At 42.5% G+C, this 118,141-nt stretch overlaps 4 protein-coding genes and 1 long non-coding RNA gene across 5 annotated transcripts; all 5 read right to left on the bottom strand.

Annotated features, from left to right (window-relative positions):
• Positions 1-6,524: 6,524 nt before the first annotated feature.
• LOC310995754 (uncharacterized protein) lies at positions 6,525-12,155 on the bottom strand (the record flags this gene model as incomplete). The annotated part of the gene is made up of 3 exons (XM_083984879.1): positions 11,854-12,155; positions 7,947-8,278; positions 6,525-6,632 (listed from the first exon to the last, which is right to left on the bottom strand). Exons 1-3 carry the CDS (start codon positions 12,029-12,031, stop codon positions 6,525-6,527), a joined length of 618 nt encoding a protein of 205 aa, XP_083841005.1. The 5' UTR covers positions 12,032-12,155.
• A 28,575-nt stretch (positions 12,156-40,730) lies between these two features.
• On the bottom strand, positions 40,731-95,909 carry LOC310995828 (protein NLRC3-like; the record flags this gene model as incomplete). Its single annotated transcript, XM_083984988.1, has 10 exons — positions 95,385-95,909; positions 48,864-48,977; positions 45,787-45,900; positions 45,529-45,607; positions 45,143-45,368; positions 43,185-44,988; positions 42,905-43,078; positions 42,639-42,812; positions 41,416-41,462; positions 40,731-41,272 (listed from the first exon to the last, which is right to left on the bottom strand). Exons 1-10 carry the CDS (start codon positions 95,471-95,473, stop codon positions 40,731-40,733), a joined length of 3,363 nt encoding a protein of 1,120 aa, XP_083841114.1. The 5' UTR covers positions 95,474-95,909.
• On the bottom strand, positions 83,354-91,541 carry LOC310995832 (protein NLRC3-like; the record flags this gene model as incomplete). The annotated part of the gene is made up of 6 exons (XM_083984992.1): positions 89,520-91,541; positions 89,225-89,398; positions 87,258-87,431; positions 86,993-87,166; positions 84,084-84,130; positions 83,354-83,931 (listed from the first exon to the last, which is right to left on the bottom strand). The coding sequence occupies exons 1-6, from the start codon at positions 91,358-91,360 to the stop codon at positions 83,354-83,356; spliced, it is 2,988 nt and encodes a 995-aa protein (XP_083841118.1). The 5' UTR covers positions 91,361-91,541.
• Positions 95,910-106,768: 10,859 nt separating the features above from the next.
• Positions 106,769-110,449, bottom strand: LOC310995753 (uncharacterized protein; the record flags this gene model as incomplete). The annotated part of the gene is made up of 7 exons (XM_083984878.1): positions 106,769-106,780; positions 106,990-107,198; positions 107,351-107,397; positions 109,497-109,670; positions 109,752-109,925; positions 110,027-110,068; positions 110,373-110,449. 7 exons carry the CDS (start codon positions 110,447-110,449, stop codon positions 106,769-106,771), a joined length of 735 nt encoding a protein of 244 aa, XP_083841004.1.
• Positions 110,450-116,944: 6,495 nt separating this feature from the next.
• Positions 116,945-118,048, bottom strand: LOC310995877. Its single transcript, XR_014595860.1, has 3 exons — positions 117,962-118,048; positions 117,443-117,542; positions 116,945-117,030 (listed from the first exon to the last, which is right to left on the bottom strand). It is a non-coding gene; the product is annotated as an uncharacterized lncRNA (long non-coding RNA).
• Between the last annotated feature and the right edge of the window lie 93 nt (positions 118,049-118,141).

Below are 118,141 nucleotides of genomic sequence, written 5' to 3'. Positions count from 1 at the left end.
CAGTGGCCTCCAAGGACAAAAAAACTTGTTTACCACGACTTGGAGTTCAAGAGCATGGAGCGATGAGGTGAAGAGCTAAACCATTTTACCATATGTCTGCTGTTTCCCACTCCTGCTTCTTTCCGTACGCCGCCTTCTTTGTTGGTTTATGTATGCACGCAAAACGTGCTCTCTGACTGACTGGATTTTCTGTCTGGGCTGCCGTACAAACATGCCAGAGCAAGATGGCAACGCTCTCTAAAGCAAGACCCTTGTTATACAGTATATATAAAAAACGAATTATAAGACTACGAAAACCAAACAAATTTTATTTGATAGCGATTACACACTTGTACAAATATATTCATGGGTAGTATAGTCAGATTTTGCCAATAAACCTGGCCAATTATTACACACTGAACCTTTAACAGACAACCAGGAAACCAAAACACCAACTTCCTGTGTCCACAGGTCGAATAGTCTCGCTCGCCAGACCCTCAGGTCGAATGACATTTGGACCAAGGAGCTTCAATATCACTTCAATCAAACAGTAATGAAGAGAGTTTCTGTTCCCCGTTTCCTGAGGTGGAGAGGAAACTGATGCACTGAAGAGTAGTGACAGTTGAATCCAATCACACCCAATAACACCAAACACTGAGAATCATGCTTTTATTGTGAAAAGACAGGAACATTAGACTCTTACCAAAGTAAAAGTCAACATGCTTTTTTTCCCTGTAATAATTGAAGCTTTCATCTGTAAAGAAGAGGAAGAACTTTACAGTGAGAAGGTTTCTGTGACAGGAGGAGACTCTGATTCACTCAACACAGACTCACAGAAGAACCAAACGACCAGAGTCTAAATCCAGGATACAGAGGTTGAGTGAAGGTGGTGTTGAACGTGTAGATGTGGATCAGTGAGTCAGAGGAGACTCTGTAGAAGGACAGAGAGCCAGCAGGACAGTCCACATACACTGCTACTCTTCCTCCTCTGTTACAGACGGAGGAGGAGGAGATAAGTGTCCCACTGTTTCTATGCCAGAAGTAGTAACAACCTTCAGAGCACTCCAGACTCCAGGAATGATTGTTCCATCCAAACACACGGTCTTCATAGTCTCCTTTCCTTCTGATTCGTCTGTAACTCACAGAAATATAAACCCAATCTCTCCACTCGACCTCCCAGTAGCAGCGACCAGTCAGACCAGTTGAACACAGCAGCTGAGGCCATCGGTCAAATCTGTCTGGATGATCAGGATATGACTGATCCTCCTCCACATATGTTGCCTTCCTGTTGTTGTCAGACAGTTTGATCTTTGTGTTCACTGTGTTTGTGTCGATTGTGAGTTGACAGGAATCTGATGAAGAGAACAAGACACAGCTGCAGTTATTGATCATGTGATCAGTTATTGACAGTTTGATGAAGACTCATGAGGTCAGTGATGTGACAGTGTGAAGATGGTTGAATGTGCTGCTTTGTTTCCATGAATCAAAGTAAAAACACACTTACACTTCCTCAGACCTGGTGTCAACCATGGGACTCCAGCAGGCTCCACTCTGAAAGGAGGAAAAGAGGTCTTGTGGGGGCATTGTACTCGGACCATGACACAGCTCGAATAATCTTTTTTTGAAGGCTTTTCAGATAACTGGGGTAGGTGTTGCACCATATGACATTACAGTAATTAATTTGTATAGGGAGGGAAACCAGGAAATCCCATGAGCCTCCATAGCGTAGCTCTGAGCAGCTTACGTCTCTGCTCCGCCGTTCTAAAAACAGCTTGCACCGACAATTAAAGGTAACGAACCAATACCTTAGACTATAGGGATTATGGCAATGGGCCAATTTGCCAAAATGTTGAAATATCCCTTTAAAGGAGAATTCCGGTCATTTTTGACCCCTAAATCGTTTTCCTGATGGTCACCCAGTGTTGGGGGGGGAACAAAAAACGCGACTAAAATTGATGCAGGAAAACCGGAGTTACACCGTGGCAACAACGCTAACCCATGGGGGCCATTTTTTCAACCACAACAAACACTCAGAAAACAATCAAATATCTATGGTACATGACTGGAATCCTTACGAGACACCACTGAACTCATAGTGTACAGTATAAACAGTATAAACTTTGTATTTTTGCATGTAGTCACTCACCTCAGATAGCCGAACTCTGAAACATCCTGGAAAGACATTACTATCTGATCACAGAGTGGCTGCTCTCCCCACCATAGAAACAAACACTTTTTCCTTGTGATAATTTCTTTACAAAAATAAATGGTCAGAGATATTTTGGACATTACCACTGCACTGCTCGGCCATTTATTTTTGTAAAGAAACAACACAACTGATAAATGTGCATGTTGGAGAAAAACTGATGAATAATATCTTCAGTCTTTTAATGAACACAACTGACTTTTAGAGAGAAAAGTCTTTCTGACTGTTTTAAACTCTGACCTTTGACCTGTGGTCTGGCTTTTGGTTTTAGAGGGAGGGGCTCCCTCCTCTCTGTCCTCACACTGATCCATGCTGCTGAGGTCACATCCACATCAGCTCACACACACTTTGTAGCTTCACCTGCAGAGGAAACACACATCATTCATCTGCACACCAGCTCACATGTCCATCATGTCTCCAGCTGCTCCTCCACTGATTGGCTCTTCTTCTCTGCTTCATATCAGTGTCAGTTGAATGCAGTCACACAGCAGTGAGGAAGAGGAAGCTGCCATCAGCTGCTGTACTTCTACTATCAGTCCACTAGATGGCGTCATGAAGCTGCAGTGAAGTGAAGAGCAGCCCAGCAACATGATCCATGGAGCACTGTTTCCATCCACTGACACACACAAGGACTGAGATCCACTGAGTTGATGTGACACAGTCTCTGTGTGGACAGCGTCCCTGTAGAAAACCACTGGATCAAACAAGCTACAGCTGATTATTACACACACAACAACTGGGCCAAGACTTATTTCACCTCACAGCTCCACTATCACAACATTCACTCATTTCACTCACACTGGAAATTCAAAGAGAGAAAAACACTCTCCAGCTGCCACTGACACTTATTGTCTCTGTCAGTCCATTCATCGTCTGCTCCATCAAATGTCACAAAATACAGACAAATGATGCGTTCAAGTTCCTCTCAGTCTGAGGCCACGTCTTCAAATGTCTCAAAAATATTCAGTTTACAGTCAAATCAAACAGAGAAAACAAGGTAATCTTTTTGATGCTGAACACTGAAAATTTAGTTTAGTTTGGTTACTTTATTGTCTCCCTTGGGAGACATTTATAACACATGGCACAGAACACAATAGACATATATCCACATATCAACATAAAAGTATAGAAACATAGCACCAGCTATCCACAGCCCTTCTATCTCACAAACCCCACACATACATACACACACTATCTCCCTTTGCACTATTGATTTCCTCACATCATTTAAAAACATCAGCTAGTTATTTGTGAATAATGCAAACAGAAAAGCAGAACTTACACGTTCTTGTTGGGCCCCTGTGTTTATTTTAAGTGTGTTAGAGAGTGTTGAATTTCTGCTTGAAAATGTTGATTAAAACAACCGTTGCAGCTCTAAAAGAATCTTCAGAAAATTATTGATGATTTTTTTTTCCAATGATCAGTTTGCGGGTGTGAGTTTTCTGTAGCTGGAAAGTGACCAGTAGCTTCACCTGTCAGGTACATGAGCTGCAGTACAAGCAGAAAGTAGCACAATAAGGAAATACTCAAGGAAAGTACAAGTACCTCACAACTGTACTGCAATAAATGTTGGCTACTCAGTTACTGTGAAGAACCTGATGCTGAAGATTGATCAACACTGGAAAATCAATCATCAATAAAGAAAACTGGCAGTATTGTTCAGTGATAGGTAGTAGCTAACAGCTTCTGCTCTTATTCCAGCGCTTCTACCGACAACATCCACACAACATGACGGACACGGTTCTGTCGGTCCAGACTTTACAGTTACAGCTGTGACTCAGCTACAGTAACATTATAATTACACAACAACAACACAACGACAAGCTGAAGGACAGAGAACTCAGGTAACGACAGGTGTTAACGAGGAAAAACATTCAGACTGTTCACCTTACCTTCACACAAGAAAATAAACTGTGACACAACTGCTGGGACAAAGTTCAACTTTAAAACTTTGAACTGTGTCTCACCTGTTGGACGTGACGCTGTTATCTTATCTGGAATAATGGGCTCTATGCACAGCTCCACTACTTCCTGAACTTAAAGGGATAGTTCAACATTTTGGCAAATTGGCCCATTGCCATAATCCCTATAGTCATAGCAGTAGGTTCGTTACCTTTATTTGTCGGTGTAAGCTATTTTTAGAACGGAGGAGCGGAGCGGCAGGCTGTTCAGAGCTACACTATGGAGGCTAATGGAATTTCTTGGTTTCCCTCATCAAACTCATCAAATACAAAATCCCAAAACTCCAAAACGCTTTCGTGGACAAGTTGTGAGCTGCACAATCACCACGCTATGAGATAATAATAGAACGTTACGAGACAGAGTTGTTTTAGAGGTAAATTCATGCAAAACCGCTGATGCGCGTTGCGTTCAGGGACAGTTTTTCAGCAAGCAGTCTCTGTATTTACCTCGAAAACGGCTCCGTTTCGTAACGTTCCATTATTATCTCATAGCGTGGTGATTGTGCAGCTCACAACTTGTCCACGAAAGCGTTTTGGAGTTTTGGGATTTTGTATTTGATGAGTTTGATGAGGGAAACCAAGAAATTCCATTAGCCTCCATAGTGTAGCTCTGAACAGCCTGCCGCTCCTCCGTTCTAAAAATAGCTTACACCGACAAATAAAGGTAACGAACCTACTGCTATGACTATAGCGATTATGGCAATGGGCCAATTTGCCAAAATGTTGAACTATCCCTTTAATGCTGCTCCTTTGTTTCCTGTTTTACATAATTGGACAAACTGATTAATCCAGGTGTGTCTGAGTAGTCACAATGGTCAAACGCACCTGGATTAATCAGTTTGTCCAATAATGAATCGTTGGATTTTTCATTCAAGATATCTGTAAATCAGTTTTGCCTAGTCAAAAAGAACATTTCAGATCTGCAACTACATTCTTCCTAGGACAAATGACGTCACTTTCGCCATTCATGTGTATGGGGTTTGTCATTACAGATATCTACAATTCAGTTGCAGATATACGCTATGTGAATTACGGATATCTGTAACTGAATTACGACTATTACTAATTCCAGTTTGAGACGTCTACAAGGTCATTTTGACTATTCCGACAACGTTATTTCTCCTAGTCCAAACTTAATTTAAGGGTTAGGGTTTAAGATATCTGAAAAGGGACATGTAGATATCTTTCATCGAGGTGAATCAAAGATATCTTGAACTGGAATTATGACTAGTCAGAATCAAATTGTAGATATCTCACCTGGTACTACTAGTCATAATTCAGTTACAGATATCCATAGTTAACATTGCAGATATCTGCAACTGAATATCTGTAATGACAAACCCCATAAACATGAATAGCGAAAGTGATGTCATTTGTCCTAGGAAGAACATAGTTGTGGATATCTTAAATGACAATTGTGGATAGGAAGAATGGAATTGCGGATATCTGAAATATTCTTTTTGACTAGGCAAAACTGAATTACAGATATCTGCAACTCATATCCAGTCTGGCTTTTAAATGTTAAAATGGCCTGCCATGAAGGCCAAGGCAAAATCTGTCTATTGTACTGATGAGATCCCTGATAAGTTATAGCAAGTGTGATAAGTGTGGCTCAGGAACAAAGACGACTCAGGTGTGATTTTTTTCCTGGATTTATTCAGTGCAGAGGACGTGAAAACACATGTACAGTACATACATACAGTCTCCTGGTCTTTCCTGTCCCTATACAACACAGCACTGTTGCACTGGCTAAAGCAGGGCTGTGGTGGCTGCACCGTCCCCTAGAATCAGTGCTGTGTTTATTTCACCTCAGCCCTGACTGGTTTCCATTTGGGCGGCAGTGGCTCAGGAGGTAGAGCGGGTCGTCCAATAATCAGAGGGTTGGCGGTTTGAATCCCGCTCTCTTCCAGTCTCTGTCGTAGTGTCCTTGGGCATGACACGTTACCTACCAAGACACCTGACCTTGTGTGCATGCGTATGAATGATCAGGGTGGTAGTCAGTGGGGCCGTTTGGCGCACATGGGCAGCCACGCTTCCATCAGTCTGCCCCGGGGCAGCTGTGCCTACACATGTAGCTCACCACCATCGGTGTGAATGGGGTATTAATGAATAATGGTTACTGTTCACGCTTTGGGTATTGGGTATCAATAGAAAAGCACTATATAAATGTAATCCATTATTATTATTATGTTTTTAGCACATTTTAACATTTTGATATGAGTGTTTGACATTATTTTAACCTCTGTCTCTGCCTCAGCTGTATTCCAGACCTGAGTGCTTTCCTTTGTTAATATTCCTAACAATAATAATAATAATAATAATAATGGCTTACATTCATATAGCGCTTTCCATGATACCCAAAGCGCGTACAGTAACCATTATCCATTCATATCATATTCACACTGGTGGTAGTAAACTACGTCTGTAGCCACAGTTGCCCTGGGGTAGACTGACAGAAGCCATTTCGTGCCCAACGGCACCTCCGACTACCACCAAACATCCACACATTCTCACACGGGGCAAGGTGGGCAAGGTGTCTTGCCCAAGGACACTACGACAGCAACTGGGAGAGAGCGGGATTCAAGACAACAATTTTGTTTCCCCGCTAAAACTGCAACCAAATGGCTTCACTTTTAAATTGACTTTTTGAGTGAAAGAAAAGATTTATCTGCTGGGTAAATCTTTCTCCAAAAATAGCACAAAATGGTTTCTCCTGTGTGTGGATTCTCAAGTGCATAAAAAAAATTCCCTTGACATCTATTTTCAAGTCAAATGGCTTCTCTTATGCATGGGCTTTCATAATAAAGACCCATTTTAAAAGTAATTTTTTTTTTTACCACAGATAGCACAGTCAAATGTGTTTTCTCCTGTATGGATTATCATGTGTCTTCTGTAATGCCCTTTTGTGCAAAATTGTTTACCACAGGTAGCACAATCAAATTAACTTACAGTCACTGCGCACTTTATTTTCTACACAGTTACACACATTGCATATTTTTTTTACTTTGCACTAAAATCAACACTGCCAATTCTGTTGTATATACTTTTGTACATTACATTTTATCTATCGCTCTCTCTCTCTATCTAAATGGTTTCTCTCCTGTATGGACTCCCATGTGATTTTTAAGATTATTTTTATGTCTGAATTGTTTACCGCAGGTAGCACATTGAAATGGTTTCTCTCCTACATGGATTCTCATGTGGACTTCAAGATTCCCTCTTCGACTAAATGTTTTACCACAGGTAGCACAGTCAAATGGTTTCTCTCCTGTATGGACTCCAATGTGGCGTTCAAGATTCCCTCTTTGACTAAATGTTTTACCACAGAAAGCACAGTCAAATGGTTTCTTTCCTGTATGGATTCTCATGTGGACTTCAAGACTCCCTCTTTGACGAAATGTTTTACCACAGGAAGCACAGTCAAATGGTTTCTCTCCTGTATGGATTCTCATGTGGACTTCAAGACTCCCTCTTTGACTAAATGTTTTACCACAGGCAGCACAGTCAAATGGTTTCTCTCCTGTATGGATTCTCATGTGGCGTAGAAGATTCTTTCTTTGACTAAATTGTTTACCGCAGGTAGCACAGTCAAATGGTTTCTCTCCTGTATGGACATTCGTGTGGTCTTTAAAATCCCCATTATGTTTAAATGTTTTCCCACTCTCTAAACAGCTCAGAGACTTCTTACCAGTGTCACATCCTTCATCACTTACATGAACAGCTTCACTGTTCAAACCTGATGCAGGTGCTCTGGTTTCTCTCCAGTCATCATCATTGTCTTCAGTCTCAGCAGACGACACTGAGGCCTCATCATCCATATCTGGTTGAAGATCTTCAGGCTGATCTGAGTTCCTGTCTGGTTCAGATCCTCCACAGTCGTCTCCATCGGCCTCTATCTGTTCAGCTGAGCTGCTGGATGGAGGCTCTGCCTCAGTTTGTCTTTGATGAGGTTGTAGGGACTGAGGTTTCTCCTCCTCTTCGTCACTCCTCACATGAACAGAAGTGAGGGGGAACTCTGGAGTGGTCAATAGTTCCTCCTTTTCTTCTTCAATATTGTCTGGGTTCTCCTGATCCGGACTAGTGGTCAACTCAGGAAGATCTTCTGCTTTAATCATCAACAGGTGCTGATCACCTGCAGAAAAAATGAAACACACACACACACACACACACACACACACACACACACACACACACACACACACACACACACACACACACACATCATGAACAACAGTGTCTTCATACTGTCACTCATATAACTGGTGTCTGTATGAACCCCAATTATCTTCTCAGTGGACACCAACAGCATCTCCTACAGCCATTCATCAATCAGTAATCCATAAAGTCACCCTAAAGGCCCACGGGGCTACAGCCGGTTTTGCCATCTCTGTCAACATGGGAATCAAACCCACGATCTTAAGGTCAAGACAGAGCTGATCAGACAGACACATGATCATCTTTCTATAAGCACTGATATGGAGGAGGTTACCTCTGTGTGTGTGTGTGTGTGTGTGTGTGTGTGTGTGTGTGTGTGTGTGTGTGTGTGTGTGTGTGTGTGTCATCACATGAAGCTGGTTCTAGAGTCTCTGTGTGTGTGTGTGTGACTATGAGCTGCATCCTGTGTCAGTCTGATTTAGCTGTGTCTGTGTTTATAAACATTTAAACGAGCGCCAGGTGGATTGTTTATGAAGTTAACGAGCTCTGGCCTGAGAATCACAGAGGTTACCACGGCAATAGGGGCCCCCCCAGGCTGAGACAGACAGAAACGTGGAGAAAAAGAGCGATTTTCTGCCTCTGCACTGGTCTCACATTTAGGCTTAGCGTGAGAAAACGGTAACTCCTATTAGAACAAAACACAGATCACATTGCTCTAAGGACTTACTGAAAATTTTGGTACGATTTGGTGTTTCTACAGTAAATATTTTGGAGAGGATGGCAGTTTTAAAACATCAGGCCGTTCTGCTTCTCTCAGAAAATATTTGTATTGGAGTCAATGTGGAGCAGAGACAGACGTGGCCGCACTAAGAGGCTCCGAGTTTAAATTCTGTAAGTCTCTCTGATATTTTGAGCAGATGATGAGTGACAGAACAAGTTTGTCTACAAATTCTGAAAAAATTATGTATGTGTGTGGAGTGTAAATTGTGGCCGTTTGGAGTTTGGAAAGAGAAAAAATCTGGAGTTTTTCTGGCATCTCTCCCACTCTAACCGATGATGTCACGCACTCTGACACTAACATTCCGTGCAATACACAACCATTATAATCTCAGAATTTCTCCAAAAATGATCATGGTCATTGAACAGGGATTGATCAAAAACTATATGACCTATCAAAACATGGAGTAATACACCAATACACAAGACTTGTGTCTACTGTTTAAAGTTTAAATGGTGTCTCTAGGTGAAAGTATGCCTGAGCAGTAGACGTTTGTTAAACTCCGATGATTGGTCTTTTTCGCTCTTTTTTTTCCGCCCGTCCCATTGACTTCAATGCAAAAATTTTGCGCAGTTTTTCGCGACTTACGTCGCGAAAAATTCGTAAACTGTTGAGAAAAGTAACCCGGTAAAAAAGTAACCCGGGCACTGGTCCCTGGTCCCTGCAGCTATTTCATAGCTGTTGGGACCAGTGCCTGGTGCGATTGCCCGTGGCCCTAATTACAAGTATGATCAATACTATTGTTACTCTTTAGAAGAACGTCAAGTTTATTTACACTGCCCGTCCAAAAAAAAGTCACACACACTAATATTTGCTGTGGTCAATTGCCATAATCATGATAGTCATAGCAGGAGTTGCGTTGCCTTTATTTGTCGGTGTCAGCTGCTCAGAGCTACACCACGGAGGCTAATGGGATTTCTTGGTTTCCCTCATCAAACTCATCAAATACACAATCCAACGACTCCAAAATGCTCTGGTGGACAAGTTGTGACCTGCACATTCACCACGCTATGAGATAATAACAGAACCTTACGAGACAGAGTTGTTTTAGAGGGAAATCCATGCAAAACCACTGATGCGCGTTGCCTTCAGGGACAGTTTTTCATCAAGCAGTCTCTGTATTTACCTCTAAAACTGTTGATGTTGGTGATTCCTCACTGTGGCTGACACTCACTTGAACTGCCTGTTGTTGTTTATGTGATAGCTGTGATCTGTTGTATGTGTGACGATTGCATGTATAGTAATGTTTTTCATTTTTCTACACCTACTGCAATCAAATTGCCCAAGTTGGGACAAATAAAATTACTTGACTTGACTTGAAAACAACTCTGTCTGGTGACGTTCTGTTATTATCTCATTGCGTGGTGAATGTGCAGGTCACAAGAAACACATTGCTCAGGACACATTCCATAAAACAGGCAAGACACATACAAGACACATTTCATAAAACAAAGAATATAGACTACTAAACAACTAATCTAACATCTTTATATGCTCGTAAATGTAGGAGGCTATGTGCATGCCTTTCTCTCTTTTAACATTTATTCTGTTTGAATATAAACTGTCACCCTTCACAAATGAAGTTCCTATAACGTTCTTCAAATTTGAATGGGCTCTTTGCACAGCTCCACTTCCTGAACTTCCTGAACTTAATGCTGCTCCTTCATTTCCTGTCTTACATTATTGGACAACCTGATTAATCCAGGTGTGTCTGACCATTGTGACTCCTCACACACCTCGATTAATCAGTTTTAAGACAGGAAATGAAGGAGCAACACAGAAAGTAGTGGAGCTGTGCAAAGAGCCAATGGGCTCTATGCACAGCTCCACCACTTCCTGAATTTAAGGCAGGTCCTTCATTTCCTGTCTTACATTATTGGACAAACTGATTAATCCAGGTGTGTCTGACCATTGTGACTACTCAGACACACATGGATTAATCACTGTGTCCAATAATGAAAGACAGGAAATGAAGGAGCAGCATTAAGTTCAGGAAATGAAGTGGAGCTGTGCAAAGAGCCCATTGAGCTGAATTGAGTTGAGGGTCATATAGGTCCCAGGCCTACCACACAAGCTTAAATAATGTTCAAAACATACTCTGTAGTTTGTGGTTTAAAATTAATATTCTAAGAATGAAAATGAAAACACTCTCACCTCGCAAATAGTAGGCTACACTCATCATCCTCTTCCCACTCGCTACTTCTCTCTTGTACCTGAACCGCTCACACTACTTCCCTTTTACCTCTCTAGCGTTAGTAGTCCTCTTTTTTTGCTGCAGCAAACCACAGATTACTTTTCATATTGTTAGGAATAGGGATGTAAACATAAGGGTACTACTAATCCCTGGATGACTCAGGGAACAGCGTTATTGGGGCTTTGACAAGCCCTGATAGGAGGTATTCCTCCAGGCTTAGAAAACACTGGTGGGATAGCCTGCTTATGAATTATGTGGAGAATTGATTCTCTGTCTGTGTGTATGTCTTTTTCTCTCTCTCCTTCTTAAATCTGTTTTATCATGTCTGTTGTTGTTGATATGGACAGCTTGTTGTGTCTGCAATAAAGATTAATAATAATAATAATAATAATATTAGCCTAAATGAATGGTCAGTTAATCTACCTTTTTCCAGGGGAATTTTTCTGTGAAATGTTAACAAGCAACATTGTAGACAGCCTTATAAAAGCTAAAAGATTAATGCAGTAGGCTACAACATGTCCTCTTTCTCTACAAACCGAGACTAGCATGATGTTAATGGATTTAAACCTGAATCACCAACCTGTTTTGTGCTGCAGGAGAACATCCAGCAGGTTCCTCTGCCGCTCGATCTCCTGTCTGAAGCCCGAAGCCTCCGCCTCGTAGCCGGCTACGACTCTGTCCACGGCCGCTAAGATTTCCTGGGAGGCGGCGGTGAGTCTCTCGGTGACGAATCCTCTCAGAAACTCAGACTCAGACATTTTACTCAAACTCTCGGTTGCTCCCGCCCAACAACAACAACTAGGCTGTATTAATGTTTCCCTACAACCAGAGAATTTCTAATACTGAGTCGTAGACTGACTGACTCTGCCCAGACGCGACTCTTCTCCTTCCTCTGTTGGATTTGAATGGCGGCTGGTGTCCAGTTCTTCTCTTCAGGTTTATGGCAGCTTGCTTCCCATTTCCAGGGAGCGTTACCGCCTCCTACTGAGCAGGAGTTTCAGACTAGAGTTCAACATTCTTCCAAGAATAAACACACCAAGAGAAAAATGAGAAAAGAGAAAAATAAACACAACTATCATACTAAACGTATCCTCATTAACCCGGTGTTTTTTTTTTTTTTTTTTACGGGGAACTGCCCATTGGTTCGACCCATAGACTGTAAAAAGAAGGTTCGACCTCCCGTTACTCCGACAAAATCAACCACAAGTCGGACCAGTGGGTGGTCCCGTTAGTTCGGACTGTCATCGCTACTTTCTGACAAGCTCTTCCATTGATAGGAGCATGCAGCTCTCTCTCTCTCTCTCTCTCTCTCTCTGTGTGAGAGAGCAAAATGTAACTCCCACCACAGGTAAGTAATTAGCAAATGATAACAGTCCAAGGAATAAAATTAAACAGTTTTATTACAGGGTTCTGCTTGACAGGTTATAGGCCCCCCACCGAGCATTTTCCGGTCTAAAAGACGTCTAATAGACGTCTAAATGGTCCCTAGACGTCTAGGCTAAAATCGGTCTACCACTGGTATAAAAGTGAAAGTTTTTTAGACGTCTAAGTTTATACTAGCCGTCTAATAGACGTCTAAAAGACGACTACGTCTAGACATCTTGTCTAATCATAGACGTTTAAATAACCGCTAATAGACGTCTATTTATAGACGTCTAAATTTAGACGTTTGCCAGACGTCTATTTTTATACCAAATGTATACGCCTCGTCTAACCTTAGACGTTTAAATAACCGCTAATATACGTCTATTTATAGACTAATTTTAGACGTTTACTTTTATACCATATTTAAAGCCCATTACAAAATCTAGACATCAATTAAACATACTATTATATGGATATTCTAATAAATCTAGATATTTAAGTCATGTAATTACAATCTATCAAATTATTAACAAGAACCCTATATTAAAAAGGACATTAAAGTTGTCAAAATGCATCATGACCAAATTTAACCTGTGATCCTTACCTTGATGTAGTTGCAGTATGTTATGACAATCTATTCACATTATGTGTTTTTTTGGTCTTTTAAATAGGTTTCAGTAACACTAATGTCATGCTTATTTTACCACTGGATATAAATATATCTCTTGATGGGAACATTAACCAAACTATCCTACTGTAATCTCAATCAACCTACATTTTTAAAACAAATTCCAACCATCACAAACATATGAAAGTGCAATATAAATATTTTTAATTCCTTTACAAAACAGAAAATACAAAACATGGAGGGAGGGAACAAGTGGATCAAGAAGAAGGAAGAAGGAAGGATGAAGGGAAGGAAGGAAAGAACCAAGGATGGAGGAAGTGAACAGATTGGGTCAATTTGAGTCAGAACAGAACAGGAGGGTTAAAAACATTAGAAATTTGAAAAGAACACCCTTCAACTGTGAACAAAAAGACAAACAACTACACACTCTTGTAGCCCCCTCCACCGCTGCGAGCTGGGGCCTGCTTAAAATGTAGCCCCGTTGCTGAGGCAATGAGGTCATCTGTGGCATCCTTAAAGGACTTTCGTACAGCTTCTGCAAACAAAGCAATAAAATAAATGAAGAGAAATTGCAAGTGTGGTTGCCCATTGTTTTACGTGATGTCACAGAGATACTATCCAATAACAAAAGGTACATGGTTTCAAAGGACTTGACTCAATGGGCATTGGTCACCACCCATTTGAGACTTGGGGCTCTAGTTTCATAAACCAGGCGCAGTCGCGCCAACGGGGTGTGTCTAGGAGCACTTTACAAGTTTGGTGCACGGCGCAGCTCGGCACAGGCACTCCTCCCGTCCCTCTACTCCTACCGGCGCAAATGGCAAAGGAGAGGGTGCAAGCCCGTTCTTCACCAATCAAATGAGCTCCTCTCCTCACCTTTAAATGCGCCACGAGTGATGCGCACTGCAATTTTGTCATTTCGACATGGACGAGACTAGATGGAGCCAGTGGCGGAGCATATCAGATATAAACAAGTGCAATCAGTTGTCAGAGAGAGAGCAGCCTCGTTTGGTGATAAGAAGAACAAGTTCTCTAGTGTAGGACATGAGGAGAAAAAATATGCCCCCCCCCCCCTCCCTCACCGTGCGATTGGGGAAAGGAAAAAAAAAACTCCCTAGTCGACACGGCAGCTCTACGTCGCGCACAACCACAACAACAGCTACAACTTCCTCCTACAAATGCACGACGGAGTACGTGCAGACCGCAGTGGACGACTCCTCAGTCCATGAGTTTCATGTCTCAGACCAGATCATGTAAATCCAACTGCAGAAATATCCGGGGGACGGGAGCGTCGCCGTAACTGTAGTAACTCACACACACAGACGCATACACATGTCTGGAGAGGAGCAGCCTCTCTGTTTTCCAAAACTACAGAGTGGCCCGCGTTAATGTGCCGTTAAAATCATTTTTGTGTCAACACGTTAATAACGCTGAGAGGACAGCTGAAGAAAGACACAGGGGCGTGGAGAGAAGTGTTCTACCGAGCGATTCAGTGACTGTAAGCAGCCTAACACTGCTACATTACAATTTTCTATTGAATTTTTGCGATTCGGAGTTTGGTTTTCCGCGTTCCGAGTGCAATTAAACGCAGCAAGCGCCGGGCCGGCTTGGATCATAACATAGACAAATTCTGCATTTGCCCCACGGACACTACACTGTTTGCTATTTTCTTTGTAAATTTATTTATGGCTCCCCCGACCAATCTTTTGCATATTTCAGCTTATTTTATGCTATTACTGCTGTATTTGCGATAATGCTCCTTTAAACCCCTGTAACCACTGTGCACAGATCACATCAATATAAAAAAATAGTAATGGGGATGAAACCAGAAGTAGCTGTGCGTAAAGGACGCATCGCAGAGCGTCTCTCTCTCTTTTTTTCCGGAGATGAGCAATGCCGAATATATATTCACTCTCTGATGCTGTTTGTGGTTGGCTGAGAGAGATGTTAACTTGTTATTTTGCATCACGTTTTAATCTGTGTTAAATCAGGCAGGTTGAGTTCCATTACACATGCCAACTGCCTTTGATCTGACATCAGATGTGACGGGACAATCTATATAGATATAGATGTATGTGCTGATTAAGATGATTGCATTGAATAGTGACAATTGCAATTGCATTAAAATGTGCCTGAATCTGTGGAAACCTGCCTGTGAGGTCTTGGTGACGTGTGCACTCTGCGCCTGTCAGCCAAACTACCACTGCACTGCCTTGCGCCGAGAGTAGACCTGGTTTTAGTTGGCAAACATTCAGCGCACCGTCGGCGCTGCTCTTTGGCACGAAACTGTCACTGCGCCAAGCTGAATGAGACTCCTCCCCCTGCTGCGCCGCCACACCCATCTCTGCACACCTCTGTCTACCAAACTGCAAACTAAGCGCGTGCTGCACTGCGCTGGACAAAACTTGCACTGCGCAGTAAGTCTGTAAAGATTAATAAATTAATAAATAAAGCCTGACTATAACTGTATTATGGTTCCCTTTCATGAAACACACCAATTAAGTTTCATAATTGTCAGTATTACAGAGATTACCTAGTACAGTCCAGACACATTGTTGTTTGTTAATGTCATGTCAGTCACACATGTTTAACATGAAGCAATTTCCAAATAACTAGCAGACAGTTTTTCTATTTACCTGTGACCACAGAGTAGAAGGCAGTCTGTGTGAAGGCCCTCTTCTTTTGCTTCCCACCTCCAACATATTAAATTGTGTCATGATGCTGTTCATGAAGAGTCTGCAACAGATAAAAAATGAAGACAATTGTTAACAGTAAACTTATATAACTTGTAACTTGTAACCACCCACTATTATGTTGTCTGTTCTACAGATATTAAACTTCTATGTGTAATCATACCTGTCCATGATTTTGTTCATGCAGGTCTTCAAATCCTTTCCTCCAATATGAGACAGTTTTGCAATCTGTATGATATTACAAATTATCAACATTGTGAAAAACATGGAATTACTTAAGGAAACGCTTTTCAAAGTTGAATTCAGGGACTCTGTTCCTTTAGGTAAGGAAAATGTGACCCTTACAAGTCTGTAACTGGGAGTTTATGAAATCAAATAGACACTGGAAATAGTGCTGCTAGCTATATTTTAATCAATTTTGGGCTTATATTTTCAGGTAGTAAGTATTATGCATCATATGACTCAAGAAAATCTGCTATTGCATGTGCTACTAATGTGCTACTGTGTAAAGTCTCATTTAAACCTTACTTTTGGCTGAGCATGCCATATTTCACAAACAAACAAATCGTTTTTGCAATGATGCTTGTACTAGCAGGCAAGCCATAGCTAGCGAGCTAGCAGGGCAGGCCAGCCATAGCTAGCATATCAAGCATATCGTCGGCATTTTGCAAACGGATGGATGACAATTAAATGAACAAACATTGCAGGAAAAAGCAGCATTTCAATAACGTAACCTTGACCACTCACCTATAGGAAGCTCTTCTTCTTTTCGCACACTCTTCTCCGCTCTCGACCGGTGTCGTGCATGGATGTGTTGTAGTGCTAGAAGCACAGACGGCCAGAAGTCGTTTTTGAACTTCCCGAAACTGATTTCCGGTCCACAAGACAACTTCCAGCGTGTTGCTGCCTCCTAGTGGGGAGGGGAGGGATCATAGAGGGATCTGCTGACAGTATCTCCATATCCATATCCTACTGTCCTGATCGCCTATAGTGCAAATTGCCATTTTATTTTACTGTTCACCAATAATTATTTTTTCAAAGGAATTATTTGCATTAATGCTCAATAAACTTAATTGCAAACTGCCTATATCTATATAGGTTAATAGTGATATCTAAATATTTCTAAACATGGTTGGCATAATCTTATGCTTAAAAAAGAAAGCATAAGATGTAAACATAACATAAACAACATAAAAAAATAAAGATAACTTAATAGTTTAAACCTGGTCTAAATCTAGATGCTGATTAAACGTCTAAATCAAGGCTAAATCTAAACTTCACTGTATATTGATCAATGGTCATTCAGATGATTTTAGTACAATATCTGGACACCATTGTGCAACTTACAGTTATTTCTTTGGTCAGTATTCATTATTTAATGTATTTAATTCAATCGTCTAGATTTGGTCTAAAAATAGACGTTGATATGAGGTCTTGATTTAGACGTCTAAATCGAGTCTAAATCTAAACTACACTGTACATTGATCAATGACTGCTGTAAATGTTTTAATCCAACATTTGGCCATCATTTATACAAGTTACAGTTACTTTTTGGACGGTATTCATCATTTAGTGCAATCATCTAGATTTGGTCTAAAAATAGACGTTGATATGAGGTCTTGATTTAGACGTCTAAATAGAGTCTAAATCTAAACTACACTGTACATTGATCAATGACTGTTAAAAATGTTTTAATCCAGCATTTGGCCATCATTTATACAATTTACAGTTGTTTTCTTTGGTCAGTATTCATTATACAATTCAATTGTCTAGATTTGGTCTAAAAATAGACGTTTAAATGAGGTCTTGATTTAGACGTCTAAATCGAGTCTAAATCTAAACTACACTGCACTTTGATCAATGACTGTTATAAATGTTTTAATCCAACATTTGGCCATCATTAATACAATTTACAGTTACTTTTTGGACGGTATTCATCATTTAGTGCAATCATCTAGATTTGGTCTAAAAATAGACGTTGATATGAGGTCCTGATTTAGACGTCTAAATCGAGTCTAAATCTAAACTACACTGTACATTGATAAATGACTGTTAAAAATGTATTAATCCAACATTTGGCCATCATTTATACAACTTACAGTTGTTTTTTTATTTAATATTTAATGATTAGTGGATTAAATTCTATCGTCTAGGTTTGGGCTAAAATATAGACCGATTATAGACGGGCGAATGTTGGTCTAAACTTAGACTAGACGTCTAATAGACGTCTAATGCTCAGTGGGCCACTTGTATCTCTTCAGTTTACGTCATCAATATTACTAGCAAGGCTAGGATTACGTTTTACAAACCACTCTTAACACTGCAAAAGGTTTTACACACTTGGTGAACTAACACACTTAAGGTTTGCACACAACTCAATTTCACTGCAAACATTTTAACCACATCACACCTTATGCCTGCCTTGATGGCTTGACTGAGACTTCACCTGAGACTGAAAACAAGTGGGGGGTTTGCCGCAGAAAATAAACAAACAAATAAACAAACAAAAAGAAAAGAAAAAAAGAAACTAGTCCGCCCAAGGGCAATACCCAGCTCTTTTTGCCCGTTACCGGCTCACTCGCCAGGCGGACTAGACAAAATAATAAACCCAAACTAATAAACAAAACAACGGCAAGAAACAGCTAATAGGCTGCCGATTCTCTGCAGAGACACAAATACAAACCTTCAATACTTTATTACATCCATAAAAATATTTAAGAGTTTACGGCATATATCACAACTTTAAAATACCTGGTCTGCCGAACTTTGCCCATTCACCGGCTACCAGCTACTCACAACCCCAGCAGGGCAACAAGTCTGAAAAATATAAAAAACACAGTTCATATCAAACAATAACATAATGATATAAACCCTCAAAACAGGGCCTCAGCCTACCAGTTCTCCTTGGTTTCCCTGCATGCCCGCATGGAGTGAGGTGTGCACCTGCCTCACTCCTCCGGCCGGAACCAACAACAGACTCTCGTTCCCTCTACAGGTAGGCTTATTTCTATACCGCGCCTTAACTTCCTGCACCTCCCCTTCCCTACTCGGTGCCACCTGCCACATATCACCCCTTCAAAATGCATCGGCGCCCCGACGATGTACTGAATAAAAAATAAGCAACCCAGTACCCCTTGAGCATACAGTGATACTTAACTACACTGATGGATCTCATTTTGACCTTACGGTTTGTGGCAGATGGTAAGGATTTGTGTGTTTGCCTGCAGTACTTCTAGTGGACCTACGGAGGCCCTCAACGACCCCTGCGGTCTCTTCTAATTCCACGTCCTCCTCCTCTTCTCCCATTCCCTCTGGGCAAAAGTCAGATTCTGACATTACGTCCCCGGCCAGCACTCCTGGGGGATTGAAATCTGTCTCTTCCATGTCTCCAGCATCCACCTGTTCATCTCCTGTCTCCTGGCCTGTATCCGTCCTCAGGCCACCCTCAGGCATACCTCTCAGCTCGGTCCGGTGCACCTGACGCACAGGCCCACCTTGGACTGCAGGGGTGACAGAGTAAACAACACCACGATCTGGGGGGCAGTGCACCACCCGATAGGGGGTTGGGTCCCACACATCCTGTATCTTATTACGGCCTTTCACTCCATGATTTCGGACATACACCAGGTCTCCCTCACTTAAAGATGGATCTCTTACTTGAGCCTCCTGCTTCTGGTCTCGATGCTGCCTCCTTGCATCCAACCGCTGACGAACATGGCTGTAAGCCTCCTCCAGCAACTCCTGATGCCTCTGTACCCAGTCTTCCTCCTGCCCCTCCTCCGTCTCGTCCAACTCAGCCCCTAGCAAAAAATCCACCGGCAAACGGGGCTCTCGTCCAAACATAATAAAGTAGGGAGTCATGCCTGTGGACTGATGTACGGTGGTGTTATATGCATAGGTTACCTGAGGGAGATGTTGTGGCCAGTATCTCTTTTGATCCGGGGGCAACGTGCGAAGTAGATCATGTAACGTACGGTTAAACCGCTCACACTGACCGTTCCCCTGAGGATGATATGGAGTAGTACGACTTTTCCGGATCTTATAGACCTTGCATAACTGCCGGATCAAATTACTCTCAAAATTCCTCCCCTGATCTGAATGGATACGGTCAGGTGGACCAAACAACTGGAACCAGTGCTTCACCAGAACATCTGCAACTGTACTGGCTCGTTGATCCTTGGTGGGAATAGCCTGGGTGTATTTAGAAAACACATCTGTTAAGACCAATACATTCTCTCTTCCATTTGAGGCAGGTTCCAAGACAGTGAAATCTATTGCCAGGATCTCATGAGGCCGTGAAGCCTGCAGACTGCCCATAAAAGGCTTAACTTTCGGCTGTATAGCTTTAGCCAAAACACATCTTCCACACTGTTGACACCATTTCTCTACATCTCTGTACATATTGGGCCAGTAGCAACGAGAACGCACCAATTGCAAAGTACGCTCCACCCCCTGATGCCCATGATTGTCATGCAAATGGGTGAGAACATCTTTCTGCAGACACTGAGGCAATACAGGCTGATAGGTCTCCCTACCCCCATCTGGAGAATTAAAGCTGCGGTAGAGTACCTTTTCCTCCTCCCTCAAACGTCCCCACTGACGGGCAAGCTCCTTGGTCCCTGGGCCAAACCTCTCCCTCTCCCTTGAACCAGGTGGCGTAGCTTTTCTCCAGTACTCCAGAAATGGCCCAATAACTGGGTCTTGTTCTTGTAATGTGGCTAGATTCTCCTTGGAGCAACCTGGGAGGACAGAGATATCAGATTGAATACACAGAGCCCCCCCTTCACACTCCTGTTCTTCTTCAGCCTCTCTATATTGGCGAGACAAGGCGTCAGCATTCCCATTTCGAGCCCCTGGACGATACTTTAAGGTAAGATTAAAGGGTGCTAACTGGGCTGCCCATCGTTGCTCCACTGCACCAAGCTTGGCTGTATCTAAGTGGCGAAGTGGATTATTATCAGTATATACAGTGCAGGCGCCCCCCAACAAATATTCTCTGAACTTTTCTGATACTGCCCACTTAAGCGCCAGGAATTCTAGTTTCATAGAACTATAGTTCTGCATGTTTCTTTCAGTGGGCCTGAGCGCCCGGCTAGCGTATGCAACCGGCCTAAGCTTCCCTCCATGTTCCTGTGACAGAACCGCCCCTAGACCTGCATGGCTTGCATCTATCTCTAACACAAAGGGTCTTTGAAAATCTGCATACGCCAGGACAGGTGCAGAGACTAACGCTTTCTTCAACTGGCAGAACTTCTCTTCACACTCTGCAGTCCAGACTGGGCCTAGAGCCCTCCTGGGGGTCTTACCCTTTTTAACACCTGGGCTCAGTTGTGCCACCACATGGTGCAAAGGCGCAGCCATCTTTGCAAACCCTGCTATGAAGCGCCTATAATAACTGGCAAACCCCAGAAAAGATCTGAGCTCAGCCAGGTTAGTGGGGGTCTTCCAGTCTCTCACCACTGCTACCTTGTCCGGATCTGTTGCCACACCTTCAGCTGACACAACATGTCCCAGGTATTTCACTTGTCTCTGAAAGAAATGGCACTTAGAGAATTTAACTTTGAGCCCTTGCTCTTGTAGCCGGGAGAACACTTCCTCCAGTCTTTCCAGGTGCTGTTGGATCGAGGTAGAAAACACAACAACATCATCAAGATACAACAGAACAGACTGATAACGACAGTCTCCAAACATGCGTTCCATGAGGCGCTGAAACGTACTGGGGGCGTTGCACAGTCCAAATGGCATTCTGTTAAACTCAAATAATCCAAATGGCGTACAAAATGCTGTTTTTGCCCTATCTTTTTCAGCCATTTCAACTTGATTGTAGCCACTGGCTAAATCCAATGTAGAAAACCACTTGGCTCCCACCAGTCCATCCAGCGACTCTTCAATCCGTGGCAAAGGGAAAGCATCTTTCCTGGTTTTAGCATTCAGGCGGCGATAGTCGACACACAATCTAATTCCTCCATCCTTCTTTTGCACCAATACGATGGGAGATGCATATGGACTGTTGCTTTCTTTGATGATTTGACTGTCCAAGAGTTGTTTTATATGGGCTCTCACCATGTCATACTGGGAAGGGAGGATGCGGCGATATGGTTGGCGTACAGGAGTATCATCTAATAAGGGGATCTCGTGTTGAATGAGATTAGTGCAACCTAAATCAGACTCGTCCTTTGCAAACAAACAGTGATATTTATTAAGCAAGGCTGCCGCTTGTTGTTGCTCAACTCCATCCAGCCCTTCAAAAAGAGGCACCTCCCAACTGTCCCCTCCCCTAGCCTCAGCTCCCCGGTGAGATACAGATGCTGCACATTCATTGCTACTGACACCTCCACAGAACTCAACTTGAGAGGTATGTTCAGATAGTATAGTTGCCATGCTCACTGTAGCTATAACTCTGCGAGGAATCAGCCAAACATCAGAATTGCCAACATTAGTAACTGGTACATGCATCTCTCCTCTTTCAGATGCCACTAATGCTGATGAGACTAACAGACCCTCTGGAAGTGCGCCCTCTTCTGGTTGTAAGGGCGCTACAAGAAACTCCATGTTCCACTGTGAGGGGACCTTGGGACATGTCACCGGAACCATATTTAATGTGCCTGCTGCTACACAAAGTGGACTCTTACCTTTCACACGTACTTTGAAAGGCTCGGGGGAGTTGGCTATCGTCTCCTCCACTTGGCAGTGTCTCAGGGCACGTCTCCATTCTGGGGCCTCTGCTACAGTGGGATCCTCAAAGAGGCTGGGGCCATACTGCACAAACAACTCATAGTAAAAACCCTTTATGACATTCATTCCCAGTAATCCTGGGATCTGCATTTTCTTATACTGCATATGTGGATCATCTGGATCTTTCACTACCAGGACCCCCCTGTGTGCAACACATTTTCCCAGTATAGTGATGTCCAACTCCAAGTAGCCACAGTATGGCAGCTCTAGGCCATTTCCTGCTCTAAGGTCTAACCATGCACAATCATGTAGTTGAGAATCTGTAAGATGACCAAAATGTTTCTTAAAAAAACTCTCAGTGATTGTTGTAACCATAGACCCAGTATCTAACAATGATGGAACCACAATTCCCCCCATTTTAACTTCCACTACTGGGCACTTTCCCACCAATGTAGACATAACTGCTGGATCTGGTTTTACGCCAAGGTTTGTCTCTAGGTTTGTATGGCTCTGTTCAGTGGCAGGCTCCTCTTCTTTGACCTGGGGTGCTCTTCTGTCAGGCTGAGTAGTTTTGGGGAAAGTTGCAGTACAATAACGTGCTATGTGGCCCCTTTGATCACAGCGAAAACACCTCGGCCTTCCATCAGACTGTCTCTTACTTTTAAATTGAGGTTGTGATGCAACCTCCTGGTTTGAGGGTGTGAGTGCTTTTAAAAGTAGATCTAATTGCTTCTGTTGGGCTTCAATAAGGGCTTTCAGTTCAGAATAACTTGATTTATTATCAATTGCTTCACAGGACGCCTGTGCCTGGACTTCATTAGAGAGCAAAGAAGAATGACTATCTTTTTGCTTAAATGACTGCCCTTCACACTGCATTGTCCACTGAACAGCCTCCCTGCGTACATCTCGGATTGTCCACCGGGGGTGCACACGAACTTTGTCTCTTAATCTTATGCCCAGATTCTGATCCCTAACACCCTCACAAAATTGATCACGTAGCTCTCTTTCAGCTTTAGGTTTAGCTTGCTCATCTGATTCCACAATTTGATCCATTAAAGACATGAGGGCATGGGAATAGTCTAGCAATGACTCTCGCTCACGTTGTTTACGGTTAAAAAACCTGCGCTGGAGGGAGATTAATGAGTGTGAGCATCCATATACTTCTCTCAAAACTTTAAGTATACCATTAACCGTCTCCCTCTCCTGTTTAGGCAGATATTTAACTTCTATGCGGGCAGCCCCTTCTAAATGATTATACACACACAGAGCTTTTTCTTTTTCGGAAGATTTTAACTGTATATGATTCTCAATGATTTCAATCCATTCTTCCAGAGTAGGAGAGTCAACCTTCTCCGCATCACCAGAAAACTTTGGTACCTTCTCACTCTGCTGAATGTAAACCACCCGTGTCCCCCCCTCAGTCTCAGCAGCAGTTGATTCAACATTGTCCATAGAGCTACTCGAAGATCCAGGTGGGGAAGTGGAAGAAGAGAGTCTTTGCAGCTGCTGCTCCAGCTCCTGCATGCGCAGTTCCATTGCTTCCTTCTGTGCCTCGTCCATGACCTGATGGAGCTGAGAAGACAAAACCTTGGATGCTCTCAACCACGTGGTCCTGACCCACTAGCTGTTCTTGCCGTTGTAAAAAAAACAAAACAGAACTAAAACTGCATTTTACCCCCAAAATAAATCATTAATGTTCTGCTAATCCTGCCGACAACGCCAAAATGTAACTCCCACCACAGGTAAGTAATTAGCAAATGATAACAGTCCAAGGAATAAAATTAAACAGTTTTATTACAGGGTTCTGCTTGACAGGTTATAGGCCCACTTGTATCTCTTCAGTTTACGTCATCAATATTACTAGCAAGGCTAGGATTACGTTTTACAAACCACTCTTAACACTGCAAAAGGTTTTACACACTTGGTGAACTAACACACTTAAGGTTTGCACACAACTCAATTTCACTGCAAACATTTTAACCACATCACACCTTATGCCTGCCTTGATGGCTTGACTGAGACTTCACCTGAGACTGAAAACAAGTGGGGGGTTTGCCGCAGAAAATAAACAAACAAATAAACAAACAAAAAGAAAAGAAAAAAAGAAACTAGTCCGCCCAAGGGCAATACCCAGCTCTTTTTGCCCGTTACCGGCTCACTCGCCAGGCGGACTAGACAAAATAATAAACCCAAACTAATAAACAAAACAACGGCAAGAAACAGCTAATAGGCTGCCGATTCTCTGCAGAGACACAAATACAAACCTTCAATACTTTATTACATCCATAAAAATATTTAAGAGTTTACGGCATATATCACAACTTTAAAATACCTGGTCTGCCGAACTTTGCCCATTCACCGGCTACCAGCTACTCACAACCCCAGCAGGGCAACAAGTCTGAAAAATATAAAAAACACAGTTCATATCAAACAATAACATAATGATATAAACCCTCAAAACAGGGCCTCAGCCTACCAGTTCTCCTTGGTTTCCCTGCATGCCCGCATGGAGTGAGGTGTGCACCTGCCTCACTCCTCCGGCCGGAACCAACAACAGACTCTCGTTCCCTCTACAGGTAGGCTTATTTCTATACCGCGCCTTAACTTCCTGCACCTCCCCTTCCCTACTCGGTGCCACCTGCCACAAAAATAACGAGAATTACTGAAAGAGAGAGAGCTCTCAGAAACACACAGAAACGCACATCACACACACGGCCCAGAAAGGAGCACAACCATCATAAATGCTGATCAAGATGTGTAAACTGATAATCAAAGCCCCCCCCTCCCAGAGTACAGAGTAAAAGAAATACACTTTTTTTTCTCTCCCCCCCTCCGCTCGAGCGTGGCTGAACCTGGCCGGCTTGAGCTCACTTCACGGGCGCGAGCCTGCTGCAGCCGCCGCTCCTGATGACAGCAGACTGAGAGAAAAAAAAAAGTAAATTTCGCTTTGGTTAGGTTCAGGCAATGAAGAAAGGAGTTGGTTAAGTTTAGTAAAAACAGCAGGTAGAGGCTAGACAGGCTGGAAGCATAATATGAAGTGCTTGTTTTGCACATGATCCGTTTGATCCCAGAAAGGAAAAAAGGATCAATGCGCAGCCTCCGTTTCCTTTCTGATTGCGTCTGTCCGTTCGGAGTGGGAGAGAGAGAGAGAGAACCCAATCCACCTGTCTGTCTGTAATGTAAGTTTGATTTGATATAGGTTTAATTATGGACACTAATGAGCGCGCAGCAGTGCGTAAAAGTCGTGCGTAATGACAGCTCCTCGTTGGTGAAACACAATAAACTGCACATCTTCTTCCACGTGTGTCTTATTGACAGGTGGAGCCTATATGAATAATTATATAAATGCATAGTGAACGGTAAGAATGGAGAGTTGGACTAATGCTAATAACTAGTCCAGTTCGAACTAATGAGGACCTCCCATTAGTTCGAACTCTCATTACTCCGATTGTCGGACCAATGGGAGGTCGAACTAATGGGAAGTCGGACCAGTGCCATGGACCCCCATTTTTGAGGTGGGTTACAGTTAAAAAATATTGTTGTAAATGTGATAAAAAAAAGTAACTTTCAAAAATTCACACCACTTAAACATAGTTTGAAGCTAAATGTAAGAAAATGTTGCTGTTATTTCCGCTTTTAACAGCGTCCCATATTACGGAACTTTTATTTTGAAGTCTTTCCGGTAGATTATCTGTGTTGATGGTTGATAGTTTGAGTTTCGCGGGCTTCAGACAAAGGACAGGTCTTCAGTATTTCACAATTAAGCTCCCTTACTGTGACGGGAACAAGGTATTGTGTGTTTTCAGTTTTAAGTAAAATATGATTTGGTCGATTTAACAGTAACGAAGTGTTTGAATGTAGCAACATGTTGGCAGTGATGCTAATGTTAGCTTGCTAGTTAAATGTATTCCTCATGTCACAGTGATGTAAACTCTCTAGCTCCTCTTAAATGTCACATATCAGTCAATGTATTGATTTTTAATGTGTCTGGTACAGTTAATATTTGACTATCTGTTAAAGCTAATTGTATTTCAATTATTTGTCCTTTAGCCTTTACAATGTTCAATGTTTAAAATTCCTGTTAAAATCATGATGGCAGCTTGTGGAAACATCAGTGTGCTTCACCATGGTCTGACTGGAGTTTTCTTCAGCTGTCCACCTGGATTCATCAGCCAGCACATCTTCCCATGTGTCACAGCTGATCTACAGGGATTCAGGCAGCGTTCACACAGACTCTACACAAAGGTCAGAGACAGTCACATCCACCAACACTGATACACAACTCTGAGTATTGATCTATTAATACTAAGTTTATCAAGCTACCAAGATGGTCGGCTACACAGCTGATGAGTTACTGAAGGTCTGGTTATGATCACATAATCAATCATTCTTTTTTCTAAAGCAAATAATCTATAAATCTGCTGTTTCAAATTGAAAATGCTGTTTTTTTTATCAGTTTCTTGGACTTTTTCACACTGTGTACCTAGCTACTCTCTCTGCCAAATGAGAAATGAAAAGATTAAGTAGCAAAACAAAATTCAAAACTGGATTAAAAAAAAAAAAGAATTAGTTACTCTCATTTAGTTAAGAAACAAAAAAACAATTGGTTGCGTGATTTTGTTTCTAGTCTTTGGTTTAGAATTACAAATCAGATACATCCCGATTAATTTTATTTCTGGATTTAAAGTAAATAATGATAAAAAGAATAACAAAAATCAAGGAGGCATCATTTTAAATTATTTAATAATTTCTTGATTGTGGCACCAAAAATCTCTTATTCTCTTTTGGTTTTAAAATAAATCACAGACTGATGTTTTTAAATGATGTTAAATGATGTGATGAGACTCAGACCTGAAACAGTGAACATTTAACACTCACCTGTTCATATTATTATCAATGTAACGCAGTGCCACCTAACAACCACAAGGGGTCAGGGCATGAACATGAATGAACACTCATATGAAAGTGGTGTGTTCAGGTAGAAGGTCACATGACCAGGCTGGACTGCAGGCTCACTTCACTGTGTTTCAGAGTTGACTGGTTTCTGGCTCTAGTCTGAGCAACATGACTGGGAACACAGTCAGTCCACTGTTGAAGAACCATAACAACTGTAACCTACAGACCACATGAGTATAGTTGTTACAGGAGAAGCTTATGGGTTAAGGTAGGAGCCAGCCAATCATCTTCAATCAAACACTATGACAACTAGTATCATATATCGCCGTGACGACAGGACGTTCAATCTGATGTCAGAGAAGTGACAATGTCAGCGAGCCACACGGCTGCAACAAAGGATGTAAGGAGCCAACAGAGCAGCAGAGAGCGGTGAGTTCACTATTCACTACTATTAATGATGCACAGTAGAGTCTGTTGCAGAGCAGCGTCCATGTCAGAGATTAGAAGAGTTTTTATTACAACAACTATCAGAGCTGCTCGCCTGTCACATTCACTGAAAAAGCTTCTGACTTTCGGGGTGACCTCCGTGTTATGTGGCCCACTGAATATGGCAGTAGTGGAACTCCCATCATGCCTCTGGGCTGAGCCAACGGCGTTCTGGATTTGATGCTGTGTGTTCATGAATGCTATGCTAGTGGATTAAATGGATGAGTAATGAGACTTTTACAGGAACCACATGGGCCTTTGAACCATGGATTTTCATAAATGACAACAGTGACAAACAACAAAGATAATGTTCAGTAAAGTCAGATGTGTTAAACCTACAGTCACTGATATTGTGCTTCATTTGTTTTAATCATAATCAGGAATTAGTGTTTAGTTGAAACTGTTTCCATTTTGACTAACACGTGAATATTGTATGTAACGGACTACAACTCGTCAGATGAAATTAGTACGAGAGCCTTACTTTCTGACCTCTTTATGTTGACATGTATATTCATGCAGTACATCTGCTGACAGTTGTAGTTATATATTTCCTGTATCATTGCATAGAGACTATTTTTCACTCTTCTCCACAGTTATATGCTACAGTCAGGATTGGAGGTAAGTATTATAAACTCTTTCATATTCATTCAGTCATTGAATATTAAATAGCCTGAGAGTTAAGCTTTTTGATTTCTGTTAAATTCAGCCACATGTAGTCTGTAACAGCCAAACTAATGAGCTGCTCCTGTTACATCTATTTAAAGTGGATGTGGACTGAAGGACACTTGAATTTTACCACTGAGACAGTTTAAGACATTAAATAAATGTGTTAGTTGAGAGCTGATGAACAGGTGGTGAACTTCAGTCATGATGAGAAGTGAAGTACAAAACACTGACATGTGTCCAAACTGAAGTATCACATAATCTCCTGTTTATCACATACACAATATTACAGGTGTGACAACCCCAAGTGGGTGTGTATGAGTGTGTGTGTGTGTGTGTGGCGCCCTCTCGCTCTCCTGTCTCTCTCCCTCAGGATTACTCATGGGCCTCCGGTGTGCATGCTGGGGGGGGCGTGGCCACGTTCCTAAAAGCTGGGTGGAGAACGCCGTCGCTCTCTCTCTCTCATTCCCTCCATGGCCTGGCGTCCCGCAGCTTCCCCGCTGCATCTGCCCTCTTGGTTTTAATGCAAAGACAACACTTACATATCCATCCATGCACCCGCACTCACCACTGATATCCTCCACTACTGATTGTTTACCTTTGACATTGTTGACCTTTTGTTATAATGTGATTATTGTCGGCACCTTCCCCTCTCCTCGTTTTGTTTGTCAGGAAAAGGAGCCAGTCCTGACAAATGGGGGCTCGTCCGAGTCTTGGTTCACCTGTGAGGGTAGGTGATACACTGGATGCGCATTTTTTTCTGGAGGTTCCCGTTAGGCGAAGGACACGTCTCCTTTGGGATTGTGTCTGTTTGTTTTTTTGTCAGTAGTGTTGTGGGGAGCGGTTAGCGTTGGTTGCGCGAGCAATCATCTCGGGGGCACTCCGTGGGGTCGCCGCTGGTGGTCCCCGCTGGTTTTGTGCTTAATCAGCCCGCTGCAGAACCACATGAAGACCAGGGTTGAGTTTAGTTAGATTCTGGATAGGCAGTGAGGGGAACGCTCTGGGGGGCATTGTCTGCTCAAGTGCGCATAGCGGTGTGGATCCGGCTCTAAGGTGAATATGGGTGATTTGTCAGCTTTCTATGATGCGCCCTCTGCGGTGTTTTTGGAATTGTGTAAGAAAGAGGAGTTGCTTGAAATTGCGGAACATTATGAGATTGAGTTGGAAGAGGGAATCCTGAAAGATGAGTTGAAGGTGTTTGTGTTGTTGACATTGTTTGAAAGAGGTGTGTTTAAGAAAGTGCCAGGGGTTGAGCCAGCTCTATCAAAGAGAGAGCCGGGGGCTGCGGCGCTGGTTGAGCAGGCTGAGAGGCTCACGTTTGCGCAAGAGAGGGAAAGAGCAGGATGGCAGAAAGACCTCTTGGAGTTGCAGTTAGAGGTGGAGCGGACAAAGTTGAGGGTTTTGGACCGAAATGAGAGGGGTCCTGGCGCGTCTGGGTCTGTGGCTGAGCGTGAGGGCAGAGACTTGACGGCGAGTCTGCGCCTTGTGCCTAAATTTGATGAGCGAGATCCTGATCCTGACTTTTTTCACGTTGTTTGAGCGCGTGGCAGATGCCAGGCGGTGGCCAGATGTTGATAGGGTTCTCCTGCTGCAGTGCGTCCTCACGGGGAAAGCGCAGGAGGCGTACTCGGCTGTGTGCGCGCAGGAGGGTTTGACTTATGACATGGTGAAGTCAGCCGTCCTCAAGGCATATGAGCTCGTTCCAGAGGCATATCGCCAGAGGTTTAGACAGTGGGTGAAGGTTGATAAACAAACTAATGTGGAGTTTGTGCGCGATTTGACCACTCATTTTCACCGCTGGTGTTCCGCGGAAAAAGTGAATTCATTTGATGGTCTGTGTGAATTGATAATCAAGGAGCAGTTTAAAAATGTTGTTCCTCAGCGCGTAGCCGCCTACTTAAATGAAAGAGGGCCAGCTACTGCGCTTAAAGCAGCTGAATTGGCTGATGATTTCTTGCTGACGCACAAGTCTGGTTTTGCTGAGGGGCGCGAGCGCGAAGTGGATGAGGAAGTGAGGTTTACGCGCAGCCGTTTTTCCAAACCTGTTCCGGCCCGTGGCGCGCCAGTCTCTGTGCGCCCAGGACGTTCAAACTTGTGCAATTTTTGTCGTGGGGAAGGTCATTGGAGGGACCAGTGTCCTTTGCTCAGGCGAAAAAATTTTGCGCCTTCCCCAGCTCCTGCTATGTTGTGTGCAAGTGCGCGAGAAGAAAAGGCGGTGGAGGCGACCGTCAGTGACAAGTCTGGGTTTGAGCCTTTCATCATAAAGGCGCGTGTGTCCTTGGTGGGCAGTACTGAATGTGTTCCTGTGAGAGTGTTGCGTGACACAGGGGCCCGACATTCTTTCATTGTGCAGTCTGTGCTCCCTTTTTCCTCTGATACGCAGTCTGGAGATTTCATTGTGATGCGGGGGATGGAGCTTGGCTTCGTTCCCGTGCCACGCCATGATGTGGTGTTGGATTGTGATCTGGCTAAAGGTGTGTTTTCTGTGGGCGTGCGGCCTGAGCTGCCTTTGCCAGGCGTGTCAATGATTCTGGGAAATGATATTTGTGGTGGTCGGGTTTGGCCCAGTGGTCCCCCGCCACCTGTGGTGGTGTCCGAACCGGTGGCGTCTGACAGTTCAGCGCTGGATTTTTTTCCTGTTTGTGCCATGACGCGCGCTCAGAGTAAATGTGCGTCTGTGCCAGCGGAGGCTGCGGCCTCGGAACCGGTTGCGCTGCCTGATTTGCCTCCAATTGTGGTAAGAGAGGAGTGGATTAAGGCTCAGAAATCTGATGTTTCGTTGTCCTCACTGTGGGATCAGGTTGTGCCGCGTCACCAGGTTGGCGACGTAGCCCAAGGCTATTTTGTGCAGGACAGTGGCGTCCCTAGGCTAAAACATCGTTTTTTAATTAGCCCCGAATATTAATTTTCAAAAAAAAAAAAAAAAATTTTTTTTTTTTTTTTTAAGATCACATCCTCAAACTACGGTTATCTTATGTTGATGCTTCGATAAAACGGTGTTTTTGGACAGGTTTGAGTAACAATTAAAGGTGTACAGAAAAGAAAATTGAATTTGAGCCCACTCTGGATCATAAAATTAATGTAATAACTCATCTTTTAGACGATGTAGGCCAAACTTTGTGCAAAATTCTATTTTTGAGTAAATCCGGGATGAAAGTGTGTATTTTTTTTCCGCATTGGATAATGCAGGCGCACGGATTATACGTCAGCCTGTACACGATTCATCAGCCACTGACATTGGATCCGTAATCCGTCATTCAAACGTCTGAGACACGCACACACACACGGAGCTCGGTCTCGCCCCAAGCTTTGAATATCCCGCCCGCTCGATAACGACCAATCAAATTTGTTTTCCTCACTCGGGTAAACTCGTGTTGCAGCTCGTGACAACTCGGCGCGACAAACAGGACAAACTGCCATTTCTGTACACCTTTAATTATATTTTTAAAAAGCCACTACTTTGGCTTTGGCACACAAGTGGTTAACACCTCCAGGTCGCACTTGACGTCATTCACCCAAAACAGCGGCGCATTTAACTTGACAACAAATACCTGACAGCAGGCAGGTTTGACAACAGCAAGCTGCAGCTGTCTTTTGGTAGCTAGTAGCAGCTAAAGTGTATCAAGATGCCACAAAAAAGATTTCCATGTTTTCCCCCAAAGGTGGTCAGCAATCAAAAAGGTATTGGGAATAGAAATTATGTAAAAATGTATAATTTCGAAAAGAGTGTTGCAGCTGGAACTACAAGAGGGTAGTAGCTAACGTTAGCTAGCTAGCAGCTAGTTGATATTGCTCTGGTTGATATTACATGAGAAAAAAAGCAATCTGTAATTATTGGCATCTGTAAATGCAATTGTAGGGTGTGAGAATTGTGTACCTAGAAATAACTAAGTTTGGGCTTCTTCTAGAGGGGAAAGTTGCTGAAGTTAATGTGCTATAACATTGAACCATCTTGTTTATTTTCTTTTTCATGCATGATAGCAGCTAGTTAGCAGACAGGGATCCCGCACAGCCTGCCTCTTTTACTGTAGCTGCTAATGTGTTAAATGGAAACACAATGTGTTGTTACGTAGCTAGCTAATGTCAGTACATAGAACTAAATTCAAAATGGGTCATTCATTTGATGATCTGTGGATTGCATCGTTTTCACCTTTTTCACCAATGATGGAGAATGTCTCTATGCCTAAAAATTTCGGCGCGCGCTCTGCGCGCGCATATATTGCATGTGTCACTCTTCCGGGCTAAGCCCCGGATGTGTCAAAATCCTAGAGACGCCCCTGGTGCAGGATGGGATGTTGGTCCGCAAATGGTTGCCTTGTGATGAGGATGTTGTGGGAGCGCCTGTGTTTCAGGTGGTGGTGCCTCAGGATTTTCGTTCCCACGTTTTGAAAACGGCACATGATGAAAGTGGTCACTTTGGGGTGCGTAAAACGTATCTGTCGGTGCTTAAACATTTTTTTTGGCCGCGGGCCAAAAAAGAGGTGGCGGCGTATATTAAAACATGTCACGTCTGCCAGCTGACAGGGAAACCCAACCAGCGCGTAAAACCGGCACCGTTGCAGCCCATCTCTGTGGTGAGTGAACCGTTTGAGTATCTGATAATAGACTGTGTGGGGCCGTTGCCTAGTGCCAAGTCGGGGTGTAAGTATTTGTTGACTGTCATGTGTCAGTGTACTCGATACCCAGCGGCTTATCCACTTCGAACCATCACCACCAAAGCGGTAGTTAAAGCACTTGCACAGTTCATTTCAGTGTTCGGGATACCCAAGGTCATACAAAGTGATCGGGGGTCCAATTTCTCCTCGCATATGTTTGCGGAAGTGTTGAAATCGCTGGGGGTGAGCCATAACCAGTCCACTGCGTATCATGCGCAACGTCAGGGCGCGTTAGAGCGGTTCCATCAGACGCTCAAGTCCTTGTTGCGCGCTTACTGTACAGAGTTGGATCGGGACTGGGAGGAGGGGCTCCCCTGGTTGATGTTGGCAGCGCGAGAAGCCGTGCAGGAGAGCACGGGCTTCAGTCCGAACGAATATGTTTTTGGGCACTCGGTGCGCGGGCCGTTGGCAGCGCTGAAGGGTGGATTGGTTCCTGCCGAGGCGCCCCGAAACCTGATTGACTTTGTTAATGGTTTTCGGCACAGATTGTTTCGGGCGGGTCTGTTGGCAAAAGAAAAACTGGGGCAGGCTCAAGTCAAAATGAAAGCCCAGTATGACCGGGGTACGGTGCGTCATGAGTATAGTCCTGGGGACCAGGTCCTCGCACTGACTCCGCTGGTCACGTCGCCGTTCCAGGCTAAGTTTGTTGGCCCATACACTGTGTCTGAAAAAATTTCTGATGTTAATTATCTTGTTGCTACACCAGGGCGAAGGAAGTCGTCCCAGTTGTATCATGTCAACCTGCTGAAGCCATATTACCAACGCTCGGGGCATGGTGAGTGCGTAAAAGGTGACATTGGTGCAGCGCTCGCCGTGGACGCCTGTAGTGTGGTGCAGGAGACAGACGGCGTTCCTGAGCCTGATGACAGTTTGTTGAGTGGTAGATTAAAGAATTCTGAGTCTTTGTGTAATATACAGTCCCTGTTGTCACATCTGCCTGAAGAGCAGCGTGTTGAGTTGGTGGAGCTGATCGGTAGATTTCCGCAGCTTTTTGGTGATGTTCCCTCTCGTACTTCCTGGATTGTGCATGACATTGATGTGGGGGAAGCGCAGCCGATCAGACAGCCGTTTTACCGCATGGGTCCTGAGAAGCTGACGCATTTGAACACTGAAATTGATTACATGCTGAAAAATGACATTGCCATTCCATCTGCGTCCAGCTGGGCGTCTCCTTGTGTTTTGGTGCCCAAATCAGACAAAACTCTGCGATTTTGCACAGATATGAGGAAGGTTAATTCTGTCACTAAGTCCGATTCATTTCCATTACCGCGCATGGACGATTGTATAGATATGGTGGGGTCTGCCAAGTTTGTGTCCAAGTTCGACCTGCTCAAGGGCTATTGGCAGGTGCCCTTGTCGGAGCGCGCGAAAGAAATTGCTTCATTTGTTACTCCTGCAGGCCTTTACTCATACACCGTTATGCCCTTTGGTTTAAAGAACGCTCCGGCCACTTTTCAGCGGCTTATGAACCGGGTTGTGCATGGGTTAAAGGGTTGTTCAGTGTACTTAGATGATCTGGTTGTGTATAGTGACACATGGCATTCACATTTACAGAGAGTGAAAGAGTTGTTTGAGAGGTTGGCTGAGGCCCAGTTGACAGTAAATTTAGCCAAATGTGAGTTTGCCAGAGCCACTGTTACTTACTTGGGGCGTGTGGTTGGTCAGGGTAATGTCGTTCCTGTTCAGGTTAAAGTGCAAGCTGTGTCTGAGTTTCCACCGCCGACTACAAAGAAAGAACTCCAGCGGTTTTTGGGTCTAGTTGGATACTATCGAAGTTTCTGCAGAAATTTCTCTACTGTTGTTTTTCCTCTGACTGAGCTACTGAAGGGTGGAGCTAAGTTTGTGTGGTCTACTGCGTGCCAGCAGGCCTTTGAGAATGTAAAGTCTTTACTGTGTTCCTGTCCTGTGTTGGCTGCTCCCCAGTTTGACAGACAGTTTGTCTTGCAGGTTGATGCCAGCCAGGTCGGGGCCGGTGCCGTCCTTCTCCAGGGAGGGGACGAGGGGTTGTTGAGACCGGTATGCTTCTTCTCAAGAAAGTTCAATCGACATCAGGCTAACTATTCAGTGATAGAAAAGGAGGCTCTGGGTCTCATTTTGGCCTTACAGCATTTTGAGGTGTACATAGGTGGGACGGCACCTTTAATTGTTTATACAGATCACAACCCTTTGACATTCTTAGGTTCCCTGAAAACTCCAAATCAGAGACTGGTCAGGTGGTCTCTCTTTTTGCAGGGTTATGATTTAGACATACGCCACATTAAAGGGCAAGATAATATCCTGGCAGATGCTTTGTCTAGGGCGCCTCTGCCTTAGAGTTGATGGGGTATTGGGTCAGTGTGCACTGTTTAATCTGTATGTATGATGACATGTAACTTTATCCCTGCTTTCACACTCCTGCTCCTCCATCCTCTCGGACTCTTAAATAGGCTTCCCCGGTACCAGGTTGCAGAGTTCTGGGATGGCTGGGTGAGTTGGGGTGGGGTTTTTGCAGTGGGAATTGTTCGTGTAATTCATGTTATTTAGAGTATGATTATAACTGTAAATGGTTAACATGTAGCTGGTCCTGCTACCCTTAATAGGTTGTGGAGTCATTTTGCCGGTTCCCCTTTGGGGTCCCGTCTTAAGGGGGGGGGTGTGACAACCCCAAGTGGGTGTGTATGAGTGTGTGTGTGTGTGTGTGTGTGTGGCGCCCTCTCGCTCTCCTGTCTCTCTCCCTCAGGATTACTCATGGGCCTCCGGTGTGCATGCTGGGGGGGGCGTGGCCACGTTCCTAAAAGCTGGGTGGAGAACGCCGTCGCTCTCTCTCTCTCATTCCCTCCATGGCCTGGCGTCCCGCAGCTTCCCCGCTGCATCTGCCCTCTTGGTTTTAATGCAAAGACAACACTTACATATCCATCCATGCACCCGCACTCACCACTGATATCCTCCACTACTGATTGTTTACCTTTGACATTGTTGACCTTTTGTTATAATAAATGTGATTATTGTCGGCACCTTCCCCTCTCCTCGTTTTGTTTGTCAGGAAAAGGAGCCAGTCCTGACACAGGCATATGGTCAAAGTAACATAAGGTAGCTAATATAAGCTACAGTAACAACAATCAACATGTTCCCAGGTGAACTGAACCATACACTATGACAATTATCTGTCACTGACGTAAAACACTCAGTGGATAACTTTGAATGACTTTGAATGATAATTCTTATTATAAACAGTTATTGGTAGTCTAACAGCTATAATAGTGCTGTGATGTCACTTGTTGTCCAGCAGGGGGTTTAATACAAGCAGATACATCAGGACGAAACCACTGAAGTGAAATGAAGTGAAATAACCAAGTCTGACTGATCTCCAAGGTTTCAGAGAGATGATGACCTCCTGAATGTGCTCTGGTCACGTCTGTCTCTACACAGTTTACAGCTGAGTGCACTGTTTGGTCTCTTTTCAGGACAAATTAACTTCTGATTTGTTGCGACAGAAAACATCACTGTCTCCACATTCAGCAGCTAAAACAAATGTTTATATTCTGTCCTGTCTGTGACATTTTCACATTCAGCTGAGATACTGACGACTAATGAAAGGTGTCAGTTCACACGACAACAATCAGCTGTTTGTGGTCATGTGATCAATGTGTTCAGAGGAGACTAAACCCTGGGTTTTGACTCACAGGGAGCAGTTTTATAAACTTTCACCTCTAGCTGAGGAACTTTGACCTTGTCTGTCTAAAATATCACTTACACTGGTCTATATTATGTTATACAATGACAGTCAAAGGCCTCAATGTGGCTGCTTACAACCACCTCCTCAGCTCTAGTTTACAATAGACAGAGGGTGATACAGATGCATTTACCTCGTTTTTAAATCAGAATCAGTGTTTACAGTTTGTTTCCCCTTGGACACACAAGGGTTTTAGAGGTCATGAGCAAAAAAAAGTCTGGTGAATGTAAATGTGAGGCTGTATCTGTCAGGATGTGTGGAGGACTGGACCCAAAAATGCAGACTCAAATAAGGGTGAAAGAAAACTATTTATTAAAACTCCCAGGAATGCTGGGTAGAAACACAGGTAGGACATGGCATGGACAACAGGGGATACAACACAGACGCAGGTGAGGGAATCAACACGTGTGTGATTGTAATAACCCTGAAGAGGGAAATATAAATGATGAAACGGACACAGTGTTAAACCCTTTGTCAGCTTCACTGAGAGTGAAGCATTGCATGGCGAGGGCTCCCTCTTCAGGCCTGCAGGCAAAACTAATCAATCATCGAACACATCTTTTTAACACCCTGAATGCATTGTAATGAATTTTAACCCTTTTTAATATAATTTCACTTACATGTTTATTAGTATTTATTCTATTTATTTTACTTAACCACACATCACTCTTTCATGAAATCTTTCTATCACAAGACACATTAGGTACAGTAATCACAGCAGGGAGCACACAGGAAGAGAAGACACTGACTACAAAATAAAACAGTGAAATAACTCCATTAGTTCTGACATCACATCAGAACTAACGGAATAAAACTTTAAACATGATGTAATAGAAACACACTCTAATTTGTTACAACCTCTTGTTGTTTGTTTCAATGTTTTTTAGATGAAAAATGTTAAATAAAAAATAATTATTAAACTGAAAATGCGTTGGATAAAAACACAAAGTAGAGCCAGACTTCCAGTCCAAAAATATCTTTTTAATCATACTTTTTTCATGTAACCTACTTAAAGCAGAAGTAAGCGATCCGGTCGTTTTGGCTAGCTTCTTGTCAGCCGATGGAGTTAGCAGTCCCCGCCCTCGTCCCTACGTCACCACATTCACGCGCATCCCTTGGCTGCACACACAGAGAGGACCGCCCCTTTATGCCGTTCTCTCTCCTCATTGGATAAAGGTTGTAGGATACAAGGAAAGTTTTCTCCTCGGCTTACAGCAGAGCAGAGTGACTGACTGACTGACCCGTGTTTCGGACCAAACACTCTATATAAGTGATTGCTGTCGGAAGATATATCTATTTAAGACTTATATTAACAAAATTCCGCTTACTTCTGCTTTAATCATATCTGTACAAAATCTCTGTTCTGCTCCATTTAACAATATTTTCTTGCTTCACTAATATTTTGAAGGAAAATAATGAAATCTTGTAGAGAACCAGACTGGATCTCTACTGTAACTGGGAGGGAGAGAGACACTCTTTGTGTTATAACGTTTCTATGAAAAATGTTATTGAACTTGGAAGTTTGAATCTGTCAAGATCTTTCCAACTTTACTTACGTGTTGGACTGTGTGAAAGGTGATGAAGCTCAGTTATATGATAGTGGAGCTTATTACAAAGCAGGAGAAACTGCCCACAACAGCAGAGACACTCATCCTCCCCTCTGGATTTTTTTAGACTTTATATTTTTAAATCAGAATCAATGTTTATAGTTTGATGTGAGTGCAGACAAGGGTATGAAAACCACTGCCCCCTGGTGGTGATTAAAGATGTAAGGCTTTATCTAAAATGAATAAAACACAAAACATCATCAATATACAACCGGCTCAAAGGCCACAGCAAAGAACACATTCATTAAACAAAAGGCCCCATCGTGTCAGTGGAGTGACAGAGTTTAATATAAAGTAGTAGAAATGGGTGAAAAGCCTCTAATGAATATTCTGATATACGTATAATATAATATATCTGATTGACTTTAGTCTGAACTGAATCAGCTCAGTCCTCACATTCAGAAACACCAAACACTGAGACTGATGCTTTTATTGTGAAAAGACAGGAACATCAGACTCTTACCAAAGTAAAAGTTAACAAAAAACCCTGTAATAATCGATGCTTCCATCTTTAAAGGAAGTTTACAATAATCATTGAAAAGATTTTTTAAAAATCAACTGATTTAATCCATGAATGTTGTTATGACCACCTGGCTCACGGCAGACCACAACAAAGGGGAGACTACACAGTTAGGCAAACCAAACAACAGGCCAAATCAATAACCAATACTGAACCAAACCAAGATCAACAACTTATTAAGCAATCAAGCAAACTAACCAAACACCGTGAGTCTCCTAACAAAAGTACTACCGAACTATACAGGCATTAGTAAAGTACTGACAACCTTACCAATATCCTGGACGAGCCCCCATTTGTTATGACCACCTGGCTCACGGCAGACCACAACAAAGGGGAGACTACACAGTTAAACCATTTCAATATATTTATTAAAAGTAAGGCCCTAAATTACAAAGAAACTAAAGATCAGTGTAAGTGGCGGTGTATGTGTAGTGTGATATGGACTGTTCCATTGAGAATGTGCAAACCAACAAGAAATAACTAAGAAGAACTGTTGGCAGTTGTCATTGCAGGCAGGGAGGGAGAGAGAGAGGCGGCCCTGGAATCTTCTCCCTAAATACTCTCCCAGGCAATCAGACCCAACCATGTGCACCTGGATTGGACCTGACCTGGAAAGCAAAAATGGGCAAGGCACCAGGGAAACAGTGCCTCCCCCACCACACAGGAGACATACATAACGTGAGTGAGAGACAGAGACAGACATGAGCCGCGTTTCCACTGCAAGAGTTCCTGGTAAAGGGAGGGGGTAGGAACTTCTACAGGAACCGTCCTCTCACTCGGCCCTCTCAGTGGCCATGTCTCCACTGCAGAGTAGGACCCCTCGGCGACGTCACGAGTTTCGATCGTGACGTCACCCAGGCGGGTCACAAGCACATGCACAATCATAACAACAACGTAGAAGGATGGAAGGAGCTGAGGCGGTAGCCGCGTTTCTGGTTTGTGCACATGGCGGTTGATTGTAATCCTGCTTGAGTTTTTTTTATTTTACTTTTCACGGCATTGTTTTGCGGTGTGATGGATCCCCAGTGTGTCGAGGTGAGCTGATATGTCCTGATTGATTTTTTCATTTTGCCGCGATGACTCAAACCCCCTCTGAATCTCTTCGGTGCCGTAGACTGCAATCAATGCCTGCACCTCGTCGTCGGTCCATTTGTGTACATCTTCTTGCTGTTTTCTTGTTGTTTACAGCGGTGTCTGCTAGGCTAATGCTCCCCTTCTGCTGGATTTTTAAAAGTGCCGGTTGTTTTGGTGCTTTCTGGTAGCGTCAGAGCCTGCTCTAGCTTTAGCCAATCAGCGCCGGGTTAACCTCGAGCCCCACCCAGGAGCTTTTCAGGGCCGAACGGAGTACCTACCCTGGAGTAGGTACTCCGTTGGCCCCCATAAAAGTTCCTGTAAATGGCCCTGTGGGGGAGGTTCCTGCAGTGGAGACACGCACCAACGGGACTGGCCCCGTAAAATTACCCCGAAGTTCCTGCAGTGGAAACGTGCCTATGTAGAGACTGAACTGTCTGTTCAACAGTGAGAAGTTTTCTGTGACAGGAGGAGACTCTGATTCACTCAACACAGACTCACTGAGCAACCAAAACTTGACCAGTCCAGTCCAAACCCAGGAAACAGAGGTTGAGTGAAGGTGGTGTTGAAGGTGTAGAGGTGGATCAGTGAGTCAGAGGAGACTCTGTAGAAGGACAGAGAGCCAGCAGGACAGTCCACATACACTGCTACTCTGTGAGAGAACGAGGAGGAGGAGGAGGAGGAGGTGATAGGTGTCGATCTGTTATTGTGCCAAACACTGTAACCACCATCAGAGCAGATCAGACTCCAGGACTGATTGTTCCATCCAAACCAACAGTCATCACTGTTTCCTTTCCTGCTGATTCCTCTGTGACTCACTGATATCTGAACCCTTCCTCTCCACTCGACCTCCCAGTAGCAGCGACCAGTCAGACCAGTTGAACACAGCAGCTGAGGCCACGAGTCAAATCTGTCTGGATGATCAGGATACGACTGATCCTCCTCCACAAGTGTTGCCTCCCTGTTGTTGTCAGACAGTTTGATCTTTGTGTGCACTGTGTTTGTGTCGATTGTGAGTTGACAGGAATCTGATGGAGAGAACAAGACACAGCTGCAGTTATTGATCATGTGATCAGTTATTGACAGTTTGATGAAGACTCATGAGGTCACAGTGTGAAGATGGTTGAACGTGCTGCTTTGTTTCCATGAATCAAAGTAAAAACACACTTACACTTCCTCAGACCTGGTGTCAACCATGGGACTCCAGCAGGCTTCACCCTGAAAGGAGGAGGGGGGTCAGAGCAGCATGTTCTCTGTCAGCATGCACACATGGACATTACATGTTTGTTTTAACTTTAACATTTAGTATATTGTGATTGACTGTAAATGTAAATGTATGATATGTTGAGGATGTGACGTTTTTGTGTATATTCTGTGTTGTTCCTTGTGGACCCCAGGAAGACTAGCTGGCTACTAAGGTACCAGCTAATGGGGATCCTTAACTCATTGAGGGCCAACCACGTAATTTCTCGTTTTTCGTTCCCATGCGTTGAGTGCCAAAAACAAGATTTTACGTTTTTTCCTTTTTTATAAATTATGAACATAGACACTTTAACACACACTGGGTCTCATTCATGAAACGTGAGCAGCACGGATTTTTGTGTAAACCCTGAGCAGCGCAAATTTACGTGGATTTCCGCATTCATCAATCTTTTAGTAGTGCTGATTTTTTCGTAGCTACTCAGAAAATCTACACCTGCTCCGGACTGTGTGTAGCGCTTGTGTAAATGTAGGAATGCAAATAAATACTGCTTGTCACTGTTGAAAATTACAATTTTAATCCGTATTACTCTCTCTCATGTTCAAAATAAGTCGACGCCTTTGAAACACGTAATTTAAACATGACAAAAAATTAGAAATATTTGGAGAGAGAGACGTTTTAGGGATCGGACACACACAAACACGTCAAGGCTCCATCTAATGATGATAATAATCTGATATAAAACCGGAAAAGCTTTTTTGTGTTGCTACACGCTCGGTGGACGCACACTTCACCCTGCGCAGCAGCGCAGTCGGCACCGGTTTGGATGGAGCTGTGACAGACGGCTGGCGCTTCTGTAACAATATAACCTGCCTATATAACTTCATGTGTTGATCCAACCATGCTCCTCTACAGCTGAGGCTGTGAAGAGCCTCCTCCTCCCGTCACTACTGTAGCTCTGTAGTTGTGTGTTTTTTTTTTCAAAGGACGTCAGTGGAGTGGGCGGAGATTCACTGTGGGCTACACCACTTCTGGATATGGTCTGAGTGATGGGATCCGATGTCATCAATGCATTGATCACCTGAGACAGATGTTAATACCAGGTGTGACCAGGTGTGGTCGGGCCATAGAAAATGTTCCAGCTCCTCCTCCTCTGTCAGACAGTGTGTGTGGCTGCAGCAGCCTCTCCATACCTGAGAGAGTTCAGTTTCCAGTCTGGATCCCCCAGTCCAGCAGACAGCAGCTTCACTCCTGAGGCTCCTGGATGATTGTAGCTCAGGTCCAGCTCTCTCAGATGGGAGGGGTTGGAGCTCAGAGCTGAGACCAGAGAAGCAGAGCCTTCCTCTGTGATCAGACATCCTGACAGACTGAACACACAACAACAACACACAGGAATACTCTGTCAACACCTGCTGCTGTGTTCAAGTGCCATCAGATAAACAGCTGGATGGATCCTCACCTGAGAGTCTCTAGTCCACAGTGTGGACCCTCCAGTCCACCAGACAGCAGCTTCACTCCTGAGTCCTGCAGGTTGTTGTTACTCAGGTCCAGGTGTCTCAGACTAGATGACTGGGAGCTGAGGACTGAGGACAGAGCTTCACAGCTTCTCTCTGAGAGGTTACAGCTGCTCAGGCTGAAGAAATGATCAAGAGGAATGAAAGAAGAAATGAGTTTATTTTCTGTCCTATTGAAAAGACAGAATTGTCTTTATATAATGATGAAGAAATCTCTACACTTACAGAGCTTTGTTGGAGGCTTTGACCACTGGCAGCAGCCTCAGAAGAGCCTCCTCTGAAGCAGAGTATTTCTTCAGGTCAAACTCCTCCAGATCTTTTTCTGATGACAGTAAGATGAAGACCAGAGCCGACCATTGAGCAGGAGACAGTTTATCTGTGGAGAGACGGCCTGATCTCAGGGACTGTTGGATCTCCTCCACTAGAGAACGGTCATTCAGTTCATTCAGACAGTGGAACAGGTTGATGCTTTTCTCTGCAGAGGGAGTCTCTTCAATCTTCTCCTTGATGTACTGAACTGTTCTCTGATTGGACCGTGAGTCACTTCCTGTCTGTGTCATCAGACCTCGTAGGAGAGTCTGATTGGTCTCCAGTGAAAGACCCAGGAGGAAGCGGAGGAACAAGTCCAGGTGTCCATTTGGACTCTGTAAGGCCTCGTCCACAGCGCTCTGGTAGAAGTTTGTCTCTGCAGATTTGACTCCTGTTGTTACAGTCTTCTTGGAGGTTGTTTGTTGTTGTGACATCAGGCTGAGTTCAGAGTTGATGAAGGTCAGATGAACATGAAGAGCAGCCAGAAACTCCTGAACACTCAGATGGATGAAGCAGAACACCTTGTCCTGGTACAGGCCTCTCTCCTCTTTAAAGATCTGTGTGAACACTCCTGAGTACACTGAGGCTGCTCTGATATCGATGCCACACTCTGTCAGGTCTGATTCATAGAAGATCAGGTTTCCTTTCTGCAGCTGCTCAAAAGCCAGTTTTCCCAGAGACTCAATCATCTTCCTGCTCTCTGGACTCCAGTGTGGATCTGTCTCAGCTCCTCCATCATACTTGACCTTCTTCAGTTTTAGATGAACCACCAGAAAGTGGATGTACATCTCAGTCAGGGTCTTGGGCAGCTCTCCTCCCTCTCTGGTCTTCAACAGCTCCTCCAGAACTGTAGCAGTGATCCAGCAGAAGACTGGGATGTGGCACATGATGTGGAGGCTTCGTGAGGTCTTGATGTGAGAGATGATCTTTCTGGCCTGCTGCTGATCTCTGAACCTCTTCCTGAAGTACTCCTCCTTCTGTGGGTCAGTGAACCCTCTGACCTCTGTCACCATGTCAACACACCCAGGAGGGATCTGATTGGCTGCTGCAGGTCGTGTGGTTATCCAGAGGCGAGCAGAGGGAAGCATGTTCCCCCTGATGAGGTTGGTCAGCAGCACGTTGACTGAGGTGGACTCTGTCACATCAGTCAGGATCTCGGTGTTGTGGAAGTCCAGAGGAAGTCGACACTCGTCCAGACCGTCAAAGATGAAGACGACCTGGAACTGATCAAACCTGCAGATTCCTGCTACTTTGGTTTCAGAGAAGAAGTGATGAACAAGTTCCACCAAGCTGAACTTTTTCTCTTTCAGCACATTCAGCTCTTTGAAGGTGAAGGGAAATGTGAAGTGTATGTCCTGGTTGTCTTTGCCTTCAGCCCAGTCCAGCGTGAACTTCTGTGTTAAGACTGTTTTCCCAATGCCAGCCACTCCCTTTGTCATCACTGTTCTGATTGGTCCGTCTCTTCCAGGTGGGGCTTTAAAGATGTCTTCTTGTCTGATGGTTGTTTCTGGTCTGTCTGGTTTCCTGGACACAGTTTCAATCTGTCTGACCTCATGTTCCTCATTGACCTCTCCAGTCCCTCCCTCTGTGATGTAGAGCTCTGTGTAGATCTGGTTCAGAAGGGTTGGGTTTCCTGCTTTATAGATCCCCTCAAACACACACTGGAACTTCTTCTTCAGGGCAGATTTGAGTTTACGTCCACAAACTGGAGCAAAATATTCTGAATGAAAACACAAGAAATAAGATCAATTACAAAATATAACATATTGAATTCCTCTAAATAACGACTACATGAACATGTTTCCCTCCATGTGTTGATGTCAATGAATGTCTCATTTGTCCATCATGTTGAATCTTTAGAGAAATCCTCTTACTCCTCTGCAGACACTCAGCCAGCTCCTCCTGCTTCATCCTCCTCAGGAAGTTCACTGTGATCTTCACTAATGCCTCTCTGCTGCTCCTACTCTCTTCATCCTCACCGCCCATAACCTCCTCATCCTCCCTCTGACTCCCTGAGCATTCTGGGTAATCTGGACTCAGAGCCTTGTGGATCTTCTTCAGTTTGTTCTTGACAAAAGTGACCATGTTCTCCTCCAGCAGCTGGAAAAGAAACTCTATGAGTGACAGCATCAAAGTAAAATCATGGAGCCAAACATCAGATCCATGTTGGACAGACTGACAATCCACTGGTGTCAAAGTGCAGCATGGAGATGATGGTGAACACAACAGATGTAACAGCAGCTGTTGGACATGTCCTCACCATAAATATGGAGTCCAGGTGTGTTTGATGCTGCCGGGCAGACTGACCACTGGGAACCTCTGAGCTCTCCTGGTCCACTCTGTGGAGGAATCAGTGTCAAGTGAACATCAGGACAGAGAGATAATACAAGATGGACTTTATATGTCCCCTGAGGACATTCACAACAGACAGAGACACTTTGGTTTCAGACCTGATCCAACAACATGTTGTACAAACTGGTTCTTTTCTACAATAACCTGACTGTCAGTTACAGCTTACATCTGATCAGCTGGTCCACGTCCTCTTTTAAAGTCAGAGCCTACGTCCTTTGACCGGTCGCTCTTTAAAGACAGACAGCTGGGTTCAGGAGAGTCTGGTCTCTGCTGCTGGATCCTGAAACAATAACAACATTTGATGTTAAATAGGTTTAGGTTTTCAAAAAAAAAAAACACAGAAAAAACATGAACCTTGATACCTTAATAAAAAACAATCCTTGACTTGTCTTTCTTTATTCCTGTAGATAAAAGCTGTAATCCATGAAAATATAATTCATCTGTTTGTTTTGTTCTGTAGATGAATTGAAGTTTCTATCTTTACCTGAGTTTTGCTCGTTCTCTCTCGCAGTATGGATGTTTGTTCATGCTCCTGTAAAAAGCAGCTGCTGAGATTCTGCGTCAGCTCCTGTAACTGATTTGATCCTCTGTCTCTGCTCTCTCTGTATCTGACATCACTCTGAACTCACTAGAAACAGAGACGTTCTAATATTGAGGAGACAGACCACTCTGCCCGTTTTGAATGGGGAAAGCTGCAACGCCAAAGATGGCGCATGTCCCGCCCCTTTTCACCAGCAGCCAATCACCTGCGTTGCCAGAGCTGAACTAGGCCAATCATGTTGTTGCACCAGCGCATGCGCACAAGTAGTTTTACGACAGACAAACCTACCTGGTGGCAACAACAACACAGCTTTAGCACCGTGTGTACTGTATGTGGTCAGGTTGAAAATTTACTCTAAGGTTTTCGGAGAAGTGCAGAGAGCCACCGGCGACCGGGAGCGGCTCCTCATCCTGGAGGAAAGCTGTTATATTTACCCGCAGAGTTTTAGAGGTACTGCCGGCTTGTTAATTTGGCAGCCACATTGGTTGGTCTTAATGAAAAGTGAAGCTTCAGGTGTGTGCTGCTGAACGAAAGAGCTACCTCGGGGCTACGTATACAGAATTCACCAGTGGCGGCCGGTCAATAGGGGGCGCTAGGGCGCCGCCCCCATCAAAATTTCAGGAAAAAAGTGTAGACACAGTAAACATAAATAACATAATAAAAAGTAATTACCATATCTGTTCAGTGTTCACTCATACAATGGGTTTTACTTTGAAATTCGTAAGCCTTTCCATTCCATATTGGGTTTATTCAGGGTTGTTTCATACATTTCAATAGCGAGGGGCGCCGGCCTAATGAGTGTGTATGTGGGATCTTAAACTTTTGGCTTCCATGTGACTTCATGCTGGTCTCTAATTGGTCACTTCAAGATTCTCCTCCGGGCGCAGCTCTCTGCGCCCGTGGCCAATCAGCGCGTTTGGGTCATTTTTTCATCCAATCGGATTGATTCATGATACCTGACCTGTCAATCAAAGTCACTCCCCTGGCAGCGGCGACTTGCCTGTCACTCAAACAGTTACAGACGCACCCGCGTGCACACGGAGCAGACAGACAACAACAAGACAGGAGACAATGGCGGCCGCAGCAAAAGAAAAATCTGTTGTTTCAGGTTATGTTCAGAGTTTCATCCTAAAATCGGCTATAAACGCGCCGCTGTTTCACTATTTAGCCTAACTGATTTTCAGCTGCATCACCTTTACTTTGGAGGTCCAGTGGAGCTGGATCAGAACGGAGCGTTTGTACGGAGGGAGAGATCAGCTGATCCGCTGCTGACTGCTGTTTACTGCTGGATGTGAAGTTAGCAATGCTCTTATTTATCTTATTTATCTGACGCCCCCCCAATTTATTTTAGCACCAGCCGCCACTGGAATTCACCACATTCACATCAATAAATGTTTTACAATGAACTGATCAATCCACATTTTCTTTAATTTAGTGTTTAAATGCATAGTTTTGTTCGTTTCATTTTTTAACCTAAACATTCAAACTGGGCCCCCTCCCTTGGGGCTAAGCGTTAGCCTCCTGTCCAATGATAGCAGCAGCAGCAGCAGTCCACTCCAAAAAAAAAAAAACACAGTCCGGTGAAGCACTGGAGCCGTGGGCCGATAGACACCGTCACCATTAACGAGAGCCTCTATTGTTTTATTGTACCGAGTACGAGAGGCTTGTTGTGAGCTGAGAAGCGGCTGTTAGCGGGCGGATGCTAACCGCTACCGCTAGTCGAAGTTAGCATCGAGCTAGCTCAGCACAACACCCCTCATACTTGTTACCGGTTGAGGCTTTAGTTGTCAGTGATGGTCGGTAATCAGTCCATGACTTCAGCGGTTCACTCGGACTGTATTTATTTATTTTAACTGACTTCTACTGCTGAGACGACATGCTAGCACTAATACATCCATGCTAGCACTCACTAGCATCCGAGACAGCTAACGTTAGTGGGGATCGGGGGAGCAGACACAATCACCACCACACAGAACTAGGAGCCCATAGGTGATGATTTAGACGGATTTCATGTAAGTCTAGTATTTATTTTTGGGCAAAAATCTCCAGACTCAAGCCGATATGTCTCCAGGTAGAGCAGGGCAGACCGGTGTAGGTATGTAGGCTATAGCGATTTATATAGCGCTTTAAACGTCATTCTGCGGTAAAGTCTATGTTTTTTTGGTTTCGGTTTGTATTTAGTTTCACTGGCGATCATTTATATGTTTTTTCTGTCCTGCTATAACGTTAAAGTGTGGATTTGACCATGCCCCCATTCATTTAGATAGGGGTCTGGTCTCTTTGGGCTTTTCGAGGCGTTGCCAAGATGGCCGCCGAGTGGCATGACTTGCCTAGAAGGACTTTGCTAGAAATCACTGATCGGCCCCTCGCCCTGTTGCACACCTCAACGCCACCACCATGTTCCTTCTACCAGGTGGAAACAAGACCATGAACATTTAGTGCAAATGAAATTATGATTTTAACCCAGTGGTTACTTCCTGTTTGAAGTAGATGGTGTTGACATATTTCCTGTTGCTACTGCGCTGCACTGTGAGCATCACTGGATATTTACATGTGGATTTTCAGGCAGGGACTCTTTACTGCAGCTGGACAAAGTGTGTCTGAGTTATAACTCAGATTTTAATGAGAATCATTGAAAATTGACTCCACAGGAATAACCTTCAACAGAAACTCAAAAGCTTTGAAATTTAGTTTTGTTTTACATCTGATCAGTTGATCCACGTCCTCCTTGAAAGTCAATGAAAATGTCCTTTGACCAGTTGCTCTTTAAAGACAGACAGCTGGGTTCAGGAGAGTCTGGTCTCTGCTGCTGGATCCTGAAACAACAACACAACTGATAAATGTGCATGTTGGAAAAAACTGATGAAAATATCTTCAATATTTTAATATACACAACTGACTTTTAGAGAGAAAAGTCTTTCTGACTGTTTTAAATTCTGACCTTTGACCTGTGGTCTGGCTCTGATGTCCCCCACACAGTTTCTTAGAGGGAGGGGCTCCCTCCTCTCTGTCCTCACTAGGGTTGGGCATCGTTTAGATTTTAGCGATTCCGATTCCGATTCCGATTCTCTATATCGATTCCGGTTCTAAACGATTCTCGATTCCGATTCTTTGAGGTGCAGGTCAACAGGTCACAACTTATTTCACAGGATATTTTTTTATTTGCCAAACTCTTCACACAGGCCATTTTTGCATGCATGCTTGGACTTCAAACATACATCTTACACAGCTTGTAAGACCTCCAAAAGGCCTCCAAAAATAGATTTTGCCAACTATGGTATTCAATTAAAAGGGAGGGTCCCTAACTGTAATTATAAAACTGAAACTTGGCAAGCAGTCTAACATACAAAGAGCTGCAGAACAGGTGACTGTATATGCAACAAAATAAAACAAACACTGGAGCAGTCATGATGACAAATCAAAAACAGTTTTTGTTTAAGAAGATAATCATGTCTGCCTTCTCAGGCTGAGGAGGTCTGTAGCCTACACTAGTGACGCGCGGTGCCGGTCAAGAAATGTTTACTTTATTTGCGGTGCGGGGCGCGGTGGGGCGGGTCATTAAAAGCACTGATGATGAAGTCCAGAGTGTGTTATCAGGGGCGCGCTGATGTTGACGGGAAAGCCGGCGGAGGTGTGAGGGAACCGGGTGAGACGGCGGCTGGGCGCATCAGCAGAGCGGGTTGGTTTAGAGCAGTGAGCAGAGAGCAGACCAGGGAGAGGGAGAGGCGGCGGTCGCCGCCGCCGCGGCTGCTGCACTCGCGCTGCACTGTGACTCTCCCACTCCTCACTAGCTCCACACTGACAAGCTACCGGCAACACAGCGCCTCTGTCTGCCCTTTCAAAGTAAAAAGCCGCTGTCTGACGTTTAATAGCGGGGATGGTTGTGAAAATACATGCGGTGGTGCGGGGCGGGTCAAATTACTTCAAACTAGTGCGAGCGGAGTAAAACAAACAAACTAGTGCGGACATTTAGGAACCGATAAAAAGGATCGAAATGCAAACGGCTTCTTAACGATTCCGGAACCGGACGTTAGGAACCGGTTCCTATTTGGAACCGTTTTTCGGTGCCCAACCCTAGTCCTCACACTGATCCATGCTGCTGAGGTCACATCCACATCAGCTCACACACACTTTGTAGCTTCACCTGCAGAGGAAACACACATCATTCATCTGCACAGCAGCTCACATGTCCATCATGTCTCCAGCTGCTCCTCCACTGATTGGCTCTTCTTCTCTGCTTCATAGACGAATCGGGTAATTCTTAACTCATTGAGTGCCGCGCTCCTTTCCAAAGTTTTAGTCAAGTGTACCGGCAATTTAGACCATTTTTGACGATTTTGTAGAGCCACTGTGTATTCTATATTATTGCCACCAACACATACTGTGGCTCCTTTGAAAGGTGGAACTTTATGCTTCAAATGGCCACAAACCGTTTGTTTCTACGTGCCTCCGTTCCTGAGAAAACTCAAGATAAACATGGCTGGGTTTCACCAAAATCCCTCTTTTTTCCTAGAAAAGGAGAGCGTCTTTTATGAAAGGTGCTCTGTTTGTGCCTGTCGCTCTTCTGACACTTGCATTTCTGGATCAAAGGGCTCGTATAAGATAAATATATACAACAATTGTTGTTCTATTCACAAATCCGGGGGCGGGGGGGGGGGGGGGGGGCGCCACTAAACAACAATAACACAGACGCACCGTGCCGTTTCACAGCCTCTCGCCGCGGAATGTGATGGTGTCTCGGCCACAGCAGGTCGGGAACACCGGTCCCACAGGTGGTCGCGGTCCTTCTGTGGTACGGGTCGGTGCCGGCGGTCTGCTTTGGTCCAGAGACCATCACATTTTACCGCGGGAGGACCTTGGGGAGGACACGGTGTTGCTCGAGATGAAGACCGGGCGGGACTGTCGGCTGAGAGCTTCCTGTTTGGCTCCGAGCTGCTGGAGCCTCGCAGGTGAGAGCGGAGCAGCTGCGCTGCATCCACATGCAGAACTCCATTTGCAAAAGCCGAGTTATGATAAAAACTTCCAGATCACAAGTTTTTGATCGTCATCTATTTCAGTTCTGCTCGTCGTAGAGTCCCCAAATTTACACATAAGGTGTGTTAAAGTGTCTAGTCGTTTTTGGCACTCAATGTATGGGAACGAAAAACAAGAAATTACGTGGTTGGCACTCAATGAGTTAACTTGTTCCTGATTATTAGAGAAACTTGAATTGTTACAACTGTTACCCATGTTACAACCATCCCCAGTCTCCCCCCTACTCAGTTGCAAGCAAGTATCCAATAAATGGGAGCTTAATCCAGTGTGCGGATATTCCCTCTTTTTCTTTTCAATCATCAATAAAGCCTCAGGACAACCCCGATAGCAACATGAGCTGATCAGTATTGAACAGCCACACAAACATGGAGGCCACAGTTCTGTCGGTCCAGACTTTACAGTTACAGCTCTGACTCAGCTACAGTAACATTATAATAACACAACAACAACACAACGAGAAGTTGAACTCGGGTAACGACCAGTGTTAACAAGGAAAACATAAAGTGTTCACGTTACCTTCAGATGAGGAAATAAACTGCGACACAACCGCTGGGTCAAAGTTATATTTAACTTCAAGTGGTGGTGGTGGGTGTTATTCCTGTAACATGAGCCCAGACTGGTGCTATTCATAGAGAGTGATACTAGATACAGCATTGCCCCTGTTACTCCCAGTGGCAACAAAAAATCCCCTGTGGGTAAAACATTTTTTGCATAGACCGCAGGGGGTGCCGTTTGTAAAGCAGCTCATGCTGAAAATAACAGCAAAATTTTGTCACATTTAACTTCAAACAATGTTTAAAAAAGTGGTGTGAATTTTGAATGAAAGTCACTTTTTAGAACATTTAGGCTACAACAATATTTGTTAAATGAAATATATTAAATATAAATGCTCTATCTAAATGTTAAATCCAAATTGTGTTTCACGGTAATTTCACTTCAGTTGAGTCCTTATTGCTCTGAAAGTAGGTGGAATGCATTTTAGTAACAAGTTAAAAAACAAACAAACCTGGAAGTACTTAAGCCAAGGTCAAGGCAGAGGAGTAGACAGCTTTAGTGATGATGCTAACATTACTAGCTTCAAGGAAGCTAAACTCTATTCTGACATCAGTGATGCATTGGCATGTTATCGGTTTATTGAGATTTTTTAGATCTGATCAGGTCAGAGAAGAAAGCTTTATAGAGTAGCCCACGTTTCTTCCAGTTATGTAAGTATAAGAAGGAAAAAAGAACACATAGATGTATCTTTATGTATCTAATTTTATAAACATTATACATTTTACATTTCTTATTTACTTGTTATTTACCTTCATTATGTGGTTCTGTTTGCCAGAAAATTGAAATAAATGTGCTAATTAATACCAGGGTGTTTTAACATTTTTTAGTAGCAGATAAATCACACACACACACACACACACACACACACACACACACACACACACACACACACACACACACACACACACACACACACACACACCATTTTTAAATTATGCACAGTCTTACACATTTCCATCCTCGGTTGTTACCTGGAACAAGTTACTTAAGTGTGTGATACAGAGTTGTGAGGAGGCACGAATGGAGGCACATACAATTATTGAGAGGAATAGAAATGGGATGTTGAGCTGGGGAACAGGCTGAAGATGAGCTGGGCAGGCTGGATGATGGGCTGGACCAAGTATAGGGGGAAAAGTTGTGGGGAGCTGAGCTGAGCTGGTCTGGAGAAGAATCCAAGAGAGTGCTACAGTGGGTACTAGTTTCATTTGGACGGTTTCACGCAAGATTCACGCGTGAGTCACGGGAGGCTCACGCAGATTTTTTGTGGAGGAGTAATTGTGTTTTCACCAGAAGCTGCAATGTGCCCAAACAACCGCCAGGTGGCATCTGTGAGCAGCAGATCGCCTCCATAAGAGAGCAGCACGGAGCAGTGCAGGAATGGGGAATGCAATATAATAATAATACAGTATAGTTTTTCAATGAGAAAAATGTAACGACGGCAGCTATACGTCTCACTCTCTTTTATCGATCCTCTTGTCAGCTCCAAACACACCCATCTGCACCGCGATTACGGACCACAGCGTGGTTTTCTACACAGCAGTTAATTAACTCAGTGGGCGATGCTGCCGGTGTGTTTTTAAAGGGGACCTATTATGCTTTTCCAGCTTTTCAGACTTTTATATGTGTTTAAAATGTTGGATAATGGTTCTAGAGGCCGTGGAAGTGTCATATCCTGAGGTTAATGCATTTGGAGGTAAACCCTGCTAGATGATTGGGATTTCTCTGCACACCTGTTACACTCTGTACCTGGGTGAGGAGCGACGTACCGCCGGGGCGACGTTGTTCGCTGGACCGCCGCAGCACCGGAGCTCTGGAGCTGCAGCGGCTCCTCACACAGACAGAGCCCGTCTGCAGGCCTCCTTGGCCGGGCAGGCGTCCGTGCTCATCGCGGTAGAGAAAACCCTCGCTAATAAACATACCCGCAGGTTTTTTTAGACGTTTACCGCCGTGTGGTTAGTCTATTTAGCAGAATGTTGGTCTCATTGATGAAATCTTGTGACAGTTGAATCAGTTTGAATGAAAAGTGAAGCTGTGAGAAGGAGGAGGAGAGGAGCAGTGCTGCGTAGCTCTGTAGTCTATGTGCACAAATCACCACATTTACATCAATAAATAACTGTTTTACAATGAACTGACCATTCTGCATATATTTTTAATTTATTTTATATATTTATTTTTGCATTTTTATATTACATGTTACATGGTTACAGTAGCCTACATGGCAAAGCCTACTCTATACCATCTTTGGTTAGGGTGAGACTAGGTCATGGGCACATTTCATTACACAATGTAGACTGGTCAGATACATACTGGAGATCTGGCACTTTGCCTACTGCAGATTTAGCTTTTGTTTGCATACTACATTTTGGCCAAATCAGTATAGGTACTAGTAGTAGACATCGTCATGGTAACACAATGCTGAGGGAGTGGTTCATTTGCATTTAAAGGGAGGGGCCACTGAAACAGACCGTTTTGCAGAGCCCTGTTTTTGAGAATGCTGTGATGTTTGATCTTTGGGGTATTTTGACCGAAGCACGTCACAGACATGTCTTTAAGACACCCAGGAACTATTTTAGTTGGTGCAAAAAGGAGCATAATAGGTCCCCTTTAAAATGAGCCAACTACTGTACAGTAGTGTTCATCCCCCACCTTGTTTGACTGAAAGCGTAGCTGGATGATTTCTCATGAATGAACGGGCAATAGCCTACCGTAAAACACCAAATAAAGGCCCGGGCGTTTATTTGCTTAAATCGCTCAAATCAACAGGCGTTTATTAGGGACCTGCGTTTATTAATAGTGTTCAACCTGGACCTCCTTCTGGGGTAAGAGGCTTCACTCTGTGGCGGCAGGCGGCGGTGGAATGATACGTGCGTTCCTCAAGGCATTACTACAGCCGGGGCGGACTTGTTCTCTGTCTCGCTGACCTCCGCGGTCCTGGCCCGCCTGCACAGGTATCAGGAGACTGAGACCCCCAGTCATGTCGGTCCTCCGCCCTTACTGATCCGCAAGTTGCAAAAACCCTGCGGACGCCCAGTCTCTCCACTCCTCTCCCCACTTCAGCAGCTGTGTTGGCTCGCTCCACCGTCCTTTTTTTTTTTGATTGAATGAAGTAGGCCTATAACTAATAATAATGCAACTTATAGCCTAACTAAATACGCGTATGAGTAATCAGAGAACAGTAGGCTGTTTACGCTACTTTTAAAAGTCATTTAAAATGAGGAGCGAGCCGAGCCGACACTGTGCAGCCCAGGACAGGTGCTGAAGTGAGGATGAGAGGAGTGTACAGACCGGGCAGGAGCAACCAGCCCAGAGGCGATCACTGATATAGCCTATATGTGCGGCTATATACCGTATGTGTGTGTTTGTGTAATGCAGGGGTGCTTTAAAAAAAACACAGTTGTCTGGACAGTAGGCATTTTTCTCACAACCGACCTCAAAAGCGAGGGCAGGTCCGCCGAAGCATCATTCCGGGTGTTGTCTTGTGCTCCACAGAGCGCACATAGCTACTTAATTATGCACGTGCTGACCATATATGGTTGTGCTGAGGAATTCTGGGGGTGGAATATGAGGTGTGTTCATGCCCGCACCATTCTTGGGTCCGGTGTGATTTATCAATGGAATATTGCGGAGAGTTGTGCGTACGCACAGCTTGATCAGTGTTTCCCACAGAAAAAATAAATAAATAAATAGCCTAAATAAATGTGTCCACGTCTCACGTGTGTTTACGTGCGGTGCGCCCGCACGCGAGAGAGGCTGCAGGTTGAGAGGCTGACTGGCGGAGATGAGAGCTGGTGAAACGCATGGTTATAAAAAAAAACACCATCTCTGATCTCTGCCTGCACATAGACAGACACAGGTTCACATACACAGGGGCGCACGGCAAATGCAGCTGCAGCGCTATTAAACTAGAGCAACAGCAACTCTCATATTTAAATTGTGTTTTATATTGATTTCATATATTTCACTGATTGCAATTAGGCTATAGAATGCTAGTGTGTGTTTTATTGAAAGCGAGGCTAGGTGAAAATCGCTACAGTGGTTTATATGCAGCGGTCTGTAGGACCAGCTTAATAGACACATCAGCGACACATTAGCACCTTCATTTATCTCTGATCAATAGGTGTGCTTGTGGATACTTCACTCAAGTAGGCTACAGCCCTGCCAAATGTGACTGAGACCTTTATCTACCTAAACAGAGGGTAACATGAATAGATATCCTGTTTTGTATTTTTCTGGAAACTGTTACCCCCCCTCTCTCCCTCCCGAATTGGGCATATTATGATAAATATAACTGTAGATGAAAACAATAATTGAAGAAAAAAATAAGCTATTGTCGGCTCGAGGTATTGTGTAAGTTGTAAGCTTCAGAAACCATCACACATGGAAAAGTCACGGACTGAGAGACCTGTAGTTTTAATGTAAACAAAGTCATTTACGTAAGAAAAACACAAACGTCTGTGTGAGACCATCTGGGTGGTTCTAGTGTTAACATTAGCCTAATGAAAAATGAAGAAAACACGTTACAAATGAACTATGACTGAATTGACAGCAGAAACAGTGTGCACTTATCTCAAGGAAATTTAAATCGAATGCAACTGGCTTCAGCCTCTTGGATTACAAGTTCAAGAGGCTTCAGCCTCTTGGATGAGAGGTGAAACGTCTTCCTAGACAAATAACCAAGTCCAGTTGCATTCGATTTAAATTTCCTTGAGATAACTATGACCGGGAGTCCGGGACAAATGAGAATATTCACAGGCTTAGTGCATGTGCACACGCCGGCCGGAGATCGACTCGCAACAATGTAGCTTTCCCTCGATTAAAGTTAGTTCTGTCATCTCCCACTTTGTACCGGATAAGAGACAGCACCCAACAGATATGCTAAATGTTTGGATGCAACAAAGTCACTGTTAACAAAATCAGCATCTAATCTGTCCCTTCAAGAGCAGCTGCTGACAGATGTGCATTATTGCTCCGCTTGTGAGTCCAGCAGCATCGGGTCCAGGCTGCTGGCACGGACGTAGCGATCGTGGGCTGTGAGTGGATTGTTACATTCACCAGAACTTGCAGAACTCAAACTACTCAAACTTGGAGCCACCCAGCCCAAAAATATGCAGGGGACCCCCAAAAGGCTGAGAACCACTGATCCTGTTGAACGTAGGCTACTGTAACCACTGTGAAACAATAAAAAAAAAAACATTGATCTGATTGACCGGCGTAGCGGTCCCTCTCTCCATCCACTCTCTAGCTCTCTCGACCACAGCTGCAAATTAAGTACCTATGGCCTATGAACAGCGCCACTCTCCATTGCAGCTACGTTGTGGTCAAACGTGGAATTACCCCAAAATCTTTTGAGCTGCATCTCAGTACGATGCTTCCACCTAGTGGCTACAGTGTGACCTACAATTTCACGCAACGCGTGAATCACGCGTTACGTGAGGGAAACGTCCAAATGAAACTAGTACCCACTGTAGGTTTAGTTTAGTTTAGTTTAGTTTAGTTTAGTTTATTTCAGTCAATCATGTCATTAAAAGAAAGGTTACAAACCAGAAAGAAAAAAGTAAATAAAGAAAAAACATCAATCAGAATAAACAATAAGTAAACAGAAAAAGAAAATTTGGACCGAAAAGGCATAGGCTGAAGCATAGCTTATTACGCCTACCCTGTTACAACTCTGATTAATTAAAAAATAAAAAATAAAAATTTAAAATGTACAATTTGTTATTTATTAATAAAAGAAATAAGCAATCACAAAACAGTAAAAAGAGAGAAGCTGCTTGATTCGATTTCCCTTTCTTCTTCCTTTTCTTTCCCTTCCCTTCTCCTCTCCTTTCCCTTCTTCCTCCCCTACTTCCTTCCTCCTCAAAAGAAAAGAGGAAAAAAAAAGAAAAAAGAAGACAATCAAACATACAGAAAACAGAACAGAAATAGCAGCAGCATAGCACGTGTCACCACTCATTACTCTAACTTATATAAATTAATCATCCTGTTTTTAAGTACTTTTTTAAATAAGATTATGGTATTACATGTTTTTAAGTCATTCTCCAATTTGTTCCATAAATTAACAGCTGTTACCGTAATGCATTGTAATTTGGTGTTGGTTCTTGTTTTTAACTTTCTAAATATACATACTCCTCTGAGATTGTAATGGCTTTGTCTTAAATTAAACATTTTCTGAATACATTCGGGCAGCAAGTTGTTGTAAATTTTGAACATAAGCTGTGCAGTTTTGAAATCCACCAGTTGTTTGAATTTGAGTTCATTAGAATTAATAAATAATTGATTGGTTGGATGCCTATAGTCGACTTTGTTTATAAGTCGCATTGCTTTTTTTTGAAGTAAAAAAATAGGTTTGGTGATTGACTTAAATGTGTGTCCCCACACTTCTATACAATAAGTTATGTATGGTTTTATTAGGGATTGATACAAAATTTTTAAAGAATTTGTCATTAAGATATTTTTACATTTATATAGAATTGCCATGGTTTTTGATATTTTATTCTTTAAGAAGTTGATATGTGGCTTCCAGCACAGCTTATGATCAATAACCACTCCAAGGAACTTATTATCAAAAACTCTTTCCACTTCCACATTGTCAATGGTAATTTGCACTCTTTGATTTATAGGACAATTTCCAAAAATAATAAATTTTGTTTTGCTTATGTTCAGAGATAACTTGTTAACATCAAACCATCTTTTTATTTTTTTAAGTTCAGTTTCCACTGTATTCAGAAGGTGTCCCAAGTGTTGGCCAGAACAAAATAAATTGGTGTCGTCCGCAAATAAAACACATTTAAATTCACAAGAAACCTTACAGATATCATTTATATACATTATAAAGAGTTTTGGGCCCAATACGGAACCTTGAGGGACCCCGCATGTGACTCTTCTCAATTCGGACCGTTCATTATCAATCTGGACATATTGGTATCGATCATCCAAGTAGTTTTTTATCCATGACTTTGCAACCCCTCTAATACCATATCTTTCAAATTTGTTCAATAATAATGTGTGGTCAAGGGTATCAAAAGCCTTCTTTAGGTCAATAAATAATCCAACTGTATATTCTTTATTATCAGTGTTTGTAGAAATTTTGTCAATGAGTTCCATAACTGCCATTGTAGTTGACCGATTTGATCTAAAGCCATATTGTTGGTCACTCAAAATGTGTTGTTTTTCTATGAAATCCTCCAGTCTGCATGAAAAGAGTGTTTCAAGTATTTTGGAGAACTGAGGAAGCAGTGAGATTGGCCGGTAATTGCAGAAGTCATGCTTATTACCAGTTTTGAAGATGGGAATAACCTTAGCCGTTTTCATTTTATTAGGAAATATGCCTGTTTGTAGTGATTGGTTGCAGATATGAGTAAGTGGTTTGGCTGTAAATAAAATGGTACTTTTTATTAAGCTCATATCAATATCATTAAGATCGGTTGACTTTTTGTTTTTGAATTTATTTACTATATCAATCAATTCATTTTCTTCCACTTTTGTTAAAAATATAGTATTACGGTTGACATCAATAATTTTTTCACTGACATCGTCTTTAATTATCGGGTCAGCAATATGTTTGGCCAAGTTATGGCCAACATTTATAAAATAATCGTTGAATCCATTAGCAATGTCCTTGGATGTACTTATATTTTGTTGATTATTTTTATCAATAAAATAATTTGGACAATCAGACTTCTTTTTACTTTTTTTAATTATGTTGTTTAATACTTTCCATGTCCCTTGTGTGTTGCTTTTATGTAATTCCAACAGTTTATTATAATAATCCTTCTTATTTGATCTCATAATTGTAATTAATTTATTTTTATATTTTTTATATTTATTTTCTGCTTCCTTGGTTCTACATTTCAAAAATTGTTTATACAGTACATTTTTCTTTTTACAGGCATTGTCTAAACCTTTGGTGATCCACGGCTTCTCTTCATATTTAAATTTTTTTTGTCGTTGCAGAGGACAATGTTTGTCATACAATAACATAAAGATAGAAATAAATGCATCATATGCCTTGTTTGGATCATGATGTGAATACACCTGGTTCCAATTTTGTTTGGATAAATCCCTTTTAAGGGCCCCCAGAGTTTCAGTAGATCTATAACGAATCCATCTGGTGCTACCGGTTTGCATTTTTGTCCGGGTTGCATTCTGTACAATTGTGAAAACAGGAAGATGATCCGTGATGTCATTCACAAGTATCCCACTTACAACTTTACTGCCGATGTCGTTGGTAAAAATATTATCTATCAATGTGGCACTGTGTGTGGTTATTCTTGTAGGTTTAAGGATGGTAGGAAATAAACCTAAACAGTACATTGAATCCAAAAAATCTCTGGTCTTTCTGTGCTCATTTGTATTCAACAAATCTATATTAAAGTCCCCACAAACAAATATCTTCTTTTTCTCCACGTTCTTATCATATATATCTCCCATTTTATCATTGAATGTGTCAGGGCAGGACCCCGGTGTTCTATATGCACAGCTTATAATTATACTCTTATTTCTAACAATGTTAATTTCTACTGTAACTATTTCCATAATATTTTCTACACTTGTTGACATAGATTCAACTTTTTTACATTTGAGAGCATTATTCACATACAGCGCAACCCCGCCCCCATTTTTATTTATTCTATTGGTAGTGAATAATTCATAGTCCTCTAACTCGACATCGGCCTCCTTCTCATACGTCAGCCATGATTCAGATACTGCGATGACACTGAACCTGTTAAATTGTTTCAAATAATCCTTGATTTTTCCAAAGTTCCTGTGTAAGCTTCTAGCGTTAAAATGAATCAGTGAAAGCTTTCCATTCATTGATATGTTACTTTTGAACTGTTCGTCTGTAAAATACTCACAATAGCTGTTGGTACCATTGAAGAAGTTGTTCTCTGGATCAATATTGCTCTTAGGGCTGCCCCCGACCAAAGATTTTGTTGGTCGACCAGTAGTCGTCACTTATGGCGATTAGTCGACTAATCGACCCCCCACCTTGAGGGGAAAAAAAAATTATAAAAAAAAAAAAAAAAAAATTTAATAATTTTTTTTTTTTTTTTGCCCGCGGTCAGGTTGAGAATTAATTAATTAATGCTCGTGACTCCGGCCGTGTTGGGTCCGAGATTCAACAACAAGCCGGTCGGGTTTCACCGTTATAACTGGCAGAATGCCCGTTTATCACCAATAAACACAGTAGATGAGGAGGGGAAAAAGTTACTGAGCTCAGGCTGTGTGACGGGGTGCGGGGGTGGAGGTCCGCGGCGTGGAGCGGTGCGGGCATAGACATATGTCTATGGGTGCGGGTCTCTGACTGCAGCGGGGACTATCATGGATCCGCTCCGTGACACTGAGACTGACCGCCGGTGAGCGCTGTGGGACGGGACCGGGGCTCAGACAGCACCCGCTAACGGTGACAGCGGTGATACGAGAGACTGCCGTGCCGTGTAAAAAAAAAAAAAAAGTGGCACGTCACGACTTCCTGTATCTGGCCCTTCAAAATAAAAGCCCCATAACCTTTCCTATACAGTTCAGTCATTGATGTTGGCTTAATTTTGACAAGACACGGCTCCAAATGTTTTTTTTTTTTTTCCTGCGACCAATCGACCAATGAAATTTTGGTCGGCTAATGATTTTTTGGTCGACCAGTGCTTGGTCGACTATTTGGGGGCAGCCCTAATTGCTCTCATGTTCATATAATTTGTGTTCAGAGAAGGTGAATGTTTTCAGGTTCAGCTCTTCATTGTTCATTGCTACATAATTATAATCAACACTTTGCAATCCCGTGTTTTCAATCTCGTCGTCTGCTCCAAGTTCATCATCATCTAGTCCATCATATGGAGGAAGAAAGTCCGTTTCCATATTGGAATTGTCCATGTAAATGTCCATTTTAGCCATACCAAGGGAGAATAGTTTGTCCGTATACAAGCAAACTTACAGGCATGATTGGGGAGGGAAAAAAATAAAATAAAAAGAGACCATAATAACAATAATTATGCATTGCTTCAAAAAAAGAGAAGAAAAAAAAATACATGCAACAATATTCTGAAGGAGGAAAAGTCCAGCTGAATCCGTCCAATACAAAACAGTTCCGAAGGTGCGGGAAGCCTTGCTTCGTCCCTCCATTGGTAGATGCAATTAGTAATGAAAAATTTGTCTGCCAATATACAGTCCTCCAGACGCAAGCAAGGCAGAAAACGGGAGGAAAAAATCATGCGTTGCTCCAAGAGAAATATCGAATAAAAAATGGAAATAAAAAATAAAAAAGCTGCGTTGAAAAAATCGCAGAGAAAATGACAATTCCTAATATAGCAATGCGCATGCAGGGCATAAGGAGAAAAGTCATGCATTGCAGCTAAACAAGAAAAAAATAAACTTTCGGAATGGACTCTCAGTCCTGTTTGCATTGTGCATGTATGGCAGATCAAAAATGGTAATAGTGTCAGACATGCATTTCTATTAGAGCAAAATGGGGAAAAAATTAAAATACAAAGAGGAAAGTCAGGCATTGAAGGAGAAAAAATCCAAAAATCCAAAAATCCCCCCCAAAAAATCGGAAAGGTTGCAATACAAAGGGGGAAAAAATCGAAAAAGGAGGGGTCCGTCTTGCAATAAAAAAGAAAAGGAGAAGGAACGAGAGGAGAAAAAGTCCAAAAAGTCCAAAAAAATCGAAAAAGATTGCGATGCAAAGAAAAAATCAAAATAAGAAAGGTCAGGCCTTGCAATAAAAAAAAAAGAGAGAAGAAGTCCATGCAAGTGTATTTCATCCATGCAATACAGACCAAATCCCATTGTTCTGAAAGCCATGAGACGGCCTGTCCATCCGTAAGCTATTTGTTTTTGCATTAAGTCTAATATCCATGCAAATGCTCATATCCAGCCAGAGGAAGGAATGGTAAATCATCTGTATTGGCTTAAGTCACTGAGATCTCTTACCGTGACAACTCTGGCATCTTCAGGAGTCGACCCGTTCAGCCGAATCAGAACTTTACAGTTCCGAGTCCACGTTGCTTTTATTTTATTCTGCTTTCTCAGTTGTCGGGCCTCTCGAGCCATCTCCGCATTCTTTTTGGACAGGTGTTCATTCATATAAACATTTGTTCCTTTTAGCTTCTTTCCTTGTGCCAATAACTCCGTCTTGTGTTTGCGATTCACAAAGCGGATTATTATTGCAGGTTTCGCTCTTCTATCCTTCTGGGGCAGGGTGTGACACGCCGTGATATTATTAGCGTCCAGCTGAATGTTTTTACTTTGAAGTAAATTTATGACTTGCCTCTCGAGGGATTGTTGATCCTCAGTTGTTGCGTTTTCACCGTCACTCCTACCTACACTTGCAGCCTTTGCGTAGGTTCGGGGTTTAACATCCAAGCCACTGATTATAACATCTTCCATCCTAGAATACTGTTCCATGTTGTTTATTCTTCCTTCAAGATCTTCGATTTTCTTTTCCTTCTCCTTCACCAGTTTCTTGAGATGCTTTACTTCATTCACCAGGTCCAGTAGCATAGCTTGCTGTTTCGCCACTCGGCCCAGTTCCTCCGACATGAAGTCTAAAGACTTACGTATCTCCTCCATGTCGTCTCCTCCCGCCGGGTATTGTGTTGCTTTTTTTGGTGGCATTCTCTCTTCATTAGTCCCACCGAATCTTTTGTTTTAACAGCTCGATTCAGAGCAGCAGCAGCAGCAGCAGCAGGATTGTTTGCGGTAGCTCTCAGCACGCGAGACACGCTTCACGCAGCACGCGAGTCCTCACGCACCAGTGTGTAGGTAGAGCACTGTAGTGTGACAGTTGTGTGTCTGGGAGTGCCCTTAAAAAGAATAAATACAGATCGACTGTTAGTTTTATGCCACCTAGACCATGACATGGTGGCTAAAGTAAATGAGCAATGTAAAACAGTTATATAAAGATGGATTGAAACAACTTTGTGGAGCAAATGTGCTGATTTTCTTTTTTGAAAGGCTGGGGCCAAGCCTCATCTGTTCCTCTGTGACTTCAGTGGATGGTGCAGGCAGACACCAGATACACAGAGAGCAGCTACACTCAAAATTAAACAGGTAGTGTCAGCTTTAGGCTGTAGATTACCACACTGCTAACAGTAGCCATGAAGCTAACGTGAGGGCTCAGCCTTTCTCTTCTCACTCGGTTGGTGGATCTGGTCTATTTGAACAACCTTCTAATAGCCATTCCTATCTGCATTTAGGTGTTCTTCATCATACCTTATTCAATTCACATAGCATTTCCACATTGAACTCATCTCCCACCCATGCTATTTGGGACACTTTATCCTCCTGTGCAAAAGCTTTACGTACTTCCCTGAGAGTTGTTGACTTGCTAATGTTTCTTAGTAGCACAGATCGCTCAGGATCAAAACCATATTCGTCACAAACCTCCATGATGACTAGGCTTAAGTTTGAACCAATACCTTGGCTAATGAGTAGTTAATAGTATACTGAGTTCAGTAGCATACACCTGTACCATTTATCTCAAATATCACCACAAAAATATCATTTTTCTTGTCAAGTCAGATCTTTTCGTGTAACACTAACATGTAAAATAAATGAAATCTCATCGTCTGGGGTCACCACCCCTAGTGATGCCCTGGTTCAGGGGGTAAAGATTGTGTTATCAAAATGTATTGACTGACACTTCATAACTAATAAATCTTTGGCTGTATGTATGTAAAATAACTGACTTCACACACAATCATTTATATTCAGTTTTGTCTCAGTTATTATTTCACAAGTTAAAGTTTCAACTTCAAATGTGTTTCTTTAAAGCAGATATCAGTGGAATGTTTTTGTTAATATAAGTCCTAAATAGTCCTATTTTCCGTCAGCAATCACTTACATGAAGTATTTCAGCCTAAACACGAGTCTCTCCGTCACTCTGCTCTGCTGTAACCCGAGGAGAAAATTTTCCTTGTGGGATACAAGTGTTATCCAATGAGGAGAGAGAACGGCATGAAGGGCTGTGTGTGCAGCCAAGGGATGCGCGTGAATGTGGTGACGTAGCACGAGGACCAATTGATGCCTGACAAGGGCGGGGGCTGCTAACTCATGGTGCGTTCAAAGAAACTCGTACTTTGTGTTTTTCCTTCCTGTGAAGTCATACCAGTTCGATCTGGTACGAGTTCACGGGTCGGAAGTTACGAGTGGCCGTTATAGGGAACTTTCACAGACAACAGGATGGTAAAAACACGAGCTACGGGTTACCTGGAACGCTACCAAGTCGTAGTTGTGACTTGAAGCTGTAACTTACGGTTTCAAAAGCCTGCCTTGAACGCAGCATTAGCCGAAACGGCCGTGAAGCTGATATCTGCTTTAAGTTTGAACTTCAACTCCCCCAAAAAACAATATAACAAAATAAAATAAAGAAAATCTGGCCAGAAAACAAAATATATAGCTGCAGCTCTAACCTTTGTCTGGTCATGCACAGACAAGATGAAGTCCTGACTTGTCTCGACTTGTCTTGTCATCCAATCCGATGTCCACCGATCAGCTCTCCTCTCTCCTCAGCAGGCTGGCCGTGAACTACCGCTCTTCCTCCTCATCGTGGTCACTCACACACGTTCACGAATCACATCTGCACACTATTTCAAAAGATAATTGTTCAGACACTTGTATACTGTCCCCGGGTTCAAAATAATGCTTTTCTGTCTCCTTCTTCCTACAGAGAACGAGCTGTATGCTCCTTCTAGCTTTGCAGCAGGCACAGAAGAAAAACAAACAGTTGCCAAGATATTGCATTAAATGCACCTTTACACTCAACAAATCCATAACTAAACATGGTAACATAATTTAACATTAACCATATAAATTTGTCTCAACAATATGTGTCAACCTTGATGTAAAACCGATTAGCACAAACTGGCAATAGCATCGACGTTCACCTGCGTCTCTCTGCGACCTGTTACTTCGGATGTTCTCACATAAAAAATGACAAAAGTTTACAAAGCACATACCTGGCCATTAGTTAATTGTTCAGACACTTGTACACCGTCCACAGGTTCAAAATAATGCTTTTCTGTCTCCTTCTTCCTAGAGTACGAGCTGTATACTCCTTCTAGCTTTGCAGCAGGCACAGAAGAAAAGAAAGAAAAAAACTCAAAATAAAAACAAAGCTGCATGACACAGGTGCCACCTATTGGCCATTCTGTATGGCGCTTGTCAACTGCTTCAAAGTGGATAAAAAGAACAGACAAATAAAACAGGACTCAACCTGGGCTATTCGTGCCTGTTAATGAAATGAAACCGGAAATCATCTGTTTAAGAGGAATAGCCAACAAAACCACCATTTTTGAGGTGGGTTGCAGTTAACAAATATTGTTGTAAATGTGATAAAAAGTGACTTTCAAAAATTCACACCACTTAAACATAGTTTGAAGCTAAATGTAAGAAAATGTTCCGCTTGGCGTCCCATATTACGGAACTTTTATTTTGAAGTCCTTCCGGTAGATCATCTGTGTTGATAGTTTGAGTTTCGCGGGCTTCAGACAAAGGACAGTGATCAGATTTGACTCTAGGTCTTAAAGCAGAAGTAAGTGATATATTTGTGTTAATATAAGTCTTAAATAGTTATATCTTCCGACAGCAATCACTTACATAGAGTGTTTGGACCGAAACACGGGTCTGTCAGTCACTCTGCTCTGCTCTGAGTCGAGGAGAAAACTTTTCTCGTATCCTATAGTTTTTATCCAATGAGGAGAGAGAACGGCATGCAGGGCTGTGTGTGCAGCCAAGGGACGCCGTGAATGTGGCGACGTAGGGACGAGGACTCCCACTGAGCATTAGACGTCTATTAGACGTCTAGTCTAAGTTTAGACCGACATTCGCCCGTCTATAATCGGTCTATATTTTAGCCCAAATCTAGACGATGGAATTTAATCCATTAATCATTAAATATTAAATAAAAAAACAACTGTAAGTTGTATAAATGATGGCCAAATGTTGGATTAATACATTTTTAACAGTCATTTATCAATGTACAGTGTAGTTTAGATTTAGACTCGATTTAGACGTCTAAATCAAGACCTCCCCTGGTGAAAAATTAATGTACTAAGTGTACTAAAATTTAGCATACTTTTGTGTACTTCAAGCCGCACTAATCATCATTATATTTCAAGTGTGTTTAAGATTAGTTAACTTGAAGAGTGCTAAATTGGAACAACTAATTTTGTGTTAAGTATATTTAAATTGTAATTAAGTTGTAGAAAAGCTCAACTTAAAGTGTATTTAGTGTACTTTTGTGTACTAAAGTGGAACAACTTAAAGTATATTTAGTGCACTTTAAGTACATGACATTTCATGTACTAATATATGCCTAATTAGTTAAATTAAAGTGTACTTTGTTTGTATTATAAGTACATTAAAAATTAGATGTTAGTGTATTAAAATATATACTTAATTATACTTTTGGTATACTACTTTCTACCTTCATGCAAATGTGTTACAAGTATACTAAAGGCTGAAAGACTTGTGGGACTACTTCCAGGTAAAAAAACATACTTTAATGTATTTAAACCACATCCAAATTATAATAATACATTGCAAATAATACAGAAACTTGTACTATCTCTAAATGTATAAACATTTACATATGGCTTTTAAACATTTTCAAAGGAAAACTTTAATAACACATTTTCAAATATTGCTTCTTTCGTACATAGGAAATAGAAAATAGAAATAGGTTTATTTCAGGCAGCAGACCTAAACATTACAAATAAACCTTTAAGGACAATTCCAGGTGAATTCAACTTGGGGGTGTATTTCCTATCATTTTGGGTCTAAAAGAAGGAATGTGAAGATTTTCAGTTTAATCGCTCCTGTTTTGCGGTAGCTTGGTCTGTCCCCGCATCGCCACGGCAGCAATGAATGGGAGTGGATGCAAGTTCCGCTGGTTAGCCTGTTTACATCCCTCAAAGCCGCATTTTTTTCCACAGACAGCGTCAGATGGAGACTCAAACATGTACCGAGAAGTTTATTTACTTCAAGCAAGCCGACATGCTTGTAAAACTAGATCTAATTCAAAGTCTTGTGCGAGACCCTGCTGCCGTGCTCGGTGCATTCAGGTGCAGTAGGAGCTACCTTTTGTGTCATAAACACAGGAATATCGACTCTTTACTTGCTTCAAGTGTACATTTTTTTCAACAGACAGCATCAGGTGGCGACTCAAACATGCACCGATACGTGTTTTTTACTTGAAGCAAGTCAAGAGTCGATATTCCTGTGTTTATGACACAAACGGTAGCTTTCTGACTACCCCTGAATGCACCGAGCACGGCAACAGGGTCTCGCGTGAGACTTTGAATTTAGATCTAGTTTTACAAGCATGTCGGCTTGCTTGAAGTAAAGAAACTTCTCAGTGCATGTTTGAGTCGCCATCTGACGCTGTCTGTGGAAAAAAGTTGCGGCTTTGAGGGATGTAAACAGCCTAACCAGCGGAACTTACATCCACTCCCATTCATTGCTGCCGTAGCGATGCGGGGACAGACGCAGCTACCGCAAAACAGGAGACGTTAAACTGAAAATCTTCACATTCCTTCTTTTAGACTTAAAATGATAAGAACATACACCCTCAAGTTGAATTTGCCTGGAATTGTCCTTTAAAGAAGGATAAGCAAAACACATGTACATACACAGTGTAACACAATTCTTACCCAGGTAAGTAGGAACATAAAAAAAAAAAAAAATTGCAGCTATGTTTGAAAGTTCAAGTCACCTCTTTTTTCAGTCACTCCCAGTATGAAATGTTCAGTCCACTGAGGAAGTGAAGAGGATCTTCCTACCGCATGGTTGAATGTGTTGGATATGTGTGTGTGTGTGTGTGTGTAATGAAGTGATGAAAGGATCCAGGTTCTTGATTCTTTGCGGGCACCATATCTCTAGTTGTCCTCCAGGCTGTGGTTCGCCATCAAACGTCTCGATCCAGGCTCCAACATCCGGGTAGGTCCAAGGTTCAAAGGATCCAACAGGAAAACCTGACCTATGATGAGTAATGTCAGAACATTCTCTTAATTCTCTCAACTCTCAATCATGAAATACAATATATAAATCATGTTAAATCCACTCAATTCACAGAGAATATTTCTAACTGAATAAACATTGTAATATGACACCACACCCAATAATATCATAGCAACATTCTCAAAATATCAGAGATTAAGTTATTAAAATAACTTCTCCACATCAATAATATAAAAATAACGTCTTCACATAGTAATAAGCATGCAAATATAACATTAATACCAGTAAGAAGACGTACAGTGTGCACCTTCTGCCATGTCTTAGCATAAAATAGTGACTCGGCGTGCTAAAAACGCAGATACTGTGCTAAATCATCAGATTTTACAGTGCAGTGTGCAACAAATTCTCAAAACGTCTCATATTGCACCTTCAAAATGAAGCTAGTGCTAGCTTTAACGCTAGTGATTCACACGAGTGGGTAAGGTCTCTGGTATTAGCACTGATTAGCACTGGCGGTTAGCATTTAGCATGGAAAAAACGATTTCTCACCGATGCGTTTTCTTCTTGGTGGAGATGTCGGGTCCCTCTAGCTTCACTCTCACAGGTCCAGGGCGTCACCGGAGTTATCCCGTAGTTTTTAATCACTTTTATCAACTTTTACTAGTGTCTCCGACTCCTCTTCACAAGCTAAGTGTCGTGCTCGATGCGGGGCTGCTCGCTCTCCTGACAACGGCTCCGGAGGAAGTGAACCTTGTTCTGAGCAGGTCAAGGGGTGGGAGCTTCTTCCCGATTGGCTGACAGCTCATCTCCAGCCAATCTCTTTCAAAATAAACGTATAAAAAAATATTTTATCACTGTTCAATTTCTTTTTATAGGTAAGTATCTGTTTTTAATTATTAACATAACTTAGTATTTATTAATTAACTTTTTAAATATGAATTCAGCTGTTTTAATATGCAATCAACTAATTTTTAATACAGACTTTTAACCTTGGTTACAACAGACATTATAACATTAAAACAATGTGCTTAAAGGGATATTTCAACATTTTGGCAGATTTGCCCGTTAATCCCTAGTCTTAGGGATAGGGTTCGTTACTTTTACTGTAATTGACGGTAACCTACAAGCTGTTTTTAGATCGGCGGGGCAGAGACATGAGCTGCTCAGCTACCGCTACGGAGACTATCAAACACACAATCCAACAACTCTACAACGCTCTTGTGGATGATTGTTAGTGTTAATTAAGTGTATTGTTTCATGTGATTTCATGCGTGTAAGGTTGTAGCCTATCTTTTTTTTTTTTTGCCAAACACACAGCACAAAATTTAATAAACGGGTTTAGGTGCATAGGCTAATACCACTTTCCAAAATGTCCTGAAGTAGGCTACAAGCATAAATAACTTCACTTTATAATTAAACTCAAATGTAACTTAAAATACACTCAAACTTAATATTACAGTGTTGATATTAAAATGTATACTTTCAAAATATGTTATCATTGTATTTTACAATGACAATTTTAGCATACATTTTAAAATATATCAAAAGTATGTGTGAAAACAAATTTCAAATAAGTACACTTTAGAAATTACACATAAATTTCACTTTAAGTATATTTTAGTTTAATATATTTCTATAAAGTGTAATATAGTATAATTATTTTCAAGTGTGTTAAAAGTGTTAGCGTGAAAGTGTGATGTTAGTGTAATTTTTATATATTTATATAAAGTACAATTTGTATAATTACATTTTCAATATACTATTCAAAATACGAATATACTTGAAATACAATAAAGTACACTTTTTTTTCACCAGGGTCCTATCAACGTCTATTTATAGACCAAATCTAGACGATTGAATTGTATAATGAATACTGACCAAAGAAAACTACTGTAAATTGTATAAATGATGGCCAAATGCTGGATTAAAACATTTGTAACAGTCATTGATCAATGTACAGTGTAGTTTAGACTTAGACTCGATTTAGACGTCTAAATCAAGACCTCCTATCAACGTCTATTTTAAGACCAAATCTAGACGATTGCACTAAATGATGAATACTGTCCAAAAAGTAACTGTAAATTGTATAAATGGTGGCCAAATGTTGGATTAAAACATGTATAACAGTCATTGATCAAAGTGCAGTGTAGTTTAGATTTAGACTCGATTTAGACTCGATTTAGACGTCTAAATCAAGACCTCATGTAAACGTCTATTTTTAGACCAAATCTAGACGATTGAATTGTATAATGAATACTGACCAAAGAAAACAACTGTAAATTGTATAAATGATGGCCAAATGCTGGATTAAAACATTTTTAACAGTCATTGATCAATGTACAGTAGTTTAGATTTAGACTCGATTTAGACGTCTAAATCAAGACCTCCTATCAACGTCTATTTATAGACCAAATCTAGACGGTTGAATTAAATACATTAAATAATGAATACTGACCAAATAAATAACTGTAAGTTGCACAATGGTGTCCAAATATTGTACTAAAATCATCTGAATGACCATTGATCAATATACAGTGAAGTTTAGATTTAGCCTTGATTTAGACGTTTAATCAGCATCTAGATTTAGACCAGGTTTAAACTATTAAGTTATCTTTATTTTTTTTATGTTGTTTATGTTATGTTTACATCTTATGCTTTCTTTTTTAAGCATAACATTATGCCAACCATGTTTAGAAATATTTAGATATCACTATTAACCTATATAGATATAGGCAGTTTGCAATTAAGTTTATTGAGCATTAATGCAAATAATTCCTTTGAAAAAATAATTATTGGTGAACAGTAAAATAAAATGGCAATTTGCACTATAGGCGATCGGGGACAGTAGCCAGCAGATCCCTCTATGATCCCTCCCCTCCCCACTAGGAGGCAGCAACACGCTGGAAGTTGTCTTGTGGACCGGAAATCAGTTTCGGGAAGTTGAAAAACGACTTCTGGCCGTCTATGCTTCTGGCACTACACCACATCCATGCACAACACCGGTCGAGAGCAGAGAAGAGTGTGCGAAAAGAAGAAGAGCTTCCTATAGGTGAGTGGTCAAGGTTACGTTATTGAAATGCTGCTTTTTCCTGCAATGTTTGTTCATTTAATTGTCATCAATCCGTTTGCAAAATGCCGATGATATGCTAGCTCGCTAGCTATGGCTTGCCTGCTAAGCATCATTGCAAAAACGATTTGTTTGTTTGTGAAATATGGCATGCTCAGCCAAAAGTAAGGTTTAAATGAGACTTTACACAGTAGCACATACAATAGCAGATTTTCTTGAGTCATATGATGCATAATACTTACTACCTGAAAATATAAGCCCAAAATTGATTAAAATATAGCTAGCAGCACTATTTCCAGTGTCTATTTGATTTCATAAACTCCCAGTTACAGACTTGTAAGGGTCACATTTTCCTTACCTAAAGGAACAGAGTCCCTGAATTCAACTTTGAAAAGCGTTTCCTTAAGTAATTCCATGTTTTTCACAATGTTGATAATTTGTAATATCATACAGATTGCAAAGCTGTCTCATATTGGAGGAAAGGATTTGAAGACATGCACGAACAAAATCATGGACAGGTATGATTACACATAGAAGTTTAATATCTGTAGAACAGACAACATAATAGTGGGTGGTTACAATGTGGTAGTGTCATACAAGTTATATAAGTTTACTGTTAACAATTGTCTTCATTTTTTATCTGTTGCAGACTCTTCATGAACAGCATCATGACACAATTTAATATGTTGGAGGTGGGAAGCAAAAGAAGAGGGCCTTCACACAGACTGCCTTCTACTCTGTGGTCACAGGTAAATAGAAAAACTGTCTGCTAGTTATTTGGAAATTGCTTCATGTTAAACATGTGTGACTGACATGACATTAACAAACAACAATTTGTCTGGACTGTACTAGGTAATCTCTGTAATACTGACAATTATGAAACTTAATTGGTGTTGTTTCATGAAAGGGAACCATAATACAGTTATAGTCAGGCTTTATTTATTAATTTATTAATCTTTACAGACTTACTGGGCAGTGCAAGTTTTGTCCAGCGCAGTGCAGCACGCGCTTGGTTTGCAGTTTGGTAGACAGAGGTGTGCAGAGATGGGTGTGGCGGCGCAGCAGGGGGAGGAGTCACATTCAGCTTGGCGCAGTGACAGTTTCGTGCCAAAGAGCAGCGCCGACGGTGCGCTGAATGCTTGCCAACTAAAACCAGGTCTACTCTCGGCGCAAGGCAGTGCAGTGGTAGTTTGGCTGACAGGCGCAGAGTGCACACGTCACCAAGACCTCACAGGCAGGTTTCCACAGATTCAGGCACATTTTAATGCAATTGCAATTGTCACTATTCAATGCAATCATCTTAATCAGCACATACATCTATATCTATATAGATTGTCCCGTCACATCTGATGTCAGATCAAAGGCGGTTGGCATGTGTAATGGAACTCAACCTGCCTGATTTAACACAGATTAAAACGTGATGCAAAATAACAAGTTAACATCTCTCTCAGCCAACCACAAACAGCATCAGAGAGTGAATATATATTCGGCATTGCTCATCTCCGGAAAAAAAGAGAGAGAGACGCTCTGCGATGCGTCCTTTACGCACAGCTGCTTCTGGTTTCATCCCCATTACTATTTTTTTATGTTGATGTGATCTGTGCACAGTGGTTACAGGGGTTTAAAGGAGCATTATCGCAAATACAGCAGTAATGGCATAAAATAAGCTGAAATATGCAAAAGATAGGTCGGGGGAGCCATAAATAAATTTACAAAGAAAATAGCAAACAGTGTAGTGTCCGTGGGGCAAATGCAGAATTTGTCTATGTTATGATCCAAGCCGGCCCGGCGCTTGCTGCGTTTAATTGCACTCGGAACGCGGAAAACCAAACTCCGAATCGGAAAAATGCAATAGAAAATTGTAATGTAGCAGTGTTAGACTGCTTACAGTCACTGAATCGCTCGGAAGAACACTTCTCTCCACGCCCCTGTGTCTTTCTTCAGCTGTCCTCTCAGCGTTATTAACGTGTTGACACAAAAATGATTTTAACGGCACATTAACGCGGGCCACTCTGTAGTTTTGGAAAACAGAGAGGCTGCTCCTCTCCAGACATGTGTATGCGTCTGTGTGTGTGAGTTACTACAGTTACGGCGACGCTCCCGTCCCCCGGATATTTCTGCAGTTGGATTTACATGATCTGGTCTGAGACATGAAACTCATGGACTAAGGAGACGTCCACTGCGGTCTGCACGTACTCCGTCGTGCATTTGTAGGAGGAAGTTGTAGCTGTTGTTGTGGTTGTGCGCGACGTAGAGCTGCCGTGTCGACTAGGGAGTTTTTTTTTTCCTTTCCCCAATCGCACGGTGAGGGAGGGGGAGGGGGGGGGGGTGCATATTTTTTCTCCTCATGTCCTACACTAGAGAACTTGTTCTTCTTATCACCAAACGAGGCTGCTCTCTCTCTGACAACTGATTGCACTTGTTTATATCTGATATGCTCCGCCACTGGCTCCATCTAGTGGCCGCGGATTTGCGTTAATGCTCCTTTAAATATAGGATACTAGCGTCTTTATTAGTGGGAAAAGGGTGTGTTTTTTGTTGGTTTGTTTTTTCACACATGGTCAACGCAGGGCAAATCTGATTAACAATAACCTCCTCCCAGACTACTTCTGCTCAGTCCGTGGAGGTCTGTACGTGTTGCCATGTATTTGGCCACTGTGAGTTTCCTCCTGTAAAAAGTTTGGCTGTCTGGCATCACTGTCTCCCTCGTCCATGTCGAAATGACAAAATTGCAGTGCGCATCACTCGTGGCGCATTTAAAGGTGAGGAGAGGAGCTCATTTGATTGGTGAAGAACGGGCTTGCACCCTCTCCTTTGCCATTTGCGCCGGTAGGAGTAGAGGGACGGGAGGAGTGCCTGTGCCGAGCTGCACCGTGCACCGAACTTGTAAAGTGCTCCTAGACACACCCCGTTGGCGCGACTGCGCCTGGTTTATGAAACTAGAGCCCCAAGTCTCAAATGGGTGGTGACCAATGCCCATTGAGTCAAGTCCTTTGAAACCATCTACCTTTTGTTATTGGATAGTATCTCTGTGACATCACGTAAAACAATAGGCAACCACACTTGCAATTTCTCTTCATTTATTTTATTGCTTTGTTTGCAGAAGCTGTACGAAAGTCCTTTAAGGATGCCACAGATGACCTCATTGCCTCAGCAATGGGGCTACATTTTGAGCAGGCCCCAGCTCGCAGCGGTGGAGGGAGCTACAAGAGGCCATTGGTGTAGTTGTCGTTTTTGTTTGCCTTTTTGTTCACAGTTTCAGGGTGTTCTTTTCAAATTTCTAATGTTTTTAACCCTCCTGTTCTGTTCTGACTCAAATTGACCCAATCTGTTCACTTCCTCCATCCTTGGTTCTTTCCTTCCTTCCCTTCATCCTTCCTTCTTCTTCCTTCTTCTTGATCCACTTGTTCCCTCCCTCCATGTTTTGTATTTTCTGTTTTGTAAAGGAATTAAACATATTTATATTGCACTTTCATATGTTTGTGATGGTTGGAATTTGTTTTAAAAATGTAGGTTGATTGAGATTACAGTAGGATAGTTTGGTTAATGTTCCCATCAAGAGATATATTTATATCCAGTGGTAAAATAAGCATGACATTAGTGTTACTGAAACCTATTTAAAAGACCAAAAAAACACATAATGTGAATAGATTGTCATAACATACTGCAACTACATCAAGGTAAGGATCACAGGTTAAATTTGGTCATGATGCATTTTGACAACTTTAATGTCCTTTTTAATATAGGGTTCTTGTTAATCATTTGATAGATTGTAATTACATGACTTAAATATCTAGATTTATTAGAATATCCATATAATAGTATGTTTAATTGATGTCAAGATTTTGTAATGGACTTTAAATATGGTATAAAAGTAAACGTCTAAAATTAGTCTATAAATAGACGTATATTAGCGGTTATTTAAACGTCTAAGATTAGACGAGGCGTATACATTTGGTATAAAAATAGACGTCTGGCAAACGTCTAAATTTAATCGTCTATAAATAGACGTATATTAGTGGTTATTTAAACGTCTATGATTAGACCAGATGTCTAGACGTAGTCGTCTTTTAGACGTCTATTAGACGGCTAGTATAAACTTAGACGTCTAAAAAACTTTCACTTTTATACCAGTGGTAGACCGATTTTAGCCTAGACGTCTAGGGACCATTTAGACGTCTATTAGACGTCTTTTAGACCGGAAAATGCTCAGTGGGCTGTTATGGTGCGTTCAAGGAAACTCGTATTTTTCCGACCATGAAGTCGTACCAGTTCGATCTGGTACGAGTTCAACGGTCGGAAGTTACGAGTGGCCGTTATAGTGACTTTCACCGGTAAAACAGGTCGGAAAAACACGAGTGGGTTGCCTGGAACGCTACAAAGTCGTAAGTTGTGACTTGAAGCTGTAATTTACGATTTCAAAAGCCTGCCTGGAACGCAGCATTAGCGAAAACGACCGGACCACTTACTTCTGCTTTAAGTATTTCACAATTAAGCTCCCTTACTGTGACGGCAACAAGGTATTGTGTGTTTTCAGTTTTAAGTAAAATATCAATATGATTTGGCCGATTTAACAGTAACGAAGTGTTTGAATGTAGCAACATGTTGGCAGTGATGCTAATGTTAGCTTGCTAGCTAAATGTATTCCTCATGTCACAGTGATGTAAACTCTCTAGCTCCTCTTAAATGTCACATATCAGTCAATGTATTGATTTTTAATGTGTCTGGTTAATACAGTTAATATTTGACTATCTGTTAAAGCTCATTGTATTTCAATTATTTGTCCTTTAGCCTTTACAATGTTCAATGTTTAAAATTCCTGTTAAAAGTAGCTTGTGGAAACATCAGTGTGCTTCACCATGGTCTGACTGGAGTTTTCTTCAGTAACAGCTTCTCCTTCATCGATGCTGACGACCTGTGAGCTCCATGAAGGCTCATGACAGAGGCTCATCACAGCTGCTGCTGCTACATCACATGCTGTCCACCTGGATTCATCACCCAGCACATCTTCCCATGTGTCACAGCTGATCTACAGGGATTCAGGCAGCGTTCACATAGACTCTACACAAAGGTCAGAGACAGTCACATCCACCAACACTGATACACAACTCTGAGTATCGATCTATTAATATTAAGTTTATCAAGCTACCAAGACGGTCTGCTACACAGCTGGTAAGTTACTGAAGGTCTGGGTATCATCACATAATCAATCTTTTTTTTTTTCTAAAGCAAAGAATCTATAAATCTGCTGTTTCAAATTGAAAATGCTGTTTTGTTCAGTTTCTTGGACTTTTTCACACTTGTCTGTGTACGTAGCTACTCTCTCTGCCAAATGAGAAATGAAAAGATTAAGTAGCAAAATAAAACTCAAAACTGTATTTTTAAAAAAAGAATTAGTTACTCTAATTTAGTTAAGAAACAAAAAAACAATTGGTCGCGTGATTTTGTTTCTAGTCTTTGGTTTAGAATTACAAATCAGATACATCCAGATTAATTTTATTTCTGGATTTAAAGTAAATAATGATTAAAAAAAAAAAAAGAATAACAAAAATCAAGGAGGCATCATTTTAAATTATTTAATAATTTCTTGATTGTGGCACCAAAAATCTCTTATGCTCTTTTGGTTTTAAAATAAATCACAGACTGATGTTTTTAAATGATATTAAATGATGTGATGAGACTCAGACCTGAAACAGTGAACATTTAACACTCACCTGTTCATATTATTATCAATGTAACGCAGTGCCACCTAACAACCACAAGGGGTCAGGGCATGAACATGATTGAACAGTCATATGAAAGTGGTGTGTTCAGGTAGAAGGTCACATGACCAGGCTGGACTGCAGGCTCACTTCACTGTGTTTCAGAGTTGACTGGTTTCTGGCTCTAGTCTGAGCAACATGACTGGGAACACAGTCAGTCCACTGTTGAAGAACCATAATAACTGTAACCTACAGACTACATGAGTATAGTAGTTACAGGAGAAGCATATGGGTTAAGGTAGGAGCCAGCCAATCATCTTCAATCAAACACTATGACAACTAGTATCATATATCGCCGTGACGACAGGACGTTCAATCTGATGTCAGAGAAGTGACATTGTCAGCAAGCCACACGGCTGCAACAAAGGATGTAAGGAGCCAACAGAGCAGCAGAGAGCGGTGAGTTCACTATTCACTACTATTAATGATGCACAGTAGAGTCTGTTGCAGAGCAGCGTCCATGTCAGAGATTATAAGAGTTTTTATTACAACAACTATCAGAGCTGCTCGCCTGTCACATTCACTGAAAAAGCTTCGGACTTCCGGGGTGACCTCCGTGTTATGTGGCCCACTGAATATGGCAGTAGTGGAACTCCCATCATGCCTCTGGGCTGAGCCAACGGCGTTCTGGATTTGATGCTGCGTGTTCATGAATGCTACTGTATGCGAGTGGATTAAATGGATGAGTAATGAGACTTTTACAGGAACCACATGGGGCTTTGAACCATGGATTTTCATAAATAACAACACTGACAAACAACAAAGATAATGTTCAGTAAAGTCAGATGTGTTAAACCTACAGTCACTGATATTGTGCTTCATTTGTTTGAATCATAATCAGGAGTCAGTGTTTAGTAGAAACTGTTTCCATTTTTACTAAATATTGTATGTAACGGACTACAACTGGTCAGATGAAATGAGTACGAGAGCCTTACTTTCTGACCTTTTTATGTTGACATGTATATTCATGCAGTACATCTGCTGACAGTTGTAGTTATATATTTCCTGTATCATTGTGTAGACTTCAGTCTGTTTTTCACTTTTCTCCACAGTTATATGCTACAGTCAGGATTGGAGGTAAGTATTATAAACTCTTTCATATTCATTCAGTCATTGAATATTAAATAGCCTGAGAGTTAAGCTTTTTGATTTCTGCTAATCTCAGCCACGTGTAGTCTGTAACAGCCAAACTAATGAGCTGCTCCTGTAACATCTATTTAAAGTGGATGTGGACTGAAGGACACTTGAATTTTACCACTGAGACAGTTTAAGACATTAAATAAATGTGTTAGTTGAGAGCTGATGAACAGGTGGTGAACTTCAGTCATGATGAGAAGTGAAGTACAAAACACTGACATGTGTCCAAACTGAAGTATCAAATAATCTCCTGTTTATCACATACACAATATTACAGGCATATGGCCAAAGTAACATAAGGTAGCTAAGCTACAGTAACAACAATCAACATGTTCCCAGGTGAACTGAACCATACACTATGACAATTATCTGTCACTGACGTAAAACACTCAGTGGATAACTTTGAATGACTTTGAATGATAATTCTTATTATAAACAGTTATTGGTAGTCTAACAGCTATAATAGTGCTGTGATGTCACTTGTTGTCCAGCAGGGGGTTTAATACAAGTAGATCCATCAGGACGAAACCACTGAAGTGAAATGAAGTGAAATAACCAAGTCTGACTGATCTCCAAGGTTTCAGAGAGATGATGACCTCCTGAACGTGCTCTGGTCACGTCTGTCTCTACACAGTTTACAGGTGAGTGCAGTGTTTGGTCTCTTTTCAGGACAAATTAACTTCTGATTTGTTGCGACAGAAAACATCACTGTCGCCACATTCAGCAGCTAAAACAAATATTTATATTCTGTCCTGTCTGTGACATTTCACCTTCAGCTGAGACACTGACAACTAGTGAAAGGTGTCAGTTCACACGACAACAATCAGCTGTTTGTGGTCATGTGATCAATGTGTTCAGAGGAGACTAAACCCTGGGTTTTGACTCACAGGGAGCAGTTTTATAAACTTTCACCTCTAGCTGAGGAACTTTGACCATGTCTGTCTGAAATACCACTTACACTGAATAATACTATATTATACAGTGACAGTCAAAGGCCTCAATGTGGCTGCTTAAAACCACCTGTAACTGTCCACAGCTCTAGTTTACAATAGACAGAGGGTGATACAGATGCATTTACCTCTATCCATGCCTCAATTATCTTGTAGACACAGGAACAACAGGTAAGTTTGAGAATGTTTTATTGTCAATTTGCCAGCAAAGGAGAAAAAACTGCCCACAACAGCAGAGACTCATCCTCCCCTCTGGATAAGTTGTTTAAACTGACTTTACGTTTCTAAATCAGAATCAGTGTTTGCAGTTTGTTTACCCTTGGGCACACAAGGGTTTTAGAGGTCATGAGCAAAAAAAAAGTCTGCAAGCCACTGCCCCCTGGTGGTGAATGTAGATGTGACATCACATGTGAGATGTGACATCACATCAGAACTAATGGAATAAAACTTTAAAGATGATGTAATAGAAACACACTCTAATTTGTTGCAACCTCATGTTGTTTGTTTTACTATTTTTAGATGAAAAATGTTAAATAAAAAAATAATTATTAAACAGAAAATGCATTGGATAAAAAACACAAAGTAGAGACAGACATCCAGTCCAAAAATAATCTTCTTTTTTCATGTAACTTACTTGATCATATCTGTACAAAATCTCTGTCCTGCTCCATTTAACAATAGTTTCTTGCTTCACTAACATTTTGAAGGAAAATAATGAAATCTTGTAGAGAACCAGACTGGATCTCTACTATAACAGAGGGAAAGAGACACTTTTTGTGTTATTATAATGTTTCTATGAAAAATGTTATTGAACTTGGAAGTTTGAATCTGTCAAGATCTTTCCAACTTTACTGAAGTGTTGGACTGTGTGAAAGGTGATGAAGCTCAGTTATATGATAGTGGAGCTTAATTACAAAGCAGGAGAAACTGCCCACAACAGCAGAGACACTCATCCTCCCCTCTGGATAAGTTGTTTTTCAAACTTTATATTTTTAAATCAGAATCAATGTTTATAGTTTGATGTGAGTGCACACAAGGGTATGAAAACCACTGCCCCCTGGAGGTGAATATAGATGTAAGGCTTTATCTAAAATGAATAAAACACAAAACATCTTCGATATACCAGCTCAAAGGCCACAACAAAGACAGTAGAGGAAGTCAAAGTGAAGACGAAGCCAAAGTCACATTTATTAAACAAAAGGCCCCATAGTGTCAGTGGAGTGACAGAGTTTAATATAAAATCAGTAGAAACAGGTGAAAAGCCTCTAATATTCTGATATATATAATATAATATATCTGACTGACTTTAGTCTGAACTGAATCAGCTCAGTCGTCCTCACATTCAGAAACACCAAACACTGAGACTGATGCTTTTATTGTGAAAAGACAGGAACATCAGACTCTTACCAAAGTAAAAGTTAACATGGTTTTATCCTGTAATAATCGACGCTTGCATCTTTAAAGGAAGAGGATCATTGAGAAGAGGTTTTTTTTTTTTTTTAAATCAACTGATTTAATCCATGAATGTGAAAACGTGAGTGAGAGACAGAGACAGACATGTTGAGACTGAACTGTCTGTTCAACAGTGAGAAGGTTTCACGGGTGGTGTTTAGCTCACTTGGTAGAGCTGCCGCCCCATGTTGAGGCTACAGTCATTCCCCTCTCTGCCTCCCCATTTCCCGTCTCTCTCTCAACTGTGCTATCGATTAAAGGCAATAAAAAAGCCCAAAAATATACTTAAAAGAGCTTGAGGCAAGATCAAGGAATAAAACTCATTAGCGATACAACGGCCGTAGCGGCCGTCAGGGTTACTGCAGCCATCAGCCAAGCTGGTGGAACTCTCCACAGCAGTGCAGCTGATGCTGTGACAGTGACACTGTGGCTGAATTGGAAACGGCAAACTATACCAGTTTGGGTCCGCCGCAGCAGTCTCTCACAGAAAAAAAGAACAGCTTTCACTATCTCGCATCTCTGCCAGTCAGCCCCTCTACCTGCTGTCTCTCTCACGAGTCACGACACACACACACGTTGCGCTTGGCTGTTAATAAACAGTAATGCGCCATGCCGCGCTCATTGTACAGTGCTCAATTTACCGCAACACCGGGAGGTTGACCGCCCACGCATCAGGTCAGCACACCGGCCGCCGCCGCCGCTGAGCCGCTACTGCCCCTCGGCTGCTCTGCACTCCTCCGAACACGTCGGAGAATTTCCTTACAGGCGTTGTTTGGATAAACTGACCACGGATGAATCAATCGGCTCATTGTAAAACTATTTATTTATTTATTGAAGTAGCCTAAATATGGTGATTTTTGTACGTACAGAGCCCCAAGGCTGCGCTGCTCACACACACCTGAAGCTTCACTTTTCATTCAAATGAACTAATGCGACTGCCACAGTGCCACTGTTAGATTTCATCAATGAGACCAGCATTTATCTCCTAAAAACAATTCAACCAGCCGGCAGAAAACGTCTAAAAACCTGTGGGGAAGTTACTCGGCTCGTTTTCTTTCCTGGGAGGAGGACAAAGTTTGCCCGGCTGATGAGCTCAGCTCCCCGGCTGCAGCCTCTGTGACGAGCTGCTGCTGCTGCGTGTGTGTGGCTCTGCACTCCTCCGAAAAATGTCGGAGCAAATCTACTTACAGACGTTATTTGGATAAACTGACAACAGATTGGGAATCTAAACTGTCACTTTCTCGCATGAAAAAATATTAAAATTTAAGAAAGTGACGTTATTTCTCTACTCGCTGCTCACATTACTGTTCAGGCTGCAAGACATCCGCCGACCGCTGGTCGCAAGCGGTGGAAAGCCGAAGCTGTCGAGGACGCGCATGCAGCGTCATTTGACGTCACATCCGCGGACAGCGCGGGAAATTCGGACCCAGAATTGCAGCGCATTATGCAGCACACAGCCTGTTCAAGGCAACGGAGAGATACGCGAGTGGGCTCATTCTTTTTGGTTTTGAACGCTTCATCGCCCACTAGCAGTAAAAAACTTAAAACGCATGTGCATTTCTTGCCTCATGAACCTTTAAAGGGACATTGTGTAGGAATTACTCCTATCTAAGGTTGTATATCGCAAGCAACTCAATTGTATTTTTCATGCTGCATTCACGTGAAATTGGGCAGATGGCAGACGGACGACAGCCGCTGCACGTAACGGCATAAACAAGCCTCTATGTAAACAAGTGGTCCGGCAGCACGAGGCAAAACAATACACGTGACAATATGTTGTCATGGCAATGTGGTATTGTTTACCCGACCCACGTTTTACCGGCTTTCTCTGGACTTCTGTGACTAAAATGACATCTGGTTTGTTACCGACGGCTGTCTGCCCGACTGCACATGAATGCAGCATCAGTGTAACGCTCCATTCCTCCTCACTGCGTTACCGTGGTGACTTTTCACAGACGCCACCTCGACCTGAGCCGACAGCCCCGGTGTCTCCGCTGAGTTTCTGTGGTTTCCTACCGTCACGCTGCCACTGAACGTAAAAACATGGCGACACAACATGGCAGCCAGCACCGAGCTTACCCGCTCCATGTAGATATGAATGATATGAACGGCAAATTCAGAGCTGAAAGGAACACTTCAGTTTGTTGATGGGAGTAATTGTTGATTAATGAAAAACATACTTTTGAACGAAATAATTGATTTTCGTGAATAGATAACAGGAGAAGTTATACAATGTCCCTTTAAAAAAAAAAGAGAGAGAAGGTTTCAGATCTCTGATTCACTCAACACAGACTCACTGAGGAAACAGGACTGGACCTGAGTCCAAACCCAGGATACAAAGGTTGAGTGAAGGTGGTGTTGAAGGTGTAGATGTGGATCAGTGAGTCAGAGGAGACTCTGTAGAAGGACAGAGAGCCAGCAGGACTGTCCACATACACTGCTACTCTGTTAGAGACAGAGGAGGAGGAGGAGGAGAAGACATAGTCGGAGATGATGGAAAAGACAGAGGAGGAGGTGATAGGTGTCTCTCTGTTATTGTGCCTGACACTGTAACCACCATAATCAGAGCAGGTCAGACTCCAGGACTGATCGTTCTTTCCAAACACACAGTCTCTACTGTCTCCTTTCCTTCTGATTCCTCTGTAACTCACTGATATATAAACGTCTCCTCTGCACTCGACCTCCCAGTAACAGCGACCAGTCAGACCAGTTGAACACAGCAGCTGAGGTTGAAGGTCAAATCTGTCTGGATGATCAGGATATGACTGCTTCTTCTCCACATGTGTCGCCTTCCTGTTGTTGTCAGACAGTTTGATCTTTGTGTTCACTGTGTTTGTGTCGATTGTGAGTTGACTGGAATCTGATGGAGAGAACAAGACACAGCTGCAGTTATTGATCATGTGATCAGTTATTGACAGTTTGATGAAGACTCATGAGGTCAGTGATGTGACAGTGTGAAGATGGTTGAATGTGCTGCTTTGTTTCCACGAATCAAAGTAAAAACACACTTACACTTCCTCAGACCTGGTGTCAACCATGGGACTCCAGCAGGCTCCACCCTGAAAGGAGGAGGGGTTTCAGAGCAGCACCTTCTCTGTCAGCATGCACACATGGACATTACATGGCTCTCACACACACACTGTTTTATCACTGTGTTCACATGGAGGCTTGTATGGATGGATGAACATTGAGCACAGAGAAGAAGGAGCTGGAGTCTTTATCTAGTGATGACAAAGAGCAGGAGGAGACGAGGAGGAAACACTTCATCATGTGTTTTCTCCATGTGATGTCACTTCAGTGTGAGACACACACTTTCACTCTCTGACTCTCAAGCTGCACAAACACACGTCACAGCAAAGAAGATGAAGACACAACAGGTGGCGCTGACCAGCCCAGATATCCCACAATGCACCAGGAAAGAAGAAGAGTCCAGCTGTGAACAGTGGATGGTTTCAGTGTTTGATGAGGAAGGAATAACACTCAACACGTTTGTTAGAGCTCAGTGAAATACAGTGAGTTTAGTGAGAAACACTGAGTGTAAACACAACTTGTGTTTGTTTGAAGAAAACTCCACAGGAAGCTGAAGAATGAGGCTGTGAGCAGGTTTCCACAGGTGGCACAGCAGCAGTGAGTGGATGAAGGAGCTCTAATAGAAACCATCTGATCACAGTGACAGGACGGATCAGGATCTCATGATCAATTACTCTGTTCTTCTCTGCTCTTCACACAGATCAGCTGCAACACACTGACTCACTGTGATAAGTCACATCATGTGGAACAAAGCAGCCGTCCTCAGGACCAGTCCTGAGCTCCATCAAACCTGTCCACACATTTTGACTGGACTTGAAGTCAGAGTCCAGAGGAAGCAGAGAGACTGTAGAGCAGAGAGAACCAGGCTCAGCTCAGAGCACATGGACTCAGACAGGAAGTGAAGCTCCAGCTGCTGGAGACTTTCATTAAAGAGTCACTTTGTGGCTTCACCTGATCTGGAGTCAGACGTGTTGGAGCAGCACACACAGTCTGAAAACAGCTGTTTGATCACACACACATTCAGCCACAAACACTGATTATTACACTGATCACTACACTCACTTTCTTCTGATTGACAGCTCCAGGCCTCTGGACAGTGATGACATCTGGATGTCACACTGTGATTTACTGTCTCCTCAACACAACAACACATCTCATCAGGACAAGATCAGGATCTCAGAGAGACTGAGCTGATTATTGATCATCAATATCTGACCAGACAGAGACCTGATGGTGCCGCCTGATTTCTGTCTCTTATTTCCTCCTTGGTTGGAGACGCTGGGAGACGAATGTCACTGAGCAGTGGACATGGTTTGATTCTTGTTGCTGTGTTGTTATTAGTTTGTCCACACTCAACAGGTGTCTACAGTCTCTGGGACTGTTCAGGTCAAACACTCTGTTGGTTCAGGAGCAGTTCAACCAGCTGCAGCTGAAATGTTTCCTGATACACTCTGAAATAAAGTCTGATCCAAACATCTGGAGAGACTCAGAGCACAGCTGCCAACAGCTGCTTTCATCACTGACATCTCTTCTCCTGAATATGACACAGTGAGTCATGATGAGACACTGAAGTCATCATGAGGAGAAACTCCTGATCCCAGTAGTTCATCACTGTGACTGATGAAAGCTGCACAGCTCATGTTTGAAACACTCTGAGATTTTGGCTTCCGTATAAACTGTGTTGGGACGAGTCAGACTGTGACAGAGGACGTCAGTGGAGTGGGCGGAGCTTCACTGTGGCCTACACCACCTCTGGATATGGTCTGAGTGATGGGATCTGATGTCATCAATGCATTGATCACCTGAGACAGATGTTAACTCATTGAGTGCCAACCACGTAATTTCTCGTTTTTCGTTCCCATGCGTTGAGTGCCGAAAACGTAATTTTACGTTTTTTGCTTTTTTTTTAAATTATGAAAATAGACACTTTAATACACATTATATGTAAATTTGGGGACTCTACGACGAGGAGAACTGAAATAGATGACGATCAAAGTCACATGACAGCTCATGATCTGGAAGTTTTTATCATAACTCGGCTTCTGCAAACGAGTTCTGCATGCAGATGCAGCGCAGCTGCTCTGCTCTCACCCGCGCTGCTGCTCCAGCTGCTCGAGCTGCTCGGAGCTGAACCAGGAAGCTCTCAGCCGACTGTCCCGCCCGGTCTTCAGCTGGAGCAACACCGTGTCCTCCCCAAAGTCCTCCCGCGGTAAAATCTGATGGTCTCTGGACCAAAGCCGACCGGCATCACCGACCCGTACCACAGAAGGACCGCGACCACCGGCGGGACCGGTCTTCCCGAGCCGCGGTGGCCGACTGACCCTCACGCTCCGCGGGGAGAAGCTGTGACACGGCACGGTGCGTCTGTGTTATTGTTGTTTAGTGGCGCCCCCCCCGCCCCCGATGGTGGTTTTGTGAATAGAACAACAACTGTTGTATATATTTATCTTATACGAGCCCTTTGATCCAGAAATGTGAGTGTCAGAAGAGCGACAGACACAAACAGCGCACCTTTCATAAAAGACGCTCTATCTCCTTTTCTAGAAAAAAAGGAGGGATTTTGGTGAAACCCAGCCATGTTTAGCTTGACTTTTCTCAGGAACAGAGGCACGTAGAAACAAACGGTTTGTGGCCACTTGAAGCATTAAGGTAAACCTTTCAATTGAGCCACAGTATGTGTTGGTGGCAATAATATAGAATACACTGTGGCTCTACATAAAAAGTCAAAAATGGTCTAAATTGCCGGTACACTTGACTAAAACTTTGGAAAGGAGCGCGGCACTCAATGAGTTAATACCAGGTGTGACCATGTGTGAACGGGGCCATAGAAAATGTTCCAGCTCCTCCTCCTCTATCAGACAGTGTGTGTGGCTGCAGCAGCCTCTCCATACCTGAGAGAGTCCAGTCTCCAGTCTGGATCCTCCAGTCCAGCAGACAGAAGCTTCACTCCTGAGGCTCCTGGATGATTGTAGCTCAGGTCCAGCTCTCTCAGATGGGAGGGGTTGGAGCTCAGAGCTGAGGCTAGAGAAGCACAGCCTTCCTCTGTGACCAGACATCCTGACAGACTGAACACACACAACAACACACAGGAACCCTCTGTCAACACCTGCTGCTGTGTTCAAGTGTTATCAGATAAACAGCTGGGTGGATCCTCACCTGAGAGTCTCCAGTTTACAGTGTGGACTCTCCAGTCCACCAGACAGCAGCTTCACTCCTGAGTCCTGCAGGTTGTTGTTACTCAGGTCCAGGTGTCTCAGACTAGAGGACTGGGAGCTGAGGACTGAGGACAGAGCTTCACAGCTTCTCTCTGAGAGGTTACAGCTGCTCAGTCTGAAGAGGAATTCAAGGAAAAACACTCACATACTCAATATGAAAGAAATAACAGGTTAGAATCATAAATACACAACATTTCAACACAAACCTGAGAGTTTACCGTGTTTCTTATTCAATATGTTCCAGTTTGTATAAATAGATTTATAGATAGATTTAAATATACTGTGATCTCTCACTCATATTTGTATAATCTTTGTATAATCATGTATTTGTTTCGTTGTTTGCATATATACAGTCATTGCCTGCATCACCAGTCACACCTAACCACACACCCGAAAGTGACCTCTGACCTTTGACCCTCTCTTTACCTCCAAATATTTGCCTGAAAACAACATGACTGTACTGACCTCACTTCCTTTGTTTACTGATTTAAGTTGCACATGTTGTTTGAATGTTATCATATTGATTTTTATCTCATACCAGAGACCTGAGTTTGACCTTGACGTGAATCACCAAAATTGTGGATGTGTTAATTAAGTTTAAGAAAAATAACTTCATTTATCTTAAATATTTGTTTGATGTCATAATGTGTAATGTTCCTTTATTATTTCATTGTACAGAACAAATCATCCACTACCTACACCAACTATCATCTATCCTGTTTTCTCCAAACAATAAAATATTGGAGCAGATTCCTCAAACCAGTTTTTTAATGTTCACACCAGATGTTCAGTGAGCCACCACCACCACATGCAGTTTAGTTTCTTCAGTCAGTGTTTGTGTCAGTTCACACTTCAAAAGAATTCCTTATAAGTTCAGTTCATACAGATGAAAAATAAACTAATTAATGTTAATTTATTCTGTTTATTTCAATAAATAATCCGCTTTTGTTTTTCAGTAGAACCTCCTTCTACCTCCATCACCAGCATTAAATCACTGCCATTAACAAACTATATGAATGAATGAACCTGAAGAATCACAGACATGAGTTATATTTACAACTAAAAAACAAATAGTGCATGAGAGATGGCAACACCTTATTGATTTTGTGAGAAACAAACACACTCCTGATCTGAGGGCATTGGCAACAACAGTCAACACTTTCTTCATGGAAATGACAATACAGTGGAAACCGCTTATAGTGATCACGGATATAGTAGCCTAATCAACCAAGTACTTATATGGATCAAAAGGCTTGGGACGGAATCATTTCTATACAAATGCTGTTTAAATAATTCGTTGTAGTGATCAAGAAATCTGCTTATAGTGTTCAGTTTTGGTCATTTTATGGATGAAAACATGCTCAAAAACAATTTCAAAACTACGTGCAGCCTATTCATTTTATTTTCGGTGGTGTCCCTTTGACGTGCACTGCTGTAGCAGCCTGCACATGTCGCTGCGCTGTGTTGTTGTGCTGTGTGCGTCACCTGGCTGGCTGAGCCACATGACTGTCGGTGTGGCGCAACTCATTATCACTGGCTGTTTGTGTTGTCTGTCAAAACATGGATGAATGAAACCTATAGATTTTCGGCTTTTGATTCGTTCCGCTCATCTCCGCATAGCGCTCTTTTCCCGTTATTGGTAGAGAGAAAGAGAGAGAGAGAGAGAGAGAGAGGCGTGCACTGCATGACAGCAGCGCGCGGCAGAAGTGAAACTCATACGGCCCAACCCCCCTCATCCATATTAGATATTGGCCTACAACAACGGGCGGATGGATGAAGTACAGCCTTCCTCTATGACCAGACATCCTAACAGACTGAACACACACAACAACAACACACAGGAACCCACTGTCAACACCTGCTGCTGTGTTCAAGTGTCATCAGATAAACAGCTGGGTGGATCCTCACCTGAGAGTCTCCAGTCTGCAGTGTGGACTCTCCAGTCCACCAGACAGCAGCTTCAGTCCTGAGTCCTGCAGGTTGTTGTTACTCAGGTCCAGGTGTCTCAGACTAGAGGACTGGGAGCTGAGGACTGAGGACAGAGCTTCACAGCTTCTCTCTGAGAGGTTACAGCCGCTCAGTCTAAAGAGATGATCATGAAAAATGAGGAATTACAGAAGAAAGGAGTTTATTATCTGTCCTGTTGAAAAGACAGAATGGTTTTTATGTAATGATGAATAAATCCAGTTATCTCTACACTTACAGAGCTTTGTTCGAGGCTTTGACCACTGGCAGCAGCCTCAGAAGAGCCTCCTCTGAAGCAGAGTATTTCTTCAGGTCAAACTCATCCAGATCTTCTTCTGATGACAGTAAGATGAAGACCAGAGCCGACCATTGAGCAGGAGACAGTTTATCTGTGGAGAGATGTCCTGATCTCAGGGACAGTTGGATCTCCTCCACTAGAGAACGATCATTCAGTTCATTTAGACAGTGGAACAGGTTGATGCTTTTCTCTGCAGAGGGAGTCTCTTCAATCTTCTTCTTGATGTATTGGACTGTATTCTGATTGGACGAGTCACTTCCTGTCTTTGTCATCAGACCTCGTAGGTGATTCTGATTGGTCTTCAGTGAAAGACCCAGGAGGAAGCGGAGGAACAAGTCCAGGTGTCCATTTGGACTCTGTAAGGCCTCGTCCACAGCGCTCTGGTAGAAAGGTGTTGATTTGTCTCCAAACACTTTAGACAACCGGGAGGTTGTTTGTTGTTGTGACATCAGGTTGAGTCCAGAGTTGATGAAGGTCAGATGGACATGAAGAGCAGCCAGAAACTCCTGAACACTCAGATGGATGAAGCAGAACACCTTGTCCTGGTACAGGCCTGTCTCCTCTTTAAAGATCTGTGTGAACACTCCTGAGTACACTGAGGCTGCTGTGATATCGATGCCACACTCTGTCAGGTCTGATTCATAGAAGATCAGGTTTCCTTTCTGCAGCTGCTCAAAAGCCAGTTTTCCCAGAGACTCAATCATCTTCCTGTTCTTTTTACTCCAGTGTGGATCTGTCTCAGCTCCTCCATCATACTTGAACTTCTTCAGTTTTAGATGAACCACCAGGAAGTGGATGTACATCTCAGTCAGGGTTTTGGGCAGCTCTCCTCCCTCTCTGGTCTTCAACAGCTCATCCAGAACTGTAGCAGTGATCCAGCAGAAGACTGGGATGTGGCACATGATGTGGAGGCTTCGTGATCTCTTGATGTGGGAGATGATCTTTCTGGCCTGCTGCTGATCTCTGAACCTCTTCCTGAAGTACTCCTCCTTCTGTGGGTCAGTGAACCCTCTGACCTCTGTCACCATGTCAACACACTGAGGAGGGATCTGATTGGCTGCTGCAGGTCGTGTGGTTATCCAGAGGCGAGCAGAGGGAAGCAGGTTCCCCCTGATGAGGTTGGTCAGCAGCACGTTGACTGAGGTGGACTCTGTCACATCAGTCAGGATCTCAGTGTTGTGGAAGTCCAGAGGAAGTCGACACTCGTCCAGACCATCAAAGATGAAGACGACCTGGAACTGATCAAACCTGCAGATTCCTTCTTCTTTGGTTTCAGAGAAGAAGTGATGAACAAGTTCCACTAAGCTGAACTTTTTCTCTTTCAGCACATTTAGCTCTCTGAAGGTGAAGGGAAATGTAAAGTGTATGTCCTGGTTGTCTTTGTCTTCAGCCCAGTCCAGAGTGAACTTCTGTGTTAAGACTGTTTTCCCAATGCCAGCTACTCCCTTTGTCATCACTGTTCTGATTGGTCGGTCTCTTCCAGGTGGTGCTTTAAAGATGTCTTCTTGTCTGATGGTTGTTTCCGCTCCGTCTGGTTTCCTGGTCGCTGTTTCAATCTGTCTGACCTCATGTTCATCATTGACCCCTCCAGCCCGTCCCTCTGTGATGTAGAGCTCTGTGTAGATCTGGTTCAGAAGGATTGTGTTTCCTGCCTTAGAGATCCCCTCAAACACACACTGGAACTTCTTCTTCAGAACAGATTTGAGTTTACGTCCACAAACTGGAGCAAAATATTCTAAATGAACATAAAAGAAACAGGATACAGAAAGAAAATATAACATTATATATAAACTATATGAACATGTTTCCCTCCATGTGTTGATGTCAGTGAACGTCTCATTTGTTCATCATGTTGAATCTTTAGAGAAATCCTCTTACTGCTCTGCAGACGCTCAGCCAGCTCCTCCTGCTTCATCCTCCTCAGGAAGTTCACTGTGATATGCACTAATGCCTCTCTGCTGCTCCTCCTCTGCTCTTCATCCTCACCGTCCAACACCTCCTCATCCTCCCTCTGACTCCCTGGGCATTCTGGGAAATCTGGACTCAGATCCTTGTGAATCTTCTTCAGCTCGTTCTTCACAAAAGTGACCATGTTCTCCTCCAGCAGCTGGAACAGAAACTCTATGAGTGACAGCATCAAACTAAAACCATGGAGCCAAACATCACATCCATGTTGGAAAATCCAGTGGTGTCAAAGTGCAGCATGGAGATGATTGTGAGCACAACAGATGTAACCGCAGCTGTTGGACATGTCCTCACCATAAATATGGAGTCCAGGTGTGTTTGATGCTGCTGGGCAGACTGACCACTGGGAACCTCTGAGCTCTCCTGGTCCACTCTGTGGAGGAATCAGTGTCAAGTGAACATCAGTACAAGATGGACTTTATATGTCCCCCAGTTCTCCGGCTGCCACTGGGGGCTGGGACCAGAAGTGAGCAATTCTCCATTGACCCCATGTTAAAATAGCCGACTTTATAGCTTAAAGATACATATTTACAGCCTGGCACATATTTTGTTTTTGGTCTGTACCGATATTTTCCACCTCCGTGAACACTGTGGGGGGGGGGGGGTTGTACCGTTTTAGTGTTGTTAGACTTAAAATACGGAGATAAATTGGGGCTGGTTACGTTGAGTGACAGGTTCACAGACAGTTTCCGGCTGTTAGCTGGTTGTTTCGAGTTCAGTGGGCGGCTTCTCAGCCGGCTAACTGCTGCATCTCCTCCAAATATGGAAAGTAAACACTAAAATCCAAGATGGCACAGTTCAAATGCCCGTAGTAGGATCACAAAACAGACTCCCCCAAACCAATGGGTGACGTCACGGGTGCTATACGTCCTTTCTTTTTACAGTCTATGTCAGACCTGGTCCAACAACAAGTCGTACAAACTGGTTGTTTTCTACAATAGCCTGAGTCTGACTCAGTTACAGCTATTTATTTATTCATTTCGGACATGTTAGTTAAATCAAACTCTGTCACTAATCATCTCAGTTTAAAGCTTAAGTTGGTAACAATTATTCAGTCATATTTGATGGAACCGTCACTATATTCTGATAGTCTGACATTAAATGGGTGTTTAGGACAAAATCCAACTCCTCTGGCTCCACCTACAGCCTGTAATCGTATTTGCCGAAATCCTAACTACATACAATTGACCCTTCGCCAACTCCTCCCACAAACGGCTATTGTCCAATCCTACGTTAGCAACCGTAACTATAGGCCTGGCAAGCTTTCGGCAGTGAGTCATTACGTTTGCTTTTGTGGACGCATTTTGAGACTAGGACGAAAAACATTTGTTTGTAGAGAAGGATGTTGTTGTTGCTGCTGCTACTACGGCGGTGGCGGCGGCGGCAGCAGCAATATAGAGATGTTCAGATACGAGCAGACTTTTTTTTCGACTTGAGCAAGTGTAAATATGGGGATAACCATATGTTCACCTCCGAAATGACAGCTGTACTTTTAGGGCTTTTACCTGGGCTTTTAGGCGAGGGATCCTCTAGGCAGGGACTGCTTTCACTGACTGATACAGCGGTGGGAGAAAAAAAAAACAGCAGCGAAAGCTGTATGTGGTTCACAATCGCCCAAAAACTTGCAGTTTGACAACGTTTCATGACCAGTGAGATGACGTAAGTCTTCGAGGGTTGATAGCTGGTTGATAGACGGTAAAATTACTGGTCCTTACTGCTGCTCTGTACATTGTCCAGTCGTGTCGTTGAACAGATGTTTTATCCTCCTGCGCGAGTCACGTCACTGAAAACTCTGAATGATCTTTGTGACTTCTTCTCTCTATTATCTTAGAACAGTTTATCCAGAAATTTGCTGATATTTCCTTTGAAATCGATACCAAATACTGCCAGGAGCATGGCTGGGAGTGAAAGCTTGCCCGCCGTAGCAACAGTAACCAAGGGGGCGGGGCTTACGCGAAGGGTCAATTACACAAGCCTACAACATATGGAAAAGGTACGTCTTCTGTGGGTGCGTTTATGGCTACTTTGTGTGCGTACGCCTGTGTGTGTGTGTGTGTGTATGTGTGTGTGTGTGTGTGTGTGTGTGTGTGTGTGTGTGTGTGTGTGTGTGTGTGTGTGTGTGTGTGTGTGTGTAACACAACCCATGTTTAACAGTTTTAGGTTTTCAAAAGAATTCTCTGCAAAGTTATTTTAAAGCTTACAAATGTGAATGACTTCCTTTTCCTACATTTTGTAACAAGTTCATTCATCTTCTATACAGCTCATCCTCACTAGGGTCGAGGGTGAGCTGGAGTCTTTCTCAGCTGACTTTGGGCAGGAGGCGGGGTTCACCCTGGACAAGTCACCAGTCTATCACAGGGCCAACATATACAGACACACATTCACACCTATGGGCAATTTAGAGTCACCAGTTAACCTGCATGTCTTTGGTCTGTGGGAGGAAGCTGGAGAGAACCCACACATGCACGGGGAGAACATGCAAACTCTACGTCAGTACATGAACGTGTTGTTAAATCAAGAATGCCAGAGGAGGTGAGTTGAGAAAGAAAGTTAAAATGCCCAAACAAAAATCTACAGGGAGCATCAGACTCCAAACATGAAAAGAACTTTAGTGCTGAAGTGGAGCGACTTCTGCAGGAAGTGAACAAAAAGCAGCTGCCGTCAGCAGTGGATGCAATAACAGCAAAAAAGATGTATGGGATGCTGTCAGTCATGTGACTCCACAGGAAGAACATTCAACAGAAACTGAAACAACACAACTAATAAATGTGCATGTTGGAGAAAAAAACTGATGAGAAATATCTTCAATCTTTTAATAAACTTTTAGAGAGAAAAGTCTTTCTGACTGTTTTAAATTCTGACCTTTGACCTTTGACCATCTGATCAGCTGATCCACGTCCTCCTTTAAATTTAATATGCAAGTCCTTTGAGTCGTTGCTCTTTAAAGACAGACAGCTGGGTTCAGGAGAATATGGTTTCTGCTGCTGGATCCTGAAACAACACAACTGATAAATGTGCATGTTGGAGAAAAAACTGATGAGAAATATCTTCAATCTTTTAATAAACTTTAAGAGAGAAAAGTCTTTCTGTTTTAAATTCTGACCTTTGACCTTTGACCATCTGATCAGCTGATCCACGTCCTCCTTTAAATTTAATATGCAAGTCCTTTGAGTCGTTGCTCTTTAAAGACAGACAGCTGGGTTCAGGAGAATATGGTTTCTGCTGCTGGATCCTGAAACAACACAACTAATAAATGTGCATGTTGGAGAAAAAAACTGATGAGAAATATCTTCAATCTTTTAATAAACTTTTAGAGAGAAAAGTCTTTCTGACTGTTTTAAATTCTGACCTTTGACCTTTGACCATCTGATCAGCTGATCCACGTCCTCCTTTAAATTTAATATGCAAGTCCTTTGAGTCGTTGCTCTTTAAAGACAGACAGCTGGGTTCAGGAGAATATGGTTTCTGCTGCTGGATCCTGAAACAACACAACTAATAAATGTGCATGTTGGAGAAAAAAACTGATGAGAAATATCTTCAATCTTTTAATAAACTTTTAGAGAGAAAAGTCTTTCTGACTGTTTTAAATTCTGACCTTTGACCTTTGACCATCTGATCAGCTGATCCACGTCCTCCTTTAAATTTAATATGCAAGTCCTTTGAGTCGTTGCTCTTTAAAGACAGACAGCTGGGTTCAGGAGAGTCTGGTCTCTGCTGCTGGATCCTGAAACAACACAACTAATAAATGTGCATGTTGGAGAAAAAACTGATGACAAATATCTTCAATCTTTTAATAAACTTTTAGAGAGAAAAGTCTTTCTGACTGTTTTAAACTCTGACCTTTGACCTGTGGTCTGGCTCTGACGTCCCCCACACGGAGTGGTTTTAGAGGGAGGGGCTCCCTCCTCTCTGTCCTCACACTGATCCATGCTGCTGAGGTCACATCCACATCAGCTCACACACAGTTTGTAGCTTCACCTGCAGAGGAAACACACATCATTCATCTGCACAGCAGCTCACATGTCCATCATGTCTCCAGCTGCTCCTCCACTGATTGGCTCTTCTTCTCTGCTTCATATCAGTGTCAGTTGAATGCAGTCACACAGCAGTGAGGAAGAGGAAGCTGCCATCAGCTGCTGTACTTCTACTATCAGTCCACTAGATGGCGTCATGAAGCTGCAGTGAAGTGAAGAGCAGCCCAACAACATGATCCATGGACCACTGTTTCCATCCACTGACACACACAAGGACTGAGATCCACTGAGTTGATGTGACACAGTCTCTGTGTGGACAGCGTCCCTGTAGAAAACCACTGGATCAAACAAGCTACAGCTGATTGTTACACACACAACAACTGGGCCTCAACTTATTTCACCTCACAGCTCCACTATCACAACATTCAGTCATTTCACTCACACTGGAAATTCAAAGAGAGAAAAACACTCTCCAGCTGCCACTGACACTTATTGTCTCTGTCCATCCATTCATCGTCTGCTCCATCAAATGTCACAAAATACAGACAAATGATGCGTTCAAGTTGATTGATTGATTGATTGATTGATTGATTGATTGATTGATCATATTTATTTCAAACCAAACAAAAATTATATCTCACATACAACAACAAAGACATCCACGGCCACGGGACACCATATAACCAAATATCAAACAGGACAAACAACAACAACAACAACAACAACAACAACAACAACAACAACAACAACAGACACTAACAACATCTAACACTGTTTGAAATGGGGGTGGAAGAAGCAGAGCTTATCAGTTTCCAACACCAGACAACACACATACAACACAACCAAAACACAAAGTCACTCTCCAAAACCCCTCCCCCCCACAGTCATCACATTAGTTTACATCAATTTATCTCTCCTCCTCTCTGCTATACATTTCAAACACTCCTTTTCTAAACTTACTTTTAAATTGATTAACACTTTTGCTGAGTTTAGTCTCTACATCCAAGCTATTCCATAGAATAACCCCTCTGACAGAAATGCACATACTTTTAAGAGTCGATCTTACACTTTGCTGTTGCAATTTGAGTTCTCCTCTTAAGTCATATCTTTTACAACCTTCCCTCTCATGAAATAATTTTTGGATTATACAAGGAAGAAGATTATTTTTTGCTTTATACATGATTAATGCAGTTTTAAATTTTACCAAGTCAAAAAATGTTAATGCAGATGCCTTCAAAAAAAGTGGCCTAGTGTGATCATTGAACCTAACATTAAAAACTGTTCTTATGGCTCATTTTTGTAATATGTACAGAGGCAACAGGTTGGTTTTATACGCATTACCCCAGACTTCCACACAGTAACACAGATATGGCAAGACCAGAGAATAATATAAAATTAGGGCTGTCAGTTTAACGCGCTAAACCTGTTAAAATCCAGAGTCCCCCATATGGGGGACTTGAAGACATGCATAACAATAACAGAGCCCCCAGTGCACTGATTATGAAAGAATATGGTCATATTATATGTCAAATTAAACAGCAGAAGCTGGGCTACAACGTGTAAAAAAACATGTTTATATGACCCAAACACAGCCCAAACACTACTCAAACAAACAACTAGACATCAAACTTCATAAAGCACCTCTGTGTGGACCCAGTCGCCACATTTCTGGCTCTTATACTACTGTACATTATGCAAAACACATCAGCGACCGCTCATCTGAACGTAAACACTGGGGCGTCCCTCAACAACCGCGGCTAACACAGCAGCTAGCAGCAGCACGGCAGAGGGAGAAGACAACAACGAACAAAGTCGAGCAAAACCAGACGCTGCGTGGCCAAAACATGGTCGTACATTTGCTCTTACCTTTGCTGTTTTGCCGTGAAAAGGTTGTGTTATTAAATCCACAATATTTCCAGTTGAACTCTGCCTACTGTGCCTAGTGTTTACATCTGAATCAGCCGGACCGCAATCCGACGGCTGGTGAAGCCTGGTGCGCGCGCACACAACCCATGACACAACCCCACGTTGGCCTGCACGTGGATCTGCTGATCTGATTGGTTCATGGCTGTCACATGGCTGCCAGTGTGGCCAATCACATCGACCTGGGTCTAGCGTCATTCCTCTCTCTCTATTGGTTCGAATGAGCCGCCACTCACTCGAATCGACCAATGCGCGGCAGAGAGAGAGGCTGAAAGCCCAACCCCCACCCAAACAAGCTGCTCTGAGCAGCAGGACGCAGAGAGACTGAATCTACTATGTTAGTTATTTACAATCGGTTCTAGTAGATTTATTTTCAGTTAGTTTATCCAAATTGTGTGAAAATAAAGATTAAACAATAGTTTATAGTAGCAGGTGGTTCCAAGCTGTGCCAAAAATGGACATTTTGGAAAGTTCGCCTGGATATTTTGTAGTAAAATCTCAATAATTTTGTCCTGCTTCAATTAATCAGAATCAACCACTGCAGAGACAATGTTCACATGTTGTACAATGATTTTATAGAGAGTTTGAGCTTCATCAGCATTATTCTAAAGGGCACTCATCAAAAATATGATTTTTTTTTAGGCGAATATTAATTTTATTAATTTTTTTCTGTGTGTCATCTTCATTTACTCTTCACCAGTAACAGATATACTGAAATTTACACATCTCAGCAATTCCTCATTTTTTTCCCTTTACTATGACACCAAAAGTATTCAAATAGACCTTGTGGTTGCAGAGATATACTCATTTTATTATGGATATGCAATGCAAGGCCTAAAAAATAGGCTCGTACACTGCAACTTAACGCGTTATAAAAATTAACGCAATTATTTCTGAGAGGCAATTCAATGCGCGAGCATTTTAAATTTGGCCCAGTGAATGACCCGTAGGCTACTTGGCAGTGGCACGTCACGGTAGCACTAGCACTGAGGAACTTGTCCGGACATGTTAGTCACTTACCACCTGCGTCGCTAGTCAAAGCAGGGTGACAACAGACATGGACGCGACTCACAGCCCGGACACACGCTGCTCCTGCTCCGCTTCCGCGGGCAGTGTGTCCGGGCTGTGAGTCGCGTCCATGTCCTCGTAGGTGCTTGGCTGGTCGCACAGGGAGCTGCTTCTCCTGCTCTCTCCGCCGGTCAAACATGACTCCACTCGCACAGGTCTGTCTCTAGCTCTGTATGAATGGACGTGTGTGTGTCTCGTGTGCAGACGCAACTGACAAATATTTATAGATGGACAAGCAACAACTTACTGTAATTAATCAGCATTTAATTATTTTATTTTGAAAATTGACCGGATTCTCTTGCCTTTTCTGTGCTAGACTTCCTGTCTGGTACGATCTGGTCTATCCAGCTTGACAACGGCGCTCGCGGCTCACGTGAAAAATAGAACAGACGCCGAACTGAAGCGCTGCAGCACGCGAGCCTCCGCGGGCACACCGCCCCACAACGAGTCAGATAGGTTAATGGGCGCCGATCAGAAACTGCCTCCGCTCCAGGGCGCTGCGGGATGTGCTTGACCAGTTTATTTTTTCTTTATTTCATTTATGAAACGCACTTCACCAATAAAAATGTGGATTTCAAATCTTCTCTTCTTAGTGTGTTCAATTGATTAGTCATGCAATACAATTTTGTAATGTCCTAGAATTCGAATTCTTTATTTGGGTACATTTATCAGATATGAGATTAAAATGCGATTAATTAGATTAATTAATTACAAATCCTGTAATTAATTAGATTAATTTTTTTAATCGCTTGACAGCCCCTAAAATAAGTAGAGACTGTTGTATAGGGTTAGGGTTAGTAAGTATGTGCCTGGATCGCCTCATAGCACCCACACTCTTTGCCATCTTGGACATAGCCAATATGAGTTTTCCAGCAGATTTTTTCATCAATTATCACTCCTAAAAATGTGGTATGGTCCACTCTTTCAATACTTACATTATCTTTTCTTATTTGAACCGGGATGTCAATTTTACGTCTGCCAAATAACATGAGTTTTGTTTTTTCCAAATTAAGTGACAATTTGTTTAGGTCAAACCAATTTTTCAATTCATTCATTTCCTGTGTGATTTCTAGTAAAAGCTGCTGCAAATCCTCACCTGAACATATCATGTTGGTATCATCGGCAAAAAGAACAAATTTCATGATTTTTGATACTTTAAAAATGTCATTAATATACAAGATAAAGAGTAATGGCCCCAATATTGACCCTTGAGGTACACCACATGTGATGTTTCTATCCATAGAAATATAATTGCAGATTTGGACAGACTGTTTCCTGTTACCTAGATAGCTTTTCAGCCAGTTCAGAACAGTCCCCCTGGTGCCATATCTCTCCGTTTTTTTTTAACAAAATGTCATGGTCGATGGTATCAAAGGCCTTTTTCAAATCAATAAAAACTCCAATGGCAAACCTCCCTTTATCTATGTGTGTAGTTATGTCTTCTATTAAATCAATAAGTGCATGTGAAGTAGATCTGTTTTTTCTGAACCCATACTGACTATCTGATAACAAATTATGCTTCTCTATAAAAATATTTAATCTGGCAGCGAAGAGCTTCTCTAGTATCTTGGAGAATTGTGGCAATAAGGAGACTGGTCTGTAATTTGTAAATAGTCAGTCTGAGGCCACGTCTTCAAATGTCTCGTTTTGTCACAGCAACAATCAAAGAGACAAAAATATTCAGTTTACAGTCGAATCAAACTGAGAAAACGAGGAAATCTTCCGTTTTTGAGGCTGAAAACTGAAATATTCTGCTTGAAAAATGGGTAACACTTTACAATAAGGGTCCCTTAATTAATGTTAGTTAGTACATTATTAAGCATTAATATATTAACTAATGTATAATTAATGCTGAGTAATGCATACATAATGATACTAATTACATTATTATGCTTAATAATTTATGAACTAACTTTGAGTAGTAAACATTAATTAACTGCTTACTAATAGGCTACATTAATTAATGTGTTTCCTAATGCTAAGTAATACTACATAATGATTGTTAATACATTTTAAACAGTTAATTAATGCTTAATAATGTACTAACTAGCGTTAATTAAGGGACCCTTATTGTAAAGTGTTACCGAAAAATGTTGATTGAACAACTGTTGCAGCTCTAAAAGATTCTCCACACCAATATTGATCATTTGTGTCCAATAATTAATAACCCAGAGTGTTTGCTGTGTGTAAGCACAGACATGAATGGTGAGGACACAGAGACAGTGTCCAGCTGCTCCTCTTCTCATTCATTCTAATGAGTCAGTGAGCTGATGTAACCTACAGAGTCACAGGACAAACATGTGGTTTCATCTTTAATCGTGTGTTTCTGAGCTCATCAGGTGTTTTTAATCTACAACCTGCAGCTGGAAAGTGACCAATTCACCTGCAGTACAAGCAGGAAGTAGCACAACAAGGAATTACTCAAGGAGAGTAAAAGTAACTCACAACTGTACTGCACTAAATGTACTCAGTTACTGTGAAGAACCTGATGCTGAACATTGATCAACACTGAAAAATCAATCATCAATAAAGAAAACTGTCAGTATTGATCAGTGATAGGCAGTAACAGTTTCTGCTCTTATTCCAGCGCTTCTACCGACAACATCCACACAACATGGCGGACGCGGTTCTGTCGGTCCAGACTTTACAGTTACAGCTCCGACTCAGCTACAGTAACATTATAATTACACAACAACAACACAACGACAAGTTGAAGGGCAGAGAACTCAGGTAACGACAGGTGTTAACGAGGAAAAACATTCAGACTGTTCACCTTACCTTCACACAAGAAAATAAACTGCGACACAACTGCTGGGACAACGTTTAACTTTAAAACTTTGAACTGTGTCTCACCTGTTGGACGTGACGCTGTTATCTTACCTGGAATAATTAACCTGCTCCGCTGGACTTTGCTCCATGAAATAAAATCCAAATGGACAAACAACGTCAATCACTTACAGGCATTTGGTCAAAGTAACATAAGGGAGGTAAGCTACAGTAACAACAATCAACATGTTCCCAGGTGAACTGAACCATACACTATGACAATTATCTGTCACTAACACCAAACACTCAGGGGATAACTTTGAATGAATCAGATGATAATTATTATTATAAACAGTAATTGGTAGTCTAACAGCTATAATAGTGCTGTGATGTCACTTATTGTCCAGCAGGGGGTTTAATACAAGTAGATCCATCAGGACGAAACCACTGAAGTGAAATAACCAAGTCTGACTGATCTCCAAGGTTTCAGAGAGATGACGACCTCCTGAACGTGCTCTGGTCACCATGGAGACGATGTGTGAACTCAAAAGGTCACTATGGAGGAGTATGTGTGAGCAATGGAAACTCCACATACACACAGCAAGAGATGAAGTGAAGACATAAACCACAGATAGAAGAACCTCAGAGAGGTAAGGAAGAATTAATCCACCTTTATTTTAAAATGTGAAACTCCCTGTCACCTTCCTGTGACACAATAAGACGAGTCCATGTGTGAATCAGTGAGCACAGAAATCATCAGTGTTGGCCACAGCAGAGCCATCTGTGACCAATGAGAGACAGGTAAAGTCCATCTATGGATCTGCTGCCTCCCTGATGAGTTCCAGCCAGTCCACCGACTCCATCTGCAGCAGCCAAACCAACAGTGAAGGAAGCTCATTATGAGACGCTGCTGGAGGAGGAAAGACTCAATACATCCCAATGAGAGTGACGCTGACAACACACTTCCTGTGTTGTGTGTATGTGTGTGTGTGTGCATGGTGGCTGCTGCACTTCTGTCTCTACACACAGTTTCCAGGTGAGTGCAGTGTTTGGTCTCTTTTCAGGACAAATTAACTTCTGATTTATTGTGGACAGAAAACGTCACTGTCTCCACATTCAGCAGCTAAAACAAATATTTATATTCTGTCCTGTCTGTGACATTTCACCTTCAGCTGAGACACTGACAACTAGTGAAAGGTGTCAGTTAAATGTTGGTGTGATGTCAGTGTGACATCACAAGGTGTTTTCCTATTAGTTTCTGCTGTGAGCTGCAGGTCATGTGTGAAATAGTCTCGCTCACCAGATCCTCCTCCAGAGAAGAAGGGTCTGGCTGGTCCGCCTATGATTCCGTGATCAGAGAAAAAAACGCTCCGGCCTTTTGGAATTTTTTCAACCAGTCACAATCGTTGTGGTCGGCGCCGTAGCAACGGTGCGCTCACAAAATATTGCCGGTTGCAAACTGGATTTGGGTCCGCGGTGTAATGACGGTCGGCAACCGTTGACAGATATTTATTCTTTTGTTCGGTTTAACGGCGGTTGGCAACCGCTGATGGATGTCTTCTTCTGTTCAGTTCATGACACGGATGTATAATAGATCCATGGTTCGGTTCCTGTTGTTGTTTGTTGATGTTACCCTTCACCGGGCGGACTGTGACAGCTGCAACACGGAGGCGGGACTTCCCCTGGGTGGCTCGTTCCAACCAATCAGAGGCTAATCGCAGCAACGCACTTGCTATGTGTGAAAAGCTGTTTGGTGTGAGATGCCTCATGGCTGAAGATGACATCACAAAGATCATCAGAATAATACAGTGAAACAAATGATGAGAGTACAGCTCTTCTATGTGTTCAAACAGTGACTGTGATAAAAACTGTGTTCACATGACCACAATCAGCTGTTTGTGGTCATGTGATCAATATGTTCAGAGGAGACTAAACCCTGGGTTTTGACTCGCAGGGAGCAGTTTTATAAACTTTCACCTCCAGCTGAGGAACTTTGACCATGTCTGTCTGAAATATCACTTACACTGGTTTATATATTATATTATATTATACTATATTATACAGTGACAGTCAAAGTCGTCAATGTGGCAGCTTAAGGGGCTGTGTCCACCAGACGCGTTTTCAGCGCTCTGGGCGTCTATTTTACATTCAAACCCTATTGAGTTGGGCGCTCACAGCGCTCAGCGCCCTCAGCGGTAAAACGCCCTGGGCGCTTGCTTCTTTTTGTCGCGGCGCTCAGAGCGCTTCGAGTTGAAATCTGTTCAACTTTTAGAACAGCGCTACGCTCGTCAATGTCACTTTTCCCCGCACTGACCAATCAGAATCAAGAAGGGGCGGGACATACGTTACCGACAGCAACACAACCGGAGACGTGGCTCGGTTTATATCATGACCCACACTTGTATTGAAGGTAGGCCGACCTCAGGGTCCATGTCAAAAGCTGCCGCTAATGCTATTGTGTATTTCTGACACTCGTTGTAGTGTTTACATTAAACAAGGCAGGAACACGGAAGTGTCAGAGGACTCGTTTTGTAACCTAGCAACAGCGGCATTCTGACGAGGGAGAGAGAGAGCGCTGTCAGAGCTGAAAGCGCGTCTGGTGGACACGGCCCCTAAAACCACCTGTAACTGTCCTCATCCCTAGTTTACAATAGACAGAGGGTGATACAGATGCATTTACCTCTATTCATGCCTCAATTATCATGTAGACACAGAAACAACAGGTACGTTTGAGAATGTGTTATTGTCAATTTGCCAGCAAAGGAGAAGAAACTGCAGCAGAGACTCATCCTCCCTTCTGGATAAGTTGTTTCTTCAACCTTATGTTTTTAAATCAGAATCAGTGTTTACTGTTTACAGTTTGTTTACCCTTGGGCACACAAGGGTTTTAGAGGTCATGAGCAAAAAGAAAGTCTGCAAGCCATTGCCCCCTGGTGGTGAATGTATTTGTGAGGTTGTATCTGTCAGGATGTGTGGAGGACTGGACCCAAAAATGCAGACTCAAATAAGGGTGAAAGAAAACTATTTATTAAAACTCACACAAGAAACTCAGAAACTCAGGCAAGAATGCTGGGTAGAAACACAGGTCGGACATGGCATGAACAACAGGGGATACAACACAGACGATCCGACAGAGGACAATGGAAAACACAGAGGTTAAATACACAGGGGGAAACCAAGCACAGGTGAGGGAATCAACACAGGTGAGATTGTAATAACCCTGAAGAAGGAAATATAAATGATGAAACGGACACAGTGTTGAACCCTTTGTCAGCTTCATTGAGAGTGAAGCATTGCGTGGCGAGGGCTCCCTCTTCAGGCCTGCAGGCAAAACTAATCAATCATCAAACACATCTTTTTAACACCATGAATGCCTTGTAATGAATTTGAACCCTTTTTAATATAATTTCACTTATATGTTTATTAGTATTTATTCTATTTATTTTAACTTAACCACACATCACTCTTTCATGAAATCTTTCTATCACAAGAAACATTAGGTAATCACAGCAGCAAGCAAACACCTAAAGGAAATTTGGTTATTTGCACATTTGTTTAGGAAAATGTACACAAGCAGGATTCAGAATGACTCGAAAAGACGTATCCGTCATTTGAAAATGACTACAACTTGACTACAAAATAAAAAAGTGAACTAATTCCATTAGTTCAGAACTAATTGAATACAACTTTAAACATTATGTAATAGAAACACACTCTAATTTGTTATAACCTCCTGTTGTTTGTTTCAATATTTTTTAGATGAAAAATGTTAAATATAAAGTAATTATTAAACAGAAAATGCATTGGATAAAAAACACAAAGTCAAGCCAGACATCCAGTCCAAAAAATCTTTTTATTCATACTTTTTTTTCATGGAACCTACTTAATCATATCCGTACAAAATCTGTGTTCTGCTCAATTTAACAACATTTTCTTGCTTCACTAATATTTTGAAGGAAAATAATGAAATCTCTTAGAGAACCAGACTGGATCTCTACTGTAACAGGGAGGGAAAGAGCCACTGTTTGTGTTATTATAACGTTTCTATGAAAAATGTTATTGAACTTGGAAGTTTGAATCTGTCCAGATCTTTCCAACTTTACTTACGTGTTGGACTGTGTGAAAGGTGATGGAGCTGGGTTATATGATAGTGGAGCTTAATTACAAAGCAAGAGCAGAGACACTCATCCACCCCTCTGGATTAGTTGTTTATCAAACTTTACATTTTTAAATCAGAATCAGTGTTTACAGTTTGATGTGAGTGCACACAAGGGTATGAAAACCACTGCCCCCTGGTGGTGAATATAGATGTAAGGCTTTATCTAAAATGAGTAAAACACAAAACATTATCAATATACAACCGGTTCAAAGGCCACAACAAAGACAGTAGATGAAGTCAAAGTGAAGACGAAGCAAAAGTCACATTCATTAAACAAAAGGTTGCATAGTGTCAGTGAAGTGACAGTTTAATATAAAATCAGTAGAAACGGGTGAAAAGCCTCTAATGAATATTCTGATATATATAATATAATATATCTGATTGACTTTAGTCTGAACTGAATCAGCTCAGTCGTCCTCACATTCAGAAACACCAAACACTGAGACTGATGCTTTTATTGTGAAAAGACAGGAACATCAGGAGCCGGTTGCACCAACTGGTTTTAAGCCTGGTCCCAGGCCTAACTTGGCGTTGTAAGTCCAGTCGCACAGTTACGCCAGTTGCACCAGCTGGTCTTAAGCCTTCTTCTCATTACGCCTGGTCGGAAGCAGACATGAAGTAGGAAGATCTTGCTGTGTAATGTAAATGTTCCCCTTTTACTGGCGCTCGAGACCTGGTTAAGCTGAGTGCTCATTACGTGAGCACTCATCAGTGAACACTTAGTTCATATAATGCATATGTGACAGTTGAGGTTCCTGTCACTATGCCTCCAATTGATCATGTGCCCTGGCTACTTGGCCAAGGGGATGTCTCTTTGGGTGACTGGCAAGCGTGCATGACTCTTACCTAGGAGGTGTGGGTTCAATCCCCGCCTGGGCCCTCTTCACCTTGCCACACATAGATCTATGCTTTTGATGTGATATGCAGCCTGCCTGGCTCCATACAGCAGCCTGGCATCTGGCATACTGGAGCAAGCAAGTCAAGAGTTGATATTCCTGTGTTTATGACACAAACAGTAGCTCCCACTGCACCTGAATACACCAGCACTGCAACTTCGGGCTCGCGCGAGACTCCGGGAGACTTTGAATTAGATCTAGTTTTACATGTCGGCTTGCTTGAAGTAAATAAACTTCTCGGTGCATGTTTGAGTAGCCATCTGACGCTGTCTGTGGAAAAAAAATGCGGCTTTGAGGGCTGTAAACAGCCTAAGCAGCGGAAGGAGACTCTGATTCACTCAACACAGACTCACTGAGCAACCAGGAAACCTGAGTCTAAACCCAGGATACAGAGGTTGAGTGAAGGTGGTGTTGAAGGTGTAGATGTGAATCATTGAGTCAGAGGAGACTCTGTAGAAGGACAGAGAGTCAGCAGGACAGTCCACATACACTGCTACTCTGTTAGAGGACGAGGAGGAGGAGGTGATATGTGTCTCTCTGTTATTGTGACAGACTCTGTAATCACCATCATCATAGCAGATCACACACCAGGACTGATCGGTCATGCCAAGCCAACTGTCTCTACTGTCTCCTTTCCTTCTGATTCCTCTGTAACTCACTGATAATTCAACTTCTCCTTTCCACTCGACCTCCCAGTAGCAGCGACCAGTCAGACCAGTTGAACACAGCAGCTGAGGTTGAAGGTCAAATCTGTCTGGATGATCAGGATATGACTGATCCTCCTCCACAAGTGTCGCCTTCCTGTTGTCGTCGGACAATTTGATCTCTGTGTTCACTGTGTTTGTGTCGATTGTGAGTGGACAGGAATCTGATGGAGAGAACAAGACACAGCTGCAGTTATTGATCATGTGATCAGTTATTGACAGTTTGATGAAGACTCATGAGGTCAGTGATGTGACAGTGTGAAGATGGTTGAATGTGCTGCTTTGTTTCCATGAATCAAAGTAAAAACACACTTACACTTCCTCAGACCTGGTGTCAACCATGGGACTCCAGCAGGCTCCACCCTGAAAGGAGGAGGGGGGTCAGAGCAGCACCTTCTCTGTCAGCATGCACACATGGACATTACACGGCTCTCACACACACACACTGTTTTATCACTGTGTTCACATGGAGGCTTGTATGTATTTTATTTATTTGTTTATTTAGACGGGACACTGCATATTAATGGACACTGAGTACATGAGTACTCACTGTAAATACGCGCTGGGAGACGAATGTCTCTGAGCAGTGGACATGGCTTGATTCTTGTTGCTGTGTTGTTATTAGTGTGTCCACACTCAACAGGTGTCTACAGTCTCTGGGACTGTTCAGGTCAAACACTCTGTTGGTTCAGGAGCAGTTCAACCAGCTGCAGCTGAAATGTTTCCTGAAACACTCTTAAATAAAGTCTGATCCAAACATATGGAGAGACTCAGAGCACAGCTGCCAACAGCTGCTTTCCTCACTGACATCTCTTCTCCTGAATATGACAGAGTGAGTCATGATGAGACACTGAAGTCATCATGAGGAGAAACTCCTGATCCCAGTAGTTCATCACTGTGACTGATGAAAGCTGCACAGCTCATGTTTGAAACACTCTGAGATTTTGGCTTCAGTATAAACTGTGTTGGGACGAGTCAGACTGTGACAGAGGACGGAGTGGGCGGAGCTTCACTGTGGCCTACACCACCTCTGGATATGGTCTGAGTGATCAGATCTGATGTCATCAATGCATGGATCACCTGAGGCCTTGTCCACACGAGCCCAGGTATTTTTGAAACCGTGAACATATGTTCCCGGTTGTATGTCCACTGCCGTGATTGTTTTTCTCGTTTACGTCATAGCTGCACACGTGCTGATGTAAACACTGCCAGCTCGCAGAGGTTGTTTGCAGCGGTTTGCAGAAGTTGACGTGAGCTCGCAAAAATGGAGGTGACAAAGTGGATTTTTATTATTTCACTTTTTTTTTCTTCATCATCTAAATGCTATTTGTATAGTTTTTCGATGAGAAAAATATAACGAAACGGTCGTCAGGGCGATCCTCTTGTCAGCTCCAAACTCACCCTCAATCACAGACCACAGCTGGTTTTCCACACAGCATCATTTACAGTAACAAGTGACGCTACAGATCAGCGGGGGCCGCTGCCGGTGTGTTTTTAAAATTACAGAACTACTACAGTAGCGCCGCAGTTTCTTATTCCCCACCTTGTTTGATTGAGAGTTTTTCGGGATGATTTTCATGAATGAACAGGCAATAGCCTATGTCACTGTCAGACCGGGTGCGACGGGAGGGGGGGTCGCACTGCTGTCATGCAGTGATAAAAAAGAGCCTATGCGGAGATGAACGGAACGAGCCAAAAGCCGAAAATTTATTTGTGACGTCCGCGGTCGATATAAAGTGGATATGTTTCATTCATCCATGTTTTGACAGACAACACAACAGCCAGTGATAATGAGTTGCGCCGCACCGACAGTCATGTGGCTCAGCCAGCCAGGTGATGCACACAGCACAAGAGTCAAGACACAGCGCAGCAACATGTGCAGGCTGCTGCAGCAGTGCTCGTCAAAGGGACACCGCCAAAAATAAAATAAATAGGCTACACATAGTTTTGAAATTGTTTTTGCGCATGTTTTCATCCATAAAATGACCAAAAATAAACACTATAAGCAGATTTCTTGATAACAAATTATTTAAACAGCATTTGTATAGGAATGATTCCGTCCCAAGCCTTTTGATCCATAAGCGGTTTCCACTGTATTTTGATTGGTTAAAACAGCCTTCCACACGTGCATTGCGTCACTTGGTAGCGGATTCCACGGTTGCGTGTGTACGGAGTGTTTTTATTACACCACTCGTGTGGACGCGGAGCAAAACTCCGGTTTCAAAAATACCCGGGCTCGTGTGGACAAGGCCTGAGACAGATGTTAGATGTGTTGAAACTATGTGCTGTCATTCTTGGCCAGGTCTCTCTTGCAAAAGAGATCTTGGATCTCAATGGGACAAACCTGGTTAAATAAAGGTTAGAATACCAGGTGTGACCAGGTGTGAACGGGGCCATAGAAAATGTTCCAGCTCCTCCTCCTCTATCAGACAGTGTGTGTGGCTGCAGCAGCCTCTCCATACCTGAGAGAGTCCAGTCTCCAGTCTGGATCCTCCAGTCCAGCAGACAGCAGCTTCACTCCTGAGGCTCCTAGATGATTATAGCTCAGGTCCAGCTCTCTCAGATGGGAGGGGTTGGAGCTCAGAGCTGAGGCCAGAGAAGCACAGCCTTCCTCTGTGACCAGACATCCTGACAGACTGAACACACACAGGAATCCTCTGTCAACACCTGCTGCTGTGTTCAAGTGTTATCAGATAAACAGCTGGATGGATCCTCACCTGAGAGTCTCCAGTCTACAGTGTGGACTCTCCAGTCCACCAGACAGCAGCTTCACTCCTGAGTCCTGCAGGTTGTTGTTACTCAGGTCCAGGTGTCTCAGACTAGAGGACTGGGAGCTGAGGACTGAGGACAGAGCTTCACAGCTTCTCTCTGAGAGGTTACAGCTGCTCAGTCTGAAGGAGTTAAAGAAGAAAGGATTTTATTATCTGTCCTGTTGCAAAAACAGAAGTGTTTTTATATAATGATGGATAAATCCAACTATCTCTACACTTACAGAGCTTTGTTGAAGGCTTTGCCTTTGACCACAGGCAGTAGCCTCAGTGTATATATATATATATATATATATATATATATATATATATATATATATATATATATATATATATATATATATATATATAAGTAAAGCCTCCCTTTAGTGGGCAGACCCCCTCCCAAGGGCCTGGGAGTTGCCTCGACTGGGATAGGCTCAGTGAAGATATGCAGTGGACCAGCACCCACCTCTGGGTTTGGCTGCGGTCCAGGGCACGATCATCACCCAAATTTAAATCAAAGATGGGGCGAAAAGTGGGGAAGGGGGAGGAGAGATGGGAGATCCTCTCACCCTGTGGGTCTCCTACTGGGGTTCCCGGCTGGGCTCCGGGGCGGGCCCCTGCTTGCCCTCCTTCCGGCGGCACGACCTGACCTCACCTCTCATTGCAACTTATCACTATCATGAAAATTAATCTACACAAAGGAAAATGATTACATGCATCTTTTTTTTTTTTTTTTTTTTTTTTACAAATTATAATATATATATATTTTTTTTCTTTCTTTCTTTTTCTTTTCTTTTATTTATTTATTTATTTATTTTTTGTCCCTTTATTTTCAAAGTCTTATTTCATTATTATATACATGTATTGCTCCTTTCTCTTATTATCTATTTATTATCCCTAATATTATCATTATTTGTTTCTTTTCTTTATTATTATTACCGTACTTTATAAAATGGAAAGGTGAAATCCGGCGATCTGATTGGTTGTTAACCGTGGTATATTGAGCATATACCACGGCTACTATTCTAAAACCTTATCACAGCGCAGGCTATCACTCCGCGTCAGGCACGTATGACTGGTATGAATGGAAGTTGTTGTCATGTATCCATGACAACGGACTGTTGCCGTCCGTAGCAAAAGACAGCTGATGTTTTTACGATGTTAAAAAACGGACTAAAGTAGTTGAATTCACATGTTTAAGGTTGACTTTCACCTCCGGGGAGGGTTAACAATGGTAGAGGGGACTGAGCAGTGACTTTCACCTGAAAAAATGCGGAGGAAAAGACGAGCTGCAGAGCTACTTGGAGCTAACGTCTGGAGAGCTGGGACTATTTTTTCACAGTGAGGCTATTTTATTGGATAATATGTATTTCTGGTTGAATAAAACTACATGAAATTGATTGCGTATCTCTCTTTTATATTGCCTTTATTCGTAACCGTTTTCGCGTCGGGCCGAACAACGCCCCTTAGCCGTGGTATAATGAGCACGGCCTGTCGTGATATATTGCTTAAATATACCATATTGTATATAAGTAATAACACTCCACTAACCTCTCATCCGCGCACACGCACGCACACACACATACACCTAACACTACATTCATGTATCAACGTGGCATGTCTTTTCCTGTTGTTGTCTGTACTTATGTCAATTGTTCGTATGTTTGTCTATGTGGTTATATGTGGTTATAACGTTTTTTGTCCCTCACGTCACCTTGTCCCTCACGTCACCTTGTCTATCATGTGTCTTCATCACCAATAAAAAAATAAATAAAAAAAAAAGTATATTTGTACATTACTTTTTTTTTTTAATATTTGTTCTCTACCTACCTTTGTATATTTCTTAAATTCTTAAATTATTAGAAGTGCCCTTTGCTACATGTCATTCCCCCTCTCTCTGCCTCCCATTTCCGGTCCCTCTCTCTCGATTACACTATCAAAAGGTTAAAAAGCCCAACCCCAAAAAAACATATAAAAAAAATGATTAAGGGAGAGATGCACCTACATTTCTTTAGTAACAGTCAGTGATAGGCAGCTTCTGCTCTTATTCCAGCGTTTCGACACAACATGGCAGACATGATTCTGTCGGTCCAGACTCAGCTACAGTAACATTATAATAACACAACAACACAACAAAAAGTTGAAGGAGAGAGAACTCAGGTAACAACAGGTGTTAACAAGGAAAAATCTAAACTGTTTACGTTACCTTCACATGAGAAAAAAAAACTGCAACACAACCACTGGTTCAAAGTGAAAAAGGGAAGGCAACTTCAGGAACAGGAAACAGGAGAAGGGCACACTTCTTCTTATTCTTCAGTATGTCTCCACCTTCTCCCTCATCTGCACAAGCTTTCCCCACTGAAGTTTGGATGTTACAGTAAAACCTTCACTTGTCTTCACCCAATGTGCCACGTGCTGTGGATATGTCAGTGTTTTCCCTCAGAGTTGCTGGTTTTGAAATTTTATCTGCTGCTTCATTTTCCTCTGTTTCTGGAGGAGCTGGTTCCCACATGACTCCCAGGGCCCAGAGTGTTGGCATGGGCTCTGCTGTGCAAATTCAGAGGTTTTCTGGTGTTCTCCACCTTTGTCCATATTTCACCACCCACCCCCCAATTTTAACAGTGTTTAATTAAGCAATATTACCCTCGAGGGTGTGCTTTAACGTCATTTGAGCACGACGGTGATGTGGTCAGGACCGAGGCGCTTGCGCCGAGGTCCGCAAGCATCACCGAAGTGCTCAAATGACGTTAAAGCACACCCTCGAGGGTAATATTGCGATTATACAACTATTACCAACTAAATAAAATGTATCATCAAAATATATTCATGTTGATGGACGTTTTGCTCTCAAATTTTAAAGTTTTTTGCGAGTGTGCTTCCCGTTTCCATGGAAATAAATGGGGTCTGACTAATACCTGAAACACAATCAGTCACGTCAGTAGACTCCTATGTGTAATGGAACCTAGTTCACCTCTACAGCAAATAGTCCGAATCTTAGTAACGACCTAGCAACAGAAATGATTTTCTAGTCCCAGATGAGTGAACTCTGAGCTGGCGTTCATGTTTTAACGCGGTCGCGGACTTTCGCCGACACAGCTGATGGGGAAAGCCAAACATTTCAATTACTCCAGATTATTTAAAAGCCCAAAAGTTGCAAAGAGAGAGAGGGAGAGAGAGAAACGTAGAGATATCCAACTCAGCTCCAGGCCATATTTTATTTTCACCGCTGTTAGGCTACATCTAGCGTCTCTCTGACGGACTTTCCCCAACGGACTAACGGACTAACTAAATCAATACTGCTCAAATAAACAAAAAATGCTTATTTTTATAGCCAAGATTATGTAGAATGAGGGTTCGTTGTGGTGGTATAGAGTCTTGATGCTCAGGAAAACAGACAAACAGGAACGGAGAAACGGAGACAGACTTTGTTTACACTCCACTTTACTGACCGGCATCATCACCATGACAACCACAAACAATCACCACTACCACACACACTGAACCAATCACAGGCAGGGGGAAACAGCTGATTACTACACAAATACAGGCTACAAAATAACAAAACTATTAATACATTAGACATATGCACTAAATGTAATACCCAGACATATCCCAACTTTACAGTTATAACAAAGATGATGATTTTTTTTTCTATTAGGCTATATTTAAAAAAAAATAAAAAATAAAAAAACATGTTCACCGGTCACAATATAGCTACGTGTCTCTCACACCGAAGGGAATACCCTCTCGGCTAAAACGTTTCAGATTTATCACTTTATTTATTATTATTATAGAAATGCACTTGCATACTGCCATTAAAATTGCAGTTGTTGAAGTAACTCATAAAGTCCATGTTGGAGCTCTGCCGTTTAGCAGGTGATGTGGTTGAGCGACCTTCCAATGGTCTCTTGTTTTCCTGGCCAGCGCACAGCAGGTTACTCCACCGTTTCCTATTATCCAGAGAAGGTGCCCAGTAGCTCTGGAGAGAACTCTCAGACCTGTGTCCACCGACAGTCATTATTTCTCTGGCTTCGAGTCCACCCTCTGCCAGTTTCTGGATGGTGGTACTTCGGATGCAGTGATTTGTGTAGCCTATATCACTGATGTTCCTGCCTCTTTGGATATACGCGACAGCATTGAACCCAGGTAGTTAACGCCCATCGGCTCCAACGAGTACCACACGTCCCGTAACCTTTGTCCTCTTTTTGGATGGAGGTAGAACGCTTTGGCTTCTTCGGGGATTTTTGAAATGTATTTTTCAAATGATGAAACCGGGCACAATTCATTCCCTTGGTCTTCAAACATTGCGCCTCTCCTGCTTTGACGGTCCCTTTCATGGTGGTTTTTGTGATTTTTTGTCTCCTCGTTGAAGCCGAGTGTCACATATTTGGTGCCTTTAAAAAAGCATATGAATTATCAGGTAAGTTTGACCACATAATAACAACATAATAAAAAAAATAATTACGGTATGCATAATATGTGTGGCTCTTTGAGAAACCCACCTGTTGAATCGCGTTTTATTTCGAAGGATTGAGGCGTTTTCTCAGACCCTCCTTTCCTCTCCTTCCAAAATGTAACTGGATGTCAAACCACACTTTGTTTACTAAGCCCCGCGCTGTGTCTGGATTCATTGCCTCCGATTTTCTTAAAACGACCAGGTCCTCCTCGGTGATCGCGGCATGATGTTCAGTTTTGTCGTGGCCCGCTCTCCTGAGAGACTTAATGAGTCCACTAAACACGTTGTTAGACGTTGTGAACTCAGTGTCCTGCATTAGACACCATGAGCGACTGAGAGGAGGGTCGTTGATGTACCAGTTGATGCCTGCCCTCAATCCGACGTAGCTGCTGATAGAGTAGTGCTGACCCTGGCTGTTTCTTGCTGACCCATAAAATTCACGAAGAATCCTGTTTAGTTCTTCTTTTGTAACAGTTACAAAATCTACGTCCTGCTTGGTGCTTTTCAGAAATTCCTGGAAACATCTGACAGCCCAAGACGTTGATCGGGACGTGGTCTGTTCATTCCTGGACAATTCCAGTTGATTGAGCTCTTCATGTGACATGGGCACAAATCTTTCTTCTTTTGTCATTTGGTTCTTCTCATCCTCCTCCAACCATTCATCCAAACTGAGACCGCCAAATAAATCAAAATTAACAACAAACGGATCCATTTTGTAGCGTATTTTTCAGCCGTTTCCTGCTCCAGCTCTGACAGTTACAATGTTGCCATGGAGATGGATACAATGTTGCCACAGACTTGGCGGAGTAATATTTTTAGTGATGAGTTAGGCGTGCTGTCATGCTGATTTGAGCATGTTCTAAATGTCTTGTTGACCAATCAGATTGCTTGGTCGGAACTACTTGTTGTATAATATATAACATGACATGAGTACGAAATGCACATCTCATTTATTTGTGTTTTATTGGATTCAGTAAAAACACAAAGTATAAAACCACATGTAAGTTCATTACTGTATATTGACCGTCCATTCAACATCATAGTTTCCAGCTGTGTTTATTGTTCTGCCTGTACAGTTGAACATGAACAATTAATTAGTTTAAACAGTGTTTTTCTCCTCCTCTGTGACGCTGGCGACTCGGAGGCTTTTAGCTTCGTGATATTCGGGCTCGTCCTTCACCAGCAGCTGAGGACTCTCGACGTCCACGTAGTCCTGCAGAGACACAGACGTTTGTCAGTTAAACACGACAACTGAGCATCACAGAGCTTCAATGAGGCCTTGAGTCAGAACACCCGGGCTCTTGAAGATGAATTTAAATCCACCTGTGCTGGTCTCAATGAACTGGACTGAGGTTGCATATAAAACATGGAGCAGAGCCAGAAAAGCTTGAAGCTGTTCAGAACAAACTGGTGCATCATGGGAAATAATCTCCTGGGCCCAGTTGTTCAAAAGGTGTAATCTGGATAAAAATTATCCGGATTTTGAAATCCCCTTTTTTGCTATCCAGGATCACGTAATCTGTTTTACTTTTATCCAAGTTGTTCAAAGCAAAGTTGGATTGGATCAGTCTGATCCAAATCCAAATTTTCAAGATTACCAAATCCGGATAATGAGTGCTCTAGATGGGACTGTGCATCACACTGAAGGCTGATTGGTCTGTTAACAACAGGTAGAACAGCAGCATGAGGTCTCTCAAAGTGTGTTTATTTGAAAACGGAGTGTATTGTTTTCTGTGCTCTTTTTTGTTTCTTCAATGTCTTTTAAACAGCCAGATTCCATCTGGTTGGGCTGTTAAAATAAATTTAAAAAAGCAAATATACAGTTCATTAGTGAAATTGTGAATATTTCCCCATGTGTTTCAAATTCAAAATTCAAACTTCAAATTTTAAAATTTAAACTTCAAACTTCAAATTTTAAAATTCAAACTTCAAATTTCATTAAATTTAGTTTGGGGAAAAGTAGTTGGGGAAAAGTTTTTCAGTTGTAGAATATTCAAAAGTTAACATTATTTACTAATCACTGTTGTGGTTTAAAATTAGGTGCAAAATATAAATCAAGAACTGTATATAATACTACTTTATAAATATTGTTTATTTGACCAGTTTGAATTTAATTTAAATCACATTTTGTTCATGTAATCCCCCCTGAATCCACCCAACTGCTGGGATCAGAATAATCCTGATTTTTTGGATCAAAGTTATCCCGATCCTACTGAAAAGTTTTGAACAACACAAACTGAGGGTTTTATCCAGATCAAAACCAAGATTGGATTACGTGATCTAATCCGATCTCAGAATCCGTTTTTGGTTTTGAACAACCCATTTTCAAGATTTGATCCAATCCATTATCCAAAATCCGATTGGATTACCTTTGAACAACTGGGCCCAGAGGTTTTACTTTATGTATATGAGGGGGAAATCAGCATTAAAAGTCTGCTTCAGTCTGGAACTAGATTTAATCTGTGTCTTGGAAACTGCTTCAACAACAGTCGACTGCATGTCGTGCGCACAAACATCCAAACACACAACCAGGAAGTCACATGATCATATTTATAGATTGTACAGGGATGAACAGGTGGACTTGAACTGAATTCAAAAGACTATTAGCTTCTGATTCACCACAAAGACACAACAACGCTTATGAAGAATCAATAATGTAAAGCGGGGTGTCTCCAGGTGTTTCTCACCGCGTCGTTCTCCATGATGTTCTCCAGCAGGTGGACGATGTCGCTGAAGGACGGCCTCAGTGTGTACGGCTCCAGCCAACAGTCACGCATGATGTGAAGCCTGTGGGGTTTAGTTCAGAACCAGCTGAGTGTCGTCATGGTAACAGACATGTACTGTATGTGAGAACACATCTGTAGAAGAGGTCACCTGGAACTGGACCCAAAAGTCTCACTCGCATTTCACAGGATGTTTCACCGATTGATTATGATGATTATTGATCGATCAGTGTAAAGGCCGATCTCTGATATCACAGACTGTTGGAGGTTTGACTTTAACATGAAGTTTAATATTTATTAAACTCAAGCACTGTTTTTAAACCATTTTATATTATTATTATTGTAAAACACTTTGAGCTGCTGTGATGTGTAAATAAAGTTTATTCATGTATTTATTCTCTCAGCACAGCAGTGAGTGAAACACTGCAGAAACGTTGGATGAATCTAAATGTGAGCGATTCTTCAGTTTAACTCACATCTCTGGTCGGCAGCCGTCAGGGTTGGTGTTTTTGTGTCCGATACAGATGTGGTAGATGACGGCCTCCGAGGTCTGCAGGTCCGGGTACGGTAATGTTCCTGAAAATATCCATTTCAAAATAAAATACACCAGTTAGATTGATTTTCAACATTAAACTGTGAGGCCCTTTATAATATATGAGTTAGGACTTAGGAGTCTCTTCATTATGTCATCAGAATGAACCTCAGTGACCTCAGAGTCAGGCTTTGGTTCCACCTTGTGGCCACACAGAGACTCTCAAGTTGTTTTGGCTTTTAATAGAAAAATTAAATGTTTGTCACTGAAATCAAAATGTTTAAATGTGTTTCCACTTTCCCATGACGAAGAGGAAGTTTGAGCTTCCTGGATTTTTCTCCACAGCGAGTTGGTGGAGTCTGTTCTCTCAGTTTAAAAGTGTTTTTAATTTGACAGACCAGCAGCTGTAAGTCCAGCAGATGGATCAGCTCTGTGACCTTCACCAGCCTGATCCTGCACTCACCAAACATCTGCATCTCCCACAGCACAATGCCGAACGCCCACACGTCGCCTTTGAAGCTGTAGTAGTTGTTCTTGAAGTACTCAGGTGGATACCAACGCAATGGCACTCGCTGCTGCTCAGAGAGAAACAGAGAGAGAGACAGTCAGGAAGCAAAAACTGAGGAGCAGTTGGGTACAACTA

The sequence above is a fragment of the Trachurus trachurus genome (genome assembly GCF_905171665.1).
Source record: "Trachurus trachurus genome assembly, chromosome: 13".
NCBI classification, from domain to species: domain Eukaryota; kingdom Metazoa; phylum Chordata; class Actinopteri; order Carangiformes; family Carangidae; genus Trachurus; species Trachurus trachurus.
This window is presented reverse-complemented; position numbering and strand designations above follow the sequence as displayed.